Here is a 132,916-nt window from a genome sequence, read left to right as displayed (position 1 = left end):
GACAAGAGTTATGTGTTGAATTCTTTAGTACTGAATTTAATTATTCACTTCACATTTCACCATCTTATATTAAAGTGCCATACTGGATAAAAATGCTTCTCATTATTTTGAAAAATGGCCAATAAACATGATAATTCCAGTTGCATAATAAGAATTTGGGTTTAGATGTTTTTATGTGTATGTACATATAAATGTAACTGGCTTTTCATGAAAATAAGCCTCAGTTTGCATGGAATAAGATTTTGCCTGAGTTTTTTCAGTATGTGAAATTCAACGTTTGTCAGTGGCATGCACACAGTTAACAAAATCAGCAGTGATTTAGCCACTGCTGGAATTTCTACTTAGTAGATTTACTTAAGGTCACAATTGTACCTGAAACTTTTTAAAAAATGCTTGGGCTCATTTTGAAATAGGGAGGAGCATTCTTGCATATGAGAAGTAGAAGGGTAAGATGGAAGAAAATGCTTACAGCGGCTTATAAATAAAACAAGGGGACTCCAAAGCTGTCACAGACAAAACAGTGCCAAATTGAAAGCTGCTCTGAGAGGGGCTTCGTTGGTGGATGAGAAGCTCATTGTGACCTGGCAATGTGCACTTGCAGCCCAGAAAACCAATTGTGCCTGGGCTGCATCCAAAGCAGTGTGGCCAGCAAGGTGAGGGAGGGGATTCTGCCCCTCTGTTCTGCTCTGGTGAGACCCCACCTGCAGTGCTGCATCCAGCTCTGGGGCCCTCAACATAAGGGGGACATGGACCTGCTGGCACAAGTCCAAGGAGGATAATGAAGATTGTCAAGGAGCTGGAGCACCTCTCCCATGAAGACACACCGAGAGAGTTGAGACTGTTGGTTGTTGATTGCCTGGAGAAGGCTCTAGGGAGACCTTACAGCAACCTTCAAATACCTAAAGGGAGCTACAGGACAGCTGGAGAGAATTTTACAAGACCGTAGGACAAGGGGTGATGGCTTTAAACTGAAAGCAGGCAGATTAAGGTTAGATATCTGGAAAACAAATTTTACTGTAAGAATGGTGAGGTACCGGACCAGGTTGTCCAGAGAAGCTGTGGATGTCCCATCCCCCTAAGTGTTCAAGGTTAGGCTGGATGAGGTTTTGAGCAATTTGATCTAGTGAAAGCTGTTCCTGCCCATGGCAACAGGGCTGGAACTACATGCTCTTTAAGGCCTCTTCTGACCCAAACCATTCAATGAAGCAATAATTTTTTTTTAAAATTGCTTGTTAACATAAGTGTCTAACAATTGATTTAACAATTGATTTTCCTTCCCCTTTCCAAGGTTCACCTTCAGTCAAATACCATTTCTCTACTCTTCCTGGTTTCAACTTTCCTCATTTTCACCACCAGATAACTGTCCCAGACTCCACAACGAGGTACTGCATGAAACTGGTATTGGTGAATAATGGTTACTTTCTGACACTCCTTGTTTTATCCTCTACTTCTCTTGCTGTCCTCTGCCTCAGTGTGAGTCCCTCTGGGGTGTCCCTGCTCTGACATAGGTTTTCCATGGCTAAAATCCTTCAAAGCCATAAACTCCTTCATTGTTGGAGCACCTCCTCCCAAGAGCGTATCTCCAGCCATGTCCCAGGCAACATCTCCTTGTATTTCTTCCTCTGTTCCTTCTTCCTCTAGCAGCTACTGCTCTTAAATGTCTGAGTATGGGTGCTGAGTGCTCCTTTGCATTGGTGTGAAATAGGTTACCCCACAGGTTTCAGGGCCAGAATGAAGGTTAGTCAATGCAGGTTTAATAAACCAGGTTAAAACAGCTCTCTCTAAGAACAGCCCACAGACTGGTCAAGTTCTGCCAGCTACCTTGCTTTCTGCCAGCTTGCCTCCTGCATTTAACAGATCTACCTGTGGAGTCTGAGGAGGCAGCGAGGCAGGCTGGGACAGAAAGTGTATGAAGGAAAAGAGATGCTGGGGTCTGAAAAAATAAACAAAAATAGTATGGGAAATCATTTGCTCCAACAAAGAGGAAAGCAGAATGGGGAAAAAAAGAGGTTTTCAGGTTTCATTGCCCTAGGCACTGCAGGGAAGAGTGCTGTTAATTGGGACGTGAAGGAGGCTGCAGGACTGGGATCTCCACAGCACAGTGAGGGTCACAGGAGGAAGAGGTTTTGCCAAGAGGAGTGTTGTAGATAAGACCATACTGTAGGTATCAAAATTTTTCCGGATCATTTCTTTCATTGTTGGGTATCAACACGATGGGGAGCGAGTCCTGCATCTGTCAAACAGAAGACAGTTTTGAAATTTTAGTGCTTCATGGCTGTGAGAAGAATGATTAAAAGGCTACATTTTCTGTGGTTCAGGCATCTTGAAATACAAGGAGAGATACATAGATAAAGCATTAACTGAGGGAACATAGATTATTGGTTAGACAATATTACTCTCACTTGGATTCCGTATCTTAACAGTTGTCTTGGGGATTTTATTGACTGGGCTGTGCAAGACTAGTTTTTATTACATCTGTAATTTAAATGAGTAATTCTATCATAAGCTAAAACTAAAATAGTAAACTAGAATGCATTTATATCCTTACAGACACAAGTGGATTCTTAGCTCCTCTATTAAGGTAATATTTTACTTGAGCAACACACATTAACAAGATGATTATTTTTCCTCATTATTATCAGAATACACCACTACTTTTATAGTGTGCGTCTATGAGTTCTGTTTCTTTCAGTCCCTGTGCAAACAAAGGGTTAAGTAGTTATTATTAGTTATTACTCAATACACACATACATATATATTTGTTTGAGTAGTTAGTACAAAGGAGTTTCTCTTCAGAGAAAATGTGTTTTATGACCAAAATATATTCACATATATCTTATAGACACAAATTTAATACTCATATGGTCTAGCTGTTTCTTATGCAAAGCAAGTAGAAAAGGCTTGGTGAATTGCCAAGGAGTTATTACCTCAAGAGAAAATAAACCCAAAAGCTCAGGCATTCAAATCTACTATGCATTTAAAGTAAACCTAATCCATGCTAAAAGCAACACAGATCAGAGAACCTTCAGTGCCATCAAGGCTCATTTCATCAAGTAGAATACAAAAACTTGCATCCAACTTACCTGCAACCACTTTTGCATTATTAACTAAAATTGAACTGAATTTGGCCCCATTCTTTAATAATCTAATTTTAGACACTTTTTTTTAGGCATGCCATGATAAGGCAACCCTACTGTATTACCAAATTATTTTCCTGCTAAGTCTGGGCTTGGAATGTGGTGAATGGGTTACAGTCAAGGGATTTTCTAATTGTGCTTCCTATCTGCTTTTAAGTTATTCCCACCAAATTAAAAAAAAAAAAAAAAGTTAGTGGGAAGCTTAACTGTATTTTCTGAAGAAGAAAGCCTCAAGGGCCACATTTTTTTCAGAAGCTTAGACAGTAATGTGTAAATTGCACGTATTTGCTGGGAAAGAGGAATGTGCTTTCTGGCTCAGAAAAGGACAAATGCCTTCATCTGCACCAAAAATTCACAGTCTGTAAGAACTTGCTTCCCTGTACCAACTTTTGTTGAAACCTGTTTTTCTAGCAAAAATTATCTATTTGATATTCCTTAAAAACACCCGTATGTCACATTAATATCATAAATTTAAATTTAATACAGCGCCCACATTTGCTGGTTTTTATTGCAAATTGGCTTGAGCAGAAAATGATTGAAGACAAAAATTCATTGATGGTCTAAAGAATACAATATTTAAGAACTTGGAATGCCTAATATGATGGTTTCAATACATAGCCAGCCTATGGAATCATAAAATCATTTTGGTTGGAAAAGACCTCTAAGATCAAGTCTGGCAGTTAAGCCAGCACTGCCATGCCCATGACTAGACCATGTCCCTAAGTGCCACATCTCCATGTTTTTGAAAATAAGTCAGTGTGCTTCATTCTGGTCTGGTAGAAATTGCTTTCAAGGTGCTGGCCCTTTCTTTGTAACAATTTTTAAATCTAGTATAATTCAGAAAATATTAACACTTAGATTATTCAAAAATATGAAAACCAGTGGAAAATTAAGAGAAACATTAGTCAATATAAACTAGAATTTATTCTGTGTCCCCACACAAAATCAGCTTTTAGAAGGGTGTCTTACTATAATCTCATTAAAATGGAGCATTCAGTAAAGGGATATTCCTTGACCCTTAATATTCCCAAGTTGGATAAGAGTGATATATAATGTATATATAATACATTGCATATTGTATCGAAGAGGATGTCCCAGTACTTCTCGTCAGACTATTTCCAGACAAGTACAGACTAGATGCTAATGGGGAGTGGAATTCTCCAAGGTACACTTTGACATTTACCCCAAACCTTATTTATAAGAATTGTCCATGGGGTCCAACAACACTCATACCTTCCTATATTTTGATTGTTGTCACTGTTAGTAAAGAGTGTTAAAGACAAAATATCTCTCACAAGTGTACTCACATTCCGCTGAACATTTGAGAGCAAAAGAAAAATTCAGTCTTTTCTCCTGTTTCTTTCCTCCTGACCTTTTATTGGATGGGGGATAATTAGAGCTAAAAAACAAAGGATAAAAAGTCTCCTCTCTTCCAGGAACAAAGCATTCTGAAATTCCCCATCTCTTTCTGTGTTTATCTGGCGGAGCCCCAGATTCTGTCACCAGTATTTACCCTGCTCAGATCCTTATTCACAGCTTAATCCAAAGCCTGTTGAAGTCAGTGGGAACCTTTCCCTTAACCTCAGGGGGAATCATTCTGCTTGTGTAGGCAGAGCGGTTTCAAATTATTTCCATCACTGATTGCAATATAAGTACTGTTTGAAATCAGTAACCTGTCCTGAGATCCAATATTACAGCTAAGCTGATGACATCTTAAGATTCTATTATGCTCTTTTAGCTGTGCTTTCAGAAGCTTAAGTAGTAACAGCTGCCAGAAAAAAAATCCCCAACAGATAAATTGCTTTACTGAAAGTAAAGAAATTAAGAACAATGTTACAGCTTCAAGAGCCTGTCATCAATAACCATCACTGGAGACATCATAGTGATTCTTCTTGTCTTTTGAAATGTCTATGCCAATAATACAAAGTTATTTAGTTATTATAACTCAGGAAAAAAATCCCAAGCTTAGTTTTTATCTGAAGATTGTTTTTAGTGATAGAGGAGGTTCTTCTGATACTAGATAAATAGGGAAAATACGAAGAGTGACTCACATAGATACTCTTCTTACTGACTTCATGTGAATTTGGAGTGTTCAGACCTTTATGAATCTGAGCTGGCTATCTATGGAAACTCCACAAAAAGCCCCATTTAAGGTCTTGCTGACTATTGAACTAAGTGGTGTTGGGAGCCATTCCAGGCAGACTACTGCAAATTCAGCTCCGTTTTCCTCATGAGCTTAATGGGTGTCTGCATTCAAGTTCATAAAAAAAGAAAGGAACGAGAAATGAAGGAAGGAAGTAATGATTGTAAATTCATGGCTTTTAATGATTTGGATCGTTCATCTTTGCAATAGTTACTATACTGGACACTATCTCTACACATATTCTCACATAACGTGTGATACTGAAGAACAGTGCTTTGAAAAGTGCATTCACACTTACATTGTTAAAATATTTCCAAAAATACTTGCTTGCAGTGTATGAACTTCAAGACCAATTTTTCGCATCTCTTTTTCGCACCCATTTTATTTTGATCTCATAATTTTAATTTTAGTAAACTTAATGCTTATTTCATATTTTTCAAGTTTTTCTGGTTTTCCAGTTTAATTTATCATTCTCCTTCTGTACCTCCTTCAATCATCTTCCATTCTCTTCTCAATGCTATGTCCCTTGCCTTTTATTACCCTGTAGATGTATTTCCACTTTTTGTCTCTCCATTATGTGGCCCTGCCTGTGCTTCTTCTATACCTGTTTGGTTTATCCATCCAGTCTTCTTCCACCAATTCATTTTCAGTGCTTCTGCCATTTTCCCTGCACCTTGTCTCTGAAATTCCTACCTCTGAGATTTTCTGTATCTTGTCACCCTTAGATGTTTTTCTTGTGCCACCTCATACTATACTCACTCTTTTTCCTCAGTAGTGGTTAGGGGTTTGCACTCCTTTGTTTACATGTGCCTTAATTGCTGAGATGCTGTGGGAAATTCCAGTGCAGGGTGGAACCAGGTGTCTATTATTGAGCAAGGAGAAGGTGGAGGTGGAGTGCTGCACGCTTAGGGGGTGGAAGGATGATTAGGAAGCCCCTGTGCGGTCTGTGGCCACAGTGCCACTTCCTTTTTCATGCTCTGAAAAGGTGTGAGGAAGGGCAGAGAGGGGACAGGGAGGAAGCAAGGGAGAAGAGAGGAAGGGCAGCACCCAGAGGAACACCTACTCTCAATATCTAAATGCAGTCTTTTATGGTAGGATCATGTAGTGATACACAGCATAACTCTTCTAATGCATTAATATTTCTAGCACACTACTTTTAAATCCTATATCCTAAGGCAGTTATTTGAAAGTGGGATTCCAGCTCTGCAGACCTTTCCATAGAAGGAGTTTGGGGCAGACACTGGTGCCTTCCCAGTCATAGGGCTAACACGTCCCTGAGGTGAGTGGCATATGCTTCCCATAGGAAAGAGGCTGGCCCTCACTGCAGTCCCATTCACCTCTCCACTGAGACATTTTTGAATAGAGATCCCAAGGCAGATGTTTGGAGCTATGACATGATGATGGTAAAACCAAGTCATTGAGAGCTGGACTCCAACAACTGAGGACATAAAAGAACCTGTACGTGAAATCATTGCTTTAGGGACATACTTGAGCTGCTGAGTCATTAACTCAAACTGGTTTGCCAAATACCTCTAGATTAATAAATTATTGTCTATGCTAGTGTTGTGAAATTAATAAGCACCACCAACATTCAACTGCCTGAATTTCCTTTTCCATTTGAAAAAATAAATAAGTACATTCAGGATACATTAGACAAAGGTTAGCTGCAGGAAGACATTTCAACGTCATAATGAAAATGGTGAACTTCAAAAGAATTGCTGTATGTTTTTTAATTAATCTTTGTGACTTATCCAAAAAAGATTATTCAGCTAAGTTCAGATAGTTTCATACAAGGCATTTCTTTTGAATTTGTTGTTTAACTCTCTGTATTCTCATGATTGCGTACTTCTAATGAAAATAACTTAAAATAGCAAAATAAGAAAGTTAAATGGGAATGATGTTCAAACACCTTTATCTTTGTGAATCTTGAATATTTATGCTTGTACCTATATTTACATTATTTGTAGTGGTTTCTCTCTGTCAAACTGTTCCTTGTAATAGATTTCAGAGATTAAGAGTGTATATAAGTAATCAGTAATCAATATTATTAAGAGAGATTTTGCTCATTTCTTTTTTCCTTTTAAGTACAATAACCCTTATAAGTGGTATAATATAAGATTTGGAGCATGTAAGAAACAGCAGCTCTCACGATTAGCTAGAACTTACATCTGAAATATGAAACAAGCCACAGGAACACTGAAGCGTCCTCAATTCCTGTGCTGTGGGATTTGTCCTCTCCTTTGGTGTCCTGGTCTGTGGGCAAAGCTGGCTCCTCACTTCAGGAAGTGATGGGTGATTTCTTCCACAGGCTGGAGTGTGCTCTGGGACAGCCACCATCTCTTGCTGCAGTTGTTTCACTGGTGAGGGCTGTCCTCAGCATTGTGGTGTGGGGAGGGTCACACTGCCAGCTGCACCTGCCCTTAAACTCCTCCTGGCAGTCAGGGCTGCAGCCTGCAGGATTCTTTTTTATCTCCATGTAATCCCTAATACTGCCACATATCCCAAATGTTTAGGGAAGTAAACAGTCCCCAGGTTCCAGGAAAAGAGTACAGTAGGTACCTCTACTGCAGCTAGGACTGGTCCTTATTTCCCAAACAGCACTTAAAAAATAAGAAGAAGTTAGAGGTAAGGAGTTTTCTTTTTTTTTTTTTTTCACATAGAGGCTTTGACTGACTGTTCTGGAATACAGTTTGTTCTTTCTCTGATGTTTGGAAAGTTTCAGTACAATTCAGGGAAATGACTGAATATACCTAGGTAATACAAGCTTGGAGTTTGTGTTTTCAGGGTTTTGTTTCCCTCAAACTTATATTAATCTTACTTTTTTTCAAAACACATGCAAAATACAGATTTTTTGATAATTTAAAAGCTATGTCATATTTTTTAACTTGGGTAGGTCTTAATATAGGGTGAAGTTGAATTGAAGATCAACTATTTGTAGAGGAAACGTGCAGGGAAGCAGGGGAAGCAGGGTGGAAAAGAAAGAAGGGGGAAAGAGGGCTCAAAAAAAATTATAGTTGTAAGAATAAAGCACCAACATTTCACACAGGGTTAAATGGAAATTATGTTCTTTTCTCTTTGTATATTTTCCAGTGACTTGTCAAGTCCTAATTTTGAGTTGGGGAAGTAGACAGTCTTTATTTCTTTCCCCTTCCCCACAAAATTTTCCAGGACTTATTTAATCCTCATGAAGAAATAGGAATATGAGAAACATATTCCTCATGAACCTCAACTCTTTTTCTCATGCACTCTCTCTTAAATTAAAGAAAAAAGTATTGATATAACCATCCAACACATGCCCCATAAAATTAACACTAAAATATTACATTAATTCCCTTCCTGAGACTATATTGTATGATGTTTTACTATGTCTTACTATACAGTCAAAATAGAACAAAACACATAAAATTTCACACAGGATTTAAAATATTTTTGAAAGAAAATTAAGCGTGACTTGGGCTAGGACAAGTAAAAAGAACAGTCTACAAACATAGTCCTAATTACCCCTCACTATATGAAAAATTCAGGGGAGTGAACATTGACATTGCAGTACAAATAGATGAAGTCTTGTTTCTATGATGAGACTTACAGCAGTGTTTGAGAAGAAATCTATCAAAACCATATATCTAGCTCAAATTTCACAATGAATTGAACATGTTCAGATGCTGGACTAGGTCTTCCATGACAATTCTGAATTAAAGCTGTCCATGAAGCTTTGGTGTCTGTTTTTCCACTGCTGACTTCCTTTCCCTGTTTTGCAGCTGGTCTGTGGAACCACTGATAGCTCTCATCCCCCACAATCACAAAAACATACTCCTGTTCCAGTAGCACTCTCCTAATGAGGTAGTGCCTTTGCTTTTCAGGGCTTTTTCTATGACTTTTACCTTTGTTTTCAATTATATTCTGCTTGTGAAAGGAAAAGAGAAGACACAAAGAAGAAACAGCCAGAAGGTCACCAGAGGTGTGGATTCCTACATCATCATATGGAAAAATTCATGTTTGGGTGAGACAAATAAACATTAACCTAGTGACTTTGAGCTCATTTTGGCTCATCTCAGTGTATTTACTGACTCAATTAATTTGACTAAATAAATTATAACCTGTTTCAGGTTAGCTGCTTTCCCTCACAGCTTTTTCTTCTGTAGTTGCAGAATGTTGTATTTGTGTCAGGTCAACTTGGAGTTAGATATGGTGGGTTAACTGGAGGTTCTGGAGGTGGGTGATCCAGTTTCGAGTGGAGCTCAGGGAGCTGGACATGGTTACATAGCCATATAACAATATATATTCTGATACAACTTTTCAGTTCTCACCACACCCTCCTCCAGGTTCCAGCTGAGTTCACTGGTAGGAGTCTATACATGCATCTACAAGAATCACAATTATTTTTAGAATTTGAGATCCCTGTTCATTGCCTGTAATACCTGCAACCAATGAGTAAAGGGGACCAACACAGGAGAAAGGAGCTGAAGGCAGAGAAAAACCATTTTAAGGAAGATATGAAGAACTCATTCCTCCTGCTGCCATGGTGTTTTAGATTGAAAAAAATCATTACTGATGCACTTCCACCTCCCTATTAATTTTTACTATGAGGAAGACTGAGCTCTACAGGAATGCATTTTAAAAAATTCAGAAATGTTATAAATATAGCACAAAAATCATAAGGGAAAATATTACCCTAAGACTTTTAGGCTGGACACTTATTATGGGGGTACTTTTCTGTAATTTTGCCCTTAATCTCTCTGTCTGTCAGCTCCCTTTTTGGAACATTACAGTAAATTCATGTATTCACTCAAGGGTACTGTGTAATCAACCATTCAGATATAATGGTGAGGGTAATTCAAAATGTACATTGGAAAGTTCAGGGTTTGGACTGTTTTTCTCAGATCATTATTTTAATGGAAAACACTTTTTAATTTCAATTAACTGTTCTCATACTGACTGGGGCCTGCAAGTCCATAGCATTGATTTAATCACACTCTAAATTCACACCAGAGTCTGTCCTACTTAGTTCAGCTTTTAAAGAATTCCTAATCATTTAGTTTGAGGAGCTGAAGTCTGTCAGACAAAGTGTTACCTGTGTCACTCCACCATGTTCTTCAGGCTCAAGAAACTGTCTCATTTCCTTGTCTTGCAGAACAGATAGTAAATGCTTCTGTTATTTATCATAATGCCTATGCACAGGAAATGGAATTTAAGTTCTCAAGGCAGGTCAAATTTTTGCATACTTCTGAAAAAATATTGGGTAGTTTTGTTTGGTTGGGTTTTCTGTATAATTCATTGAAAATTGGAATTGCAAGGACTTTTAATCATATCTCAAAAAAAAAAATTACTTCGCAGTAATGTTAAAAAGTTGGTGTGAAATTCCTGCGGTTTCAGCCTGAACACAGTGAAAAGTTTCAAAAGAACTGTGGATAGCTAATTAATCACAAACAGATCTAGCTCATTTTTTCTTTCATTTTCTTAAAAGCTAGAAAGGTTTTATGTTTTCTGCTTTTACCCTACAACTCAGCTCTTTGAACCCTTCTTTTAATTTATTGTTGTGTTTAGCATCTAATTTCCATTCTGCATGGAAATATATTATTTTTTATGACACGAGAAATAATTAATTGCTTATGATTTACATGCAATTGTTTCAATTTCTATGTGATCCCATGATTTTTTTACTTGTGCTATTATTATAAAGAGTGATGAATTAATTTTGTGCAGTTCCCTCTGGCTTCAGTTCTGATAAGCATCCAAATATTTTGATACTTGCTGAAAACTTATCCAAAGTTTCCTAAGCTCTTGAGTCTGCAAAACTAGTCTGAACACTTAGAGAAGGGCTTTCCTCATGAGGTTTCCAGTTGTTCCACTAGTGGAACCTGATGGAAATACCATGAGGTCAGCTTTTCTTCCAGTGGTTCCAAATTTTTAACATCTGGACAGAAAACGGAAGTGAGAAATCCTGCCCAGAAGTTGTATAAAAGGAAAAGTTGGGTTCTTAAAATAGGTGAAGAATGGCTGTTTTTTTAACTCCTCCAAACTGGCCAAGGCATGACTGAAAGAAAGATCAAGAATCTAGAATTAGAGATGAATCAAGTCAGCTGGTACCATAAAAATACAGCCTGCTCAGCTGAAACCTGTTGCTCCTTAGAATTTGGCTATTCATGAACTAACATATGTGGAGAAAAATTTAAATTTGGTGCCATTTTAGAATCTTTCAGTGACAAGTATTTATTCCAGCCAAGTTTTTGTTCATTCATGAGTAGGCTGTACACAGATCTTGGTGGGAAAATGGTCTTGTACAAAATTACCAGTGTGTTTCTTCCCAGTACCAACACTCTGGGAGAGACCCTAGCTATCAGTGTTACCTTTTCTAAATAGCTCTAATTTCAGAGTTGATCTGCTGAGGAAATGGGGCAGTTTAGGTGGTGATGAACTCAGCATTGAAATGACTTGTAGCCACAGAGGCACATTTTTAGACAAAGAATTGATAGATAAATTTTACAAAATTATTTTTGTTGGTTAGTATCTATTAAGTTCAAAGTGTACTTGGCAGAGATGAATTATCTCTTGTTGAAGCCCTTTTCACTACTGAGCCTCTACCCCCTCTGCTTTGTCTCACACACGAATGACAGATTCTCTTTGCATGTCCTCTGATTCTCCAAGCTCTTTCTTCCACATTTATCTTCCTGCTTGAACACCAGACACCAGCTCAGATTCAGGCTGCAGATTCCTCTTTACTGATACCATCATCCTACAGAGTTCTTTATAGTAAGAGTGCATCACCATGCAAAGTGAGCACCACTCCCAAGTTCATTCATCTGAAGCTACAAAAATGTTATGAGGTTCCTCTTCCCCTTTATAGAAATGAAAGTTCAGGAAGCAGGGACCTCCAGCATCCTCCCACCCTCACAGATCAGAAATGTGTGGAAAAACACCAGTGGCAGCACGCCCCAGCAGGCTAAGGTTCAGGACTCCTGGAGTGCTTGATCAAAAATAAGGAGTTGAAATGGGCTCAGAAAACAAGACAGTGATCAAAGACACGAAATGTTTTGTGAAAACCATCCAAATTAATTTGCTGCCTGATCTGTCTCTTGCTTTGTTTGAGGTCACAGACTTTACAGAATTTTATGGAGTGCAGTGTGTGCAGGCACTGTATTTGCCATGCTCTCAGCACTTCATCAAAGACATCTCATCTGGCACAAAGTACAGCATTTTAGCTAGTGGTAACCTCCCTGACAGGAAATATTTCATAGCCTAAGTTTTACGCACATGAAAGCACAAAGAGAAAGTACCAAATGAGATAAACACACAAGTGTATGTTAGCCCCTGAAATCCTGCACATGCACTGTAGAAGTACATTAGAGTTACAATTGACTTTATGCTTGTTTTCAGAAGACCAATACTTAAATTCAAGAACATATAGGTCAGTGCAATAATTTACAGGCAGTTTCACCACTCAAGAACATTAGTCAATACAGTCCTCACAATTCCCTTGCCTCCCAAGTTCTTGGAAATCATTCTGGCTTGGTACTTGGTTAAGCATAGAACCTGTGTGCTTTTTCCCCCCATCTACTGGGTTGGCAGCCTCTAAGACATGCTCACTCACCCAGCATCCAGCAATCCCTGCACAGCACTTAGGTGAAACCACTGCTTTAAGCCCACAGTGAAAACTGACTTGACACCTTTTCAGCATCTTACTAATGGGAATGAGCCCTGTCTGGATGGCACTTTAAATCAGAAGGGAAAACATCTCCAGAAAAGAAAAGAAAAGAAAAGGAAAAACAAACAAACAAACAAAACAAAACAACAAAAAAATCCCCTACACTGCATTTACACATGAAACAGAAAGGTAAGGCCCTTACTCTCTCAGATGAGGGAAAATAAGGAACCATGAGCTGCTTAGAAATCTTCTGAAAGTAGAAAAGCCAGGAGGTTTGGTCCGATTGTCCTCCAGACTGTGAAAAATGGATACAGCTGTGGCCCAGGAAGGGGCAAACAAGGCTGATTGGTGCTGGGAAATATGGGAACTAGTTAAGTCTTCTTTAGAGGGACAAAAGATTCTCAGAAAGGAAAAGCTGCAAGAGAGATTACTCAATGCAATTTATGGGATCAGTTTATGTAAAAGTATCATGAAACAGAGCTATACGTCAAAAGTCTGAAGTAATTTTTGGATTGATGTGAATTCTTGAATCCTTTAATTGATGTGAACTGTTGTTACCAATAATTCACATCAATTCTGCTGCTTCACCTTTTATATACTGATGCCCAAACCTCTATCCTCAAAACCAGCATTTGGGAGCTCACATTTGAACTTTCGGACTCAGCTGCAACATTTTTCTTCAAGATATGAGAATGACCAGAGAGAAAGCCAGGAACAGTTGTAGAATGCAAATCCAATTTTTTTTTTTTTGCTTTGGAATTTTTGAGAATGCATATGATCTTGAATTTTCTTCATGAGCTTATAATACTTTTAATGCACTAATATTTTCAGCTTCCTTTTTATTGTTTCAGGTTGTTTTTGCTTTTACACTGTTACGAGCAATAAAGTTTCAGTATTTGCACTTCTCTAGAAAATAAATACAGATTTTCCTAAATGTAATTGATATAATACAGAAGAGACTTTCAAAAGTTCATTGACAAATCATGTCTCAAATATTAAAGTGAAGTATCCAGATATAAAATATTATTTAATACTATGATTTCATGAAGCAGTCTTTAAAATTCTTATAAGATATAAAATATTATTTAATACTATGATTTCATGAAGCATTCTTTAAAATTCTTATAAGATATTTAAATGAGTCAATGCAAAGTTGCACAAAATATCAGGAAATCACACCAGCCATAAGTTTACAGAAACACATGAACAAAACCATTAAAAATCAGGGCTGATAAACTCATGCCAAATATTTCACTAATCATCTCAGAATATTCATGAAACACTCTGCAATATTTGAAGACTATACTACCCCTGCACCTAAGAATATTCAGACCCCCACTTGCTTAAGGTGTAACAAAAATAAATGTAAAGCAACATTGTGACTACAGATGCGGTAAGAAAAGCACAAAAAGAGCTGCTTGACTTTCTGCGGGTGCTGCTCACTAGATATCAATATAAAGAACCCTTCTGGTTACAGTGCTGCTTCCCAGACATCTGTAATTTTTTCCCTCCTAATCACATTGTGCAAAGACAGCCTGCAATGTTAACCTGAGTTGAGTGTTGTAATGTAGCCTGTGGTTTCTCATGCTGAGACACAGATCTTAAAATCACTGCGATCTACAGAGAAACTCTCGCTAAGCAGCAGCCAGAAATGCAGCCCTCTCCAACTACCCACAACATGCCAAGTTGTTTCACTATTGATTAAAGGCAGATGTGGCACAGTGAGCTGCTGCCAGATAATGATCAGCATTTTCTCATTAGTGATTGGGTTCCCTTCACTGCTGTCTTCAGAAACATGCTACTTCATTGTCCAGAAAATCTGCACTGCGCATTATCCCCAGTGGACATCACAGGCATTTCTCGCTGGGCAGTGTTCAGCTTGGGATCCAGAAGCAGCAGTGCTCCTGCTGTGGAGGGGTAAGCAGATTGATGTCTGCAAAAGGGCTTGAGCAAAATCAGAACAGGAGAATTAACCAAGAAATAGATGAACAAAAACATGACAGGGGGAAAATCCCATGATTTCTTTTTTTTTTTTTTTAGCTTGACTGCCAGGTTCTGGAATTGCAGTCACCTCTAATGCCTTCCAAGTAAGAAAGGAAGATGTAAGTTTCCAATGCCAGCAGATAAACATTACACATGTATCACTAATCTGGGCATGAAGGGCAGATTGATTTCTTCCAGATGCTCTTGATTTACTGTGAACATCTCATACCAGGTGCGTTCAATATGCCCAGGAGATAGTGAGCTCATGTACAGTGAGTCCAGTGCATTCTAGAAGCAGAGATTTGCTGTTCACAGAAGGTAAACGCAACAATCTGCAGGTGTACAATAAACCCAGCAGCAAGAACTTGTAGGTTGACATTGTCCAAGCCTGCACCGTTGCCCATGTGGATTCGGCTTACCCAGTCTTGTGTCCATGTTCAGTGCCAGGAATTTACAATGAAAACAAGCCTATAGATTTGTTTTAAGGACAGAGAATAAAAATTGACCTGAATAAGTGAATATTATTGTTCAGTATAAAGTTCATGAAAAATTTAGCAATGTTTTCTTGCTTTTTTTTTTTGCCTTTTTTTTTTTTTTAATGGGGACTGTTTGCTTTTAACAGCCATTGCATGCTGATAACTTCATTGAATGATTCACTGTGCCAGGTCTTTTATTTCCCCATCCTTCCTAATCCTGCCTGCTCAGATCCATGGAGTACTGTGAAAATTTTGGATTTCTCTGATGACCTTTTGTTTCTCCCTTTCTATCATTTCAGTGCTTTCCTACCTACCTGTAGTGCAGTCCCATGTCCTACAGATTTTAATTGAGCAAAGCAACTCAGGATCATTAGCAAATGGTGCAAACTACCATCCTCCAAGAACGCTACCCAGGAGTGAGGTGTGGGCCAGCATTCTGTGGGCGCAGCGCACCGCCTTGCACGCTTTAAAGTGGGTCAGAGCCGCGCCACCTCCACCCACCTATCTCGTGTCCCCAGTGTGTTCGGTGCTTCAAAGGAAACTGACACACTTTAAGTGCCTTGGAGTCTGTGCCAGCAGCTCTGGGACACAGCTCTGGGACAGTTTGTTGTCTTAAGGCGAGCAGGTGGGCTGATGTGCGCTTCCCTCCGCAGCGCGCAGTGCGGTGGGTATGCTTGTCCCCGGACCCTGCTGCCACCGGGATTCTGCGAGGTGCTACACGCTCAGGGCGCTGCGACCGGCAAGGGCAGTGTCCCCAGTACGGAATCTCGCAGAGATTGTGCATTGTGCCTGCGGCTATCATCTCCCGAGGGGTGCCTGGGGGCCGCACACCCCTGGCCTAGCCCCTAACCAGTGAGCCGGGTAGCCGCACGCCCCTGTCAGCCCGGAAAGCGCCGTGTGGTGCCGCCCGGGGAGCGTCTTTCCCGGGCGGGGGTGGGCATCCCTCTCCCCGGAGCGGGGCGCCGGTCCCGGGAGCAGCTCCTCGGAGGGCTGCTCGGGGCCCCGGTGGCGGCGGCGCGCCGGGCCCGTCCTGCCCCCGGAGCGCGGTGGGCCGGGCCAGCCGCGGGGCCGCGCCGGGGCCGCCACCTGACCGCGGGGCGCGGGGAGCGGGCGGGGCGGCTTCCCTCCGCGCCGAAGTTTCCCCGACTTGTGCAAAGAGAGGCAGGTCCCGCCGCGGCGCGGGGTGGGAGAAGCATCGCGGCGGAGGAGGAGCGGATCGGCGCGGGCGTGGAAGAGAGGTGGGCAAGGAGCGATGACCTTTGCGAGGAGCCGGCGAGGGAGCGGGCCAGAGGCAGAGCGAGCGGCAGCGCGGGGGGATGCTTGCTGAGACCCGGGGCAGAGCCGTCCCGTAATGTCACCATGTAAGTCCCTTCTCCGGGCTCTGGGGCGAGGGCTGCGGCTGCCGCCCGGGGCGCTGAGGGAGCGCGGATGGCCCCGCGGGCTGCATCGCGGGGCGAGGAGCCCCGGGCGGCTCGGCAGGGCTTCCCACCACCCACGGTAGTGGTGAGTAATGTCAGGGCTGAGCCGTGCAGGTAGGTAGGGCTGAAGGAATGGGGAAACGGGGAAGTTTCAAGCCGGGAGTTCGGAGGGCAGGGCTGGCAGGGCTCTGCCCCGTCCGGGCTCCGTGTCCGTCGGCGGCTGCCCTGCCGGCTCCCGGGCGGCCGCTGCCTTTCCAGGGCGCCCTAACCCCGTCCTTGGGACCGCTCTGGTGGATTTCCCCGTGCTTGCGGGCAAGTAGCGAAACACTTGGCCCCTCTGGCCGCCTGCCCTGAGCGGCGGTGCCCCCGCATCCTCCCGGCCTCGGCCTCTCGGTTCGGGGCCGCGGCCGCTCACGTCGAGGAGCCCTGGCGCCGCGGGCACCCTTCCAGGTGAGGTGCCAGCACAAGTAGGGAAAAAATAGAGGAGGGGAGAGGGAGGGCAGGGCGAGCTTCACTGAGCATTCGCATCCGACTCTCGGCAGCGCACGGAGTGGGGGCAGCGCCACCCTCGGGGGCGAGGGGCGGGCGGGGGCTCCCCCTCCTGCCGGACCGCACCAGCCCCGGGCCGGACAGTGCCCCGGCCTCCGGACGCCTTCCCCGGGATATTTCTCCTTTACTGAGCGTCCCTCGCCGAAGGTAAGGCGAGGTACTGAGGTCTGGGGCTCGGCGTTCCGCCGGTGCGTTCAGAGCCAGGAGCGAGAACCTGGGGATGCGCCCGAGGGAATCGGTACAAGTGAAAAGGGCAGGGGGTTCTCACACCGCACCGTCAAGTTAAGGCAGAAATCAGGAGTTCCTAAAGATTTAGTGTTGCGGTGCTACCGGCTTGGAAACAACCAGCAGATTTTTTGCCTGCAACTGGAAAAAGTTCCCTTTGAAAGAAAAGCCAAGGGACTTAGATGGATCTGATAAGGCTGATACTGTTTAAATTAAAAGGCAGCGTCTTATTTTTTTTTCATCTCTTTTGATGAGCAGGAGGGTGTTTTCAAAGCTGGCTGCAAGAATAATTAGGAACAAGTAGTGCTTAACAAAATGAAAGTTTCAAGGTGTTTTGTGTAATTAATCTTTCAAGACATTAATGTACTACAGTTTAAAGCGATGGTTTCAAAGTTAAAATCACGTTCTCTATTAATCTTGGGGAACTAAACTGTGACTTGAAATCATCTTTCACTTGCAGTTCTACTTGGGAGCGATTAAGCTCACAATATTTTTGTTTACAATCTGTGTGAGAAAAAAAAAAGTGAAATTGATGTTATCTTTCTTTTAATTTTAAAGTGTCAGCAACATTTTTCCTTAATAGCTTTGGACATGTCAAAGACCAAAAAAAAAGTCATGTCAGCGTGCCTGAGGCAGAATTCACATCCTACTCCAGGGAATTTTCACAAAGTTTTGAACACAGAAGATGGTGTATTCGAATTTGTATTGCATGTTTTGGGATGGTAGAGTCTACAAATTAAATACTCCAGCATTTTTCACATTTTGTGTATGTTGTCCTTCAGAGCTGTATATTCCCTAAAAGGCAATGCTGTTTTGTCTGCTAGCTGGCTGCTGGCATGTAGAATAAGATTTAGTAGTTGGATGTAGCAAAACTCCCAGTAATTCCATCTTGAACTGTGTCAAGTTACTATCCATTTATGGTTTAGATAATTTACATGTCTGTTTTGCTCTTCTGAAATGAATTGTGAATAAGCTCATTGTCTCCCTATGTTATAGGAAATGAAAGTAGCTGTGGACTAGACTGGACTGAATTGGTAGCTAGAGTGCATAGATGGTCATGTCACACAGTGTCTGCACTGGGAAAGGCAAGTCCATAGAAAAATTAGTACTTCAGACTTTAGAAAAATCAGACTCCACAGAAGGCCAAAACCCTGAAAAAACTCCAAAACGTTGAGAGGGGTTGCTGTTTTTAGACTATATCCATCTGTAGTCGATGTACTCCTACCTTAGGTGTCCTAATAATTCCGAAATATGTTGGGTGAAATGTTTTGGTTCTGTGACAATCTAGAGTGATTTCTTCAGAGCTGCTAGTGTGTTACCAGCTGGGGACAGAACAGGGCTTTTTCATTTAAACTGATACAAAATAGAGAAGAGAACTCACTATGAACAGTGCTCAGCAATTTTTATGTAACCAGAGACAAAGACTGGAATAATCCATGTCTGAGATCTTTGTTACAGATCCATCTCTTTGTTTTAAGGTCCGTCCCTTTGCTTACCTAAACTCCTGGTGTGTTTTACTACATTGCTTTTCTGATATCCATCCCCTGTGCTGTTAATGAATATTAAATACAGAACACATCATTCTAATAGTATTTAAAATAAGAACACAAGACCAAAGAGGTCTCTTGGATCATCAGATCAGTGCTGTCAGGGGACCATATCATTCCTTGATAAGCTATAAACAAACTCAGAACTTGCTGATTTTTCTATTGAATATTAATCAATTATTGTTTGCTGATTTTTCTATTGAATTATTCATATGCTGTTTGTATTCACTTCTAGATGTTGATTAACGCTAGTAACCAAGAAAAAGAACCTTAAAATAAATATGGTGGCTACTAAGAGGTGAATAATATCTGCAACTAAGTTTTGGTTTTTTAAAGCCTCGGAAGTATTTATCCATCATTACAACACCTTATCATAATTGTCTGAAATGTCAAATTATAAAAATATCAGGGATCAGTTTTGTTGTGGAAGAAGCCTTTTTGTTGGCAGTTTTCTGACTTCCATCCCTGACAACTTTCTTGTGTGAACAGGAGTGTTACACATCACAGTGTAAGGCTGTGAGAAGTCAGCTTTCTGAATTTTGACTTTTTGGCTCTGCAAGATCCTAGGAACATATAAATAACTGATTTCCTCACTAATTTATAGCACTCAGCTAGTGGTTATGCTTTGTAAAACAGTTTTTCAGCAATCCTCTCCAAAAGAAACAGATCTGACTCATGGTGCCCCCATTAGAGGAGTGTTTTGGTAGTGTGCGCTTCTGTGTTCATTCTTGTCAAAGTTTGATAAACCTTTTTCTTGAGACAATGTGGTATAAAGAGAATTGTTTTGTCCTTCAATAGTGGAGAAGTGGAGGAGACAGTTTGCTCTTTTTTATATATTTGTTTTGTTTATTTATTTTGGTGGACAATTGTGTATTTTTTGATAGCAGTTATGTAGTTATCTAGTTTTTTACTCTGGGGGAAAGTCTTTATAGCTACTCCTTTCTGCCTTATTGTTTGCACTTATTTGTGCTCTGCTCTGTTGTTGCTTATCCGTGTTCTTGAAATCTTTCTTGACTAGCACTTTTTACATGGTGAGGAAACAGGCTATAAACTATCATTCTGGAGTACTGGAGTACTGGCTTGTAAGCACTTCTGCAATGCAAGTAAACAGTAACAAATAGAAATTGGCCAGGTTGAATACCTCTTTCAGACTAACATAGGACTTCATGTTCTTTCTAGAGGCACTAGAGGAAATGTGACTGAATACATTCACACCGGACCTAAGCAGTAGATGCTTGTCATGTTATTTTTCCCTGAGTATCTCAAATGTGTTGTTTTGGATTCATTTGGAATGGATTCCTTGTTATTAAATTACCAAAATCTTTGTCTGAGCTCACAGAGATATCCAAAGTGACGATACAGACAATTTATCAGTTTGATGGAAATCAACACAGAATTATTCTGAATTAATAAATAATTGTTTGTTTCCTAGTCTAATAACTGTTAAATGTGCTTGCTTAAAACAAACCAGCAACAAAAACCAGTAATGCAACCGCTTCTACAGGTTTGCATTGGTAGATTAAGCAGCAGGATGCCGTGTGTCTCATCTGCAAACTCTTCTGTAGGAGCAGGAAAATTCTTTTGTATCTCTGGTATGTCATGCTGTTAGCCCCAACATTTCCATTTCCCCACTCTGTGAGTATATATGTATGTCATATATGTTTGTGTAACTGTCTTCATGTCTTCAAAGGACTTCTGTTCAAATTCAGTTTTCTAAATTAATATTAAAGTTATTGTGGATTTACGAATTATATACATTGGAAAGTTACAGTTCCAAAACCTCAACTTTCTGTTGTCTGAGATTTTAAGAGGGATTTTTGGATCACTAAGTGGAAGGACAATAATTCTATTGTTTGATAATCCAGTTATTTTGTATGTCTGGCTTCATCAAAGAGATTCTTGTATTTCGGAGCCTCATGTTTTCTGAGCTTGTCTTCAACACGTGTTAAGTTTGACTTTACAGTATCTCAGAAAAAATAAATCTGCTTCAGATTCCTAATTTGATACAACTACTCACATAGAACTGAACTTCTTTTGTAATCAGATACCTGTGCTGTGTAACACTGCACTCAAGGGAAGCCTAACTGATTGCAGCAGTCTGCTGAAGTGTCATCTACCTGGGCCCATTGGCATCTAGCCCACAGGAGTGCTTTGATGAATTACTGCTTTTGAAGCTGAAATATTGCTTGTTCCTTTACAGTGGTTTATTTTGCTGTGTTGGTTTCCCCTTGGGGAATAAACAGAATGGAAAAGGTTTTATATTTTCCCCCAGCTTTTGCTGGTGCACTCACAGCAGTATCTGTGGAGAAGAAGGAAGAGAAGAGTTTTGTCCTTATCTGCCTCAGTACAGGGAGATAATATCTTACTGAACAAAAGCCAGTTATCATCACCAAATAGGAGGGGTTGGTCAAAATAATGCATGTTGTGTTTCATTACTTGTTACTTCCTTTTGCTTTCTGCTAACTTGTTGAATAAAATGAGATGTGCATGTAGAGGAGCACCATTCATTTTGGATGCATGGTTAAATGTGTGAAGAAGTTTATTAAGAGTTTTGCTTCCTTTTTTGCCCACAATGGAGGAAGCCTTTTGGTTTAGCCGTTAAATATCCTCTAGCCTGCAAGGGACAGGAAACTTTAACTTCAAGCAGTAACTGGTAGAGACTTTTCTATAACTGCATTTATTTTATGAAATAATCAGGATGAAAATATGAACTATCATAGCTGTCAAAACATTAGAACTGAAAAATGGAAAGCTTTGTTAAGGGCAGAGGCAAATTATCGTTTACCATCTTTATTTAGTTAATAACAAATATGTATTATGTATAAATAAATAGAATAAATGCGTTTATACGTCTAAAATTCCATATTTCAAAGAAACCCCTACAACTTAACTCTTTCAGACTGTGCTCCTTGTTTCTTTTACTGAACTACCACCCACATCTATCTGCTTAGAAGCCCAAGGCTGACCAGTCTTCCATTTTGCCGTCTGCTGAGAACCAGACAACATAATTTCTGACCCTTTTTAGCAGACTTTTGTCTCCATTTAAGCAATACTGGGGCCATCCATAATTTTCACTATTTTATTTACTGCAGGTTACTAGTTTGACTAACAACAGAGTCTTCCTCATTTTAGTGTCCTGTAAAACTCCCTGAATTCTTGATTGCTTTTCTTTTTTCCCACAGGATGTCCCACAGAAGTGAAATGTGGTGCTATCACTGGAAATGGAAGCTGCATCACTGTCTCTGCTTGTTTACCACATATATTATATGCATGCAGCAAGCAGGTAAGTGAGCAATTTATCTTCTTGCATAAATAAATGATCTAGGAGCCAAAGTTTCAATGACCGAGAATTATGCCTATGTATGGCTGAATTCTGGGCAATATAACACTTTGATGAAAGTGATGCATTATGATCACTATTTGTGATTTTATACCTTGGGTCCCATGTTCTGCTACTGCTGAATATTATTTTTGCCATTTTTACAGTTGTGCTGTTCTTAATTGTTATTTTTTTCCCTTTGAATTTCTTCTTTGAATTCTTTAATTTTTTCTTTCTTTGTGTTTACCTTGTTAATGCCTGACTCTTGAATTTCTTCTGGTTGTTGAAATTCTGTGCGTAATCATACAGTTCTTCCATTTTCCACGGTACTGTTTGCCCCTGCAGATTGTGTATTTAATAGCCCTTCCCTGTAGTTCAAAGTGGTAAAATACCTGGAGTGTGCTTATTATTTTTAAAAGCTTTTATGACTCAAATAATAGAAACATTTCTCAGTATAATATATGCAAGTTATATGTAAGATGACTATACACTGTAAAGAGCCATCAGTTTAAACTTGACATCATCTTGATTTGAGATGACACTTCAGCACAGCATAATGTAACATTCTGACTGTTTTCTTTAAACATATGAATGAGAGATTTCATTTAGTAAATGTCTTGTCCTAACCACTGAAGTGCAAAGTATTTTAGGAGATCCAGCTGCTTTGCTGGAAAAAAGATGTCTGCAGTTTATTCTGGAGCATATGAAAATTTTGGAGCAGCTTGTGGTGCCCAGCTAATTCTGTATCAGATGGGTAGTTTTGCTTTGACAGGCTTGCCATTGGAAAAAGGATTGTTTATATATAGAAAGGGCTTTTAACTTCTCTGGTAATTTTTTTTTCCTTTTTAAAAAAGTGCCTTTTTAATTTTTAAACCTACACTTTTTTTTTTTTCTAGAGACAAAACAATGTTGTCACTGTGCAGTAGCACTTTCCATATTCATATCACTTTAATAGGTGTTTTCCATTTCCATTAAACTGTAACCAGAAATGCATTTAGGATCTGCTCTCACCTGTGGCTCCATTGAGTGATGGATTTTGTGTCCTCCTGTTCCTGGTCCATACTTGATCTTGGGCCATGCTGCTGCCATTCTTAGCACAAAGTAAATCAGCAAAACCTCCTCTTATTTACATCTGCTGTGTGCTGTTACCTGGTGGCTAGAACAGTAGGATGCCAAAATTTTTATCCTTTGCTAATTCCTCTTCACAACAGATAACTGAAAGTGTAGGTGACACAGCAACCTGTGAGCCAGAAGGTCCCAGTCAGTGTGCTGTGAGGACAGAGAAAGCCAACCACAAACTCACCCGTGCATTCAGCTAATTGCACCATGGCTAGCTGTGCTGCTGCTGAACAAGTGAGGACAAAAGCCCTGTGCCAAACTCCAGGATACACTTCTGTAAAATCATATATGCCCCTGGCCAACCTCTTCAGCAATAAAATGATTGGTGCCATTGGATTGTAAAAGCAGCCAAAGTGTTCCAGTCTCAAGTGCATCCCTGTGGGGGCTTTTCCTTTCTTGCCTCCACAGGAATAGATTTGAAATCTTCAAAACTGTCAATAAATGGAAAAAATATTTCCCTGTTGGCCTGAATGATAAGTAGATAAATAAGGTACACTGGAAATGCCTAGGCTCAATAGAAAGGTGTTTGCTGTTCAGTAGTGAAAGAGATGATGGCTAGTCTGCTGTTAATACTCGACTGAAATGAAAATGAGACATTTACCTTTACAGGAGCCTGTCATTTGGCAGTACTTGCCTGTAGACCCTCAGGGCTCATATTTCTTTTTATGTTGATGTAAAAGCTTAGGTTATGCTGCAAAATGGAATCTTTTCATCTGCCTTTTCTAATAGAGCAAGACAGACAAAGCAGGAAACACTGCTGCTCCTGCATTTTTTATTTCGTGTTCTTAAAAGGTATTGGTCACTTTGGCTGTGGATTCATATGGTATTCATAATCTCTCTGGCAGCTTAAGCTTGACTGAATTTACAGTAGAAATCTCATAAAAGCCTGACATTCATCCAGATTCTCTAGTGAGCTGTAAGTTTAGAAAGCTATTGGTGCTTATTAAGCTTTGCCCAGAGGAGGTCACATACAAGCAAAGGATTAGGATCATCAGGTCCAGGTCTTATGGATTATTTAAGGGGCTATTCATAAGGATAAAGATATCAGTCACACTGTGACATGGAAAATGCAAAAGTAATAATTTTATAGTTTAGTTTGAGGAAAACTACAGCACTGGGCCTGCTTTCAGAAACAAAGCTTCGGGGTTACACAGCAGAAAACTTAGAACAGCAGAAAACTTAGGAGTGAGATGGTCTGTGGGAAGAATATTCAGCCACAGATTGGTAATGTGCTGACAAGCAGGTGCACAAGTGGAGTGCAGTTCAAAAGTATAGGTCTAGTACCTCAAAGGAATCAATGGATGGACTGTGACACTTGAAACAAAAAAAAATTATTAACACAAAAAAATGATAAAAACATCGTGTGTACTTTAGTTAAGAACTCAGCAGCCATAAAGTTTGGGTACGCTGGCTTCAGCTTATGTGTTGTGGGTCAGGGGTAAGTTACTGCACAGCTCAGTTAGCAACTTGTCATGGTTCCATTCCTGTATGGGGTAGATGTCCCTGATAGTCTTATCTGGGCCATTTAGCTGTGCCTCAGTTTCCCTGTGATGAGTGTATGTCTCACCTCCCTCGTAAACAGCTTGCCTGTCTTCCAGTGAAAGGGCTGCATGGCAGCTGAGATGTTGGGATGGGGGTGTTCTAAACAGAATTAGTTAAATCTGCTTTTATAGGAGACTCAGGTATTTCTAACTTTTTGTTTGTTTGTACATTTCATTCGTTTCAGAGAGCCCAGGAGAGAACAAATGGGGTGAACAAAGTTCTAGAATATTTAACTAATGAAGGCAGACGGAAAGAACTAAGATTTTTTGGTCTATAATAGACAAAAGAGGGAATGCATAAGAACTGAGAATATTTAAGGAGGTAGATGCAGTAGGAAGGGATAGACTGATCTTTTCAAGTTGAAAGGGCAAAAAGAAATGGGCTTAAATTACAAGAAGATAAATGAGGGGAGGACATCTCATCAAAAGGTTTAAATAGTAGTGAAATAGATGTCAAGAAACACTGGGAAATCCCAGTCTCTGGAAATGTATAGTAATATCTACCAGAGATAGCTTAAATCTACAGTCCTCTTTCCCCGGGGCTTAGAAATACAAATTTCCAAACTTCCCTAATATCTATAGCTCCTTCTTAATCATTGTCCTGTAGAATTTCTTTTGGTTAAAAATCTGGGAAATAAGAAGACCCGTTGGAAATTGCACGTCTTGGAGTATAGCAGTGTTTTTGCTGCATCTAAAAAATTGTTTTGCTGTTGGTCCTGTCACAATGTCTTCAATTTATCTGACATAAAGAAGCAGCAGTTCAGTATGGAAAGGAAAAATCGGTTGGTTCAGGTGTGTTTAACCTCACAAAAACATTCAGTTCAGTCTCCCCATTGCTTTTTTGCTTTTCTGCTGTCATAATGAAATGCCTGTTGTTTCAATACTGTGCTGTCTTTTGAAGTTGTCTGTGCTCTCTGTGGTAACTCACGAGCAGAACCGGAGTTTTCTCAGTGACCTTAAATGCAGATTGCAGTTTGCATAATTATTTTTCAGTCTAGTTATTGAGTGTCTTATCAGCACTGGACTTCCAGAGTTTTGAACACTTGAACATTTGAGGAGATGGCAACATCCTCATAAGAGTTTTCACCTTCTTATGTCATTAGTAGACTTATAGTTACATAAGAGTCAATAAATATTTTAAGTTTTGACTGGTGTGCGACCATATTTAGCTTTATTCAGAATGTGAAAAAAATTATTTTAATAAAGCCATGAGGACATCTATAATTCTTACTACACTATTTCTGCATGCTGATGTTACCACAAAATTACTGTGGCTGTAGCTAATGCCAGAATGAACCTTTGTCCTTTGGTCATCCATCAGTAAAGTGCACTGGTGTCACATTTCCATGTCCTCAGAGCAGTTTAATCAATTCTCAGGAGCTCACCAAAGTGTAAATTTCAATTCTGTTACAGCCCCTGGCATCTTAATTTTAGTGGTGATTCAAAGCAAAATTTCTCTATTTAATTCATCAAGAGAAAAAAAAATCTGAAGGCAGGTCCTTCACCCACATGTCTGATGATGATCCACAATATAAGATCGTCTTTGTTATGCTTCTTAATTGTGTCTGTGTAGATAAAGGAGGGATTAAAGTCGTCCCCTGTTCATGGGAGGATTTCAGGATGAATCTGGGGGTTCAGAAGATGGGAAGTCATTATGGTGGGAGGTATTGCTCTTGCCACCAGTGCTAGCAGCAAGAGTTAGAGACATAGTGAAAAAGGATTGGGCTTTATCTGGCACAGCCAAGTCAGGAAGTGTGGTTTTTTCACCACAGATCTCAAGCTGCCTACCCCAGACAGGGCCCAAAGATCCTATCACTGGGCAAATGATAAAATGGTTGTCAGCACATTCCCTTATCTTCCTCCTTCTTACCATGTGCAGAGCAAGAGCCCAAGTGCCAAGGCATTAACCCAGTTGGTCAGCACAATCCTCGCGTACAGCAGGGGGTGGTTGGATAAAGTTGTTACTGGTGCTTTGTCAAACTCCTCTCGTGGCATCCCAGGGGTGGATGCCTCTATTGCTGAGCAGGGTAAATGTGACTGATAGTTCTGTCTCTGACTCAGGCATGGAAATTCTTATTTCTAAAAGTTATGGAAAACGTCCGGAAATTTAAAAAGTTTGGAAAAAATATTCAGTCTGGCAGTCTTTCCTTACAGAGGCATACATAAATCATGAGTAAATGAGAGATTAGTCAGAAGGAATCTATGTATTTAATGAATTGCTCCAAGGTTTTTTTATTCTTTCCTCTTTCTCTGTCAGGGTTTTTTTATATATATTTTAATTTAGCTTAAACTAAATATAAGCTATTTCATATCACAGGCTATCTCTTTTATGTTCTGTTTAATATCTAAATTTTTGCTGGCTTGAGGCATGTGTTTAGAATTTCTGTTCTGACAAATCTTGCAGAGAAAAAGTTGCTAGTCGGCCTTCTTGTATTTCCCCTAGTTGACAGTTTTTAATATGAAAATAAATTACTGTTGAAATGAATTTCACAGGAACCTGCCTTTCATTACTTCTGTTTACTTTTTAGCTATAATCTTTTTGATGGTGTTGATAATTCTTTTCCCTTCCTTTGCATTAGCCATGACAATACTGCCTTAAAAGCACAGTGATTTTTCCCCCTCCTCTGATATGCCCTCGCAGCCAAACCGATATGGAATGTGCTCAGGCATTTCTAAGCTGACTACGACCTCATTGTACAGGGTCTCTGCACTCCTTTATTGGAACAAAGGCTAAGTAATGGACCTCTCTATAAATAGTATACCTTCAAAGAAAGAGCAACCTGTCACACAAGGTCCAATCTTTACAACCTACAGTATTTTAGAATCTGTTTATAAATTATTTTTGCCTCATTTTCTCTGTTCACTGTTAGAAATTAAAAAGTATAGCCAAGAGAAGCTTGAATATTTGTCAATACTGTTTATCACAACACATAATAAAAGTACCTGCCTTAGCAGTATATCCAAAAATAGGCTCAAGATGGCTTGTGGCCATCTGGACTGTGCTTTACAAAATGCTGCTCTGATAGAGGTTATTATTTGGAAAAATTGGTTTTTTATGGTATTTGTCACTTGCTCTCAATAAAGTGAATGAAAACTTTAGAACAAGATGTGTTTCTGTCTTATTAAAAACTGAGTCTTTGCGTATGCCACTTTTTGCCTCCTGTGGATTACTAATGTGAGAAGCATTGTATCGTGAAGTGAAATAGAAGTTTTCCAGGCAAAAGTTGCTAACATACAAGTCTAGCAATTGTGTGATGTGCATTTCAATAGGTACCACAATTAATACTGTGTAATTAAATTGGTTGGTTTAATATCCCGATGGACTTTTTAGAAGTGAGTAATTACCGCTGTAAAGTCAGCATTTCTCAATTAATCAGAAGGGCTGATCTTGCAGATTTTAGATGTCTATTTTAATGTCCATGATTACTTTTGCTAGAACATAGTATTTGTTTGCTTAGTAGGATTGCTTAAGGTTTTTCCATAAGGTGTAAAATGTAATGCTTACTAGATCAAGGCCTCAGTTATCACTTTCTGATAAAGAAATGTTAAAATTTGCATTTTCACACAACCAAAATACAGAGATGTCTGAGATAGATGTACAATACTGAAATGAAGAAAAACATATATGATGTTTATTTTTCAAGAATCTGGAAAAAAAAAGTGAGGGAATTGTGACTGTGTATGAAAAACATCTGATTACTTTATTCACATGTACTGTTTCTGAATTTCTTTCTCTCATCATGGAAGAGAAAAATATCTCTGCTGTGGGAGGAAAAGGAAGTATTGTAGCCATAGACTGTGAACATTTTCTACAAAGTTAACAAAAGTACTAAAGTAATAATGATAAGTTACTTCAGAGAAGTACATCCCTTGCTGTGATACCTTGAACCAAAACTACTTTTCCTGCCCTAGATATGATAATACAATTTATTTTAATAAAGACATGAGGGCATCTATAATTCTATAAGCGTGCATATCAAGGGAAGGGAGGGTTTCCAGAAACCCCTCTTGTTTTGTCTGGGTTCAGTGCTTGTTGGTCTGCTCAGTTCCTGTAAATTACAGACTAAGATCTAACTCTTGCTGCAGTTCAGGAAAATTAAGTGTCTAATTCAGAGTTAGAAGTCTGCCTATGTAGTCTGGCCTCCAGATATCTTTCACATAAGTCAATTTTAATTGCTGTCTCTAAAAAGATCAAGCCACTTTCCACTCTAAACCCAACTCCACTCCTGTATTTTTGGTACCACTATGAACTTGTGCTCTTTTTTTATGATCTTCCATGTTGTAGGTTTTGTGGAGGTTTTTGGTTTATTATTTTCCCCTATTGTCTGGGGTTACAGCTGCTTGAACAGTATGTTAACTGTTTTCAATTTGTTAGTTGGAATCAATTTTGCTAGTTGTTCTCAAGATTCCAGCTCCCAAAGATACTCACCAATTCCCATTCTGTAAACTTCCTTTTCAGTAATTTCTGAACATCTTTTCAGTTATTTACTGGTTTGTCCAAATTCCAGTGTAGCAAATAGTCAATTTTGACAATAGAGGCTACTACAGTGGTAGCTCAGATTGCATTATCCTCTAAAACTACTGCTGTATTAATTAAGATGGTAAGAAAGTTAATATTGTATGGAAGTGTCAGCATGGTGTATTTTCAGAGAAATTAATGTTTGAAAAGTTCTTCTAGACTGAAAAAGTGTGTATTGGAAAATAATTTACTCAAGAGTAACAAAAAGTTCCTAGTTTTGCTAGTTTTGAAACCATTTTTCTTTTGGATTTCCCCAAAGCAGGCCAACTGTCGCCCAGTACAGTTTTTTTCCAGAGCTAAATATCTGCAAGAGCTTGCAGGGTAGATCCATGAAAAGATTGTCACACAGCTAATGTAATTTTTGAAAGGCTACAATGCAATCAGATTTTTTTCTAGTTCCAGCTTTTTTCACTCATGAATATGCTTCTTAACGGGTGTCAGACAGAAAGCTGCAACTCCCTGTCTCAAACAGAGTTTGTTTTGTTCAGATGCATGCTCTGGCTTCTCAGAGCTCTTTTAATTAAGAACTGTGCAGTGACAAATCCATACTATGAAACTCAAGGCGTTTTTTAATCAGAACTTGCTTTTTAGGTGGAGAGAAAGGCCTCATGGTTGAAGTTATCACAGAGGCATTTGTACAAGCGACCTCTGTGACCTTTTTTTTAAGTGTGAGGGCAACTGTTTTTTCTCATTGTCTTGAATTTACAGGAAAAGTCCATAAATGGGTTTAAGTTTTGAATATTTTTTTCTTCTTCTGATTCTTTCTAAATATCTTCCATATCCAAAGTATGATAGTCATACGTTATACTGCATTTTATAGAAACTGAAAGTATGCAAAGAATCCTGAAATCACTTGGCTGATGAGTTCTCAAAAGTACAGAAAGGAACAGTAGTGTGTCTTTTGCAATGAAATCTAAAATAGCTGAGAGATTTTATTCTGGGTATGGGTGCCCACTCATCCAATATTTTGAATAGCAAATCGCCCAAATGGTGTTAACTTATCTTGGGTTTTAACTTTGGTTTAAAGAACCATTATATTTCATGCATGTATGTAATATGCACACAAAAATAAAAGGGCAAAATGCTGGTGTTGAAAAACTACATCATTTATACAATGGGTTAGAAGTTGTGGGGTTTAAAAAAAAATTGTTTGACTGATAAAGGGACTTAAACGAAATGTAACAATACCCATGATGGGCCCCCTCCCTCACATGGGTAAGCCTGGTACATCAGATGTGCACTAGCTGCTCTGTTACAGTTATTTATATAACTGGTTTTCAAAGTGTATTTTTTTTTTTCATTAATCAGTCAGATCTTGGCAGTATACCATTTCTGTAATATCTAGTATTTTAATTATACTTTAAAATGGCTATGCTTCTGCTAAAATCTTGCCATTGGAACTGTAAAAGGCATTGTATGTTAGAAATGCCACCAGTCAGGCCTTCCCTCTGTCTGTCTCTGCATGTAAGGAATTGCTCCACTGTCGAGTGATTATTTCACTACTACACAAGTGAATTGCATTTAACCCTTCTTCATTCCCTGGGGTCTCTGGGGAATCAAAAAGGCAGAAGTAGCATGAGTAGAATAATAAATTTCTCCTTCCAGTGGCACATGGCAATCAAATATACTACTGAAGATTAAAAAGGCAAATATCTTTCTATGTATACACTCCCTCTCTCTAATAAAATATACACATATTTTTCATGTGGGTAATACCAAACCATAAGTTTCTAAATCTCTGGCCAAGATCTAGTAACTTAGAAGTTACCTGCAAATAATATCTGGTATAGTCATCTTTAGTTTTGTGGGGGATTCTTTCCTTATTTATTGGCAATGTTGATGTATGTGATACAAGTCTTCTGTTTTACACAACTCCTGGCTTACTGACTCCTTTGGCTATTGCCTTTAACAGAAGTATTTGAAGTTGTTCTTTTTTTTAGAGCTTAACAAAATTGAATTACTGACAATTAATCATAGAATCAATAGCTGAACTCAAGATCTTAGGAAAAAAATGCTTGGCTGCATAAATCTTTTCTGAATAGCACATCATAGCAATGGAATGTAGCAGATGCCAGAAATGTAGCTGAGAAGAGTCCAGTTTTTAAAGCTATTGTTTTCAAAACATTTATCTTGCCTTATCATCCTAATGATTTTTCTGGTGTAATAAATATTCTGAATCTGAAGGAGAAAATTACAACATTAATTTTAAAATTTTGCCATGTTCTCTTAAAAGCATTAATTTTCTCTAATAAGTATTCTTTTCAAGAAAGTAAAGGAAAATAACTTACTTATAACATGACTGAGAAAATAATGAAATCATTTCATAGAAGGTCTATGCTGTGCTTTGTTATGCTTAGGAGTGGGGAAATTGAGACAAATCTGCTTTAATCTTAAAATAGTTTTTGAACAATTTATGGACTAAAATATAAGGAAATTCTTAATTGAATGTTCAGCTGTGTATGTTCTGGTGGTTCCTCCATGGTTTGCGTAACATTCATTTTACTGGGTCCCACCAAAGGCAGTGCAAGTTTTACTATCCTTGAATAAGAGCAGAGTTACATCACTGGGGAGCTCTTTGGAAAACCCCTCCCCAAATGTCCAAACAGAAACTGTGTGGAAGTTCATGCCTTGGCCAAGCAGTGCTCCTGTGTCAGAGGAAGCCAAAGTTCTGCCCCATGGCTTTAAAAGGGTAAATTTGCATGGTGCTGCATCACTGTTCGGTGTTAAGAAAGGAAAAAGGCTTAAAGAAGGAAAGAAGAGTTGCTGTGTACACTTGGCAGTGATTATATGTTGTAACTTGTGGGTTTTGTCTGCAGATTACTGTGATCTCACCCAGTGAAATGGAAGAGATTTTTGTATTCTGCTTTTTGTCTGCATAATCCTCATGTCATGTGAATCCTTTCTTAGTATTTAAGAATTGACTTGAGCTCCAGAAAAAAAATTCAGATGCACAAACTCTTCTGGAAGGATTGAGACTGAAAGACTTTTTCTTCCAGCACTGTTCCTGTTTTGTTTTTTTGGGGGACATGGTACTATTTGTGGGAGTCAGAGCACCTCAGATTCCCTGAGATTCAGTGTTAAATGAATATTCTCAGCACTTGCAAATACTGAGCCAAGGAGAAGCCAGTGGTTTTGCTCTGTCACTCTTTTTCATCTAGGTTTAATACATCAGTATGGTGATTGTTCATTAACTGTCTGAGTCAGTTAAAATATCATAAGAATCCAGACATTCACTCTGGTTTTTAATCCTGATGCACAGAGGAAAGCCTTGCTTTTCCTTTTGAAGTGGATTGCTTTTGGTTATAGTGGCATGATTTTTTCAGCTTTCCTCTTATTTTACTTTGGTGCATGTGTTTCTAGTGAGAAGACAGCTCAGCCTGGCCAGAGTTTTAATCTTTAGGGTGAGGTCTACAATGCTTCTTATCTTAATCAGCTACTGTGTTTATTTACTTGAAATATGTGAAAATCCAAAGAAACAGCTTTTATTAGCAGGGATCAAGCCAAACTCCAAACTTAAAAAAAAAAAAAAAAAAAAGAAAATCAGATCTATTAGCAATTTGTGGTATTTCCCATTAGATTTTGATTAGTTTCCCTTTGCAGAATTCAATATAAGAAATGATACAAGGACAGCAGAGTTGAAAAATAATGTTATATACTGTAATAACAAAAAGGTCTTAAACTAGAATCTGGTCATCAAAATGTGACCATTGTGAGTCACAAACATAAATTACTTAATAGTAGTTGATGAAACTTTTTTTTTTCTTGCCAGGAAGCTCTTCTGTGGTACTTGCAATTTGTTCTTTATACTTTGTCATAATTTAATTCTCTTGATGTTCGTGGTTCAGTTTTCTATTCTGGCCCTCACAACAGTCCCCGTTTATTCCTCTTACGTCATTCATCATAGTAACTATGGTGTCAGTGTGTTAACTTAGAAGTGTGTCTACAAATACTGATGGTAACAAATATGACAGTCAAATGCTGTGCAAGCAGACTTTGTATGGCTGAGGTGCTATATACATTCAGGAACCAGTTACTTGGGAAGCAGGGAGATATTCTGCACTATTATCTACCACTGTTGGGCTATACTTACCAATTTGTCAACAATTATGAAAACCACCACCAATATGCCCAGTCTGAACACTGATCTGGGAAATATGTTCCCTTATGGACCTTTCTTGGGGTTATGCTATGTATTACACATATGAAGCTTTCAGTAAGATTTACAATTTGCCTGTTATGTTTTAAAGCTATAATGCAACTCAAAGAGGATTGCCCACGTAAAGTCATAAGATAAATATTAAATAATAATAATGGTGGTATTTTATTACTTTTCTCCATATAATATGAGCTTTCTTAAGTAAACAAGTACTAGTTGGCACTATTACTGCTGGAGAAATATAGTCTGGAGGCAGCATCAGCCATTACCCTGTGCTTGTGTACTGCCATAAATAAAGCTACTTATTCTTTGATGTTACTTTAAAATATGCAACTACTATAAATTATAAAAATTACTGATAAATGATCCTAGAACATCATATGTTTATGATACAACTTAAACTTTACCAGAAGCACATGTTGAACTAACATTTTGTATAAGTTTAAGGACAAATGTCCATATGGAAACATGGTATTATGTTTATTTGGATTGTGCAGGTGGATCTCCTGTGTGCGCTGACAGATTTGTAAATCCAGCCACAGAGCACAAAGACTTTTTCCACGCTTTAAGTAAATTATGTTATTGAGTATAGGCTGCTTTGGTCATGGAAAAATATATCTTATGAGACTTGAATGAATAATGGCTTCCATTGTGAGCAACTCTTTATCAGCAGCAATAAGAGAGGTTTGAGTAAATATCCAGGCTCCCAATTATAGGTGGGTAATGCCATATCCTTGTAATCTATCTTTTCTAATTATGACACAGGGTGTTTATTTCTGAAATGCCACATGCTATTAAATGGCTCTTACTTGTCTGTTACTGCTTTAAAGTAATGCAACCTTTTAATCACACCAATTCTGACAAAGAGTAAGACATTCATCTATTTTTATTTTGCAGTAATTTCCTGTCTTATGTGGAGGTGTGGAAAAGCTTGGGATTCAACTATTGAAATAGAGAATTATGATCTAGAATCAGCAGGTGCTAGTTTAGTTGATATGTCAGAAACCTGCGTGGTAGACCAGCAGGGAAGATTTCCTTTGATTGACACACAAGTGTAGTTTTCAAATTTGACTTATTGTAAATAATAGAATAAAACAGTAGTGAGAAAATAGATAAAAGAAAGCACTAAGTCTAGAAAGCTGTCAACCCAGTAATTAGGAAATAACAGACTTGAAGAATTCAGCTTGCCTATGGATTTTTCTATTTTCACATCCATGGTGATCATGCAGGGTGTATTACAAAGCCACCTGCTTTTTGTGTCTGCCCATCAGCTTTGTACAAAGTAGACATGCCAGAAGGCTGGAAACTAATATAGCTTTTAAGGTCTTTGCCTAAAGTGTGGCCAGAGGTAAAATATGTACACTGAATGAGGAACTGGATTGCAAAGAGATCTCATGGCAAGGGTGGCTGAAGGCTGTGCTAGAAAACTGAATTCTGTCTCTATTTTCTGTTATGGGTGGCTCAGCAAATGAATTTCATGCCTGTCTTCAATGTGTCTCAGTTTCTGTCACTAGTTTAAACCTATAGAATCATTTGCATCTCTGATTGCAGCTGAGGTGAATAGGAACTGTCTTTGAATATATTAACATCTATATAGTATTTTATATATATACATCTATATAGTATAAATATATGTTAACATCTGCAAATCACAAGTAAGTTAGATCTTTCATGTCTGACACACCTAACATTAGAAGATTTTTCTGAACTTGATATTCCCCAGATATACTTCTGTAAAATGAGTTTAAGAATACTTCTTCCATCACAGCCATATTGTAAGTTTTTTTAATAAAATAACTGTTGGAGAAAGGTTCAGATGTTACACTAATGAACACCACAGAAGAGCTCATGAGGAAGTCAGTGATAATGCCTCAGGAGAGAACTGGAATTGCTTCAAGGTTGAGGGTAACACATTGAAGAACAGAAGTAAAACAGGATACTGCAAAGTTGCTTATTTCATGGGGTTTGTCCTTCCTGTGCACTGAATGAGATCCTGCAAAAACAGTAGTATGTGATTATGTAATTGAAGATTTTTTTTCAATTATCTGTGCACAAGGGCCAGAGGAAGGTTAACTCTGGCATTTCCTAACTTCGGTTGTCCTTGATTGTGCAACCCTAATGGTGTCTGTTTCTGGGAGGGGTTTATATTGTTGAGATGTCTGTGTATATGTAGATAAAACTGTAATTACTCTAAAGAGATATTTAGTTAGAATTCTAATGTATCCCATATGAAGAGCAGAAAGTCCTCTTAACAAAATGTAACTTTCTTACTTTTCTTGTTTCATGCATTCCCACTTAATCAAGATGTTCTCCACTATATTTTTGTGACATTTTAAGGAAGCTGAAGATGACAGTGATTGGAGTAATCAAACTATTTCCCTGTGAAGCAATTTGCTTAGGGCTAGAACTTCCTTTTTCATTTAATTATTTATTGCAGCCTTTGAATTATCCAGCAGTTAAAACAACTGCAACCTGGTTTGGTACAACATAGGTAACACCAAAATACAGTATTTCATAATAAAAAGGAAAAAAAGGAACAGAGAGATATTTTATTGTTGTGTTTCCAGCATGCTTCTATCACTTGAAAGATTATTTTTTCACTTCATTTTTGTATTCTATGTATAATTTCAGGGGGAATTTCTGGTTACACACTTTAAAAAATGAAATATGATTTCTTCATCTTCTCTGGTATTTTCTCCAGGGTGATGCATGGGTGCAGTTTGGTTTGGGTTTTGGGGGGGTTTTAGCTCGCTTGTTTGCTTTTTGTGTTTGTTTGTTTTTAAGGCAATGTAATTTTAGGTTATTGGTGATTGGTTTGTGTTGTCCTGTTGGAAATAGGAAACAAAACACTTGGCATTAGGAATAGCAGATTCAATGTTACTCTTAGTAGAATGTGAAAAGAGAATATATACCTAGGGAATAGATGTAAAGGCTTTTACTTCTGCAGTGCTAGTTTCTGAAGGAGCGCCTGGGGAGTGTTTTAGTCTGGATGAGCAGGTTCAGTGTGGACTGAGGTTTGAGGGGAGGTGGCATTTTTCTAGGAAATGGGGTTCTCTGCAATGCATACAATCTTTCTGTGTATCTGTGTTAATGGCAGGGTGCCCAGAGCTTTGTGGAGAGATTCCTACTTCTTCAGCAATAAATAAAGTAAATAAAGAAATGCAGTTAGTAAAGGGTAGGATATCTTTGATGTTAAGATAGTCTGTTAGATGAAAGACTGGAACTGGCATGCAGTGCCAAGCACCCCCTGCTTCCTTAGTGCCTTTGGTGCCAACATCCTCAGAAAGAACAAGAATCCTAATCCTTAAGACAGCAGATTGAAAAAGGATTTCCTTTAGAGCCAAGGTTGTTTTTCTTACTCTCCAGACATGTAGCTCGTGGTAAGACAAATGAGTCTTCTAGAAATTATGAAATGTCTAATAACTGTGTCAGTTTTCAGATTACAGATTGTATGAAATAATTTTTTTCCTATAATTGTGGACAAAGTCTTGATGCCCATCTGCCCTTGGAAGAGATGTAGGTCTGTTACTTTAAGATGGGGTCAAACCAGCCCAGTGTTCATAGCTGGGCATCTGGAATAGAAGAGTTAAAGCAAAGCCTGTGTACTTGATACTTTTTCTCAAAACTCCCAGTCTTCAACTCTTTCCATTTTGGGAATGCAAATCTAACTGAGGCTAGCATGGCTTGTCTGTTTGGTCTGCAGTGGATTTTTGCCAACTAGTTGCCCACTTCCTCTGAACTCACACATCCAGTTGCCCTCAGGCAGGGAGTGCCAAGTGTCCATTTCCTGCTGTATGGAGGACCACCTTGTTCTCCTTACTTTGAAACGGGCTTCTATTACAAAGGGTCACTAAGTGATGACAGTGAGCAGGTACTCCTTACCTCTCTTTTCCCTGTCACCTACAGACTTTTTGTAGACCTTTGTCTGTTCTCCATTACATTGTCTCTTTCCCAGCTTGAGAGTACCTTGCCACTCCCTCTTTTGCCCTGGCCATCTCCACCCAGGACCCACACCCATGCATCCTCTTCCTGTGGCTCAGCAGCTTCATAAAACCCAGGCTGGGACATCCACACGTGCCCTGGGCTGTCACCTGGCTGGGAGCAGCAGGTGCTGGGTTGCCCATGATGGAGGAGGATCTGGAAGCCAGGCTGACCCCAGCACGGACAGGGTTCTCCCTGACTGGATACAGTCTCACCGTGTCTGGGCTGGGTTATTAGACAGGCTGAGGTAAAGAAGCAGATCCAGGGTGCATCCAGAGAGTCCTGTTAGGAGCAGCCAGAGGCAAAGGCCAGAGACAGATACACCTAAAGCCTATGTCCAGCAAGAACTGAAAGCCAATTAAGGGCTTTTAGTGCGCTCAGGGCACTGTCATGCTTATCTATGTAGAATTTTATTTGTCATTTTATTGCCTACTCCCTCTGTCTTACAGGAGACTCATTTTTCTCTTCTTTGCAGCTTGCCTTCAGGGTATCTACTGTCTGGAGCAGCTTTCCATCGTCGGCAAACTTTGTCTGTACTCCTCTACTTCTTTTTCCAGATACTTTCTGGATACACTAAGTAGCGTGGATTCCAGCAAAGACGCCTGTGGGACTCTGCTGGTGGTTTTTTTGTGTTTTTACACCTTCTCATTTGCACCAATGCCCTACTTCTTAGCTAGTTATTCATCCGTGCCAAAACTTTGCTTTTTATACAATGGCTTCTTAATGGTTCTTAAAGCTTATGGTGAAAGTCTTTGCCAGAAATCTTCTGGAAATCCAAGGCAAATATGTCAACTGGGTCATATTAGCCCACATAGCACAACTGAAGCCTGTAGAGAGCTCTAAGAAGTTTATAAGACAAAATGTCACTTTACAGAAGTCATGTTGACTCCCCAAATAGATTTTATTTATCCAGGTGTCCACTAATTCTAGCATTTGTTGTACCACAGATCCTTTGTGGTAGCCAAGGCACTGGTCTGGTCAGAGGGAAAAATTGCGGTAAGCTGGTTTTACTTGACTGCCTGTTACCAGCAAACTGTACAGGTGTTAACATTATTAGAAAATCTTTAGGATGTATGACTTGTAATTACACTCCTGTTGCAGTGCTCTAGACTAAGACTGCATCTGGTAAAAATGGGCCCCAAAATAATAACATGTGTTTGATCATGTTGACAAGCAGTGGAAAGGACTGAGTGGTACTTCAGGTCCTCTATTAAAATGTAATGAAAACTTCAAGCAGCTCACTTGAGTGGTAATTTCTCACAACTGTGAACATTAGCAGAGCAACCTTTTCAGCTGCAACAAATAGCTAGACCACCCTCTCACACCCTGTTCAAAGTGTCAAATGACTGTTTTCCCCTCAGACTGTGAAGGGGAGAAAAGTGCAGTCACTGCAGAAGGAATGGATTAATTTCTTCTTTCTTCTGAAATGCAGAAGGAACCGAGACAGTCTGCAATGCACTATATATGCTATAAGTTCTTTCTCACAAATGAGGGAGCTAACCTGTTATTCTGCACAGTGCAGATCTGGTAGCCATAGGACTAATGGTCCTACCTCTCCCTAAAAGGACAGAGCACTTCAGCATATCCTCATATCAGCTCAGCTATATGGTCACATAGAGTACTTCTTACTGGTGGGCAGTTCAGCAATCAGCTGGTTCGACACCAGAGGGTTTTAGACCCCTCTATTTAAAAGACCACGCGGATGTCAGCTCTAAGCAGAAGATAACACTGTTGTGCTACTTTTGGTTTTTAGTAATCCAAATGGCAAGAAACTTCTGATGCTATTACTTCCTGTAAAGTAATTGCTTTCTCAGAACAGGGCAGCTTGTTACTTGTAAATGAAGTAGCAATGTTTTCGTGTGCAGGGAAAACCAAAATTGGCTTAAAGGAGATTTAACTACGAGACAAAATAAAGTTAAATATTTGTACACTGGAAATGGGATTTTTATTGTCATCATTTTTCATGAAATAATAACACTTCACATTGCATCTGTGCTAAGAGTCACAGATTACAACCAGAATACGATGATTTCCTATTATAGCTGCTGCTTTGGCTTTTGAAATGAAACTGAACCTTTGCTTAGTGTCAGGGATACAGTCCTTGGAGAAGGACGATCTTCAGGCAGAGCAGAGAGTTGCTTTGAGCAGAATTCTGCTGTAGGTAGCAGACCTGCTGTAGTCCTGCTAGATAAGGTGTGGGGTTACCTTGTTGCTATTAGGGACGGGATGTGAACATATGGTTTGTACTTTTATCATCTTGTAGTGACAGAAGCAGTAGGTGCTGCCAGGTTGGCTTTCCAGAGCTCTGGTGATAACTCTGCATCATGCCTGTATCACTCAGCCCACTCTGTCCCTTACACTTTGCTGAAGCGCCTTCCTCACAACCCTTTTTCTACAGACAGGCAAAGTAAGACCATTCTTACCCTATTGGTAAGGTTTGAAGGTAAGCATGGTGGCATTTATTTTTATTGATTTATCCTGCTTGGAAGGTTTTGTATGATCAGCTCTTTTAGGCTGAATTATTTATATTTTTGCCTCTGTTATTATTTTGCATTTGTTTAATCATTTGCCTTACAGATAGCACTTGTGTAGAGTCAGGAAGCTTGAAAGAAAAGGTGCAATTCTCTGTTTAGTTGTAAGTGAACTCACTTCTGGCAAATGTTTGCAAGTCATAGTTGGTGAAGAATCTAGGAGTTGCCTGATTACTTGCAAACAACCCTCTGCCATTTCCATAACTAAAAACTGCTTAAAATTGCTGCAGGCACTACTCTGTAGTTATGTGTAGAGTTCAGGCTGGAGCAGGCTTCCCAGATGATCTGAAAAGAGTTGTAAGACTGCCACCACTACTACTCCATAGTGCAGTGTAGTATCTTCAGTGGTGGAACAGTGACCAGAGCTTCAGAGGCATTTAGATCAGGCTGACATCACCTTTCTGTTCATATGGCCTTGCAGACATGCAGGTGGTACCAGTGGTTCTGTCAGAAGGAACACATTCCAGCCAACCATTAGGCACTGCTCTGCAGCTTTCATAACTGGTCCAGACTGAAGAAAATATGCAAGCAGTTACCATCAGAGCTATTATAAGAACTTTTCCTTCATGTAGTTGTTGCAGCCTGATCATAATGACTCAATTACCACATGTTACAAAATCTTGTAATTGCTGTTAGTCCTGCATACTGTCAGAGCCTGTTTTGGCTGTTCTGGCTGAATAGTTTTGAGTCTGACTACAGGAGGTGATCCGAACTGCCTGGATGGAGAAAAGCCAGCAGTCATGAGAGCCGCAGGAGAGCTGTCTAGCGCACCCAAAAGCTTTTCATACTACAAATGGATCTCCAGCCCTCTGTCTCACCGCAGAATGTGCTGCATAATAACACTTAAGAAAAATTCAAAGAAGAAAGAAGATATCAGAGTTACTGGAAAGCTATTTGGATGAGCAATTGAGTTGCTGTTATTAAATAAAATTGATTTTTCTCCCAAAAATATACTGTTTTTGTTGAAACTTGAAGGTGTATTAATTTTAAAGAAAAGCAACAGGACAAAAATTCTGGCTTAAGTGTTTTAATGATGGAGGAAAAAATTGCTCTGAAAATCAAAGCAGAATTTTAAATAATTGTTTTGAATTTTTTTCAGTATTTAAAAAAGGGTTTTCTAAAAGTTTTAAAGCCAATAAAAATCAAATGTTTTTACACTTATCAGAAATTACTTTGCGGAATATTTTTTGAAGGAGATTTATTTTTTCTTTTTTTTTTTTTTTTTTAAAGCCTTCCCATCTAATTATTCCTCTACTACTTATTTTCAGAAGGTTGATTACACCCATAATTTTTTAGTTTTTTCAGTTTTTCTTTGCTGCACCAAATTAATGTCTGGATCAGCTGACCAGGTATAAGATTCATATTAGGCTTAATGCTCAGATGTTAAAACATTTCTCAACTTTTCCATGCCCACTGTGGGAGAGCTGTACTGAAACTATCCTGAACCATACTGAAGAGTTCCCTGTTGGTTTGCACGCACTGCTCAGCAACTTTTGCTGAAAAACTTGCAATGATTGATGCTAGTGCCAACCACACAGCTACTAAAATAGAATTAATAGATTTCATAAGAACTAGAAGATCTGGAATAGCCTGTCTCTTAAGGAAGTAGATGCAATACATTTTTAACTCTAGACCAGAAGCAGTTTTGCAGACCTCAGCACTAGAGTCAACTGGAGTAATGAGAATAAGAAGGAATACTTTCCCTAAGGAGCTCTTTATATTGACTGTATCTTAATTGACCTAACAGCTGAGAGTCCTTAGTAGAAAAACCCTGAAGAGAGCAATCAGTAAGTTTTATTGACTGAACTCCTGACCAAAGTCAGATGACCTGCCTAAAAATTCTGCCATTCTTGCCATGGGAGTCTACCATAGTTCTGGGCTTAGTCACTGGCTTTTGTGGAAGAAATAATGTTATTGCAGGACAATAGCAAGGTGGATTTAGATGAACATGACTGTAGAGTAAAATGACTATTTGGTTATGCACATACATAGTGTGAAAGGAATTTTTCTGTTTTTCTTATCCATAAAAATTAGACACCATGGTCAGGCCAAAATGCAAGACTTCCTTTATTTCCTGTTTATGCAGGCTTTATCCTTTTTACTCTGTGCTTCTTGCTCGTGGTTTTCGACTCTTTCTCCTTGTTCCTCTGTGCTTTGACAGCCTGTCCAGTTTAGTTCTCCTACAGCCATGGTGTTGGACTAATTTCTGCAGAGCTGTTATGAAATCACTCCTGACTCATTCTTCTCCTGCTTCCATGAGTAAAATATGCCCTCTAAAAAAAATCTCATGGTATGGCAAGGAACACTTACCAACTTGTTAAGTATGCTGAGCTGTGTTTAAGCAGGTCTATAAAGCGAGTTCCAACCTACACAGTGCAGCATTAATATGCTTCTTCCTAATTCCTATCAGAACATGGTATATCATATTCAGAAGGAAACACTATTAGGAGGCAGGGAGAGTCAGATACAGCCCTCACTTTTTCCCAGCTAGGGAAGAAATTCCGCTTTTTTCCACTTCTTTTCTGATCTGTTCTTCTGTGAGTACCATGATACGATGACTTAGCAAGTGAAGTAGTGTTTTGCTGTGGTCGTTTCAGGGTCTGTAGTTTTCCTTTTGGGACTCTGTGTTAGAGCAGGAACTCACTAAACAACATTTATATGTTTTTAGACGATGTCTTGCCTTTTCTGACACTACCTCTATAAAGGTAACACATTGCTCAAAAGAGACCTTGTGCTAATGTTTTTCTTTCCCTCAATAAAAATACTGTGATCTGCTTCATTATCTTCCTGCATTCAGATATATGTTAGAGGGACACAGGGCACTGATGTTGGAACAATTTTTCAGATTACTTCTTGTTTCTGCGGATTTTTTCTTCGTTGTGTATGCCTGCTAAGGACCACCTTGAATAATGATTCAAAACTAACACTGTAGGTTTATTAATGCAAAGGACTAAGATCAGCTTTCTCCCCTCTGTTGGCAACTGTTTTCTGGTCAGATGTTGTAGTCACTCATAGGTAGTATGTTTTCCATATAAAAACTTGCTAAACCCATGCTTCAGGTGTTCACTTCAAGCAACTTTTACATTTCTGTTGAACTTCGTGTGTCAGGTTCCTAAGGTAGGTAATTTGTTTCAATGACAGAAACTATGTAGTACCAGCACTCAGGTCACTTGAGGAGGTTTTGTTATTGCCAATTATTGTTTTTCATGTTTGAGTCTAAAGGCTGTGGTCCAAATCCTGCTGTGAGAGCATTTCTATTGAGTTTTGAATGAAGCCTAAAACTAGATGGTCTGGCCAAGGATGATGAAAGGAGAAAAGCTTTTAGCAAGCATTAAATGTTGAACTAAAATAAAGAGAATTGGATTTATTTGACGTGTTATTTGTTTAATATGTTTAAAACAACCTGCTTCTTCAAAACTTTTAAGCTTATTGCCCCAAATTCCAATTTTTAAGTGTTCCCCTGCACTTCTGATAAAATGTCAAAAATATCTGGGTGAACAACAGTGCATGGTGTTCATGGTAACTTTCTAGTTGACATTCTGATAGGATGCAGATGTAGGAGATAGCCACTGTTCCCACCACTCTTCTCAGACTAGTTTTGAACACTGCACTGATATGCTTCAATGGGCCCAGAAGTAAATCTTCAATGCAGGGAAGTGGTCACTGAGATAAACACTAAAAGAGCGGAGATAGAAGTCATGGATGGGTTTGTTTATGAACTCAGGTCTACAGTCTGCAGTTTAATAGTTTACACAACAAGTGTGTACAAATTAGGCAAAAAAAAAAAATTAAAATAAAAAAGAGAACCCCAAGAACGCTGCTTTATTCTGCTCTTGCAGGAGGTGAGTTAAACACCTTGCAGCTCTACTTGGTGCATCTACTTGATGACATTTTGAAGGGTCATACTAGTAACAACATGGCATGTACCATAGCAATGGGCATAATCCTCACCATTGTCTAAGAAACTTAGGATTACTTAAACCGAAGGCCTTCAAAGCCTTAAACAGGAGTTGAACCCCCTTAGTTTCTGCTAAAGTCCGCAGGCTACTACCCTGCATCCTCTGAATGCAGCTCAGGTACTTTAATTAAGGTAGGACCTTCCAATTTGCTAGACAGATGGGCTTCAATCCCAAGACACTCTAGTTAACAGCTGTATGCCCTAAACAACAGGCCTCTGCCTAAGGCTCTGGTACATAATTCTATTTTCCTGCATTTTTATTAATTGTCACACGTGGCAAATTGCTTTTCTGTTAATCACTTTGTTCTGTAATGCTGAGATATTTCTCTCTGATTCTCCCTCCAAACATTTCAGTTAGCTCTTCATAATCATCAACCTGTGGTCATGGGTAAAAATATACTTACTTTTAGCTATTTGCTTCTTACTTTTGTTATTGCCAAGTAAATCTTCATTCAGGAGACAAAATCCCCTCCCTCTTTAAGAGGAGTAGGCTTATACTTTCCATGCTGTTATGTTTCCATCTTTGGGCTTGCACCATTGTTTGTTCAAATGATGTCTCAAAAATTACAGTATTGCAAATGTTAAAATTTACAGTATCAGTAGAACCAGAGTAATTGTGCTTAAAAACTATAGTAAAAGGTAAGTAATGTGAAAGCAGTGGGAATTCTAAGCTCTCTTGGAACTTCAGAGTCAGATTTTCGACATTAGAATTTGATTAGTGTCTCTTCCATATTTACTCCTTTTATTAGGTCTAGTTTAGTTTTGATCTCTGCCAGGCTTCATCCCTAGAAGACCCAGGGCTTATTATCCTGAAGGAGTCAATCTTTGTGGGTTTGAGAATTTCAGCAATAGAAAACTTGCAGTCAAAGTGGGCTTCAATTCTCAGAGGTGTCCAGATAATCTGTCTGAATACTCAAATTACTTTCATATTTTTATTAGTTCATATTTTGGGTGCAGAGATAGAGAAAATTGATAAATTGAGTCCAACTCTAAATAAGAAGGTATCTTTTTCATTGTGTCTTTGAAATAGGCTTTCCTTGAAAACAGTTGAAGTGTAATATTAAGTGGTGTTGGAAATGGTGTTCAGAAGGAGAGTGCCACAGTCAGTGGTGTGTGCAGAGGTAGGTTTTGCTAGAAAGATTAGCTGAAAAGTTGCACAGTGCAGATGTTAAGTTTTGAGATGAAGACACATGTTGGCTTGCTTGAACTTCAGAGCTTTGTTGAACACAAAACAACAACAGAGTTTAATATTTTGGGAAAATATTTTAAAAAATAACCTCACAGGGAAGGAATATGGAAGCAACCCAGTACTTGGCTTTCTTTAATTGAATAGTTAAGGCAATTAATGCAGTACAATGTGTTAAAGGTCAAGTGAAGGGACAATACTTGGTTGTAAATGTGAGTGTATAGTCATTTTTAAGAGAGAACAGTTTGTTCACTTAGTTTTATAAAGGATGATGCCATAAAATTTTCTCATACTCACTTCCCGTCTCATTTTAAGGAACACTGTGCACCTGTCATTATACTTCCTAATCTTTTAAAACCTCCTTAAACAGTGTCTCCAGAGCTAACAAAATACCTTTTTCCTGTCTGCTTTATATGTAAATAGCAGATTCATGAAAGAGGTTTCCTTTGCTTGATTGGCTTGGTTTGGTTTCAGAAATTGCAGAGCAAGTCAATTGTAAAACTGCAGTTTCCATTAAATGGCAAGTGCTGTAGATGTTGTTTTCAAATAATGCTGATGACTGCAGAACCATCAGAAAGAAAATAAATTCCTTCACAAGAAGCAAGTTTTCTTAAGACTAAGAAAGCACTCTTGGTCTTGTATTAAGCTGAATAACTTGCTGATTTTGATTTGGAGAAGCAAGAAGTTTCCCCAAACAAACAAGAAGTCTATTTTCAGAATTCCTCTTTCAGTTAAGAATTGATTTCTCATGGTATTTGAGATTGAAGCTGTATAATATTGTGTAACTAAGTGTTGTACATGTTTTTAACACAGAGACCAGTTTAACATTTTTGTAGCTATGTTTAAAAAACATCACACCAATATCTGTAAACCCGTTCTTTAAGATTTAGAGTGGACAAATACTAAAAACAAGACAAAGCATTTTAGAATCTAACAGAGAAGTTTTAAAGCCACACTTAGTCAAGCTTATTGTAGTTTTTCTTGATTAAGAAGAGAATATTTTCAGGTTTTATGTGGTAACTAGTCATAGTTGAAAAAAAGGACGCAGTTAATAATTTATTTCTGATCTGATCCCTGTAAATTTAGGGGTTTCTTTCAGTAAAGAAACCAGATGCAAAAAGGGAAGTGGGGCACACACTATCCATACTGAAGGAGTTAAATGTATGCAGTACGATCAGAATCAAATTCCTAATTTTGAAGTCCATTCACCCGTGGAATATTTTTCTTTAGGGAACTTGTAGAAAAAGGCTTTAGTGTCGGAAAAAGCACTGGCATGTGTGGGGAGAATTTTTGATTGATTGCAGTGGGAGTTCAGTGTCTAGAGCAGTTGCAGTACTGGATGGAGGTTAGAAAAATAAATCACATAGCCCAGACTGATGAAAAATAAAAGGTTCAGGTATAGTCACACAAAGATCAGTCATTGTAAGCCTGGAAGCAAAAAGGAGACACTTGGCTGTTCAGCACAAGACTTTTCAGTCTGTGTTCACAAAGGTTTCTTTTCAGCTGTTATGTGAGGAGAAAGACACCAACATACGAGGGGTGGAAACTCATAATACATCAGTGAAGGAATTACTGTTTTGACTTAGGTATGCCGATCCCTTCCATCTTTACCTCTGATAAAAACAATATGATAAGAAAGCAGTTTCAGATGCTGTATAACTGAAATTATTCAAAATTATGGTGAATGGCTTGTTTGAGAATATAGATCAAAAAAACAGCATTAGAGATATCAGACTAGCATTAAATGTCCAAAATGCACATATTTCCCTACCACAACAGATATTACTCTGCCATATTATACATGGCGTTATTCTGTTCTCATCAGTGAAAAATACTGAGAAGTAGTTTCTGATCCCACTTTTATTTGTGTAGTTGGACTAACTTCCAGAAGCACCCTAAATGAAGGAGGAAAGTTGAAATCTTGGCTTAGCAAAGAGGCTCTAACCCTTTCCAGTCTCCTCACGCTTCCATTGAAAGTGTACAAGAAAATACCTGATATCCTTATTCAGGGCATCTTTTCAGTTTGGTCTGGGCAGAACTCATTGTGTTAACTCTGAATGTTATTGTCTGTGGAGGGTGAAAGAATGGCTGATTTTCTGTGATGGGGTAGAACAGAATATTTCTGTGTGTAATAGGAAAAACTCTTTATACATTTGTAATGTTAAAAAATCCCAACGCTTTTGACTTAGATTGCTACCTCTTGCAGATCAGATGAGACAAATATATTACCAACAGTATCTATTTTTAAAAACTTAATAAAAGGACCCAGAAAACACTAAAGTACTGAAATATAAGTAGCCCAAATAATACTGAAATAGTTACTTTGAAAACTCACAGAGAGGACAAGTAATAAAATGCTTAAAATGTTTCAAAGACTCTGTATGAAATCAGTTTTTCCCAGTGTTTCCCAGTATGTCTAGAATGCCTTGGTATTTTATTATAGTAGTGAATTCCAGTGTAAAGTGATTTTTCATAGTTTCTGTAATTTGTTAAACAACAGCAAAATGTAGTTTCAACATCTACTGCAGGAAATCCATGTAATCAATACCAGATTTTCTGGAATAGCTGATTTTTTTAAAAAAAAAAATCTAGACACAAAATTTGACCTGTAAACAGAAAAAGCTTGAAGAATATAATTGACAAACCATATAATAACCCTGCTACCTTGTGTTTTCTAGAGGTCTTCATTGGACTTTAAAATTATGCCTATTCAGAATACTGATAGTAGCAGCCAGAAAAGACAGTCCAACATTGCAGCATCAGAAAGAAAATGCTGCAATTGACCTATCCTCTTATAAACAATAAAAGATTTTGAATGCATCATGGATCAAATGGAAACTGCTTTGGATATTGGGTGTGTGTTGGATTTGCTGGGTAAAGCACTTGATGAAAATGCAGTATTTTCTACTTTCGCTGCACAGAATATTCTGTTACCCAAGAATTTAATCGTTACAACTTCTTTAGTCAGTTTCCCATCTATGTGTAAAAGAAATGTGTGCATCTGTATAACTGGAGTTTACCAAGATAACCTATGTCTAGTTGTAACATTATTTTAACCCATGTCGGTACAGTTTGGTAGGAACTCAAGCTCCTACAAACCACTCTTCCTCATTAAAAGATTGTCAGCTGTTTTCCCACTCATTTTTTTTAACTATTTCCCAGAGAAGTGTGACATGTGTTTGCACAAGTGATACAAGAGAATGTATTGAGCCATGCATAGTCTTCAGTTTGTGCAGCCTGGTATTAAATCTAACTGCACCCATCGATTTACTCCAGCTGAGGATGTGATCCTCATTGTAGCAGTGCAGCAGCAGAACAGCCAAGAGCCAGCAGCCAGATCTTCTGGCTGGAGCAGACAGAAGTACAACATTCTTGCTGACCATTCCTCCTGTAAATCCTAGCACGTTTCGTGATGGAGCGTGATATGTAGATCCCAGATTGAAAAACACTAGGTTACATGCAGCAGCCTCACAAAAAAACTCTCACCTGTTCCCAGCCTATCCTTTCCTTGGCTTAATTATCTTTTTACTTACATGTATGCTAGCTTATGTGCTTAATGCACCCACCTGTATACTTATTAGTTAATGCCTTTTAAACCGGCGTATCTAAACTGAGCTGTCAATACCTTTCTTTGTCCCAAACTTCTGCTACTCTGTGGAAAAAAAAATCCAACTCAAGCCAAAACTAGCAAGTCAATTCTGTTATTTTTATAAGATTATCACAGGAATGCCAATGAAAATATTCTTAAGTTACAATGGGTGTAACACAGGATTTTCACATTACCCCCTCCCTCTGGGGGAAATCCATAACTTTGTCTACACTGTGAACTCCACTCATATGGGTCAGGGCTGATTTACCCAGTCAGTGTGTTTGTTTCCACTTCCATTTTCATTGGCACAAACCCAAACAACTAAGGGGAAACAGGCAGTGCAGGGCCCCCACCCTGGCTCTGAACATATTTTCTTCTATTGTAGCTGGTTCCCTCAATTTCCCAGATCAATCAAAACCTGCTGGAGTCACTGCTGTGATAAAGTCAGCTGCTGTCAGGGAGTAGGATATCTGGGCTAGAGTGATCAAGAGGGGTCAGAGCTTTTTTACTGGCAATGCTAACCATACAGAAATAAATACCTACTGAATTCCAGCATAAAATGGGGCCTGGGGGCAATACAGAATATCTTAAAACACACAGAATGTCTAATGGTCTCTGTATTATGCTGGCATCCCACTCAAGAACTTCAGCTCTTACCTCTCCAAGACTATCATAAAGTTTTAGTGATCCAGCACATAACAAATATTTATAATGTGAGTACTTGGATGACTCCTTTGAGGCCTGGATAGGATGCTGATCTTGAGAAGTCAAGATGTCAGTCCCCTGAAATGTCCTGTCCAAAGTGTCAACAGCCTCCATATGAATGATACATCTTAAACATGTGTAAAGTTCCAGTCCATCTGTGTGCTTAGTGAAAAGATTAGCAGTTATTTATTTATTAAAAAAATAAATAACATAATCTCTCTCTGTGTAGGGCCATGTTACACAGTTGTGTCAATAGGAAGTGCAAATCAGCTTCTGCTGATTTCTAGTTTTAGTGAACAACCTGCTCCTGGATTTAGTAGTAGCTGGTTACTGCCTACGTTCACGGTAAATGCTTCCTGAGTCAGTAATTTACTATTCTCATGTCTGCTTTTCTAATCTTAACCTGATTTGAAAATTAAGCTTTGCTCTTCCTGATTTTTTTGTTACATTATTACTGCTACTGACCTCAAGTGTATCCTGAAAGATAATTTTGATTATCATGTTAGAAACAGGATGTAATACCACCTGTTTCTCCCAGATTTCTGTGTAGTGTTGGAACATCAGAACTAATGAGAACTGTTCAATTGGCTCCTATGAAAGATACACAAGATAGAACCTTGTGCTTGGCCTCACGTGGCTTTATCTGGTCCCCCACAGTGCCGTGGCCACTTTTACTCCAGTAAAAGGGATATGCCCAGGGCTGCTCTCTGCCTCAGAGGCCAGCTCATGCAAGTGTCTCAGTTCCAAAAACTGGGGTAGCTGCATCCAGGTTGCCTGCTGGGAATGGCCTCTGACCTGTGCTGGCTGCTCAGCTGTACCCAGGAAGGACTTGGAGGAGACCTGGGCTGTCAGCCATATGGGCAGGAGACTGGGATTGTGTCCTCAACCAAGGTGGAGCTATTAATGCTGTTCCTGGACAGTTGGTTAAGATTAATTTTAAACATAAGCCATGAGGTTTACTATTTCTTACAGTTATGTCTCATCAATTATTTTATGTCTGGAGGGATTCAGAGATCCTTTTAGATACTTGGGAAAATGTCTGTGCACTTTCTGAATTTTATGTTCCCTGCTTTCATAGTTTTCAGGTCCGAGTTTCACAGGTTGGCATTGTTACGTAAGAGAAAATATTGTCTTTTATCAGTTTTCAATTTGCCACACATCATTTCGTTAATTAAGTGCTTTGTTCTTGTCTTACAAAAGAGAGAAAATAATCAGTTCTAATTCCCATGTGATGACAAATATAACTTGCTAATAAACTGATAAGCAATATGGGCTAGAGCAACAGGAAGCAGAAATAATAAGTGAATTCATAGACAACAATTACACTGTCATATAAGTCTCTATACTAGCCTGTAAAGATATTTTTTTTTCCTTACATTTTATTATTCCTAGGTGTGCCAACCAGTTCATCCATTTGAGGCATATGTTGCAGGACATAATGCATCAGCAAACGATGATGCAAGGCAAGCTGATAGGACTGGCCAGGGCATAGTACGCTCTTTGTCTCCTGGCTTCAGTGGCCAAAACCAAATTGTTGAATTATTTTGTGAGAGCACAATCTTGTCTTTCATTGAATTATAAAAGGCTCTGCCAGGGTTATGTGCTATTTCCAGTCAGGAATATGGAGGCTTTAAATTCTTGCTGGGTACAAGGAGTTCTGTGAAGATGAGGCAATGGGAATGATGCAGAATGAGTCTGGACTGATTTTTTAATAGTGCTTAAAATAGTGATTCCTCACAAATCAACCAAAAGAGTCACATTTGCAAGTGAAGAATAACACAGATACAAAAGATTCTTGCTAACTTTATTGTACTGGTGCTCTGCAAAATACAGCTGATTATGTGATGCAGAAGAATAACGTAAAGTTTCACTCATATAAAGCTTATAAAATTTTATTTTATAAAATATGCTGGTTATAGTACTGATGAGTCTATGCAAGTGATTTCACAGAAAAACTTGTAATATTTATCCTGTAGGGAATTCTCTGTATGCTACAGCTATTATTAATAATAAAAAAATATTTAGGAATGTTCTAAAAAATTATTTAAATTTTACTCAGTTCCATTTTCTGATGACCCACACTACACTGCCTGGGATTTTATGACCTGCAGTTTGACTGTTCAGTGTTTGGAGAAATTTTTTAAAAACTCAAGGGTGAATTGAAATATATTTTTCCACATCCTAACTGTCCAGCATTAGAGCCTGCTACTGATGCCTTTGCAGAGCTGAAAGTTAGTGTAACATCCTGCTAACAAAGGGTGGTGGGATGGGTTTGAACCCTACACAGAGGAATAATGCTTATATTTTTAAGTGGGGAGGCAGGGAATTAGAGGAGATTTTTAGGAAGTTCATGGCTGACTTAGAATTAAGCCTTACCATTCCTGGTCTTTAGGCATAAATTAATTTGGTAAAGAAATTCAAAGTCTGGAAGGAACTATTTCATTGCAGTTTGGTGTAAAAAATCAACCTCCTTCTCCCACCAAATTCAATCCGCATTACTTAATTACGTGGAAACCACATTTCCATAAGCATCCTCTGTGTTTGAGAGTGGATCTCTCTCCCTGAATTGGTGTTTGCCAATGTTGATCCAGTGGTTGCTCCTTTCATTGAAAGGAAAAGAAGATGGTCAGGCCCAGAGAGGATGGCCCAGCCTTCCTCGCTGCTCGGGTCTGTGCGGTGCCTCCCCTGTGGTTTTCAGACAGCCGCAGTTAGGGAGTCAAGCTCTCCCATTCAGCCTTGAGGGGGCTGCAGGGCTGAAGACAGGACTGCAAAGCTTCAAATACAGAGCTGAAAGACACCATTGTGCAGAAAAGGACTTTAAACAGTTGCTGAATTTTAAGTCCATGCTTAAATTCAAAGCGTATCTGTGAGGTTATAGGATTTGCTCAACACTTTTGGAAATTTAGAGCTGTTGTAGAAATGTTTTAGAAACTTTAGAAATGTTGTAGAAACATTGTAGAAATGCTAAAGTAGGTATTGCTCCATATGATGAATACAAATCCGGGGGTATCTGCATTTATACACAGTCACAGTCATATTTCCAAGCAGTAGACCTCAACCTGGTAACATTGCTTGTGAAGGGACAAACTTTTGTATACATCAGAATGAGTCTTACATCCTTTCTGCTAATTGCAGAATTCTGCTAATTATTTTATTTTTAAATCTGAATGTTTAAATAGAATTAGGATTGTCTGTTTAACTTGACAATTAGAGTAGCTGCGAACATTAAGTTAGGTGTGGTGCATAGTAATTTTTATCAGCATAGTGTGGCAGAATAAAGATCTTTTTGAGAGATCATACAGCTTCTACAATTTGAAAAGTAAATAAAGAAGCAAAAATAAACCTGCCACATCTCCTCATTTGAACTTTCCCAGACTGAGCTCAATCAAAGTGTGGGTTGCACAGAGAGCAGAGTACATGGTTTGGTCTGCAGAGGGTCCAGAAGAATGCTAGGCTTCCTGTTTTGCATAAACAAATTGAAAAGGTTTTATCTCATTGCTAGCTTAAATGTGAGGAAGCAGAGCAGAATATTACTGTATGTTCAGAGTGAATAATGGGACATTTCTTTGCAATTAATATGCTCCCACTTTGCATATGGACATTTTTCTAGATCTACAGATTGCCTTTATGTTCAAATTTATTTTTGAGGTGAAGATAAGCTACTGTCCAAGCCTATGCCATAGGATAGCTGTTTTTGGTTTGGTGTTTGTGTCTTGCTGGAATAACACGGGTTTGTTTGTTCTGTAGCCATTCCAGCCCACCCACATCTTGGTGGTTTGGCCCTTCTGCTTGTCTGCAGGTGTGCCCATTGCTGACCTCATTCACCCATCTATTTGCAGTCATAAATACATCTAACCTAATGTTTGGCCATATTTGTGTTGTGATATCCTTGAAATAGAAAAAACCCTGAACAATTAATTGCTTCTTACAAAGGAAAATTTTTTTCCACCCAATGTTCATTAAAGTAGTTGGTTTTTTTATGCTGTGACACAAAACAATTGTAAATTTTCTCTTTTATTTTGGGCATCACCACACACTTGCAAGTGCCTCTGCTGTGTCACCAGCCTGTTCTTTCTCAGTTCAAATGACCATCTTTGTTAGTACTGCTTTTTAAAATATATGTAAAGTGCTTAAAAATTCTCAGATGTCAACATGAAAGCAAATTATAATTAATTCTGTACTGCTTTATATGTCTAAAGTGCTAGGCACTCTAGCTAAGATTTTCTGTGGCTTAGAATTGGCCTAATTCTGTCAGGCAGGGGAGATTTTATTGTTCACTTGAATATGACTAGAGTTAGCATAAAATATTTGGGTTTTCTTTCTGAAAATTCAATTCCAGAGCTACATAGATTTATTTCAGGATGGTTTCGTACAAAAATTCTATCATCCACAGAGAGAAGGAGATTTAATTTTTATGCCAGAATGAAATCCAGAAGCATTCGGTTTTATGAGGGAACCTTTTAATGTATTTTAAAAAAATACTGGTAGTGTTAATACAACTCACCCAGTTTTCATTGGTATCCTGTGCTACTGCCTAAGCATGTAGAGTCATTTACAGCACTGTCAGGTGGGAAACTCTGTGTGCTTCAGCTGTGAAAAGAAAGTTCCAGTGCAAAGCTTAACTTAGTGTCAAAAAAAACTGGATAATGCACAAACTGCAAGTACAGGCTTTTTCCCCCACAGTGCCCTTGTTTTCATTTGATCCTAACCTTCACAAAATTTGGGTCTTAAAGGCTAAAATAGACAGTGTCCAAAACTGGATTGCTTTTGCACTCTTGTAAAAATTCTTGGCTGAACAAAATTTGTTGTCCAGCACTTCACCACGGCTGGATAAGTGCAGAAGGGAAAGCAGGTGGAGAGGTAGAGGTCAAAACTTATGCCTGAGAAGGAAATGCTGAGTAAAATAGAACAAAATACAGTTTTTAGGGGTAAACGATGACAGTGGAGAGAAGTAGAGAAGTGTGAGAAATTAGAGGAAAATATGAATATTACCACAGATTTTGGAGGCAAATGCTGGAATGTGTTAGTCATTCAAAAAAAAAAGAGAAGTACATACATATGGGATAAGATTATATCAAGACTGTTTCCTTCCCAAATCCACAGTTAGGCATTGTAGCTCTGTGTCTGGCTGTGGGCTTTAGCTTCCCAAAAATGACTGATGTAAGTCGCGTTTGAAATTGTGTCAATAATTACAATTGTCTTGATGAGTTCATATGGTGGAATTCAGTGCTAGGACTCTAAAGAGGCAAAATCAGTGGGCAAAACAAGCTGGACAATTAATTTTGTTTCATAGGATATGAGGTTTGCATATACACATGATTGTTTGTGTTAATGAGTCAGATAGGTTTTCCTTAGCCCCTTAATATTAGGGCACTCATCAGAAGATTGAGCGTGGTGTAGGAAGGAGTAGGGTAGGGTATTTTCTGCCTCACACAAGTTAAAAGGTATAGCTGTAAAATAGTCAGGGAAATCCTAGAAGAGAGGGAATGGTTTCATGGTTAGCAAAACTGGCAACTGTGAAAATGGGATTCTATTCCTGCTTTTACTGATAAGTTCTTATTAAAAGTGGCCAAATTGCTTTGACCAAAATTTTCTGTTGGGCACTAAATGCTCATTTTTGGATTTTCTACAGTGGGCTAGATTGTCAAAGTGCTCTCCCAGCTACAGTATAAAGTCATTTGTAGTGTGCTTTGCACATATAAAACCCTGTACAAATATGAAGTAGTTAAGAAAAATCAGTAGTTTTATTTCATTTGTGAGGAACCAAAAATCTGTGGAAAGTTTTTCCATTTTTGCCCATTATCTCCATGTCATGATAGGAAAAAGCCATTTCCCCTACAGTCTATTCCACTTCTGAAGTCAATTAACATTTTTGAATCACTTAGATAACTTTGGTGAGAGCTCTAACTAGCTCCAGAGAAATTTGTTAATTTCCCTTTTCAGTTTAGTGTTGAAGTATCACAGTAACTAGTTCAATATTCTTTTACCATGGGAGGTATGAGTATGATGCAGAAAAAAAATTGATACCATACTCCAGTGCACGCTTATGATGGAAACAAAGGAATTGCCCAGTGAAGCTTTCAGTTTAGGAAATGTTGAAATTAGGTCCTTGATTTCACTATTCAAAAGGGGTGCTCATTTCAGTTTGGGAAAGAATGGAGGAGGAGAAAGAGAAAGGCCTTTATTGTACAAAGTATATTTAGACAGTGAATTTCCTTTGGTCTATGGTGGTGAAAATTACTTGACAGGCAGATTCTGGATATGTGGGGCTCCTAACCAGGAATATCATAGCTAAATTTGTTCCCATTAAAATCAATAAAATATCTTGGACTGCTTCTAGAAATGTTTGTGGTGTGTATTGCAACAAGTATTCATTCTCCACAGTTCAGAACTGCTCTGAGCCAATGGGATTGCAAAATATCTGTCAACTTTGGCTGACAGCCTAACGTTGCCACAGCAATTTTTCTCTTTAATGAGTAAAATAGGTGATGTTTATAGAAAAATAACTGTCTCATGAGAAGCTGTGCAAAACGTTCCATTTAAAACCATTCTGTTTATATATAGTTTTGTTGTTTGTTTTCTTTTCTTTTTACTTACTACTGTGGACATTTGCATGAAAACAGGATATTTCTCCTTCAAATTGCAGTCATGGACAGAATAGCTACTATACCAAAATGGAGCCAACCCACTTAAAACAAAAACCCAACCATGTTACTTACCAAATCTGTTTCTTCTGTGCATGCAAAGTTTTGAGTACTTATTTTTCTACCTAAATTTAGGGGCTGTTTTTTTTTTTTTTTTTTTACATTGGTTCTGTAAAATCAGCAAAACAATATGGATGTAATAAAGTGAGAATACATTTCTGCAAATATTAAATTATTAAAAAATCATAAATAACATTTATGTATTAATATTTACAGTGACATCAGGGATAAGAGTATTTTTTGTTATATGTACTGGCTTTTTCTTTTTACGCAGCCTAGAAATAATGATAAATACGAGAGAGAGAGAGAGAGAAATAGAAAAGCTGAGCCCTGTTTTTGGTTGCTGATGATCAACAGAATTAATAAACACAAAGAACATCATAGTTCTCTCTGATGGACAAATTTGACTTTTCCAGTCTCAGGTTGAGTGTAATATTCTACCAATTAGGGACATACACTTTTACTGACAAGTACCATATTTTCTCTGGTTTGGCAATGTCTTATAATGCCCTTAAGATTGCTTTAGGTGTCCCAGGATGAACCAGTGGACATTAACACAAGCGTACATTAACACAAGTGTACATTAACAGTGTACATTAACACCCACGTTCCTGTATGTATTTACATCACTTAACACCTTAGTCCCTGGCTTCAGGTCTGAGTGCCCAAGGAAACGTCTCAGCTGCCCAGAGAGCTCTGTGTCATTTGTTTCTCTGGCAGGAATGAGAAGGAGAGTGAGTAAGGTGTGCTGCCAGATCCCCAGCCCCTGAAAGCCCTCATCCTGGCAATCAGGATCCTGGGTCACAGAGCCTTCCAGCTGGAGACAGCTCCAGCCAGAGCAGTCTGACAGGGGCTCTGCCCTGTGCGGGCTCACTTACCCTGGACTGGGAGACAGCCTGCAGGGGCACACAGCATGCTTTTCCTGCTCCTCCTCCTCTCAGTCCAAGGTGCCTCTCTGAAAGCTGATACCTATCTGTGCAAAATCCACTGGATGAAGCTGTCATCTGTTTGTACAACTGCAGGATTTATGATCACTAATAAGTAAATATTCCCTCTCTGGTTAATAAATGGAACACCAGTGCAGGTGAGCATAGTCCTCTGACTGTAAAGATTTGCAGGGAAATTAAAAATGGGCAGGCTTTTGTTTGTACTTCACAGGTCAAGTTTTCAAATTCCAGGAGCACCACTGTTTTCCACTGCTACCTGTAAATCTGTCAGACAATATTTTTTTCTCGCTTGAACAAAGAAGTGTCTCACTGAGCTTTCCTAGCGTAACCAGCCTGCATTTGGCTCTGAGAGCCCAACAGTCTCTTTACTTCATTGGGGCCATATGAATTCATGCTTTGCAAATAAAAATTACAAAAACTATGTAAAATATACCTCTCAATTGGCTCTTTGGAGGAATTAGTTGCATTTGTTCCTATTTTGTAACTTTTCTGTATGTAATTTACACGCAGCAACTTTTTTAGGTTGTTTTTGGTTTGAGCAACTAATAATTAATGTTTTTTCATCCTTGTAGGATTTGACACGGGGTTGTGGCTTGATGAAATGATTGCAAAGTAATTCAGCATAAATGGGCCAGTTAGTTTCTTTGGTTATCTCTTGGTGATATTCAGCTGCCACCTATTTTGTTCAGTGCTGCTTTGGCAAACTGTTACAGATTTCAGCAGCAGGCAGTTCGTGGTAATTATATCATATAATACACTAAGTAAATATATGATAAATGAGCAAATGTTAACCAAACAAGAAATGCAACCCTGGGCACTAACTGGGCTTGAAATTCTCATGGGTAAACACAGCAGGTGAGCAAAGGAGAATGACAAACAGGGTAAGAATTTCTTAAAGCCTGACTGCCACAAATATGTCAATGGAGCTGAGTCAGCATGGGAAGGACACAGTAATTTACTGTTGATTCTAAAGCCAGTAGCTCACTGCTACCCTTCTGGGTGGTGTGGAATGCATCAGCTGGAAATGCAGATGACTAACTTCAGGGACTGCTGCTTCTGCTGCTCTTCAGCCCAACTCTTGTGCTGCGCCTTTCCAGGGACACTTCTCTGGAAATAACAGCATGTCATAGAGCTGTTGGGATAACCTACAGTCAGACCAGCAGCCAAAAAATGTGAATGATGCCAGTCATCTTTTTAGAAGTTGCAGTTTTACAATTGGCCTTTCTGAATTGAAAAACATTGCTTTCATTTTGCCTTTATCAGGCCAATATATCTGGTAAATATATATATATATAAAATGTGTACAAATTTATTGTTTAGCAATATAAATTATATTCTTTGCTATAGGATTTCTTACATAAAATATGCTTTTCCTATGCTATTCCTTCAACATTTTCCTCACCAGAAACAAGGCCTTTTTCTGCCTTTCTTCCTCCCATCTCTATTTTTCTGTATAGACATACATTTAGTTCTTGTGTTGATGGTTACTTTACTCTTAAGTTATGTCTCTGCCTGACCTCCAGCTTTTCTCTGTTTTCATTGTCAGCTCATGGATGCTATGACTGTAGGACTGTGCTAACTGACCCCTCTGGAGTTTTCACTTCGCCATGCTTCCCCAGTGACTATCCCAACAGCCAAGCATGCAAGTGGATTATCCGAGCGCCTCATGGATTTATCATACAGCTAACATTTATTGATTTCGACATTGAAGAAGCTCCGGGCTGCATTTATGATTCACTGACATTAGACAATGGAGAAAGCCCAATGAACCTTTGTGGCATCACTGCCAAAGGATTATCCTATAATTCTACCGGAAATGAAATGATTGTGTCATTTAAAAGCGACTTCAGTATCCAAAAGAAAGGTTTTAATGCCAGCTATATACGAAGTAAGTAAGTCCAAAGCATTTAATCCCATTATAGATGTTATAAGGAAATGTCCTATAAGGATTAGAATGACTTCCCAAAGGAATCAAGTCCTCCATAAGAAGAGAATGAATGGGTGAGGCTACACTTCACAGCGTTATCTTGTATCTTTTATTAGCTAATTTATTTTTCTTTGGATCAAAATTATTTTATTCCAGGACATGACAAGAAGTGTGTTAGAAAAACTTTTCACATGCAAAGATTTTAGGCCTAACAGTTCTCTCCCTGCCAATTTATGCTGGAGGATTTGGAAGCAGGATAGGTGCCTTTCAGGTCAGCACACCTGCAGAGGGACATAGAAACTTAAAGGAGAGCATGAGAGGCAACTTAGTTGAGCCAGAAAGATCAGCCTGGATCTGTAGCCCAGTGTAACTCCCAGCAGTGAGGAGAAGTTTGTGCAGAAAGCAGAACGTCTCAGAGTTCATCCAGCCTCTGGAACAAACTCCCTGGGATAAGCTGGCGTTGCAAAATGGCCACCTGTCATCCCAGTTCCTTGACCTTTCTGTCCCTTCCCTAAATATGTAACAATGGTTTTAAAGGTTTTAAAAAGACACTTATGCTTTTTTCCCTAGAAGATAAGAGTACGAATAATTTCTGGTTGGAGCATTAATTAGGATAAACCAGACAGTAAAGGGCAGTGAGGTAGAGAAGGGCATTAGGACAGTCACTGACAGGCCCTCACTGTTCATTCCACTTCAGGGTTATGGTTTCCAGTTGCATGCTCTCAGTAGACTTTCTTTTTGTAGTGGTTGCACACCTTACACTGAGCCCTAGTATTGCATTTAGCCTTTATATGATTGTTATGTTCTGCAGGTTGTCTTCCTGTAAAAAGAGCAGGGAAGTTTGGCAGTTGTCTTTTCAGGCACAAGCACATGTTCCTCATGATTATTTAAGAAAATTTATTACACATTTCATATATTTTAAAATAATTAAGATAGTAAGTCCCAGGAATCAAAAGACAAAAGTAGACATGATTATGTCATCGAAATCTGTGTGCAGTCCTGAAAATAAAAAAGGTAACATCACAGAGAAGCTGAAAATACTTCCCTCTACTGAGGTCCTTTCATACTGACAAAATAATGTAGCAATAATTGTAGGAGCACCTGTTTTCTTATGAAAGTCAAAGCAAATTTTCTGAAAGGCTTCTCTATTTGAAATTAACAAAAATGTTGCTGTATTGTAAGAAGTTGTAAAATCAAGTGGATCATAAGAAATAATATGCAGTGAGATTATGCAAAATATTTATTATTTTAATGTTTATGTATCACTGTAAGTGATGAGTTACAATTGGAATTAAGAGATACAATGTTGACCTCACCTGTGTTTAATGAGGAGAGAAAAGGTCTACAAACATAGGCAGAGAACCCTTTGTGCATACATACCTAGAGTAATGTATTGTAATGGTAGCAGGAGTATTACCTCCAAATTGAGTAGCACCTTATGCTCATGGATAGCACCATCAAAATTGAATGGTCTTGAAAGATAGCCTTTTATGTTGAAAAAGAAGGCTATTCTCCAGTGCCAGTAAAAGCATCAAAGACCTTCACCAGTGGCTTATATTTTAATGTTTCACATAGATATTAGTTCAGAAGCTCTGTGTTAAGGCTTGCTGTTAAGCACCCAGGTGAGACTGCCTTCATTTGGTTTCATTACTCCAAATGTGTAACTTTGACCTCACATCCTGATTTTGACTGTGGATGCTGGCAGAGCTGTCTGCATTCTTCTAGGGCAAATTGTAACTACATTCTACTTATTGCTCACAGTTGTGCAATTGTGTTACTTTCAGAACATAGTTACTGACAAAGATCATAGTAAAACTTAACCTGGAAATGGATACAGAAACAGGTCTGGGAAAAGGGGTCATAATGTACTGCTTTCCTTTCAAGTTATAAAAGCATGTGGAAAATAACACATCAGTGTGCACACACACTGAAATGGCAATGCATCCACATGGCAGATCCTGTGTGCTCTGCTATGCTTGCAAAGAGTTCCCAAAGCCATCCAAAAGATTGCACGCCCCTCGACTTCACGTCATGTGAAAAATTGCACACCCCCTCACTTCACATGAAGTTTCAAAGCTTGTAGTTCAAGCTGACACCATCTTAAACTACTAAAAATGTGACATGGCAGCAAAAGCATTAATTTTCCCCAGAACTAGGGGAATGCTGTTATATTTTTTCCATTTCTAAGAAATTATATTTTATATATAATAATAAAATTAATTTGTTTGTTCCACTTTGAATTTCAGAAAGTAATGGAAAATTGGAAAGTATAAAGCCATTCAAAGACACAATTTGCTATCTAGAAATGAAGTTTAAAAAGACATTAGTGATACAAACATCCTGATGTGCAGTATGTATACAAGACAAAATACATGTGGGGGAAGACAGACATAAGAGAGTGAATTTTGGGAGAAAATTAGTTGGGGAATAGAACAACTTTTGTGTGACTGCTCAGTTTTATTTAAGTTTCAAACTGAGTTTTCCAGAGTCTTGTTGTCCATATCAAATTGGCCACCCACACAAATGTTTGTTTCCTGCCTGCCACCTCCTGCAGCACACCAATAGCAGATGGACAGGCCATATCCTCAGCTGCAGTAAACCAATCTAGCTTTGCCAGTCTTAGGGGAATTATCTCAATTTACACCAGCTGAAGAGCTGTCATGGTAAATAATTTCCTAGTAGCACTTAACTGTAAGTAATAACTCCAGCAGTAAGTAAAAGTCAGTCACCAAAAGGGGAGGAAGGAGAGCCAACAGACCTGTGTTAGTACCAAAATGCTTGAGACAATTTAGTGTACAGTTCAGCAGGACTGCAGTAGCCCAAATTAAAGGCACAGTTCACTGAGGTAGGAACAATACAGCCCCAAACATCCTTTGTATGTGGACACTTGCAGACCTCATTAGAGTTTGACACATTTCTTTCAGCCTCAGAGAGAGGGAAGATGAAAGCTGGGGAGCTAAAAACAGCAGAAGGCACCTTTTAAGCACCAAACTATGCTGAAAAGCCCATCAGCTGTCAGGAGACAGTGTTCCCTGCAAGGGATTATAAAACAGAGCCGGGATTCCTGGCTTGCTTATGTGTGAAGGGTCATATGAGATGTGAGATGCAAGTAAGGTAGATGTTTGTACATTCTTCATACAAAAATGTGTTAAAAACCCCATGCCCACTGTAATCCAGATATCACAGAACAGTCTGAGTTGGAAGGGACCCAGAAGGATCATCAAGTCCAGCTATCGTGTGAATGGCCCATACAGGGATCAAACCCACAACCCTGGAATTATTCGCACCATCCTCTAACCAGCTGAGCTAATCTCAGGATCTTCCTAAAAGAAAAAATTTAGCATTATTCTGAAAGCATTCTGAAACACCTGGATGAATATTCCAAGAATATATATATATTCTTCCTCAGAGAATAACCAGTTTCTCTGATGCTAACATTTAAATTCATCGATGTGATGACTGACTGTGCAACAGCAACCAGGAAAGAGATCTGCATTTAATATTGATGACAGGATTCAGTTTTCTCCATGTGGACAAAATACCTGGCAGTTTTGTCTTTTCAGTGTATGGAGAAGCTGCCAGTGATTAAATCTGTACAATGAATACAGGAAACCTGAGTAGACTTCTTCAGTATGGGAGCAAAGTCCTTCCCATTTATTTCTCTTTCTGTACTGTTTAAATGTGACCAGGTGGTCCATAACTTTTCTGACCACCTGGTCTGGGTAGTGCTCATGTGAATAAGCTGTTTTGAGCCTTGAATCCTTACGTTTCTTTTTTGCTTCTTTTTCAAGTCTTGAATCCTTACGCTTCTTCTGGAACACTTTCCATGTTACGTAAAGGAGCTTACAGTATAATTAACCCGCTAAAAAAATGCCCCTGTTTTCAATGGAGAGTTGAACGCATTTTCTATCTATAAAATTGTTACAGCATGCTTTTTCCCTTGGGAAGAAAAATAAATCTATGAAGTAAATCCAGTAACTATAAAAGCCCAGTATTTTTCTCTCTTCCCTCCTATTATGCAGTTGCTGGGTTGGCAGATAATGTGCAATGCTTTATGTTATTTTACTATGTAATAGATTGGTCAAATTATGTTTTTGTGTATATCCAAATATGGTAGTTTGGAGCTCAGAGTCTTTGCAAGCAGCTGGCAAAGGGAATTTGCAGCACCACAGACAACACAGAATCCTTAGACACCATGTGTCTGTGTCTTTTCCTGGGTATGGTGTGACAGTCATCCTTCCCTCAGGTCTCACACTTTCATGTTTGAAAGGGTTTTATTTCAATCTGAGAAGAGAATAGGTGTAGTAATTAGTGTTGTGACATCACTGATAAATCCCAGAGGGGACTGGGAATTAACTACTGTGGCAGTTATTCTTCATGTTCTGCAAGAAACACTTTCATTTCCAGCATATACACTGTGGAAATGTGTAAGAGGTAGCAGACATTTGCAGGAGATACGGGTCTGAGGCAGACCTGAGGAGCCAGAAGTAAAACCGAGGGTTGCTGCAATCTGTACCAGACACCTTTGCATGAATGGCAGTCGGAAACTTTTCTGTGGAGAAATTTGCTGTAAGAATTGTGCTGCCATAAATGTGACAATAAGACTGAGCATATTAACATTCTCTTTTGAAAAATAATGTTCTCTGAAATATAGTGAACAGAATTTTCATTCATGTACTCATGAAGAAAAAGTATGTGTCATGTGATACTTTCTCCTTTAGTGGTTGTTATTTTGTCCATGCAAAAGAGCATACTTAACAGCAATTAAAGCAATTCTGCCTAAATACCCTTCCAGCAATATATAAATTGCTGTAGGACTAGAAATTTCTAGATACTTGTGCAAAGTCCAAAACTGCTGACCCAACTGTTAGTAAATAGGGAACAGCTTGGATAGAAATATTTATGAGCACACAATTGCAGTATTCAACCAGAAAGCTGCTGGGGAGAAAATGAGAAGATGCCTAATGCTGTGCAGAAATACCCATTAGCTGAATTCAGCAACAAAAGGCTTCAATTTGCCAAGGAATGTAATGGGGCCTTTCTTCTATTGCGATATTTAAAAGAAGGAAGGCCCGAACTTCACTGGTGTAATGCTATCCTGCAGACAAGTAATTAAAATATATATCTTAAAAGCGTGTCATACTGTGTTTTTCAAATAGCTGGTTTATTCCATTGCTTAATGCATCATTACTAGATGAATGAGAAGTAATTTTTATTAAGTGAGCTGAAGCACAGTTGGAGGTCAGTAGGTAATATGTCCTAATATTGCCCTTAACACAGTTTAGGGGCGGGTTGTTAGCTGGGTGTCACACGGCATTCTCTGTGACATTGAAAGGATCGCTGCATATTTTCAGCTGAGTTCCCTCCCAAGTCAAATTCCCCTTGGTGTGTGCTGCTGGTGTGCTACAGTGATAAAAACGACCTGATGAATGTTTGATTTAATGAATGTTACTTTAACCCCTGCTGCCAGTCTGCCTTTATTCCTACATGATGAATTTTTTTTTGATAGTTTACATATCTGCTCTTGGTTCTAGTTGCTGTGTCTCTGAGGAATCAGAAGGTCATCATTCCCCAGGTTCCTGACATCGATGCTGTGTCTGTGGCAGAGACCGTGTCAGTGCCAGAGCTCAGACAGTTTACACTGTGCTTTGAAGCAACCAAGGGCAGCAGCGATGACAACGACGACTGGAAGGTTTTCTCCTACACTGATGCATTGTTGAGAGAGCTCTTCAGCTTCGGGAAGACCACAAAAGGCCATTTTCTGTCCATCTCAGGCACACAGTGCATCCTTAAGAATGCACTGCCCCGAAATGCAGAGTTTTTCACAGGAACCTTTCAACAGCTGTGTGTTGTATGGGACAGCTTCTCGGGCACTGTAGGTATATATGCCAAAAACACCTATCATGTGGTGGACTGTCCAGAGATCTTTAACAAAGTTATCCCTGGAAATGGGAGGCTGGTGCTGGGCTCTAACAGCAATGAAGTGAGCTCTCTAAATGGGGACATTTACAACTTCCGCCTCTGGAATTTCACCATGAATGCGCAAACGCTGGCCAACCTCAGCTGCGATGTGAAAGGAAACATTGTAGACTGGGAAAATGAATTCTGGAGTATTCCAACTTCAGCGCTGAAAGCAGAAAACAATTTGAGTTGTGGTGAGTATGCCTTGCCAAAACTTTTTTGCTTATTCCCCCCCCCCCCCACACACTTCTGTATTGTGCTGAACATGCCACATACCAAGATGGAAAAAATTAGAGCATTCCCATGAAAGAAAAATAGGGAGGTCTTACCTTTATTAGAGTTTAGCTCACCACTTATCTTAAACAGAGGCTTTGAAAGGTTATGGAGTTGATTCCTCAAAGGAAAAGGACAAGTCCCCTAAGTTTATTGAGTTGCTGCTTGAAATGATCTGTAGATCAAAGATTTCCTAAACACTCCGTATTAATTCATACAATAGCGGAATAATGGCAAGTACCTACTAGCCTCAAATAAGATTACTGTGGTCTCTGGAGAAAAAAATGTATGGTAGCTAATTAATTACTAAATGTTTTTGTACCTGCCCTTTGGCCCTTTGATTAGCCAGAGGAGCCCATGCCAGCCTCGTGCTGTACATGCAGAGCCAGCAAAAGCGTTGACAAAAGCAATGCATAGGTGACAGAAAACTAGAATAAAATATTAAATTAGAAGAGGTGGACAGAAAGCAAGAGCTTGAGATAAAAATCATAAGATTTTTTCTTCATGATGACATATTATCAGTCCTTTTTTTAACTGGTACTTACTGAAGGTGTTTTTTCCTGTAGATTATTCCAGAAGATAAATTTCAATACATTTACCAACCTATTCTCATTTTATGGCCCGGACACTTGATTCACATAAATGTCCTGGAGTATTTTTTGTATATTTGACAGAGCATCTGTCAGCATTCTGAGAATCCTTAGTTTAGAAGAGAAGCTGTCATCACTAAGGCATTCTAGTTTCTGTATCTAGTAGTTCTTGAGGGATTAAGGTGGCTAAAAAAGCTGCTTTGCTTGCTTTATTGTCCTCATATCAAAGTGTGGGATACTCATTCACAGTTAGAACTACTAAGAAAGATTTCAACATGCCTCTGCTAAGAAAAATTAATCAACACCTGAATGAAACCCCAAGCAACTAGGTACCTTTGCTTTTCTACCAGAACAAAGAAAAGGCTGATCTGACCATGAGTGATGAGCAAAAACATTTTTTCTGGACAAAAACTTTTTTTTTTTTGGCAAAAAATAGTTGTGTCTATTTCATCAGTATAAACTGATCTGATAGAGAATTACTTACCAGAAAATAGTACTCTTCTTACTCTGTTACACCATGATGTAACAGCAACATGAGGTACCATAACACTTTTACCAAACAACCTCTCTCTGTAAAAGCTGCAATCTCATTTAATTTTGACTGGAGTAGGAGTCTTGTTCTTCTTTCTGCTAAAGACTGTACAATCCTAAGACACAAATATAATATCACAGCTGTGATATTGTAGATAGAATTTTTTTCATTCCACAACCTTATTCCCTGGGATGTGAATTATCAATAGTTTTCCTGCAGCAGAACATTGTTTTAGAAAAAGTATATTAGTGTTCCTACTTTAGGGCCAGCATCTACTCAAGTAATTTAAATTGTATCTACATATAAACATTGTTGTTGCCTCTAAATAAGCCTATGAGGAAACTGACTCACTAGCCAGTCTTTTTCTTTTTCTTTCCTTGACTGAAATCGCCCTCTGTGATACAGGCTTCCCTGAGCCATAGTATTCCTAAAAGAAAATTCTGGGTGCAGTGCCATTTCAAAGATCATTACTAATCCCAGAGATGAAATTGTCAGAATTGTCTTCCCTTCCTCCTCTCAAGTAAAAGCCTTCTTTGTAAAATCAGCCTTCAACAGGAGAGTTGATGAGTCAGGCTATCAACCATGAATAAACCACTGACATTGGGGAGCTGACTCTGATTAAGCTTCATTTAACAGCAGTGAAAGGATTTATGCAGAAAAGAGTTTTTCACACAGCTCCAATAATGCTTCACCAGGAAGTGGCCTGTAACTTAAAAAAAAGCAAACCAAGCATTTAGCAGTGATCTCAACATCTCTTTGCCTGAACAGTGCTTACATTTTCAAGGGGTATTATTTTTATAGTTTCTCAGACAAAGCTTTTACAAGTAGATTTATGGGGCATAAAACACCGGCAAATTGATTCAGATAATCTTTTCAGAGTTTTATCTTTTATTAGTTTATTCCTTAGACTAATGTTTTCGCAGCTGTGCAGTTGTGGTGGGGTGTTTGCATAAGACTTGACAGAATTCTGTTTTTATTGCCATACCTTTGTGCAGATTGCATGTAAAGGTATGCATGCACAGCCTAGGTATCCAGATTTATTTTAAAACAAGTACCCTAGGTAATGATAGAAGTATGGCTATTGCCCACCAGTTCAGAGTTCAGTGCCGGCAAACTGAGGAACATTTAATCAACTTCTGGTTCTGATTCTGAAGCCTGCACTGGCTACAGCTATAGCAGGATAGGATCCACTCATTTTAAGGGTAACATGGCCACATATCTGTCCATGCCTGCAATTGTTTATTTTTTCATGTGCATTTCATGGGTTCTTCATTCCCAAAGGCCAAAGGAATCCTTAATTTTGCTCTCAGATCTAACTCAGTGTGGGATGTGTCTGCCTTAGGCAGCTGGCCAATGTTTCAGGAGATAATTGCCCTCAGTGCTGTTTATGAATAGTGGAATCAAAAAGGCTATCCCACAGGTCAGTGCATCTCATGCTGGAAAAGATGTCTCAGTGCAAAGTTCTTTTGCTGTGGGAGTGCCTGTTCCTCTCCACTGGCTATAAAGTCTAGCATGACAACCAGATACGCATGTCTGAGTTTTAGACATTTGAAGTGAGATGTGTCACACCATGTGTCTGTAATACAGGTTCATGGGGTCACAAATCCTGTCAGCAAATTGCTCCAGAATGGGCTCCTGTTTCATGGGTCCACAGCTCCTGCCAGGAGTTTTCTCCAGTGCCAGTTTTCCATGGAGCAACAGCCACCTTCAGGCATCCCCCTGCTCTGGCAGGGGCTGCAGGTGGATCTCTGCTCCACCATGACCTCCATGGCTGCAGGGGCACAGCTGCTTCCCCAGGGTCTGCCCCGCGGGCTGCAGGGGAATCTGCGCTCGGGCACCTGCAGCACCTCCTGCCCTCCTTCCTCACTGGCCCTGTGTCTGCAGGATTTTGCTCTCACAAATTCTTACTCCTCTCTTGGCTACAATTGCCGCTGTGCAGTAACTTTTCCCCCTTTTAAAATCCATTATCCCAGAGACGCTGCCATTGCTGCCTGCAGGCTTGGCTTTGGCCAGCACATCCATCTTGGAGCTGGCATTGGCTCCATTGGACATAGGGAAAGCTTCTGTGAGAGGCTTCTCAGAGAACTGCCCCTGTAACCCCCTGGGCTGCCAAACGCTTGCCATGCAAAATCAATGCAGTAGTCTTCTGACTTAAATGTTTTGTAAATTTGGATTTGATTTTTTTTTTAAGTTTCACCAAATAAAATCATAATCTTGTTTAAAATACTCAGTGAAGAAAATATGAACACCCACAGTTATTTCCAGCCAACTCCCAGGTCATCTTTCCATGTTACACAACGGGGGTGAAACAGAGTAGGTTTTGATATTGACTGTTTAATATTAACAAATTTATTTTGGGAGAAAAAACCCACCACGTGCAGGGGATAGTACACTCACTTATCCTTCCTGGAGTTCATAAGAATTATACCAAGAAAGTGAATTTGCCTCTATCTCTTAATCCATTAAAAAAAAAAAATCAGTGAGATTTAATATTTGTTGAGGATTTGTTTTACTTGCACCCTATATTTGTTGCCAACACATGTAGTGGTATCTGTCATGATGCAGTTTCTGTGTCAGAGCTCCACGCTTCATTTGTTCTTGCATCATAGGAAATATTTTCTTAGCTACCATTACAAGCTGATGGGTGGTGGCTATTTAATTTTGCAGAAGGATAGTGTGTTTCATGAGAGAACCTCATTGACTCAATATGATTCTGAAGTGGATAGAACAAAAGCCAAAAGGGCAAAACTCCCAATGGGTTCACATTTTGCCAGAGCTCTATGGTCCCATTGTGTTCACCACAGTGTGCAAAGGCAGCTGTATCTGCAGCTGAACCTCTGGGATACGTGAAGTGTAATTAATGCAGTTGCACCAGTTCTTTTTCTGTAGCCATTCTTAGGTGCCTTGGTTTTGTCTCCAGATCATCAAAGTGTAATGATTGTTGTTATGAGTAATTCCGTAGAGGTACAGACTTATAACATTGTCTGTTTATAAGTCATGCATACCAGCATATTAATCACACCCTTGCCCTGGGCAGAGGAGCAAGTTTAATCACCTTTTATCTGGCTGGTGTCTGTCCCAGGCAGATTACTCACAAGTGTGTGCTGGGTAGCCTGTGCTGCGGCAGCAGAGCGTGGTCGCTCCTCCAAGGCACACGTTGTTGTGAAAATCACAAAAATCCCGTGGCCACACTGACCCCTTTGCTTAAACCCATTTCACAGAGCACACACAAGCTGCATTCCTTTAATGTGATGTTATTCAGTGAAAGCTGAGAAAACCACGGGAGGATACGTGAGTGACTCTTAACTGGCGAGTCAGCAGGGTTTTCAAGGATTCCTGAGCTGCCACAGAAACTGAAACCTTGTAAGCCTTATAGGCAAATGGCAGTGTCAGTTTTGCCACTGAGAGAAATTAGGAAGAGGAATGTGTCACTGTGTGATATAATGTGTTTTAGGCCCAGTAACTAACCCTTTCTAAATTATTTGATTTCTCCTTTTAAAGGCTCATATCTTATTCCCTCTTCTTCAATTGAACCAACCAGTTGTGCAAACCTAGGAAGCCTTTGCCAAGGTAAGAAACCCAGATCCTTTTCACAGTTTCATCTTTGGGAAATCTTTATTTGCCTCGGGGTTCTATTCCATTTCTTTTTTATTATCGTTTATAAAAGGGTGAGCGGCAATAAAAAAATAGCGAGGAAAGGAATTCTTTAGTCTCATCAAGTCTGTGGGTGTCCTGTTCGTACAATATGTGGAAAAAATGTGATCACTCCCTTGATAATACATTTTCCAAATAGTCTCAATTATGTCAAAGCTGAATTAACTGACTGCTTTCATTTCTTTCTCCACCTCTTTTCCTCCTGCACATTTTCACAGTAAAATATTAACCAGTATAAGTAGTAGGTAAACCTCTAAAAAAAAAAAAAAAAAAAAAGAACACATGTAAATAAAGGATCTAGCTTTTATTCAGGGTTTTTTTTTCAATAAGATATTTTAGCAGGTATAAAATAGTTACCATCAGACTGCAAAATTCAGCAGCTTTTAGAGAAAGAAACCCATGCTGTGACACTTAGTGATGGAGTAATAATGTAAAAATGACCACATATGAAAATTCACTAAGTGTTTTTAAAGGTCAGATGGACCTTTAAAATGAATGGAAGCAGTAGGTGAACCCAACAGATTTCTATTTCACATGAATCAGTGGGCATGCAAGGATGGTTAATTTGTACTATTCTGCTCAGATGCTGGAGTTCCATAAAACATTAACCCATTTCCACGATGCCTACATGAACCCCGGCCTTACAATGCGTTGGCATGCTATGTTAAACTTTAATTACAGCAGCAACTGCACCAAAAATATCTAGCTTTATAAACTCTTTCCAGCTGAATGGTGGAAGAAAGAGACCGAAGAAAATAAAATATAAGAGGAGAACAAGAAGTCTCAGAACTCTTTTACAACCAATATTTTTAAGTAAATCAGATTTGGCTTAAAAATAAAAGGGGAAATGCACTCTACTTGGAAAGCAAGTAAGAGATCTATGGCAGTTTTCAGTGTACTTGTCCCACATTTTCCTGAGGTAAATTTGGTTCAGGAGCATATTGTACTGGTCTCCATGGGGAAAGTGAAAAGCCATTAATGTCCATAATCAGATTTTAAACAGTCATTTTCAGGCATCATATTCACAAAGCAGAGTACGATCTAAATACTGCAACTCAAATAGTTTGGGTAAATGAGGCATCCAAACTCATTCAGTATTAGTCTTTTTATATGTAAAGGTTATCACTGTATAAATATCTTTGTCCATTCTTTTGGAAGATCTCTGAGTGTTTTCTTCCATTAAAATGGCAGGGAAGGGAGGGAGAAAATATCTTTCATAACATCAGTGAATATGGCTACAGAAATGGACACATTTTCAGCTGAACAAGCCTGCTTTGCTAAAAACCTCATCCTTTGTCCCAGCTTGATTAACTTGTCTGGTAGATATTGCCTCTGATAAAAGATGCTGCCTTTCAAACTTGCCTTTGTAACTTCTTAGACCATCAATAAAGACTTCAATAAAGACTATGAGTATTTTCATGAAGGTAATACTCTTTCCTTCTCTAAAAAGTATTTGGTAAAGTGTCCCTTGTATTCAGTTGGTCATTTTGCCAAATCAGATTTATCCCACTCAGCACCATCCTAATTATTGCCAAAATAATGAAAATCATAAAAATATGTCTGTCTATTTCTGTCAATACCACAGACTTTGTCTAAACTGAGAGGCCAGTTTGGATTCCTTTGCTTGTTGGGTGTTGTGCAATAACAACAGTAAAATAGTTTGTGGATGCCAGGTTATGTCAGCTATGTCTGATGAAAGAACTGATTTCTCCATTATGCTTAGTAAACATTTTTGCTCATTAGATGCCTCCTTTAGCAGCATTGGCTGTATGACACAATCTGTAAGAAGCCCTGTAAATTATTCCTCAGTCAGTATAGCTCTGAAGTTTCGTGGAAGAGCTTTTTTTATATTTCAAGGTGTCACTTTATACGTTCACTTTCCCAGTTAGAATCTGTTTGTTCCAATGTCCAGCTTTTCTTTCTCTTTCCCTAAATTTTTTTAAAACCTGAACATGGACCTGCTCCCTAAGCTGTGACAAGTTTGTGACTTTTGGACTCAAAAGACTAGATTAATCAGTTTAGCAAAACAGAAAAAAATGTGATTTCTTGTCCAGAATATAGCTGCTTAAACTTCCTCGGTTGATTCTTCCAAAATCTTCCAAAGCCATGTAACACTGGGAGATTACCATACCGACCTTCAGATTTTAAATAAGGGTTTTCAGGAAAAAAATCTATCAGTGAATGGATTTGCATTCCCTGGGAGTTACTGAACAAAACTAAATTATTTTCCAAACCATTATTTGAAAATTTAGTGGCATGATCTTTGAATTCTTCTAGCACATATACCCTCCCAGTCCATCGTGGGGCAAATTTGCAGTTTTGGCTCCTCCACCTAATTTTAAAAAGTGTTCAGCTGATTTTGTGGAATGACTTCTGTTGGTGCCAATGGGAATAGTACAGCTGAGTTTCTACATAAAGCTTTCAAAATAGGTATTTTACTTCACCTGTTACAAGCCTGATCTCAATTCTCTTCATTGTTTGGAATTCAATTGAATCCTGACATGGGTGTTTCAGTTTCTCAATTGTTTGTCATATTCAGTCTTTGAGGAGGGGCAAAGATTCTTTTCACAAGCAGCATTCTAAGTGCATGCATCTTAGAACTTCCCCATTTTCTGGTCTTCACAGAACCAAGGCTCTCATGAGAGGATTTTGAGTTTATGAAAGGAGTGCAGGACTGATCCTGCAAAATTTACACTGGCAAAATTCCCACTGAAGTGAGTGCAAGTGAGGATTGCAGGACTGGGGCCTCAGTTCATATCTATTCATCACTTTGTACCGAAAAAAAAATAATGTGTTTTTTTAACATTTATGGCATTGTGTGTAGATGGTTTCATTTTACATTGTCATGCATTGTTCCCATTTTGTCTTACCTTATTAACATTCATATTTCATTCAAGTTCACCTCTTTCTCATCTTTATTACCAGCTACTGTAAATGCTACTACTCCTACACCACCCACTGTCACCACTAACATGCCCGATACTAATAGAAACGATAAGCCAAACAATGGTAAGAAATCCTGTGTTACATTTTTCCTTGTACTGTGTCTAAAGCAAATTTGTTGTATTTTAAGGTGTGTTTTTCCTACCATCATAATGTCAAGGGTCACGTCTCAGTTCTGATCTCGTTTACACTGAATAACTCAGGATTAAATCTCTGGACCTTGTCAGAATGGTGTAAATGAGAACAGAACCAAACTCGGTGTTTATTTGTTCCGTGTTTACCTGGCTCTTCTGTGAAAGGGACTAACTTTGTGTCACCCATTGCATTTAACAATGCAAAGAACAAGGGAAGGGAGAGGGATGTTTTGAAAGGGTCCAAAAAGCACGGCACTGTCGAAGGGTTTCAAGGCTGCAGATTGTCAGACATTCTGGGGCTCCTGCTTGTGCAGCCAGGGTGGTAGTAGGCTTGGATTGTCTGTTCCTCACTAGCTCTCGCCGTTCCTCAGGCGCAGGAGCCAAGTGGAACCATTCCTATGGAGCAAAGCCACTTCCACTGAGTCAACAGAAATCTTTCCACTGACTTAAAGAAGAGCTGGATCGGACTTTACTAGGGAAAATGTTGACAGTATCAGATATCGTTTACTTTTCATTTAGAAAGATTAAGGGAAAAAATAAGGTAGTAAATGAACCTATTATTAGCACAGGAATAAAGCCAGGATTTCTTTTGAGGCTTTCTCAAATTCTGTGATATCACTGTCTCCTAAAAGACTGAGCATCATTTTGTGAAGTGCTGCTAAAATATTTATTAGTTTGTTAAAGCTGGTTGTTAAACACAGAGGTAGATTTTGCCAATTTTCATCACAGGCCTAAATGTATATTTTTTTAAGATTTATTTTTCAGTGTACTCCACATAAATAAATTAGGATCTGGGTGGGGTTTGTGGTTTGGTTTTTAGGTTGCTTTTTTTTTGGTTGGGTGTTTTTTTTTCCCAATCCATCAGTTGTTACTGTAGGATTTAAAACTCTTGAAGTATTTTTTCTCTTGGCAGGCATTTATTGTACACTGGCAATCAGGCAGTACATAATGTGAAAGACTTTATCTGAATCCAGACTGTTTGGTTTTAATAAGCTATAGAATTTAGAAGAAAATACTGAAAATTTCTTCCAAGTAGTGTTTGCTTCTTTTTTATGGTGCCACTCACAAATGTTCACCATGAGCAGTTAACTCTGTTTTTTTTTTAATGACAGAATGAACTAAATCTTATTAATATTAGTATGAAAAAAAAAAAAATGGACAATTAAGTCCTTTCTCTAGCTTTGAAAGTCCCAAGAAAAAGTAGGAAGACTATGAAAATAAGCCAAGTTCACTTATGGTAAAAGCAAATTAAACTTTAACTCAGCTAACGGGCATCATTTTCCACTCTTGGTAAGTTGATTTTTAGACCAAGAACAAAGAGTTAAGTTACATATATTTTCTTTAATCCATTAACTATGTGGCTTGCTACACACAGACCTGCAGGAATTCAGACTTCCTGCTACAGTTATCTTCAGAAGGAAGAGAAATTCACCTGAATTTTCCCATTCACGACCACAGAGGCAGCAAGAATCTAAGATAGAAGGGATCAAAACAATAGGAATTATCTCAACCCCAATTATTTGGCCAGTGAAGCAAAGGCCCCCGCATTTCAGTAAAAATTCAGCAGATGATAACCCAGAGAGAAAAAACCCATACAGCTTGTTCCTTCCAACTTTGTCCACACCAGCTTCTTCTGAGGAGACCAGCAACAAAACCTTGTCTGCTTATACAGAAAACATCAACCTAGATTATACTCTAATGAATCAGATGCCAAATGAAAATATTTTTAATTATTCTGGAAGTCCATTCCGTGGTACTTCTGGTGCAGCAGATGCAATTACAGAGCCCCCTGTGAGTGCAGCAGTTCCTCTTCTTCACAGCAGAAATCCCAGTGCAGAGCTAGCAAGGACTTTGGCAAGTTGGCTCCGTCTTTCTGACTCTGAGCCATCGTTCCACTCTCCTGTTAGCAGCAGCAGCAGCGGCAGCACTGTTTATGAACATGAAAAAGAAACTCTGTGGATTTCATCCTCCAACAGCGACACAAACAATTTCATGCATACAGGCAATGTCTTGGAGCCTGTGAGCTGGTGGAATGAGCCTGTATTTCATCATCGTATCGCCTCTGATATTCAAGAAGACAGACATCATTTTCTTTCTAGCTTGTCGGTACCACCCACAGATGAGAAGCCACCATTCCAAAAAAGTAGGTTTGATTTGCTAGACTTGGCACCTGACAATTTTTACCTGGAAATGATAGAAGGCAATGCTGACAGGAAAACGTTTTCTACACTATTAGCAAACAGTGAATTTCTGTTTAGAAAATCTGTGCACATTAAGGACTATCACTCAGGAGGCATTACAAATTTAACCTCTGTGGAAATTCTGCATGCAAAACCAACAAGTTTTTTTCAGAACATAAAAAAATCATACACAAAATTTATGCATGACAGCCAACTGACAAATTCAGTCCAAGGACACAGCAGAGAACTATTAACATTTTCATCATTTCTGGTAGAACCAGGCTGGACAAGCTCAGCATTTAAGCATGTTGTAACAACCCTGCCTGTTTATCAACAGCTGTTGACTGACACATATTTGAAAAGTGACAGCATATTTATATCAAGTAGTAATTACTGGTCTCATTATTTACAGCATTCATTATACTTTCAAAATCCAAGTGAGACCCTTAGAAATGGAGCACTGGAGAACAATTTGGATGCATTTCATGGTAGTAATGAAAATGAAGAATCAGCTTTTTCCATATTAAAGCCAGAGAACATGAATCCAGTTGCTGACTCCTGGGACTCAGATTACTTGGATTTTCCAACAAAATATGTAGATATATCCCCCTCTTTAAGAGCGAATTTCTGGACTGTTTCCCATCATTTGAAAGAGGCATCTCAAGTGTTTTCTGGGGAGCCATCGGAAAATTTCTGGCTCCCCAATAAACTGCTTTCTTCTCCAACAGAGAGATTGCTGTCCATTAGTTTATATGCTAACTCTGACAGTATCTCTGAACAAACATCTGCCATTAGATTTTTAGGTCACAGAGCTGAAGAAATTAATTTTTCTAGTCATGTATCCACTTTGGAAACACAAATCTTTAGTTCATTTATTCCAGGCATTTTAAAGAGAATTTCAGAAAGTAATGGCCAGTCAATATCACAATTGCAGTCAACAATGAGCTTTGCAAACCTAACTGTGACTTCCAACACTGAATTTTATTTTTATTTTCCTTTTCCTTCCCTGGTAGCACCTTCCATTCAATCCTCTGTAAGGGCACAGGTAAGCCCTTTTGATCAAGTACTTGAAAGCTCTGCAGATAGTTTGCACATGCAAATTCAAACTGACATAGTAAATGATCAAACTGGCATGGCTTTCCTAAACAATAGGCATCAGCCTGTTTCAGTCTTTCCAACACATTCAGGAGCTCAGCCTTCTGGTTCAAGGGATAGCCAAGCTCCTTCCTTGATCAGTACATCTGGGACTCAGGTTACTTGGAGAGTTAAGAGTTTGACAAGCAGTACAAGAACACACAAAACACAGCAGTCTCAAAGTCTTCTGGAGAATGATACTATAACAAATACCATTTATAAACCGAGAAGTGAAGTTCAAAAAGATGCTTTTTTAAAAAGCATTAGTTCAACAAGTTCTGACTTTTTTCCAGTGTCTTTGGAATTAAGGCAATTTCTTCATTCAGAGTCTGAATTCAGAGACAGTGTAACTCCTAACACCTATTCTACACCTCCACTCCCACAAAGTTTTCAGGATCATCTTGATACGATTTCTCCAAGCTTGCTCCCTCAGTGGGATGTAGAAGAGTTAAACTTGCCAACAACAGAAACACCAAGAAATTATCCAACTGTTTTAGGACAGAACTCCATTGAAAATCAAGCGGACAGTCCAAGACACTCTCTCTGGGCAGTAGAACAAGAAATCATTGACAATGATAAAGGCAGAAGGGATTTTGCTGTTCTGACATCAACAAACATACTGAGGCTTTCGGAATGGAATTCAGAGGGGGAGGTGTATGGACCCTTTAGCAGTAACAGAGAAGCAATATCTACCATTACTGCTAATGCCTTGGGTTTTGAAAATGCTGATTATGGACATCTTGCAAATCTCTCTTCTGTTCTGGAGTTATCAAGAACTGCAATAATGAATGATGTGGTACCTTTGCCATCTTCCTATAGCAGAGTTTTTATTCAGCACAAAGAGACCATCTTGACAGGCACTGCAGCAGCTATCCATCACTCTCTCGTGCAGATCCAAACATCACTTTCTTCTGTGACATACCATGAATCATCAGTTTCAGCCCATGCTTATTCCTTGGCCAATTTACCATCTGGGACAAGCCAAAACAGCACCTCTTACCCACCACTGAAACAACTTATTAGCTCTGCTGCAGTCCTTTTGCCTTGTTTGTGTGACTTCTTCACTGAGCTGGGCTGCCTGTGTCGACCTGAGTTCCAGCACAGTATGTCAAGCTGCTGAGTTAGATGTAGAGAAAACCCCAGATCATCTTATCTATTAGATATTCAGTTTGTAGACTGAATGTAGAAGTAGCTGTCTTTCATCCTTTAGATGTAGGACCATTCAGCATATGAAGATGTTTTGGAATAATAATATAATTACAGTAGAAGGGAATTTGTAACATATTAGTGATAGTAAATGTCATTAATGTCTGATTTCTCATATTTGTGTACTTCTCTAAGACAGCTCTCATGAGACTGTGAGGATAATATACTGGTTTCCATCTATTTTATATGATTCAATGACAATCTATTGTTTGAGAGTATATGAATGTTTTTTACTGACATATTTTTGAGAATTTCACTTTCAAAAATAGAAGATTTTTTAAAAACTCAGTGTTTGAATAATAAAACTCAGTGTTTTCCTAACAGAATTTTTAAAAATACTCACATTTGATCGATCATTATATTTTTGTAGTTGGTGGTGCGTGTAGGGAGCATTGTTTTCCAGGCTATTTTTTCCTTTATTTTTCAAATTTTCTCTGGCTACTTTTCACCAATTTGATAATCTTTTCTTTTCATTCAGCATTTTGAAGTGAGATTTCAGCTGTTTAATTTGAAGAGGGATAAATAAGCTTTAGTTTTTACTATCTACTTTACAGTCTCCTGAGAGTATTTTAAAATGCAGATTAGTTCTTGTTCTTTTTTTTTGCCTCATTAAAACATGCTTTGGGTCACCATCTGTTGGAGATCTTTTAATCTATTGCCTAGTTTGTAGTTACTGTGTATGATTTTTAAAATACTTTGCATATTCCTATATTAAGGTGATTTTGCCACTATACATAATTATCTAAGTAAGGTTATAATTAGATATATAATTACATATGAGTTTTTGAGTTTCTAATGCACGCTTTCTGTATGTGTGTATCTGTATGGCACATATAAAAGGTACATCATAGATTTAAAATTGAATATGTCTTTATACAGAGATATAAACACACAAAGGACATCTAGGTATTGCCAGTGTTTTCAATTTGCCCAAAGTCCAAATTTCTACTTCCAAAGACATAATTTTTAGTGATTTTTTTTAAACTATTACAGTAGTAATAAACTGAAGCACATTTTCAGATTAAACTATGCACCAAATTTGTGTGCCTCCTCAGGAGAGTTAAAAAAGACTATAAATCAAAACAAAGTTCATTCTGCTCATATCAAAAATTTAATCATAGCTTACCAAAGAGGGTGTCTGGTAAACCATCTTCTTTACTGTTTTATTGTAAAGGAATTTTTTTAGCAATCTTAATATTCATATAATTAATTTCATGTTGTAAAGAAAGAACAATTCTCCAACCACTTCATGAATAGTAACCAATGCATGCACTCTTAAATTGGAAAATACTGACATCAAATTTTTTTCCAGGTGCTTTTACTTCAAGCTCTTGTACAGTAATTATCTATGAAGTTGTAAAATTATGACATTTGCTCCACTTAGAATAAAAGGTCCTTTATTTAGATTCCAAAAGATAGAGCAGTTCCTTTCTAATCTGAGACAGAAAGGGATTTCTGTATAATTATTGTCATGTCCTGCTCTGTCCTATGTAGTGTCTCTGTAAGATTTACATAAGATTATATAAATGCATGTATCTGTGATCAAGACCCACACCCTTGGTAACAGCCCAAAACCAAGCAATGTCACAAATGCACATAAATGCAAGTGAACTGATCCAGAAGTTCTTAAACTTCCCCTACATCCTGGGAACTTTCACCCAACTAGAGCTTACAGAATGTTTAGTAGCTTAATGAAAAAAAAAATAAGCTTGTGGAAAGTACAGACTTTTAACACAGAGCATAACTATGAAATGAATTGATGTTATTTATTAGATGTGAAATCTTGTAATGGTGCCTACCCACTCATGAGCTTAAAGAGAATTTATATTTACACAGTGCCATTTCAAAACAGTTTTCTGAATATAAAATTGCACCAAGCCAAGTGTTACACATTTTGTGACTGAAAGATGGTTTGTTCAGCTGCCAGTTTTGTAAAGCTAATATGGGTTCTTCTACTGTCTGGCCATTGCCAGGCCTCAGAGCAAGCCTGTACTTTGGAAACAAGAGCTCTATATCCCTTCTCACACCTAATTCTGTCCTCAGTTACCTTGCTACATTTAATTGATGAGCTTTATTTGCTCTCACAATATTTAAACTCCAATCTGCAGTGGTTCAATTCTGGAACATAAAACAATATTTTAACAATATGCCTAGGCGCAGAATTTATCTGTGTTTACAGACTTCATTAATTATAATAGTTTTTAAAATTCCTGACACTGTTATGAACTTGATTTTACACACCACGTTAGAGGCATATGCAAAACACTAATTAGATGTATGTTGTCTGTGAGTTTCCATGTCACATTTCAAGTGCCTCTGAAAATATGGAAGGGGAGGGAATTCTTGTCAAAATCATCAGAACTAGTGAGAATGGGCCCAAACCTGCAGGGCTTATTCATTTCAGAGATTAAATGCCAACAAGAGTGTGAGGTGGCCTTGTATCTGGGGTTCAGAACAATTTTTATATTAATCATGAAGCTAAAATCTCATTATTAAAAAGCTAAATTTGCTCAGTTTCTAACATTATAATGCTGTTTTTAATGGACAGGTGGGCTATTCTACAGGATATCTATAGTTGTCTCTAGTTCCAACCCCAACTCAGTGTCAAAAGTGCATGATGTCGTTGCAGAATGGGTAAGTTAAGTTTTCTTTCTTGTGTGCTTACATATATGAATCTGTCCCATCACTGTTATCAATTGGAAAAAAAAAAAAAAGAGACTTCCAAAAAAACTCTTCACATCTGTTCTCCAAATATCTTTCTTTTATTTATTTGTGCAGTAAAGTATGGAGAAATCAGAATTCTCCACAAAAAGAGGTGCGTGTTCAAACATCACTATACAGGACAAAAACTTTCTCCCCAAGTGCTAATATGGTTTTGAAGCTATATTGTGGCAGAAATCGTAGGAACACCAGGCAGTGTTGATTTGTGTGAAGCAATAAACTTTTCCAATTTATCCTAATGTTTGCTACTTCAAAAGGTTTCTGCCATAGGTCAGCTGCTGAGGTTTCTAGTAGTCCCTGGTTTTTCAGCTCATTTTAGCAGATATAAGCTTGTCTCTGGGTGAGGCATTTTTGAAGTTCCTGCCTCTAGAAGTTCTTCTTGTCTGAATAAAGATATTCTCTGTCCTTTTTGACAGTTCACATCGTCCCACTCGCACAATTTGTAAAATCTTTATACCAACTACTTATGCGAATGTATGATATCATGAAACGTAACAACTGTTCTTTTTTTTGTTTTTATTTTAAAAACCTGGAGATTTCACCTATCAGAAGCTAAGGAACCCATAAACCAGGATATATATATGTCTAAAATAATCTACAGAACAGAATTGCAGTCATGCACACCTGCCAAGACTGTTCCCTTAGCAGTAGTACCCAGGCAAAGTACATAGGTGCCTGAGCCAAAAGAAACTAGGAAGGTGTAAGAGCATGCAAAGGTGTCTCTTGGAAAACTGAGCAGCTGTTGAGCACTCAGAATAAAGAGTACAAAGGTCTGCAAAGAAGATCATTGTAAGTTTGAAGACTTTCAGGTGAAAATTTAGCTGATAGCTTTTTCAGTAAATCAATTCTCTTCAAAGTGTATCTGAGGATTTAAGATGTGGAAGAGAGGGAGAGCAGGAAAAGGTCAGGATCCTGTGCACTCACCTATTCACTCTGCCGTGACCTTATACAGATTTCCTTCTGTCTGCAAAAAAGCCACATCTCTCACTACCAGTTGTACAACAATCACCTCACTGAAAAGTGAGTGTTCTCTTTGCTTTGCAAAACTGAAGGGGATTTCTCAAGGGGCAGAAGGGTGAAATTCTAACACAGCTTTAAGCAACAAAGAGCCCCATTAACATCTCACAATTCATGTGATCAATGTCTTCCTGTTTTTCAGCTGAACCGTACTTTCCAGAACTGGAATTACACTGTGTATGTGGTCAATATCAGGTAAATTAAGGAGGTAAATTTATGTTGTATTCCTTTGGAGAATTATTCCACCCTAATTATTGTCTGTTTCTTTCATAGCATCCACCCAGCCTCCATAAGAGAAGGAGCCAGACAAAAAAGAAGCATTAAAAGGTAATATTTTGAAAGATTTTTACTCAATAGAGGCAACAGCTGCTTTTGCAAGTGGCTTTACAACAGGCTTTATTGTCTATTATTGGATTCGTTGCCTATTATTTGGCAGATGCTGCAGGTCTGTAAATACATGACTGCTGGCAATCTCAGTGTTCTGAATGTTCTTAGAAACCTAATAGTAGTTATCATGTTTGTTTTGGTTTAAACCTATCACACTTTATACCCTAACAGATAATTTGTTCAGAACTCAGATTTCATCTGTCACAAAACTGAATAGATACAGGATATTTATGTTATACAACACACCCAGGTTTCTTTAGCAACAAGCTTTGGTACACTGGTATCTGTCCACTGTCTCTGCATTTGTTCTCTTGAACCAGACACTCTTGAGTTAATAGACATCTTACTAGATGGAAAACACTGAAAAATCGTGCTAGAATTGAAAGCTAAACGAGTGTGAGTTAAACTATTTACCATATGCTCTCATTTCCTGACTACTGCTGGGCTTGGAGGCGCTGGAGTTGGAACGACCTCAAAGGCAGCCAGAGAAAGTTAGATGGGTCAACCCCCTGAAAATCTGGCCTCCATGGGCTTCTTTGAAAGCAGCAGGCTGATTTCTGAGGGATGTCTGGAGAGGGAGGGAATCTTAGGACCAAATTAAGCAGAGGAAACCAAAATATAATTAGTCTTCTGAGGATGGGGCAATAAGTGGGTATGGGATGTATCTGTTTGAAGTGTAGGCAAAAATCCTGTTAAGAATTTTAACTGCTGACTCTTGAGAGTTGCCATGATAATCTCATTTTAATATCAGAGCCCAATATTCCCAATTTACCATCAGGAAGTAGTTAGTGGCGCTTCTAATTTTCAAGAGTTTGCCTAGACATGAAAAGATCTGTAGAAAGGTAGTATCTCCTTCCCACATAGCCACAGCAGAAAGAGAGCTTTTACTGGCAAAACCTTTTAACTGGTACACTGTTATCCCAGTCTCTGAATGGGCTATTTTGCTGTTTGACCTACATTTACAGGAGGGTGTAGTGATGTGGGTAGGGTTTTTTTTCACACTTCTAAATGATATGGTTATGGCAGCAAGGCCTTTCAAGTGGAGACCACACCTCAGGTCTTACCAACAATCCAAGACTGCTGAGGAATGTAAAGCTTTCCCCATCCTTATTCCTGTATCTTTTTATGAGTAGCAGCTGAGCTGTACACCTGATTTCTTCTTGTCTCACCTTCCCCCCTTACTGACCTCTGTTTTTTTTCTTCTCCCTAGTCTACTCAAAAAAACATTAAAGAGGCAGAAACTATTTTAGTAATTTCCCTTTCCCCTTCCTTTCCTTTGCCTCCCTTTATGACATCCAGCAAATATGCCACTAAATTACTTCTCATAATGTATTACTCTTATGGGGAAGTACCCCATCTCTATTTCTTTTGTTCATTATATGTAACTTCAGAGGCAATGGAATTGCATGTTCATAATATGTCATTTTTCAAAGAAGGCCTCGTCTAACGAGAAACCAGTCTTCTCATGGGCTCTGGCGCACTTTGCGTCAAGGTCAAATTGCATTTGTTCATCATTCTGAATAATTTAGTATAAATGCTGGTCATGTCACACCAAATTTTAGTGTTCTCCAAATAATCAGGAGTGTCATGCTGTGAATGTTCTCTTAAGAACAAAACAAAACGAAACAAAGCAAAAAGACAAGTCAGAATCCTGCTCAACCTAGAAATGCAGATGGGATAAAGCAAGGATAATTAAAAATTTAAGTGAGCTACATGATACATGACTAACAAAAATTACACTTTTTACACACTGTGTATGTACTTACACATATATAGAAATATATATTCACATGATTTTCTGCCTTTTTTCATATAGCTTTCATGTCTTGAATACATTTTCATGCATCATTTACCTCTTACAGAAGAAACATTTGAAAAAAATTGGTTAAAGCATCTTTAGGTTTTCTGTGTATATATCTATGATTGTACATCCCTCCCTTCTGAAACCAAAAAAGGATCAGCTTCCCAGTAGTCTTCAGTGTTCCTGGATTTAGTCACCAGTTCCTTACTTCTTTGAGGCTCAAAATTCTGTTTCTGAATTTTGTATGGAAGAATCTGTTGAATTTTTGAAGATCCATATAGCAAACCTTTTTTCCTACTGCTTTCAGATAATTGTTGTCATGATTCTTTATCAGGCTTTCCTTGGATTTTTCCTGGATAGGATTCTTAGGAAATCCTACAAGATGCTAGGGTAACACTTGAGAGTACAAAAGATTAGCAGTTTAGAGGGTAGAAATTCTAAATACATGATGGAAGTAATGGTAATTCCTGACTGCCCAGGTGATTCACTGAAATGTTATGGCTGAATTCTTGAATGTAACTTGCTCACAGTGTGATTTCATGCAGTTACTATTACTTTAATGTTCCTATAAATTGTTTCTGTGGAAAGTTGCCCAAATATTTTCTTATTTCTTCATTTTGGATAGTCAAGGATAAGTCTGTTGCAGTCTTAGACATTCTACTATATCCCTTAATTTTTAAGTACTTCTTGTTTTATTTATTTTCATGTTCATCTAAACAGAAATTCACTCCACAGTTAAAATTTAAGACCTAACATAGAAATATTATGGCCTTAACTTTATCTTTTACAGAAGTGAACATTTTAGTCTTAACTCTTAATTCACTAAGCCTTATTTCTCTTTTCTGAATTTTTTACAAGATCATAGCCTTCTTTTTCCCAAGGCAGTATAATAATTCTTAAAATTGTTCTTTGAGAAGGTTCTTCCTCTCCTTACATGAATTCATATTCTTGTAATTCAGATCACATATTTTTTGCATTCCCTTTGGTTTAGTATTTATACAACAGTTTAAAAAAACCCCAAAACCAACAAAACAACATCCCCAAGCCTGTTCTATGCATTTTGCTTTGCTCCACCCATATTTACCACACTGCTTCCTCACTAAGGAACTTGAGCTGTCACTCTCCCCACCTAGTGTTCTTGCATGTGAAAGAGGAAAAATCGTTAGAGAGAATGATTCAGAGAAGAAATAGTAGCTGGAAGTGGGAGGTAGGAAGCTGGCTTTTTTTGTCACATTAAAAATAGGTGTTTTCCAAAAAAATACTTTAAACTACTGCATTCTGGAGAAGAGCAAAACAAAACAGAAGTATTGAAGTGGATTGTTGCTCTTTCATTGCTGTGCTGTATGAGCTGCAGAAATCCAAAGTACACCATGCTTGCTAGGCGTTTATGTACCCAGTGATGGGAGACAGAGTGCCAAGTCCAAAAGTGCATATTATTATCAGCACATCTAATACTGTGACATCTCTGGATGACAGCAATATGTATCAAGCTAATACTTTGGTAGATTATTAACTATTTTAATAGACAGAGTCTTATAAAAGCTATATTTGACTTTATGTCAGTGTTCAGTTTTTCCCCTGCTTTTACTGTTTCTGCCTCTTAATGAAAGGGCAGCTGTTCAAAATAGGCAGGAGTTCAGCATGAGCTATGGATATAGCTGTTTCTTTGTCCCCATTATTTTTTGCCCAAATCTTTGAAAATTAAACCGCTTTGTGGATTTTATCCAAGTGAACCAATTTTTAAGATAAAGTATAAATGACTTTGTTTCTTTCATTAATTCTTTGCCTTTTATGACTCCAGCTTTGTCAAAACTTCCTGTGACTGCTGCTGCTTTTCTTAGAAAAGTCCTACTGATCCTTGGTTTTGTCAGATGACTACACAGGGCTGCCTCACAGTAGGGGAATTGGTCTTTAATAAAGAGTTCAGCTCCCTTGCTTCTCCTCTCTTCTCTTATTTTGCAAGCAATTGGGAGAACTCAGGCCCTAATTAATTTATTAATTTTTCTCCACTTAACATCCAGTAAGTTTATGCTTGCTCCAACTTCCACTGATTGATTGTCATAATTTTGGCCTATTGCCAGTGTTGGGTTGCTCCTTCTATGGGAAACAATATTAATGTTAGTACTGTTAAACATCTCATCCAAATTAAAAACCACAGTGGTAGCCATCTGTGTAAAAACTACTAAATCTAAACAGAAATCCCTTGTCTTGGAAATGAAAATAGAGAGGAAAGCAGTTAATCAGAGCTACCCATGCCCAGTCCTGCTCTTTTGAAGTCTGTGGGAGTTTTGCCACCAATGTTAGTGAGGCATATTCAGGCTCCTGCTTGCTGTGTTCTTGGGTGTTGTTTTGCTTAATGGAAAGTGTAATGCACTTGGATAAAATGTTAATTAGATTGTGTAATAGTTTTAGACAAGAGGTGGCAACACTAGAACAGCATAATTTTGGTTTTCTAGTCCTAAGTAAAGTATTGGGCTTTTTACATTCTTTGTAGATTACTTCAAATTATTTTTTATGAAATGACTTTGCTATTCTTGTTATAAATGAATAAATCTGTGATGTCTGTTCCTATTTCAAAAGTTTTCTGGGTTTCTACCAGTGAGGTCTTATGAAGGATTTAGACCTGGCCCACCTCTACTCCACACAACTTTAAGTTCAGTGTTACTGAAGGTAGTAAGGGACAGCCTTTACTCGGGCTGAGAAATACTTTAAAATGCTACATAACATGTACATTATATGTAATATTCCTGTTTGAAAAACCAACCAAAAAAGAACCAACAGTGCCCTGCTGGCATCTTGTCCATGACCTGTGAAGAAAGCCTTCATCACAGATGGAAGAATTTGGGATTTCCTTTTGAATGACTGGAGGATGATCCCTTCTTAGTCTCCTGATGAAATTTCCTGCCCTTTTTCAGCTTCCAATGACTTCTTTTGTCTTTCCACTGACTTTAACTAGATTTAGTGAAGATATAACATTCTTAGATACCATTTTTAGAAAAGCAGCGTATTGGGCAATAGGGAATGGGGGTTTTCTTCATTGTTCCAGAACATAGTGCAAGTGTAGCCAAAAACCCATTTCAGCAAAGACCAGCTGTTCCATGTGAGGGATTCCAGCCCTTTCTGGTTTGACTTTGCAACATTCTCTAGTAATGAATAGCCTTCAGACCAAATTAGCACATATTATAAGTGCTTTCTGTTGAAAAGCCGTAGTTGATTGTATTCCCACACCAGATCTGCAAGGAGGAGCAAGACCCAGAGACACAAGCCAAGGCACAAGGCATGACCATGGTGCTTGAAAAATTCTTCTGCTACAATGGTCATTAACTTAAAAGGAAAGCTTAGGATGCTTTTATTTTTAGTAGTCCAAAAAGTAGCTGCAGTTTTTAGTTTTGTGTCATGAAGTCTCAGATTTTATATTCTAACTATAACATCACCTTCTCCAGGGAAAGGAAACTCTTCATCCTTGACATTTCTTTGAATGTGTCTATTATGTCAAGTCATATTTTTTTGCTCTCTGTTTTGAACACTTTAATGTGTTGCAGTCAAAATCACCTCAAGTAAAAGATTATTCACAACACAGATGCTTCTGTGGAATGCTCTTAGTTTTCCTCTGCTTTCAAATTTATTTCTGTCTTAATCTGTGAGTTTTCTAATATTTTGTCTGCTCTTTGTATTGCATCTTCACTGAGTGACTTATGGAACAGTCAGTTCTTTTTTGTCTGTCCAGTTAATGCAAGGCTGTTAAAACTGTTACTGTCATATTTTCTGGAAAAAATCCCTTTGCTCAGGATTTCTGTCCTGGGAAGCTGAGAAGCCTCAGATAAAAAAGAAAACAATAATTATCTCATTGCTTCACCTGTGTTTTGCTGATTTAAAATGTATTTGGAGATTGTTTGTCCAACAGGTGGTTGTTTCATTAGTTTCATGTGTATTTAACTTAATAGCCAATCACAGTCAAGCTGCGTCAAAACTCTAGAAAGAGTCACGAGTTTTCATTATTATCTTTTAACCTTCCGTAAATATCCTTTCTGTATTCTTTAGTATAGTTTAATATAATATTCTTTACTATAATATAGTATCATAAAATAATAAATTAACCTTCTAAAAACAGAAAGTCAAATTCATAATTTCCTTTGTCTGTCTAAAAAACTCCGCAAATACAAAACAAAACCTCACAAGTGACTCTTCAGCCTACCTGTGTGGCCAGTCTTCAGTTATAGCTATCCATCACCACTTATCTTCAGAGACAATGTAACCATGAGATTAGTAAAGAATTTAATGTTGACATTTGAAAACTATTTAAAATATGCCAGGGTAGTCAGCACTGATATTCCCAGGACTTTTAGTGGAAATTTAGAGTCTGCAAGTATTTCAGTTGTTTAAAAATAGTTCTTTATATTCTTTAAATCAAGTTACACTAACTCTGAAGGAAATTAATCACGATTTGTGAAACAGTTTGACAACGACAGTAATTCAGTATTAGTTCAGCCTGTCTAGTACAACAGAAAGGAGAAATGTGCATTGCTGATTATCAGCTGCATCTCTCCAGGTGCAAGGCAGCCTGTGCTGCAGGGTTGGCGCGGTTTGTTAATCCTTCCTCCGGGCTCCTCGCAGGGCGCAGCAGCGCGACCACAGCCCGTGTGTAGGCACACTGTCCTGGAATAGCTCTGAGTCACGCTGCCCGAGAAGAAAGCTGGCTTTGTGGTCCGGGCCATGGCAGCACAGGCTCCACCACCGCCTCCTGTGCCTCAGATGAGGATGCAGCTTCGTAAATTCCTCTCTCTGAGCCAGCTTAGCTCAACAGTCCAGGACAAAGTGGGATAGACACTGGTCTTCCCAAGCTTTCCTGCTTCCTCCGGCTGCCACCATTTCAGTCAAAGAAAAGAGAAACATACTAATCCCTGTTGTGTTTACCTACACCACTGTCCATTTCTTTTCAATTAGATTGATGGCAGTAATGTTGGCAGTACAGGTTACTATAGATGATGTGGAATTTGTAATTGATTACTGCTGTGAGAATCTATCTGCCTTTATATGCCACACAATAAAACATTTAAAGCTGAGTGTAGCACATCCAGTGACACCAGCAGAGCACAGCAGCATTGTCATTTGTTTGAGTGCAGGCCTGCTATTTCCCAAATTGAGAATTTACTCTTCACCATTATAATGTTTTCTTTCTGGGATCTGAGTGTGACAAAAGTGGAAGGAAGCACTGAACTTCATGTTGCGTCAGCTGTCAAGTTAAAAGGTATTTATTTAGTCTGGGAAGCTAGCATGAGTCATTCTGAAAAGTTTGTGGAAATTGTTTTCATCATATTATGGAGTAGGCTCTTGTTATACAGTATACATGACTTGTGCTTTAAGGGTTTCTCAGAAAACGACAGATTGGTTTAAGAGATTCTTTTTGCCAGTGCTTCAGAATCAATACTTTTCTCTGTACTTTTTCAATACAACTGCAACCAGTTCTACCTCATCTATCATTATCCCCTCTGTTTTGTTGGTATTGTCCTTCCTCAAAGGTATGGATCCTAAATATCATTTTGGTTATTTGGGAATCCTGAAACAGGCAGCTAAGCAGTAGTGGTGACTGTTCAGAATGTCTGTTCTGCAGCCAGAGTGCTGAGGTAGGGAGTGGCATCAGTATATTAAGTTTTCCTCTTCTGAAGTAAAGGGAATAGATGACTGAAGCCAGAATCTTTTAGGAAAGATGGTTAAATGCCAGGAGACTCTGGGGCAGAAGTACTGGAGGGCTGAAGGAATTGGCAATCCCTCAGGCAGTTTCCATACTTCTGCTAAAAATAAATGCCGTAATAAATTTGTGCTTGTAACATATCTGAGGTATACAGAAAAAGCCTGCTAATGCATATCCACCCTACTGAGGCTATTTGCCATATAGATGTTAAACACCCCACAGAGACCAAAGGAATGTTAGGAGGAACTCAGTATCTCTGGGAGCAGGGAAGGAGAGACCTGGCCTGAGACAGCTGGAATTTCTCTGCTAAAATACATCTACTGGGAAAGAAGAAAGCCAAGCCTGCAGGTGGTCACATTTTTATCTTATTTCTCCAGCAACATGTAACCAGTAAAACAGCGAATATGTCAAGAAAATTAGATACATCTGGAAAGTGCAATTCTGAGCTGTCATCATGGGGATGTCTTTCTGAAAGATTTTTTTAGTTGAAGTCCTGGTCTGTCTAGGAAGGAGTACCTGAAAACCCTACTGACCTCTTCAGCACCCCTACAGATTTTTTTCTGCTACTCTTTTTCCTGTAGTCCACAAGCCCCTTTAGCTGACTGTTGCTTTCTTGTGGCACAAGGGGCCACAGGTGAAAGCACCCGTGGTGGGTGTGTGCCCTGCTCACTGTATGTGTGCTGGCAGTGCCACCGCTCCCCAGGCTGCCAGGAACAGCTCACACACTCCAAAGGTCTGTCTTTATTCAGGCTGATGGGTATCCAAGGGCAAGGCTAAGAGGAAGACAGCCCAAAGCATGTTTGCTTTTTCCTTTTTTCCACATTTTGGCTTCCATGGACATCCAATGTTCCATGCTTTAGAGGCTTACCTCCTACTAGCCAGAGCCAAGCAATGCTCTTGGGTACCAACATGTTCTCATCTCCAACAGTTCCTTTTGTCCCAGGAGGAAATTTCTGTGCCTTCCACTCTGGGCTTATTTCCTGTGTCCTGCTAGAACTGGTTTGCTGTTCATGATTTCCCTTCCAGAAAAGCAGTGTTTTTGGACAAGGGTGGGGCCTGTTTTATTTTGTTCACAGGAAAGAGTCTTGGGCACTTTGAACTACTTCTGATGTCCAAGAAAGTAGCAGTGGGCTACAATACAGAAACAGCTATTAGTGCTCGAACTTCGATTAGTCATCTGAGGAACTCAACTTTCCTAATTACGACTAAAAGCGTCAGAAGTATGTCAGGGTGTTTTTCACTCCATAAAAAAACTTAAGAGATTTAAATGTTAGGCATCTGTTCTTTGTTAATCTCCTAGTCTTTCTCTGTATTCCAGAGGTGGATCCTCTGGAGGATGACTTGTCCCACCCTGACAAGTTTTGTGAGGTGGGATGAATCAGCTCTTAAGTTCCTAAGCCATTAGCAACCAGATGTTTAAAATTAATTAGGGCCCATTTAGAACTTACAACTCTATGGTTTCATCTTCTGAACTCTTCTGAAAACATTTTTTAGCTCTTTTGATGAGATGCTTTTTAAAGGTAACTAGGAGATGAAATTTCCCAGCCATATTTTCTTGTCATTGCCCTATATATACAAAAATATAAATTTACAGATAATGAGCAACACTGTTTTGGTGACACTTTCCATACTCAGAAAACCAGAGTTTGTCAGATATTTTTATTTCCACACATTTGGCCTCTGCTCTCCTGACTGAAACACTTGAATAATTTTCTTTGCAGTTTTAGTGCTTTGGCTCTTCTGGTTTATAATTCTACCAACAACATCAATTTAGAAGAAGAAGACATCCGACAGAAGCTTATAAGTAATAATCGAACCATGGAAGAGGGATATCAACTTCATACTGTGGATGTTGATCCAGTGGGTAAGTAGTGTTCAGCTTTGTTACACAAGAAATTTTCTTTGCTTGTTCATAAATAAGCATCTTCTGTGTTAAAATAATCACACATTTCCAAACAGTATGATGGTTTCAGATTTTAAATTGTCCCTTTAAACCTACTTGTTCCACTAATCTCAAGGAGCCATGCTCAAAATACTTTTAATACAAACAAAATTGTTCAAATTGCTTTAGTCAATGTCTTGCTGTCTGGTTGAAAGAGGCTTGGAGGTTCCTGACAGCTTCTCTGGTGGATTGAGGATAACAAAATATGCTTTACAGCCAGAGCTAAAATGAGACATTTTGGACCTCCAAGGTCCTCATCCCCACCTCTTGATGGTGTTTGTGTTTCTGACAACACTTGTCCTTAATCAATCTTCTTTTAGCTCTCATCTCTTCCCATTCAGCTTCTACCAAAGATTGCCCTTCCTTTGGAAGGGAGGAGGTGGAGGCTCCTGGAGTGCAGATGGAGGCAGCAGACACATCCAAGTCTTACCTTTGAGCAGTGGCAGCATGGATGATCCCCCGTTGTGCACCCCTCTATTGCCACTCTATTGCAAACAACCGAGCATTTCATTTTAAGACAATTTTGTGCTGTAGTCTGGTAATGAGCTGAGGACAACAAATGTAAGATGATTACGTGAAGAAACTTGTGATTAACACTGATATACTCATTTTTACAGAAAAATGTTTAGCTGAAGAAAACCCTCCAAACTATTTTTGGCCAGATACCAGGCCTACTGTGACCAACTACACATTTTGCCATGGGAGCTCAGTTCAGACTGCATCAAGAACCTGGTAGGTGTTCAAATATCTGAGAAGCTGAGCTGTTTCTGATGCAACTTTCTGGTTATATATAGTTATTATTTAGTTATATATAATGGTTGCCATTGGCTGGTATTGTATTTCAGGAAGATTTTTTTTTTATATCGTGAGAGATTAGGTAGGTCCAGTAATATTTTGTATTTCATTGACAAGAAAAAAACTTATCTACCACTTCTGTAGTGCATATTGGGGCCCACAATTAATACATGTTCAATGTGACTATAAAAATAAAATCTTCTTACAGAATGAAACTGTTTTACTCAAGTAATAGAATCATAGAATGGGTTTGAGTTGGAAGGGAGCCTAAAGATCATCTAGTTCCAAACCCCCCTGCCATGGGCAGGGACACTTCCCACTAGACCAAGTTGCTCAGAGCCCCATCTATCCTGGCCTGGAACACTTCCAAGGATGGGGTATCCACAACCTCTCTGGACAACCTGTGCCAATGCCTCACTACCCTCAAAGTAAAAAAAAAAATTATTTCTAATATCTAGCTGAAACCTAATCTCTTTCAGTTTAAAACCATTTGCCATTGTCTGGTCACTACATGCTCTTGTAAAAAGACCCTGTCCAGATCTCGTGTAACCCCCTTTAGGTGCTGGAAACTCCCCAGAACTTCCTCTTCTCCAGGATGAACAACCCCAGCTCTCTCACGTTCTTTACAGGAGAGGTGCTTCAGCCCTCTGATAATTTTTGTGGGCCTCCTTTGGACTTGATCCAGCAAGTCCACATTTTTCTTATCTTGCAGGCCCCAGAGATGGATGCAGCGGGATGCAACCAGGATGTGGTTGGCTTTCTGAGCTGCATCTTCCACCAACATCCCCAAGTCCTTCTCTTCAGGGCTGCTTTTAATCCGTTCTCCTCCCAAGTCTATATTTGTGCTTGAGATTGCCCTGACCCACATGCAGGACCTTGACCTTGACCTTTACATTACCGTACCCAAAGCTTCAGATTTGATACCACTCCACCACTACTATCTAACTTGTGTAAGAATGAGAATAAAATTCTGTGAAGATGAGATGTGTATTTGTTTTAATCCAAAACACCTCATCTCATTAGGGGAAAAGTAAAAGAAATTGTGAAACAAATATTTTGCCAGTACTTAGTCATAATTGGAGGTGGGGATAATCTTATGTGTAAAGATTTGAACTTGAGTTTTTAAGGGTTAAGAAATTTTCCCTAATGTAAGAGGTTTGTACAAAAGAGTTTGTATGCCCATTTCCCATTTGTAAAATGGGAATATTATTACTTCTGTTTATATATTACCAAAACATTATGGCTTTGATCTCCTTTGAGTGCTGTAAACATGGTTATGATGATGCAATATTAATTAATTCCTTCAGTATTTAGGATGATTACTATTAAATGCAATATGTTAGTCTTATCCACCCACATTGCATCTGGAACATGTTCTGAGAAGACCAGATCTCTTACTTTTTCCAAATAGTATGGCAACATGGATATGAATCAGCTTTGAGTTTCAGTGCCAAACAGGAAGGCAACCCGCATTATACTTAAATAACTCACTTCCTCAGCCTCCTAATCTTGTACAAGAACTGATTCTGACTGACCAACTTCTGTTGTAGAGTGAGTAGTGCAGAAATCAAATTATTTTTATGTCAGAGCCTCAGAATCATTAAAAATTAAGGTTTCTGGCCTTTGCTGTCCAAGTATTGCTTATCTTTATTATTCATTTGTGGTCTACAAATGATTTTGTACAGCACTTCTCATTAAAAACAAAAATTCCTGTGTTCTGCCCAGTGCTGTGCCCTCCTTGCCTCTGCCTCCACTAGCTTTTGGCAATATGGAGAATATGGAGCACTGGTGGGATTTGTTTGGAGGGAAGAGGAAGCTCTTGTAAAAGTCTCTGTTAGTCATCTGCATTCCACAGTAGGCAATTACCTGTGCCATTACAATAAATGTGGTCAGCTGAGGAATAATGTTATTTTATCATGTGCTGAGTAAAGGGATAAATTTTTCCCATTTACCATCCTTCCTTTTTCCATGCTGTGACAGCATGATTGTCTTTAAAGAAAACTGAGGCAAAAGTGTTTTTAATTTTGGAGCCATTTTTACAGGGTGGCAAAGCTGGTTAAAGGACTGGAGCATCTCTCCTATGAGGAAAGGCTGAGGGAGCTTAGCCTGTTCAGCCTTGAGAAGAGATGACTGAGGGGACCTCATCAATGTCTATGACTATCTGAAGGGAGGGTGCCAGGAGGATGGGTCCAGGCTCTGTTCAGTGGTACCAGGCAACAGGACAAGGAGCAACAGACAGAAACTGATGCACAGCAAGTTCCACCTGAATGTCAGGAAGATCTTATTTACTGTGTGGGTTACCAAGGACCAGAATAGATTGCCCAGAAAGGGTGTGGAGTCTCCCTCACTGGAGTTACTCAAGAACTGTCTGGACTCAATCCTGTGCCATGTGCTCTGGGATGACCCTGCTTGAGTTAGGCAGTTGTACCAGATGCCCACTGTGGTCCCTTCCAACCTGACCCATTCTGTGACTCTGTATTTTGCTATAGTAAGGCTTTAAAAAACAACAACAAAAAAGGAATATTTATATCTGCCCCTAACTTTGGACCTGTATCCAATAGTTATGTACCCTAGTTTTCATTGCTGGAATAAATCTATACCTTCACATGGCTCCTGTGCATGTTCTTGCGAGAGGCAGTATGTGTTGCTATTGGCTAGATCAAAGCCATTTATATAAAGGAGAAATTATAGAAACAGCATATGCCCAGGCCATAATAGGGGCATAATAATTTGTCTCAATATTTGGGTCTTTCCTGAAACACAAAGCCAGAATTTCCACTGAAAAACTGGGATTGCTCTCAGCACTATCTTTTATCAATCATACACTTTCACTGTCAAGTATATATATTGTGTTTCACTAGGGGCCATGTTGCCCCTAGTGAATATTGGGAATTGAGAAGAGTGGACCACTGTGAAACCTACATAAGAATTATGAAATATTTATGTAATTTTGTTTTGATATTTCATGTGAATTTTCTCATTTTCCCTCTTTAGCTATTTGGGTCTGCAGAATTATACATCATACTGGGGTCAACCTGATCTTAGAAATTGCACAGGTGGGTATATTAGTGTTGGTCTCTGGAAGAATATATTTTCTCTTTATGCCAAGTTGTTTAAAAATCTTTCTAAAATATCAGTGCAAAGTAAATAATTGAACTCTGGGGAAGTACACCCAAGTTCAATTCAGCTCACCCATTTAGAGCTCTGGAAAGCAATTACTGAATTAAATCAAACTCTTCAGGCAATTTAATCAAGAGGAAAGGAAGGTAGTATCTTACCTCTATTTGATATTCAAGTTAGGACAAATTTTTAAATATTTTGAATGCCTGCCAGGGGAAAGGCTCCTGCTCTCTTCACTGAACTTACAATCAGATATTTGCAGATTTATTCTCTGTTTCTAAAATACCCTTTTATGTCATTTTGGCCATGAAAGAGTAATAAAATAACAGGACAACAATGTTATGGTCCCTTTTTTAATGCCAAAGCTAGTGAAGAGAATTATACAGTCATATGTATAATATGCAGAACACCTACAATAAGCTCTTGTTCTAAACTGCAGTCTTGGAGAAGCCTCTTTTGGTGTCCTAGGGAGCCTGGCTGTCTAACTCAGTCAATTGGGTACTTGCAGTCAGATTATATGAAAAGCATAATGTCATGTAAAATGAATATTCCACAGTAAATCTATCAGAAACATGTATTATAAAAATCAACCCAAAGCCAGCTGCAAACTAAAGAAGGCTGATCTTTCAAAATCTTATTTGCAAATTCCATTAAATCTCAAATATTTTGAAGCTGTAAAAGGTTAGTGTTTATATTAGTTTTCTGCCCAGGTGGCATTGAAATTACAGTTTTAACATGTTTTGCCATTGCTATCAAACTTTCCTTATCAGGAAGATTCTTGTCATGACATTTGCTTGTGTGTTGTGCTTGCCAGGCCTCTGACAAGTAAGAGTAGCATCCTCTGAAAGAACTGAAACATTTGCAAGGGGGACAGACTTTCTCCAGAAAGCTTAAAAGAGTGAACACTTTTTCAGTAATAGAGACCTTGGATGCATTTGTTTCACTTCAACAGTGAAACTTTTTCTCAGTGAAGAAAAAAGGATACCATAAGGAGGAAAAAAAAGAAGATACTACTCATTGTATTCCTCTCTTTTTCATTCAAACACCCCTTTCTATAATAGTTCTGATCTACAAACTCAAAATAAAGAAAGACACAGCCAATGAGGATAGTATATAATCAGCACATCCTATATATGTTTTTTTTTAGAAATTATAAGTTGGACAAAATTATGAAATCCTATGTTCATTACATATACTATAGAACATACCCTAGCTTTCAACAGTGATGATAAAAATTTGTATTTCTGGACTACTTCAGGACTGTAATGCATTATTTTCACTTTTTGCTTGATTCTGTATGCTCACAGAAAATGCAGCAGATATTGCCAATCAGCTTCTGAATCTCACTGGTGAGGGGCAGCAGCTGACCTCAGACAAAGTAAATGATGTTGTGCAGAAGCTCAAAAAGATTGTGAATGATGAAGAAATTGATGAATCTCTGGGTTCTACCGTGGTGACGATTTTTTCCAATATTCTAGCCAGTTCAGACAGTGTCTTGGCAGCCTCATCTTCAGAGTAAGTATTTCTGCCTTTGAGAAAAGCTTTTTGAGAGCAACCTGCAAGGCTGTAAGGGTTCATTCTTCCATGTATAGACAAACCAGAAAATCAATGTTTCCTGATTTCCATCAAAAACAATTTCCCGAAACAAATTTTAGTGTGCATGACAAATATTTGGATGGAAAAGAAGTTTTCTGAAACATGACACAGCATAGATATAAGTATTGTTGGAATATTATTTCAGGACCAGTGATATGTAGTCAGTCAAAAGCTGGCAGTTTCTGTCAGTCAAAAGCTTTTGTTTTCAAGAGACATGCATAAATTTACAGTCCAACAGTCTCCTTGTGAATACACAGATGGGTAATAAAAACATAGTAGCAAGAGGATCATCTTCTCATGTGAAGAGTGTGCAGAGCGTAGGTGGGGTTTTTTTCTGTATTCAGTTTTCAGAGTAATTTTTATTTCTGTTTTTAGAGCTCTAAAAACTATTGATGCCTTGGCTTTAAAGATCCATTTTGCTGGACCATCCATGAGTATTTCAACACGAAATCTTGCACTTGGAGTGTCCTCTATAAATTCAACTTCATTCAAAGGTGGTGCTTTCAGCGTCAGTCCACAGAATAATGCATCTGATTTCCAGGTACAGAACAAGCAGCTGTATTTGAACATGAAATGTGCCTCTTGTTCCAAGTGTGTTTACTGTGGTTCCTATAAATCCACTTACAACTCCCAGTTCTCCCCCTACTTTCTATTTCCTTTTCCCTACAATCATCCAAACAGACAACAGATTAATGTAGTATTTCCTTGAGTGACAGGAAACACAGATAAACTCACATTCCATGCAGATAAAAAGTAATTTGACTTATAAATCCACAACACACTTGACCTTTTTTTAGTTTTGTGGGTTTTTTTTTTTACTAGTGAAAAAGGAAAATAACCTTTAACAATCTGCAGTACTGACCATTGTGCAATATCTAACAACTCTTTTGATATCTTTCAGCTTTAAAATAAGACACCTATATATAGGCATCTACATATGGATTTCTGCAGATACAATAGTTCTTCAGCCTTCCAGTACAGTTTAAATATTAAGTGCTAAAAGAAACCTAAGTCTAATCCAGTTGTCCACATAAAGGTTGATTGGCTTGTGCCATTTAGGATATCTGAGAAAGTTCAAGCCATTCATGTGGAGCTTGACCAGCCTAGACATTAAAAATAAAACGAACAGAGATCACACAAAATTTACAAAGGTCTCCAGTGCTACAGTATCTAGACAGGATGCTGTAGTTAAGATATTTATCATCACCTCAAAAATATCTTTTCTTTGCTTTTTTCCCACAAATAGAAAATCTTAACATTGGAGATACTGCTTGAGAAGCACATGAGCACCTACAGGAGTTTCCAAAGGTTCTTTTGAAATCAGTAGTGATGAGGTGCCAAAAGTTTTTAAATTTCACTACGTGCCTGTCTGCATCTTAAGGCACCTAAATGCTTTTAAAAATGCAGTTCAATTTAATTTTTTTCAGTTAAATAGGAAGTCTGTGATGGAGGTAATGTAATCTCAGTTTCCTGGGTTTTTAACCATTCAAGTAAAGTGAGTCTTACTTGGAGAAACTTTCAGAAGATATTACACAGAAAGAGAAAAAAAATCTGCTGTGATTTGGACCAGAGGAACTAAAACTGAATTCAAGAAAAATATGGCATTATAAAAACAGTTAAAGACTAATCACTAGAGTATAAGTATTGTATGTAAACAAATTAATTCCTGCTGCAAACTGGCAATGCAACAATCCTCATGAATGTCTGATCATTTTATAAAATACTATGTACTGTAAAAATCAAAACAAGAATGAAGACAGAAAAATGTCTACTTCCTGGAAAAGGTAGTAGTAATATCGTAGGCTTTAGGACTCGTGCATATATATAGACTTTGGATCAAAACTCAAATTCTTGTTTAAATAGATAAAAATAGATTTAATGTACTTGAGTTTTCACATATCTATACTCCTGGATATTTTAGCTAAAATTCCTTTGAATCAATTTTATCAGAAATTTTTGGTGATTGTAAATCTACTTTTGTTTAGCTCTCATATTAATGAAGCTCAATAGCTGTTTGTGAAGCTGAATAGTTCTTTGTTATCAAAGGAATGTTTCTCCTGCAGATTTCATCCTTTATTTATGGAAAGAGGAAAGGAAAATTCTGAAGCCAGGTTTTAGATGATCATACATAAAACAGGAATTACCATCTGTGGCTTGAGGACATCCAGGAATTTTCTCGTCCAGGAATCATTTATTACAGCGCTGTCTAAATAATCATAAAATCCAAACTCCGTCAAATTATTCATACTGTTCCTATTGGAACATGAGCTTCTTCTCAGACTTTCACATTTCCAACAGCTGATTGAGAATTCTTAGCATCCTTCCTACCAGAAAAGTTGCAGCAGCTGTGGGCACCGTTTATATTTTCCATGCCTGTCAGAAAGATACTTTCTATCCCTGCTGAAGGGAGATTCCCTTGTGAAAGCCCACGTTTTTCACCAGTGATGTGATGATCTATCCTAGGCTCATCAGGGAACATTAAACTCTTCAAGCTGTATGCCAGAATGTTTCCAGATTTTTTTTTTCTTGTATTTTTTTCTTAAAGTAGATACCAAGCAAATTTATCCATGGCAATTTGGAAAGATTCTATTTCAGTCCCCTGTGTCTTTATGTTTCTTGCCAAAACTTTGACTAAGTTAGGTTTTGGTGATTCATATTATTAAATTGTTCCTGTAATATATCCATGCTTCTTTGGAGAAGCCTCTTCTGCTCTATTTGCAGACAGTGCCTAATGGGACATCTTTATCACGTACACACTTTCTGTTTACTGGGGCAGAATCAACCTCTGAAAACCTGGTTTTGAGCTGCATTTATCCCTGTTGGGAGATGTCTGTGAGCTACTTCTTACTGATTTCCAAGGGTGAATAATCTGTCAATAGCCTATGATTTTTAACTTTCTATTAGCTAATGGTGCTTTTGGAATGACACAACTGTCCATGAGAGGCGTAAGTACACGGCCAGGATGCCTCTGGGGAAGTCAGTAGTGGGAGTTCCCATATCTCACAGTAAAATTCTGAAGTGCTTTCACTACAGAGCCACTGTGAGCTGGCTTGCTTCCCTTCCTTCAATGCATATGGTGGCACACTTTGAGTAGGCCATGGTGGGAAAGTGATCAGTCACAGAATTGCTAATGAAATGCAGGGTTGCATCCTCTTTTATTTCCTACTCACTTGTTATATTCCTGGGCCACAGAGGGCTTTTAGATTTCTGACACATTGCCAGTAAAGATTAAATTTATATGATGTCAGAAAGTGTCTTTTTTTGTGTTACATAGCACAATAAATATGGAAAACTGACACTAATAATTTTTAAATTTCCTTTCCAGAGTAACTATAAAAGCTCATAAGAGAATTATTTCAGATGTGCAGATCAAGGGAACTAATACAATTTAATAAAGAAAGATTCAGAGCATATCTTTTAGTTCTCAACATTGTTTGCTATGAGGAAAAGTCTCTTGAATGCTACTGAAAATGGTTATGACTGTCATAATTACCCTGTCATTGTTTCCAAATCATCATTAGAGCAGTGAAGGAGTTTGTTTCTTTGTTGGTTTTCTCTAATAATTTTCTGTAGCAGAAGGCTGATCTCATGGAAAAGTGGGAAACCTCCCTAGCCTTCAATTTATTGCATCAACTCTTACATAGACACAAGTCATTTTAGTGTTGATTGGTTCTAGTCCCATATCTAGATATTTCTATTTAAGAGTGTGAACCCAGTTGTGGACAACAGATGGTTTCTTTATTGTTTGAAGATGTTCTCCTGTTGTTTTTATTTAACAGATAGATTTTGACAAGGATCAGACAAGTGCCATCGCTTCTGTTGTTCTGCCACCAAGTTTACTGAAGAATTTAAGTCAAGATGAGTTTGAAGTTATATCCAGGGCTCAGTTTACTTTCTTCAATAAAAATGGTCTTTTTCAGGTAAGCATTAATGTGCCTGAAGTCACAACAGATAGGGTAAATCAAAGCCAGCTACTAAAAGTTTCCTATGGTGTAATCCTTTCACAGTATTTCATGAGTTACAGGGATTAAAATGGGACAGCAAATGTAGGCACTAAAGACAGTCTTATGTTCAGAGCAAAATAGTCGAAGTGCCTGAGTTGAAGTCAGTGGTTTAACTGCAGATTCCTCTCACATGTGAAATAAACCTTTTCTCAGGGTAATCTATGGAAAACTGTATCCCAATTACTGAAAATTAGAGGAAAGCAGCAAAAGCCTTTAAAAAAGCCTTTAATTCTGTTAAAATTCATTAATATAGCTCCTTGATTTTCAGTGGAGCCGGGTTCTTTTCTATCAGTAGGGAATTTGGCATATAACACTGCCAAGTACTCTCCTTTCCTTTTAAGAGCTGGTTAGCACTCATATCCAGCTGACTGCTCTATACTCAGTTGGAAACCCCAGGCTGATGGTTAGCAGCCAGAGGATTTTTGTTCACATATATATATATATACATATATATACACACTGTTCTTTTCACACCTGTGTTCTCATAAGCTTACCATATTTTAATAGGAATAAGGAGAACAATACTTTTATCTGAAACCTAAACTTGCTCAGGTAGATTTAATGTTTTATTTTGTATCAAATGGTAATTGTAAATAGTGCCTGCGTGGTAGGTGCCAAAAATATTAGGAAGAGTTTGCAGCTTGGAAAAAGAAAACCAAAACCACAGTTATTTGGGAAAAAAAAAATAGTTAATTAAGAAGGAAACATTGTTTCATGGTGAACTGTAGAATGTGTCTCAGAAGACTTGAGTTTGTTTTCCCATCAGTATTTCAAGTGACCTTTGGCTCTTGTGCATCCGCAGAACTCCGTAGTATTGTATTGTCCCTATATTATCGTTTTTATTGGCAGTGTATCCAGATTCTTCAGATAATCTAGGCAAGAAAATACTCATGACCCACAGTTGCCTTCTGAAATACACCCCAAAGTATTTTTATTTTAAATTGCATTTGTTTTAAGCCTGCTTTTGAGAAAAACAGGATGAATATCTTTAATTTAAAAAAAACCCAGAAGAATACAGATGGAGGCTGGTCATAATGGCATAAAATCATATGAAGTCAGAATGTGTCCCTTAATGGTGCCAGAATGCGTTTCTAAGTGGTACTTAATAAGCCATTGAAAAACAAAAACCATAAAAATTGCACGGTAATTTGCAACTAAAATGCCTTTCATTTTTTGTGTGTTTTTCAAAGTCTTCATGGGTGATGTGTTTAACACAATTAATTAAAAATGTGCCATCCTCACATTTTTAGGAAGTCTAAAAATAAAGGAAGTTAAAAAGGAGATTAAAATAAGGCCTACAAGTAAACTCCACTTGCCAGGTGAAACCAAACAACTTTATCCATTAGTATAAGAGTATTTTATTTGTACATTTCATATTTCTTCCACGTTCAATTACAAATATCTGAATACTATTCGTTGTCTTCCTTAAAAGCATTCAACATAACAGTGAAACATACTTTGCAGCATTGGAGGTGGGGGGTTATTGCATTGCAACTGAGAGAATTCCAGTAAGTTTTGGCTTGTAATTCATTATAGATGGTTCCATTACTTAGAGGACTATATAAAAGCTGTTCAGGGTGGGATTCACTTCACCAAACACAGGTGTGTTCAGTGTAAACATCTATGCCTGAACACAGCCTTATGGCTAAATAAGTAGTAATTTATATTTTACTTTAAAGCACACATAAGAATATATTAAATTGCCTTCACTAAAGAGACCAACTGTGTCTCGTTTTTCTTATCTGCTACAGACAGAATCCACGGAAATCTGTGGAAATATGTCCAAGGACTTTCATAGACTTTGTCAGATGTTCAAATGTAGGTGGTAGCCAAGAGACTTTTTCTTGTCTGAATGCTAAAGAACTGCTTAGAAATTTGCATTTTCTTTCCTTTTAAATTTTAAAGGTTTTAGGAAATTTTGCCATAAAGCTCCAGTATAATCTGAAATACTGTGTCTGAAAATTCTTGGATATGGTTCTTAGGAAATAGAATATTCTTCTCAGGATAATATCCATCTAATAACAGAAGCTATTGTGTCCCACATGGGTGGTGGGATCTCACAAGCCCAGTGCTGAGCTGAAACCTGACGTCTTGTCATGTTAACAAAACTCCTAAATGGAAGGAATCAAGGGTTCAAGAGTTTGGCAGACCAGATTTTGGGAGGGAAAGTGAGTGGCAATAGAAGACTATTTTACCTAAGACCTGCCACAGGCAGTGACCAAGCTTTCCAACCAGGCATGTAAATATGCAGGTTCCAATAGAAGCTTATCAAAAGAAAATAGTACTGCTAATGCAATTCCATTTCAATAAATAATTGGTTTCCAAGGAAACCACCTCTTCTGGAAAATTGTCAGCTGCCGGCTAAAAATCCTACTGGTCAGTGATAATTTCAGGATTCTATTTAAATTCCTATTGAATAAGACCTTAGAGAAAATGCCATCCCCTTCAGTATGTAACATTGCTATGAATTTGTTTACTACTTCATAGTCAATCATTGTAAGACTGAGGGTGATTTAATACCCTCAATGTGCAGAAAATGGTTTATTCTCTAAAAACTTTTGCATTTACTAAAGGACAGTGTCAACAATAAGATAAGTGAGCTCGTTCATGCTTGTTTAGGGAAATGAGCTAATCATATCATGGGTTGTTATCTTCCACATTGTGTGAGTTATAATTCTGTTTGCCTTCTAACCTCTCTCTATAATTGTGCCTATGCATGTTTATGGCTACAAGAAAAATAGGAAAGCTTCCATGAGGCTAACCTGTAATTTGATTTTATAAACATAACGTTCTTATATTGTGTGATCAAAAGTACAGAAATGCTGACAACTTACTTATTCTGGCATGCTGCAAAAATGAAACTGTGTACTCTGGCTTTTATGTTATGTGCCATATAAGACTTATTATATTTTTCTTAATCTCTTGAAGGATGCAGAAAATCCTGCCAATTTGACCAGTTTTGTGGTAGCATGCAGTATTGGAAACTTAACCATTCAGGATCTTCAGGATTATGTGAAAGTTACAATCAAGCATACCAAAATTCAGGTAAAACAAGACTGATTATTCAGAGGAAGAGGAATGCAGATTATATGTGGTAAAGGCTAAGATTATAACCTGATTTATATGGATGGATTTTGAGTAAGATCAAACTCAAATCAAAATTAAGAAGTTTAGAACAAAAGCATGCAAGCACAACATAGAAACAAATAATCTCTCCCATCCTCATATATTCATGCTCCATTCATGACCTCACATTTATCTGCAAGACCATTGATTCTGCCCCTCAGAAGTAATTTCTGTGCAAATAACTGTAGGTGAAATCTTTGTTAATGACCATATTACTATCCAAATCATGACCAGGGACATGATTTATTACACTGTAACTTCATAATTACTTAAAGTCTTTGACCAAACATTATTTGCTTTGTTAATAGTTCCCGGGATTATTTTGTTGTTATGTGTTTTTCATCAGAGGAATGGACAGAAACACACTTACAAAAGATGACTACAGTAAATTTAGGGAAATAGAGACCAAATAGAGACCAGTTAGAAAATGTGTGAGCTTGACTCAGTTCTAATCCAAAAGAGGCACTAGCACTTGAAACATTAAAGAAAATGTTAAAATGCAATACCTAAGTAAATTGTTTATGTAATGAGAACCTGGTTTGTAATTTTCACAGCTCAATTGACTTTGTCTTGAATTGCATTGCAATTAATATTTTAAGGTTAGGCAAAACAACCTACACATGGGTTCAGCAGGAATTTGTACATTTTCAAGCTTTACATAGAGGATTCATGGAGAAGCCCTATGGCAGTAAACAGGTAAAGGTATTTAGATTATATAAAGACATCATATTAATTGATAACTTCAGTTATGAGAAAACTTCATTATTCTGAGGATGTGCAAAAGGAACCATTGAACAGTACATAGAAGCAGTGCTCTAGATTTTGGGCAAATCCGTTTGTCTAGCAGAAAAAATCTCTAATTTGACACTAGGCAAATTTTTGACAATCAAATGATATGGATTCTTCAGCTCATTAAATGAAAAATATATGCATTGCAACATCTGTTGTAAATTATGAGATTTATGTCTGAAGAGATATACAAAGTCTACTTTTATATCTGCTCTTAGGAGGATCCTAAACCTACCTGTGTCTTCTGGGATATGAACAAAAACGGTAAGTTTGAAAATACTGTAATTTCTTTCATGAGAGGGATAAATATGTCTGAGTTTTAAAATTGGTCACAGTAATGGCTATTTTGCTCCCAAATCGATCCTTTCAGCATTCGATAAAGTCCACTCAATGAATTGTATAATTTCTTCTGGTTAACACAGTTACTTGTAATAGCAAATTTTAAAAACTCCTTTTAAAAGATTGTTTTTAATGTAAATGGTTTTAACATTTAAATTTTTTCTATTAAGTTCTTCCAATTTTTTCTCATATCTGCAGTTTTTCTCTGATCTGTCTATATGAGCGAATTAAATTATAATGCTTCTCAGACACATGAATGGTTCTTAGCCATACTTTTAACTGTTCATTTTATATAACTGGGTTATATAGGTGTAAGATTGTGACTGTTACAGATTATAAACTTTTATGGTCACATATGGAGACACACATTAATAAAGCAACATTTTATACCATTCTTCATCAAAGAATGGTCACTACTGCCAAACCTGTGTGTGATGTTTTACTCAGGCTCTTAATCCTTTGCACAAAGTTGTTCTCTGGGATGAATTTCCAGATGTTTCTGTTTTAGAGATCACTGCTGAGCAGTTTCTCTTCCTTACAAAGAAACAGAGCTGTAGGATTTTGGATGGAGTCTTGCAAGAAATAAAATTGAACATCCAAATTTGTAATTCAAAGTAGGATTTGTAATTCAAAGTAGGAAGCACAGAAAGAGCAACTGAGAAGAATTTGGGAGGGTTAAAATGAGCAAAAAATCATGGAAACTAGTTAGGAAGCTGAACTTAAGAATCACATTAAAGGAGAAACAAACAGGGAGGGAGGAAACTATTCACAGTGGCTGCTTGAGTGGAGAAGAGTTTTAAGTGGTTTTGGAACATCTTCCCGGTATTCTTTGCAGTATTTTGAGAGAATGTCTTGAATTTGAGTGTTTGATTGTCTTGAAGGTACAGAGCAAATTATGCTGGATTTTGTCAAGAGCCATGAGAAAAATGTCTTTAGGAGTCAGAGAATAATTTCACAAAACTAGCTCATATTTTGGCAAGGGAAAAATAAACAAAGAAACAAAGTTTACTTTTTAACATTTAATTTTTAAAACTAAAATCTTTCTACTTGTTTTTCAGAATGGCCTGTTCAGGTGGAGTGGGCTGGGAATAGTTCACTTCATGTTTTTTGTAAGGCCACCAGAGATCATTGGGATTATTCCCTCTGAGCTTCTGCATTACATGCTGCAGAGAGGAAGAGTGGGACCCTCTGCTCCTGGGCTGTAAAAGCTTTCATGTGTCTGAGGATAGATGAGTGGGAGGCAGGCAGGTGTAGACATCACATCAGTGGGGAAAAAGGTGTTCTAAAACCATCTTATTATTGGGTAAAACTATGGCGTGTCTTAATGCGTGATCTACGTCTTACTCACTAAGCAAAAAGCTCCCTACCTTTATTATACATCTCCATCCCTTGCTTCTGCTCAGGAGTCCATTTCTGGGACACTCATCTGGGGTGATTCTTTGCAGAAACTAGGAAATCTGACACTTGCTTCTCTTGCAGTTGTTTTTAATGCTGGCTCATTCAATTTGTGACAACACTTCTGCATTTGCACAAGATGAAGTGAGAAATCTTCTAAAAGAGAGGTTGACACGTGTTTGTTGGACACCAGTTTCTCATGTTTCATTTCCACAGGTGGCAGTGGTGGCTGGAATCCTGCGGGCTGCCAGGTGGATGCAGAGTCCAATGAAAATGAAACTGTGTGCTTATGCAACCACCTCACACATTTTGGTGTCCTAATGGTAGGAAAGCTCACTACTCACCAAGTTACCTTTCCCAGGAACAGCAACACAGCTTTTGTCTGGTAGCAAGACCACTCTCATTTTTGTTACTTGAGTTTTCTTTTGCATGTAATTTATAATAATAATATCATAAAGTTATCATAAAATTATCTCGTCATAACAAAGTAGCTAGTGATAAGGATTCAGGAACAAGATCATTAATAAAGTTAGCAATGGAAGAATATTATTATTGTTGTTATTATTATAATTATTAGATTCTTTTAAAGTGGCTAAATATTATTTTTTAAATAACTAAAACATAACCATGAGATTTTTCCATGTTTTAAAACTACTGTGCCACAAAAGACCTGAGATGAGACTTCTGAGTGATACCAAAATACAAATAGCATATTATAACGTCCAACTTAATATAACTGAGGCTCAGTACTAACATTTCCACTAGAGAGACAGGGAAAAAAAGTGATCTTAATGAGTCCTAAGTTTCAGGGTATCTCTGACATATCCCTTAACAGTATAATCTGACAAAAGTGACCTGCAGCTGAGGAAGGAGGTGTGGAACAAGAGAGAAGTGAATAAGAAAGTCTATTTGAAATTTCCAGATTGAGAAAGTGAGAAGTTGCTTGCAGGAGAAAAAGGAAAAAAAGAACAAAAACCAAACATGAGAAATAGTTAGAAATGTTGTTTTCAGAACAAAAAGAAAAGAGACTCATTGTAGGGAAAAACAGGGAAAGAAAAACATCCTCCAGACAGCAGAAATAGTAATGAGGATGAAAAGTCAAGGGAGCACAATAATTCTCTTTCATCCTTAGACAGAAAGGCTGACTTGTCCCTTGCAAATCTAGTTCTCACACTTGACAAGATTTATCTAACGTCATAAACTGTGAAGTGGCACCTTTTGCACCATGTGTAAACCCACATTGGCTGTTTGCTTGCCTGGCTTCACTCAGTTTTGGGGATGCCTTATGTTACAGGTCTTCTCTTGGAAAAAGAGCGCTCACGGAGCACTGGTACAGAACCCATGGCTCGTACTCTGTCAGAGCCTTAAGCAAAGTCTCCAGACAGGGTGGCTGGCAGAGCAGTGTCTGTCCAGGAGATGAAAGAGGGAAGGAACCATATGGGGCACTTCAGCCTCAGCAGCATAACCTCCAGCATTCAGCTGCCTCAAGCAATTTGCAGTTGTGAAGTGCTTTCCAGAGGAAAAAAAAATAAAAATCCCAACATGAAAAAATGGAATAGTGCTATCTTTTCTGAACTTTTGGTGGTTGTTTATGCTCAATAATGGGCTGATACATTTTTTTTCCAGCTGAAATTAAGATTCTTTGGCCTGTAAAACATAGCTGCAGAAAAGATGTTGGCTCCTGGTCACAGCAGGAATAATTCCTAAGTGGAAGTATTGGGGTTTGAAGTAACTTGTGGCAGTGTCAAATAGGACTTAAACCACACAAGGGAGCCACATACACTGACTTTTCCAGCTTTGGCCTTCCAGACCTTTCTTAATAGAACTGCTCTCGTCACATCATGCTGAGATGTAGATACAGAAAAGCCACAAGCTTTGTGTCTTCTTGCAAGCTAAATTATGGTCTTGTTCCACTTTTCATCCTCAAAGTGATTAAGAAAAGGCTTCCTTTAGGATATATTCAATGAGCCCCTTCTCTTCCCTGAATGCTTCAGTGGCAGTAGGTCTTTGAATTTGGACTGCATTCCAATAGATTTTTAGATAGTTTTGACCATTCTAGCTGCTTTTGCATTTTATAATTTCTTCTGACTTTATTTTAGATACTAAGTTGTTTCCAAAAAAAAAAATCTCCTTATGTATAAATAAACTGTGATATAAGGTGGGTGTGGACAGTAAGGAAAACCTGACTTTTCCTACAAAAGATGCAAAGTTTTGTAGCATTTAATGTTTCTTTTTGTTAGGGACAACAGTGAAAATGACTGTAGAATTGACATAATCATCTCTTAGTGTTTGCTCACATTTTCTCCACAATGATATAAATCTGAATTCTTATATTTTCTTGTCCTTAAAAAAGGAATTAACACTGACATTCATTCTCAGATGCTACCATGTGACAGTTACAGTTAGACAGAAAATAGAAAAAGAAAAATCCTTAGAATGCTCCTGCTTCATTTCCAAATTTTTTTCTGTTGTCTTTATCAATACTTTTCTGACCAATTATATTTAAAAGTGTAGTTCTTATATCAAAACAGACCCTAAATGCAAAATGCAATATCTTGCCCTTGGTTTCACCTGCAGATGATCAGTTACATTGAGTCCTGTGGACTTTAAATAACAAAAAGCCCAGAAATTCCCTGCAATGTTGCACATTTCAGTGTGAATACTTGTAAGTTACATTTTTCTAAATCTTACATCTCCTGAAAAAGAGTGGCATGCAAGCAACAGAGTTAAAAAGTTTGGACACTGGGGACTTTTCCAGAGAAGGACATTTCAATTCCTAGTACTGGATTATAAGGATCAGAACCGGGCTCTATCAGCTGTTCCCAGCAGTTATAGTACTTACAGCACAATGTTTTCAAGGGCTGTGGGAAGGAAGTGAGAGGTGTAACAACTGCAGATGGAGTACACGCAGTAAAAATGAAGCCCAGTGTCAAGGTCACAGTGGTATTGCCAGAGTGCTTTTCAGTTTCACTTGACCCATTACCAAGAAAGAGTGCCGTGCTCACAGCAGAAGTGCTGCCCACAGCCAATGTCTCTTCCTTCTCTCGCAGGACCTGCAGAGAACTGTGACGCAAATCGATCCGCAGAACACCAAGGTCCTGACCTTCATCACTTACATAGGCTGTGGAATATCTGCTATATTTTCAGCTGCAACTCTTCTGACATACATTGCGTTTGAGTAAGTACTAATTCTGTGAAGAGCATCACAAAGAAGTTCCTGTGCAGAATAAAATAAGTTAGTTACGTGGTTAATGTGGTTTGTTTGCCTAGGAGGAGAAGTCCATGGTTGAAAAAAATCAAACCTGCAAAATCAGGGTCACAGCGTTGTTAAATGGAAATTTTTTTTTTCAAGGGGACATAAGTTCAGAGTCTTTCTTCCACTTTCTAATGTGTTGTGCTGCTCAGACTGGGGAATAAAGGGAATGTGTATCAAAATGTTGCTTCTGGCAAGACAGAATCCTCTAGATTTTGAACAGACAGAACAGATAGATTAAAATTGTCAAACAGGCTTTTTATTTTAAAAAACCCCAAACTTGCCTATGTGAGCATAACAAGTTCCAAATTTAAAAAGAAATTTCCAACTAGAGCAATTATGCTCTTTAGCCCTTAAGACAGAAGTAGGAAGAGATAAAATGAAAATAAATTTGAAGGGTTACAACAATTTCAACAGAAGTCCTGCTGAAGTGTGAAAGTGACTCAAGAGAAAGCAAAAATTTTGAAGTGGTACAGTTCTGTGAACAGTGAAAAGAGAAAATGAAGTCATGTCAACACAAAGAAAGCATTATGCCAGTAAGAGGGCAGGACATAGTAACTGCTAAAGAAGGATAGTTTTCTGGGGACAGGAGGGGGAAGGGGGGCTGAAGAAGGGACTTTTCTAGTTTTAAATATCTTCAGTGATTGCATTCCTATTACATTACCTATGGTATAGCATTCTGTTTCAAGTTGGTAGAAATTCTTTGCTGCCCCTCATTACACACATTTCAGTGGGGATCAGTTTCAAAAAAAATTACATGTTTTACAGTCTTCCTAAGATCCTGTTTAAAGACAAACCAAAAACAACATGCACTGGACAATATATTCCAAAAACTAAGCTAACATATAAGGCCACATAGGAAGAGACCACAGATGACCTTCTGGTCAGCTATACTTTTTTTGTTTTCATTTAAAATAAAAAGTACTGGTTTATATTTAATTTTTTTTTTTTTTAATATAAGAATGAGCTGCAAAAATATTGCAGCAGCTAATTAGCTCATCGTGGACCCAAAGAACTGGTAACTTACCCCCACCACACACAGCTGAAACCTTCACCAATCCCACACAGAAACACAGACTACTATGTCTTACTGCACAAACCCAGCTAGAAGGGGTTCCTTGTGCTTTTATTGACTTTGTGAAGGGGTAAGCCCAGCTGCAGGAGGTGGTTTGTGTGATTGCAGCAAGTTAATCATGTGCACCTGTGTTTCTCTCATTAGGAAGCTACGACGAGATTATCCATCCAAAATCCTGATGAATCTGAGCACAGCCCTACTCTTTCTTAACCTGATTTTTTTGCTCGATGGCTGGATTGCATCCTTTGATATTGATGGCCTCTGCATAGCTGTAGCTGCACTTTTGCACTTTTTTCTCCTGGCCACCTTTACATGGATGGGACTGGAAGCTGTTCACATGTACATTGCTCTAGTGAAGGTGTTCAACACGTATATACGGCGATACATACTGAAGTTTTGCATCATTGGCTGGGGTGAGTTCAGTAGATGCAATGTTTACATAGGATGTATGCTGCTGTATAAAATGCTTTTTGGAAATGCTGCTTTATAAAAGCTATCTATCAGAAATACAGAGTAGAATTTATATTAGTGTGTGGTTTCCTTCTCCAGCCTGCAGCGCTGCCGGCATGCAGCCAGCTCTCTCTGTCACCGAGTTCCCCCGTGTGCTTCTGTGTAAATACACTCTCACTGGCACTCCCCACCCAGGGCAGCTCCCAGCCCCAGAATGAGTGGAGAGACCAGATAAACTGGTCTTGTTTTCCAAAGAGACCAGAGTGGGAGAGGGGAAATGTGAGTGTCGTGCCAGAGATGGAGAACTGGGTCACACAATGAATGCAGAAACTTTTGCAGTTACTGCAAAGCCTGTGGAGGTTTTGCATTGACTTTCAAAAACTTTATTCCAGCTTAAATTTTCTTGCCAACAAGCACAAAGCCTATTGTGGAATCAGAAACAACCAAAATTTTCTGAGATTCAGCACAATGTTTAAACCACCAAGAGATCCTGGCTGCCCTAAGCAATGTACACAGCAGGACAGAAATGGAAAAAGTAATACTGAAAAATAACTGCAAGGCTCGGGCAGCAAGACTTTTATTCTTCATTTTTGTCTCTATCAGGAATCTGTGGTTTCTCCCTGAATGCGCATATTGTGTTCAAAATCATACAACACAATGCAAAGCCATTAACCTTACGGCTAGAGCACTGACCTCAGTACAGCTGATAATTGATGTCTTTCCATTGGCAACTAGCATCCTCTTTGGCAACCTCAGCAGAGGACAAGGACTGAGTGGTCGGAAAAGCAAATTAACCTCTTCCCCTTTGAATCTGTTCTGTTATAGCAAGGATAAGACATGTAAATAAGGCCAATCAGGAAACATGCATTTCTTTTGTCTGAGCTGTACCTTTCTGCAGAGTTCTCTTCTGCGTAGTTGTCTATTTTCCCAAATACTCCCACTGCTTTTTTATTAAGAAATACATAGTTTGCTTTATGCAAGCAAGGGGACCACATATGATATGTATAGTGGTGTAGAAGATATATAATATGATGTAGATAATATAATGTGGTTGAGAGAAGCAGTGGAGAAATTACAGGTTTAAGTTCATGTTTCCCAGTTACACAACTTTATGAATTCATAGTAGCAAAAAAAATCCCTCAAAAAATTCCTAATACCATTCCTCCACTAGATCCCATTTTTGCAATAATTTGTTAATCTTTTTGCTATATAATGAGAGCTTGTGCGCAGCTGCAAATTTAACTTTGGGTAATTAAGGGATATTATTTTACTTTAGTTAATTATTTTACTTCAATTTTCTTATCACATGCTAAACTACTTCTACCTTACAGAACATTACAAGGCTTATTCATTAATGCCTGTTAATTGTTTTGATAGTCCTATTTTTTTGTACTGTTTGAAAAATTGCTTCCTTCTGCCTTCTCAGTTTTCTCAGGATGCTGTGCACTAAAGTAGTAGTGATAGAGACATCAGTAATTCAGCTTAGCCCAGTGAATTTGAAAGTTTAGGAGATTTTACAGCTCACAAGTTTTCTTGTGTTACAGGTCTGCCAGCTCTGGTGATAGCAATTGTTTTAGCAAGTGCTAACACAAATGCAAGTCATATTTATGGCAAACAGTTATATGGCAGAGATGCAAACGGGCAAGGAGGAGATGACTTGTGAGTATTTCTTTTGATGTCTTGAAATTTAGCATTTATAGTTGCCTTGGAAAAGTCAATGGTGCATTAAACAAGCAAAAAAGGGCAAAACTCTGATTGATTAGAATCTGTAACGTGAAGAAGGCTGTTAAAAAAATTGGAGGGAAATCTGCATTACCCAATGCCAGGAACAAACACCTCTGGCAAAAGTTTTTAATGAAAATAAAATAAAAATACTTGTTTTGGTTTGTCTTAAGTGAAAAGTATATTTTCTAGGTAAGAGCAAAGAAAGAATTTGGATAAAAATAGCTTCCTTTGTAAATCAAGCAGCCTCTTGCCAATGTAGTTCAATAGTCCTCTATGTTCTTCTCTTGATGTCCAGATAATAACTCCAAATGCCAAAATTTTTATGCAAGTGCTCTTTTCCTTGCCTGGCAAGGCCTCATTATGATAAATAAAACTTTAATTTTTAAATTTTTATTATAGTATCATGCTGAGCATTCAGGCCATTTGCTGCAAGAGGAATTAGTTAGAGCTCTCATGTGGCTGACTTTCAAATGGCTACCTCAAAAGTCCTGCTTCAGTCGTGTTCAAGTTCTTCCTTAGCTCCAGTGGCATAAACTTGAGACTTTGACAGTGAAGATCCAAGTTTGCCCATTCTGTTTCTAAAGCACTCAATGCTTCACACTGATGACAGCAGTGAATTTTTATGTACTGAGTCTGAACTTTTTTCATTATGGGATTGCAGTTCCCACCACTTCCCACTTTTTCCAACTAGTTTTAACTAAAATGTGATACAACCCTCAGATTTCTCATATTTTAATACTATAGGCCATAGTCACTTAGGATGCCTCTGGGCTTCATCCTGTTTCCAAACAGAAAATGGGCATATGTTTCATTTTATGCTCTATTTCTGCATCAGTGGTATCAGAAATTGGCTCATTTTCCTTTAGTTGTATATTTAATGGAAGGATAGTTTCCATTAACCAAAAATGATCCTTTTTTTTTTTTTTTTTTTTTTTTTTTTTTTTTTTTTACAGCTGCTGGATCAAGAACGAAGTTGTCTTTTACGTGACTTGTGCTGGCTACTTTGGAATCATGTTTCTAATGAATGTTGCCATGTTCATTGTGGTGATGGTGCAAATCTGCGGGAGGAATGGGAAAAGAACCAACCGGAGCCTGAAGGAAGAGATCCTGAGGAACCTCCGCAGCGTGGTCAGCCTGACCTTCCTCCTGGGCATGACATGGGGCTTTGCCTTTTTTGCCTGGGGTCCCTTAACTCTTGCTTTCCTGTACCTCTTCTCAATTTTCAATTCATTGCAAGGTAAGCTGCATTTTTGTTCTGTGAACAAATAGTGTTTGATCTGTTACTGTTCTGGGGCGTACTATGCCCAGTGATTGGACCAGGGAACTCATATCCAGGCTCTCCAGGTTTTCCTTTGATATTTAACCATCATTAGTTTCCCCTTATGTGGAATAATAACACCAGCTACAGGTGGTTTTAATATCTTATGTAAATTAATTATGGTTTCAATGTCTTTTTCCATAAAATGAGCTGTGTTATAAATAGAGCTCTCCCTAGCTAACAGTCTGCAGTGCTCTCTGTTGAGATACGTGCTATATGACCTTCAGCATTTCCTTTCACTGATTATAACAAATATAGGAAGCCTTTTTCCTTACTTTATTTCTTGTGGGTAATCTGTGAAACTCATAAATATTTTATTAAGGCATGAGAAACTCATAAAATAAAATTCAGTCCTGTCTCAGTGTGGAGAGATAGCAGAGACATATGGGATATTCTTTGCTTAAGAAAACTCCAATGACTGTTACAGTCAGCTTATTTTTCTTTCCCTTACTCAAGTTTTCAATATTTTACTTTTCCAACATAGCTTGTCTTTCTGAAAAATGCTGTCAGTTGTAATCACGTGGTTATAAATTACAGAATGATATAGCTGATGTTTATAAAAATTCAACTCACAGCTAAAATTTGCATATGTCTCAATTGCCATAAAATTCTCTACCAGTGCTTGCCCTATCCACCTATAAAGAACAACTAAATATGCAATGAAGAGAAAACCCCGAGGTCATTGGAAGTGCATGTGTTATGCCACACACATATTGGCATAAAACTAGACTTGCCAGGGGCGGGGAGAAACCCAGAAAAAACCCAAAAAACAAACTCAATAATGTCATTGAAGGAACATGTGTTATGCAGCACAAACATTGAGATAAAAATGAAATTTTCTTAGGGTCAGCAAAATATCTTCTCTTTACGGAAAAAGTACTTAATATCACCCTGTGCAGATATCATCTGATACAGTTGAGATGTATTTACTGTGCTGAAAGATTTATTGAGCTTTCATGGAAAGAGAATCATGTTGTCGGTTTTTGTTTGGGTCAGTTTCAACCTAAAATGCTAAGCAAAATGACAAAAAAAATTTGGATGTGGTGTTTTTACTAGAGACTGTTTTTTCCAAAGGACACATTCTGATACTCCCCTAGCAGCATAATGAAGTATTTACAGCATTGTGTCTGTGTTAGACATTCAGACAGGCCTAGAGAGATCAGAAATATGGGAAGAACATGAAAAAATACTTAAATTCTGAAAACCTTGCCAAGGGTCAAATTGAACAAGCTCTCTGTAACCAGAATTTCCAGTGCAATCAATTAAGCTAGTATGTGCAGAGTGCATACAAGGCTGACCAACACTGCCTAAGTGGGCACTATTTAATGGAAGATGAATATTTGGAACGCAGTTAAGTCAGAAGATGAAACTGAAAAAGAAGAGTGATGAGATTTTCATGGATTATGGTAGCAATGATGATGCAGTCTATGCTCAAGCACGTCAGATCAAGCAATACAAGATAAAAATCTCTCTGAAGGTACTTATTGCTGTGTCAGAAAGAGCTAGGCAAAGCTAAAGGACGAGGATGTTTAAAATCCTATATAACTGGTGAGTGTTCATGTAGCAGTAAGGGGATGGAATGGGACAAATCAGTATCAGAAAGCATTCCCTAGCAGCAAAAAGCATTTCAATATGGCAAGTCTTTCATCAGTATTAGCAGCTTAATTATGGAAATGTTGGTAAATACATCTGTTCTCTCTCATGTTTTTGAAAGCAGCATGAGTATTTCAAGCCATACCAGCAGCCTCCAGCAGCAGTTTTCTGTGCACTGGCAATGAAAAAGCAAATTGCAGCAACTGTTAGTGTTACTGTACTTTGCTGTTTCATCTACAAAGGAAATTCTTGACACTCTCTCCTTGACACTCAGAGTAAAAAATATGGGAACATTTCTTTTTTGGCTGCTCATTTTATATATATATGCCTGGGCAAGCCAAATACTTTCAAGTCAGAGCCAAGTTAGAACCAAGCCTAGGATCTGATTTGTCTCTGGGAACCAAAACCAAAGCTGTACTACTAAAAGCACATTGTAAACTTAATGAATAATGAAATACAGAGAAAAAAATTCTGGAGACCAAGCCCAGACAGGGCAAAGGCAAAGTACTTAATGCAGTACATTTGTTTTGCATTACTATGGAATATGCATTTTCTTTTTAAATATTCAGAACATTCACTGCAATTTAATTAAGCATCTATTTACTAAGTTTGTAAACTGTGTAAAAGCCTTAAGAAGAACTCTGGGCCACAAACAACTTCATATCTCCAGCCCTATAAGAGCTGATAGTGGTTGCATTGGACTTGCTCTGTGCTTTAAACAAATCAGATAGAAAAATATTTTGCCAAATGCAAATACAGTAACCATAATCCAAGAGAGGTTACATTTGAGATGCATTAGGTCGTACCTTTTTTAAAATGTGCTTTTCCTTTTTTCCCCATCAGCTCTTGAAAAACTTTGGAAAGATTGTGTCTCGTGACCCAACCCCTACCTGAAGTTAACTGATTCCAGAGGTCTCGGCCAGGCCTGATAAGCAAATACAAGTCCAGTTCAATGACATGCATTACTGCAAAATTAGGCCTCTGTAGTTTGGAGGAGAGAAGATAATTTGATTCTCCAAAACATTATAATCCAAGCTATGACCTGCCATTGTGTTCTGAGAACTAAAACATAGTAGACATTAGTATACAGAACTAGTCATGATCATCATAGAGGAATGGTTTTGGAGGAAGCCACTTGGCCATGTTTGCCCACATTATGTAGCATTTATTCACATCTAAGATAAAATCATGAGGGATCTTGCAATAGCACTTTGCTGTCAGGTGTTCAGCCTCAGGTTGGCTCTCTGACAGACAGTACAAGTAAAACAAGAAATAGGCTAAGCCACAGAAGAACAAAAGATTCCACAGCCAGTGCCAGCCTGAGAAGTTTAAGGAGCATTTCCAACTACTATATTTAGCTCCAAAGTAAATCTGTAGGTGATGAAAACATATCATATGCCCTGTTAAGACCTACCTGATCACATGATAGGATGCTTATCTCCTGTCTTGAAAATAAAAACTCTAAAACTCATTGAGAAAAATCAACTCCACAAAAACACTCTTAAGCATGTTTATTACAATTGAGTATGAAAATCTGTTAGTTTTCTTTGGGAGTGAGTAGCTGGACTCCTAATAAGAACTTGTGAGCATATTCCTACCATTTTCATAATCATTCAAGTATATGCATGTGATGCACATAAATCCAAGTGTGCTTTTTCAGCATTTGGCCAGCACTCAACCCACTACATTGGGACCCTAAGTGCCATTTACAAGATGTCTGGTTTTAAAAGTATACAGCCCACAGTTCTATACATACAGAACCATATCCAGGAGATAGAATATCTCCTTGCTAATATAATAATGTTGGTATTTATTTTGTGGTCTCTCTCTTGCAATCCTTTGGGTACAGAGTAGTCATTTGCTTCAAAGAAAAGACCTTTCAATCATTTTCCTCTAAGCAAAAAAAAAAAGAAAGAAAAATATGAACACTGAGCTAAATCAACAATGCCAATAAAAGGCATCCTAATCTCAGTATTCTGATATCCCAGATACTTACAACTAGAGGATGGGAAAACTAGTTAATTTCCATACCTTTTAAATGATGCATGAACACCAATAACAAAATACTAAGATAATTTTCTTGTGTTTGTACTTCATAGTCTTTTGATTACAAATTTCAATTAATCTGTTTATAAATACATGCTTCATTTGGTGTTTATTTGCTTTTGTCACAGGTTTGTTTATATTTGTATTCCATTGTGCTATGAAAGAAAATGTGCAGAAACAGTGGAGGAGACATCTCTGTTGTGGCAGATTCCGACTGGCAGACAATTCAGGTAAAGGCAGTTCACATCTCCCCTCCTTAGGTGCTGCAGTTGTCAATAAAAGTCTAAGCAAACATCTTGCTATGTTATTTTAATATAATGCAAGGTAAACCAGAGATGTGGGTGATGGTTTTGGAAGGCCCATCAAACCCTAAAAATAAATTAAGAAATATAATAATACAGAGATTCAAACTTTTGTCATTCCAAACCCAGGAATACTCATTTTCTCCTATAATAAAATGTTTAATTTGAATTGTGTGGACTGTTAAGCTGATGTAGGAGCAATTCTAAAAAGTTACATAGAAATATTATGATTTCATTTGTTTTTATTTTTGCCTTTTAAATCTGTTCTGTCCTTTGTCATTGAATTCAGAGACTATTAGAGACTCAGAAATGTAGAAAATTCTTTTAACAGAAGCCTGGTTAGGTTCTAGAAATGAAGTTCAACTTCATCTGCAACAGTCAGAGTGAAAGGAGAGATGTTGGTTTGAACACAAGGAAAGTCCAATGCTTGGGCCACTATACTTATAGTTTCCTGCACCTTTTTGGGCCACTATACTTATAGTTTCCTGCACCTTTGGCCATCTTGGATGGCATGAAACTGCTTTGTTCAGGCAATTGGCTCTTCCTATGCTGTCAGATGTGGTGATTTGGACCATATAATTCTTTCTCATATGGTTCTGTTCAATGACCAATGTTCAAATCTACAGCTGGTGTAAGGTGACATAAGCTCATTGCTGTCTATAGTAAGCTTTCATTTTGTAGCAAGAAAACTTCATTCATTATTTCAAAGGGTTAATACAAACTAGGAAAATCATATTCATTCTGATCAGACATCCACATTGTTTCATATGTTCAGTTTCCATGTGATTTATCCTGTAACTCCTGAACTGAAAAACAAAGATGGATCAAATCATTCCCTTTTTTTTTTTTTTTTTTTTTTAGTGCTGCTGTTGGGCAGCTTGTGAGTATGAATACGGTAGAAATAAAAACATGAAGGATTTGAATATTTCAGTAGTATAGTTAATGTGATGTCAATGTGTCTGGCATAAACCAGTTTATCTCCATGGGCTGGTTGTACTTTCCATGAACCTGACACTGTTTTCAAGCAGAACAGTGAAATAGAAGTCAAATGTGTGCTTGCATATCTAAACACTCTAGCAATAATTTACTATAAAGTATTTGTCTTGATTTAAATCAAGAATAAACTGGCCCACATGTCTTTGGCTTGGACTTCTCTTCCATTTTGTGAATTTCATTGAAGTACAGTGAATAACAACAAGATAACTAAATTGTGAAACTGCCTGCACTTACCTCAAATTGTATGGTACAAAAGTAGTTAGATACTTTTATTCTACTGATATTGGGACATTTGTGGGGAGTTTTTAAGTATTAGTTTTCTTCAGTCAGTTTATTGGTATTAGCTATTTAATTTAATTTTAGAAGTTGTTCCAGCATAGGAGCCTATTGTGTTAATGGTTTGGACAAAATTCTTTAAATGTGAACTACTGAATAAACTTTATTATGTAAATTGTGCACCAATATGCTGAACAACAAGCTAGTTGTTAGTATGTAGTGTCTTCCGTAGCAGCAGATGCAGATCAAACCCTCAGATAATAAGATCCTTGTAAATGATCCTATTACCTTTAGATTTTGCACTTCAGGTCAGGAAAGTTTGGTATCCCTATACCGGTACAGACCTTCTCTGCTCTTCTGCATTCTGGAAAGCCAGGTCATACTTGCAGTTCTGCTGTCCAGACAAACTACTGTTAGAATGTTAGAGCCACTAATTTCAACTGTTTTAGTAGAGTAAATCAAGTTGAAGTACTTTTATCATTCTTAAGAACCAAAGAGGATACCTAACAGGAAAAGGATGGGGTCTTTGTTATAGGCAATACTAAGAAATGCATCAGATATTTGAAATAATCATAATTGAATAAATTAGGCATTTATTACGGTAGATATTTATGTAAAATTTCTCAATCATTTTTAGATTGGAGCAAAACAGCAACCAATATTATAAAGAAGAGTTCCGATAATCTTGGGAAATCCTTATCCTCTAGTTCCATCGGCTCCAATTCAACCTACCTAACATCCAAATCAAAATCTACGACGAATACATATTGCAAACGAAACAGCCATACAGGTGAGTTCTTGCATTGCAACCCAGTGCATCTGTGAGCACACAGGTTTGTGTTAAAGGCACAGCAAGCATTTCTACCCCAAGGTTAAAGAGAGAAAATGTCATCAAGTCGTACAGTGCCAGTATTTTTTAAATATATGTTACTGTTTAATAAGAACCATTATTTAACATGCAGTACATCCAATATATAGATCTGACCTCCATATGTTCCCATACTAAATGAAATAGGCTTGATGAAAGCAAATTTTGCTTATTATCTATTGTAAACACAGGGTAGCCAAAGCACAGAGAGATGACGTTCTTCACCCAAGGTAACATGAAAGCTGGCAGTACAGCTGGAAATAGGAATCAAGTCTTCAGAGTCCAAGTCCACAGCTGATTGTCTTGGTTAAACTCCTTTCATCTAACTGTAAAACATTTATGGGTAAAACGACAAATGGAGCCTACTCGGAAATGGATACTGTGTTCCCAGAGTATGCATTGTCTTGCCCTTCTACAAATAGCCATATCTACTGCTTATTTATTTAGATATCAATGGTATATGTAATAAAAGGCATCATCTGTATTCCACTCATACCGTGAAAACGTGCTAATTTTAAGAAGACTTTAAGGGAGCAAAGAAAGAGAGCAGCTGGAATGATTTGCAAGTTTGGTTGTGTCTGAGATAATATTTCAGAAATTCACTTATATAGTTCAGAAGTTCACTTATATAGTTACTCTGTTTTTGTGACTGCATGTTTTTGTCCTGTGTAAAGTCACATAGCATTATTATACAATAATCTTTTATAAATATAGTGGAAATAAAATCTGTGCACATATTTAACTCAAAGGTGTGTTTACTTGTTTTAAAATATTTATCAGAAAAAAATGTTTAAATATGAAATAGCTGATTTTGCTAGAAGGAAAGTTATGTTGTTTCTTAAGTATTAATTATTTTTGTTAAGCCCCCAATGTCTCATTTATGATGGGACACTCACCTTTCTTAATGCATGGCACAGTGTCCAGGAAATACCTTCTATTATTTTAATTGATGATCATTACCTGCTTCAGTTAGACACAAACACTCCTTTTTTTTTTTTAATTAATTACACTGTTGTTTTCTCACTGACCAAGATTCAGTGCATCCCTTAGCATGAGGGATTGTGCATCAGGCATTTTAAGGGTTTAAAACTTTATTGTTTATTGAGAACCTACAGGAAGTACGTCTGCTTTGAATACAGTAAAAATGAGAAGTATCTTAGAAATTCCTGATGACTGATAGCACCTGAGCTTGCTCTCAGGACTGCTGTTCACAACTGCACTGGGAGCACAAGGCTGGTGCCTGCATCCCTGGGCTGCCTGTCCCTGCCGCCAGGTCAGGTTCGGTGTGCAGTGCACCCAGCTGCCCTGTTTATTCATCTCTTCCCTGCAGGAACATTTCTGTCAGCAGTCTTCCACAAACAACATCTTTAATATGTGGCTATCAATTAAGAAGACTAAGTGCTGGAGTTTTTGCAAGGTGTCCTTGAAGTAAAACAAAGAAACTGTTCCAGATAAGAAGTAGTAAAGTTAAAAGAAAATTGCTTATATATATTTTTCAAAAATTATTAGCTTAATCCAATGAATAAATTATTCTTAAAAGGATTGCAGTTCTTAATGCAATCACAGTTTTTAATAGGAAGGGGTTTTGGACATTGAGAGAATACGACAGTTTTCTTTTTATTTTTTGGAATTTTAATACATTTCACTTTGTTCTCCAAAATACACATCTTATTGTGATACTCCATGGGAATTTTTGATAACATTAGGTTTTTAAATACTGACATATCTTCTCATGTGTAAAAATAATAAAGGTAATAAAAAATAATATGCAGGTTCTGATTGTTAATACAGCTGAACTTCTCAGTTTGCCAACTTAGCGAAATTGCAGGCAAAGAATGCCATAGCTGCATGTCTTGGCAAGTCTTGTTGATATGGTAATAATGTGCTCCCTGGAATTGACACAAGCATTCATGTGTTTGTGGTGTAGATAATGTCTTCTAAGGCCCTTTCCTCATCAGTGGTGGAGAATTGCAGGTAAAGTGAGAATTGCTTTTGTTGAATGCATGGTTGGAACAGGGTGGAGGGATGCTTCTTGCATGATGTCCTCATTGACGCAGAGGATTTTGCTAATCAGAAATGCTGCTTATTTCTATTACATCTTGCACCACTGATGCTGAATCAAAGGACAAGCATGTTTCAAACTCTGGGTGTCAGCACTGTGCATGGGGCACACAGCATTTAGAGGATACCATTTTAGAAAACAGACATTCATGTCCTGAAATTAATGCCTGTGAGCAGTAGTATGGGGAAAGGAGATTATCCTGAAATTACCCATACACTAAGCATACATTAAAAAGCAAAAGCAATCTGATTTGGTTTCAGAAGATTCTTTAGTATTTATCAAAGTTATTACGGAAAATTTAATATATTTATATTTGGTCTATGGCCATTACTGGATTAGTCTTCTAGACATTGAGATTTTTATATCCATTAGCACCCAAAATTACTCCTAATGATGAATTATATATGCCTGAAAGCCGACCTACGAACTGCTGCTTGAATACAGAATGCACCAACACAAATATTGGATGGACCCTCATGGGTGAACAAAAGAGGTCACTATGGCATCTTGTGCCCCAGCTGTCTACAAACCCAAACCAAACTACTTGTAGAAAGTACTTAAATATCCTCTGTAACACTTCGGTGAACTAGAACGTAAGATGATCTCTGCAGAGAATTTGGTCATACAGCTCACAGTTCAGGGATACATTATTTTGACCCTGTACTTAGATGTGAAGCCATTGGTTAATAAATGCATACATTTGAAAGGCTCTCAGTACTCAGAAATTTGCCATTGGACATGGAGTTACTCACTGCAATTCATGAACATTCTTGCTGCTTTGAAAAATCATTCTGATAAGCCTCAACATGCCTGTTTCTGTTTTAATGAGTGAAACTGTTTTGATTTCTCTGTCTGCAATCCATTTCTCCTTCGCAACACTTTGTGCTCTTTTATGGCTTGGTATCGCGACTTTTCCAGGGATGGGTTACTTTTCTTTTTATTTCTAGTTGGTTTATTTCTAAGAAAAGTTTTTTATGAAATCATGGTTCAAGTAGTATGATTAATTCTTAAATGATCCTTTAACAGGGAATTTTAGGAGATGACTTCACGGAGGTCTTGTAAACAGCCATCAAAAATATCACTTGTAGAAGACCTTTCTTCCCAGGGTGCCCCAGGTTCAGGGAATTTATTCCAACTTCACTGCAGTAGGAGAGATAAGAAAGAGAGCTCGGTTAGGACAGCATGCTTGAGAAAATGAGACAAGCTCTCTCCTTCTCATTTCTCACTACGTTAGCTCTACCTACTGACCATTCTCTGAACAGCAGTAATGTGAGCCGCTGAAGCAGACTCTCCCAGTCTGGCTGGGAATTGCCTTGCTTCTTTACCTCTTCAGCTTCACCCTTGACCTCTAGCTCATGGACTCTGAAGGGAGGCCTCCTTTCAGTTTTCGGTCTGCACATTATGGAAAAACAAGTTGAGACTAAGCAATCACAAAGTTTTGGCTCTGGTTATCTGCTTTAGGATGAAAGACATCTTCTGCTACATTCAGCACAGATTATATTATTTCTGGTGCATAGCTCAAAGCATCCACTGTTGAAATAATTAAATCTGTTCACAGTCATTATACAGTACTTTATTATGTGGAGATGCCATTTATGGAGATCCAGTGCTATCAAAATATTTTTAGTTTGTAAGATTCAGAGCATGAGCAGTAAATTAATATGTTAAAAGGTCATAGGAGTCAGTAACACTTTAGGCGAAATAATAGAGGGATAATTTCAAGAGAGACCTGAAACGTCTGCCCACAAAACCAGACATCTCAAAAGAATTTAGAAGAAGCAATCTCAAGCCAAAAACTTATTTTAGGGCAGTAATTTAGTTCAGCAGTAGTGGCAGTTGAAGGCATATCAATGTGGGAGTGACACATCTTTTAAACTGTGAATTTGATTAAGAGACCCTAACTACTTCTTGTTGCTTTTTCCTCCTCTTAGAGAATGTTTTTCTTGACAAGCCATCTTCAAAATTTGCCCAAGAGGATGGAGAACAGACATCAATCATCCCTGTCCACCAGGTTATTGACAAAGTCAAAGGATACTGCAATCCTCACTCCGAGAGCTTCTATAAAAATATCATCATGTCCGACACATTTAGTCGCAGCACAAAGTTCTAACTGGGTTTCTGATTTGCTGGTTTTTTAAATCAAAGGAATACAAAATGTCTTACTGGAATTGAGAATATTGAATGTCATAAAATGTGACCTGCTCAGTTATTTTTTCCCAGTTTATAGTGTTCTCCTGCAAACAGCTTCCACTTAAGGACTGATTTTTTTAAGTTTTTACTGTTGTGGAAAACGACAGGTTTTTACCATGGTATTGAGCTGTTTTTAAATGTGTGCCAGCCAGCATGATGCCTGGACAGCTAATTATAATCTTTTAAGACTGAAGAGCCACAAGCCTAACTTTAAATAATATAATCCAAACAGAAGCAAGTCTTGACTCCTGGAGAAAAGAACAGACATGTCATGCAGTACAGGCAAGCTTTTATTGAGCAGTTTTCTGATGGTCTTTTTTTTTTGAAAAATATGGATTTTCCCTATGGCACTTGTTAGAGTCTTGCTTCTTGAAATGTCTAGTGCTCTTTATTCATAAATGAATAAAACCCTACCACCCTAAATATACCTGATCATGCAAACCTTACTCACCAAAACAGCATATGCTGTAAAATGCAGACAAATTTGTATCCATATACATAGGAAAACAGTTTACACAGAGTTGTGTTTCAGCATTTATTGATTGGTATGTATGAAATGCAGTGTCTTCCATCTCAAGTCTGTGTTTAATGTTCTTTTTTCACAAAACAAAATAACAAAAAGGCATTCAACTATATATAGATATATAAATATATACCTAGAACTCTCTCTACACATATTTTTATAATACACACAGTAAATATGACAGCGTATACCAGAGACAATCTAAAAACTACAGACGGTGCTAAAATTTAGGTCTAAGTATTTAAATGCAAGATGAATTCTTTGTAAACTCATGAGTTTCTCAGTCTCTGTATTCACATATACTGTATGTGTAGACACCTCCATCAGATGGCATTGCAACATTAGGATAACCTGGAACGTGTTTATCAAAAATAAATAAACAGCATCTTTCTGGGCACATAACATTATCAGTATCCCTTTGTTGCCCTGTTGGATGACATGACTGAGGTTGTTGGATGCACAGAGTTTAAATGTTCAGGCAATATTAAGGAATTTCACATTGCTATACTGTGTCCATAATGACACTGAGGGGTGTGGGGGTGTGTGTGCAGAGAACAGACAAGAGCATAAAATGCTCACTTGTTTTACTCTCTATAAATGTGTGACATATTAGCAAGTGACCTTGAGTGCCAAAAGGGCATCTCTCCTCATGAACTGTGTTTCACCCCATGACAAGCTTTATAAAAGTTGTAGCTGCACATGTTTCTGAAGGCACGTGCTGAAACATATAAGGTTTTTTCAAGTACTGCATTCAGAGGAGAATGTCTCCTAATGGAGGTTTTAATTTTTAAAATTATCCCTTTTTTTAACCAAAATATTTTTAGCCACGTATTTAATTATTTGAATTCAGAGCGCATAAAGTTGTGCTGATTTTTCGGTTGCCAAGCAGGTGGATGCTCAGTGATTAGGGATGTGGGTTTGTGCTTTCTCTGCTCTTTGCACGTGCTTCTGTGTGCAGAGATCATTTAATGCTGTGACCACACAAACAGCACATTCCCCTGGCTGCAAACACCTGGTGGGAGGAGGATGTCCCGATGGATCCCACCCAGGAACACCGCTGTCACTTCATGGACCTGAGCAAAACCTCAGTCTCATAACTGCAAATACATTTGTGGTGTATGAATGGAAGTCAGCCCCATTCACTCAAACTGTAATTAGTAACAGGGAGGAGTGTTGTCAGATGTCTTTAATAATGGAAATAATTTACAGAGAGATTATGTACAAGCATTTACTGAACTTATATTTTATATCCCCACTTGCTTAACTACTGTAGGTAATAGTGTTCAAATAGCAGCTTACTGTGAGACTTCTACCTGACTAAGATGTTCAAAAGTGAAGAGAAGGAAAACCAAACATTCCTGAAAAAATGAGGAATCAATAAAACATAACAGATGAAAAATATATAAATAGGAAAAAACCCACAGTATCCTGAATGAAGCTGAGCTGTAACCTATCAGTTTAATGTACATCTACCTGTATTTTTGCTGAATTAAAATTTTTTTCTCTTTTTTTACTACCATGTAGTAATCTTAAACTGTCTGTGTCACTTAGCTGCTCTTGAATGCTCTCAATTCTACAATGTAAAGCTTTCTGTTTTGTAGTTGACATACTGTAACCTCCCTTGTACATATTTATTTATTTGTGAGGTTAAATATGTCAAATATACTTAGCACTATAATGACTGTTCTTGTTACTTTAATGCTAAGTTTCTGCTTCATCATAGAAGAAGAGGGAAAGAATAATTTCTAATATGTTTTTTTCTAAATAACTTGTGAAACAGTTTACTGTAGCTCTATCTTTTGCAACTTTGAGGAAATTTGTCAGTATAATTTGTGATACTAGTCAGTGAAATATAGTGTAACAGGTTTGAAGATGGACTAAAATGGAAAGAAACGTTTTCAAGTAAACATTTTTTATGTTAGTGTTCCAAATAATTAAAGTCTTTTAATAGTGAATGGTTGACTTTTATTTTTCCTTTTTAGTGTTTAATGGCAAAAATTACACAGTGGAACTCTGGAAAATAATCTTGTGTTTTTTTAAGTACTTGAGACAGGTACACACCTAGCCAAAATGTTGGAAATAAATGTGCAAGTCTAACTCCATCTCATCAGGGCAACACATTTTGCGGAATATACCTTTCCCTTTTGTCATTTACTCAATGTCATATTCAGTGAATGACCTGGAAGTTGTGCAATCTCATTTATTTACAGTGGCAGTCATGTCATAGAAATTAAAAGAAAATCATGGCAACTAACAATATGTTGGGATGATATTTTAAAGTAATACAAGTGAATAATCTAAAACTCAGGACTTATTCCTTTCTATATGTTTCTCTCCAGCTGGATGTATTCCTCATTATCAATATTTTCATTCAACTTACAATACTTTGACCACTGCTGAAAAATTTGATTCAGCCAATCACTTGATTAATAAACACTAATGTATAGACAATGTCACACACTAATGACCTATGTTTACTTGCTTACCTCTAAAGATGGAAATATGCTGAAATGTGTCAGATCTGCTCCCCTGCATTTAAGTCTCATCACAGAAAATGCACAGAATATGAGGATTTATATAAGTGATATCTTTTAGAAAGTTTTAAAAAAGCCCCGTGGGAAAAGTGGGATTTAATAATGAGGCTGCTGGGTGCACCTGTGTACAGTCTGTGTGTGTCTGTGGACAGTGAACACTACCCTTGGGCTTTATGCCTCAGAGTGTGGGAGGACCCTCTGAGGGAAGGAGCCCAGGTTTTTTTCCCAAGCAGAATCTTGGCAGATGCCAAACTTGTAAGGAGTGATTTTCAGCATTTGGGGGTGGATTTATTTTTCTCCTCATTTCATCACTTTTTAAATACCAAGAACAATTTTATTTTAATCCTCTACTGCTAACAGCTTCCTACTGTAACCCATTGAGTTACATAAAATGCCACTTCATTTTATTACTTTTGAAAGGCTGAGCTATAATCAGACACATCTATGTAACTTCTGGGACAGCTACGGAGTTACAGGGCAGCAATGTGTCATTCATGGAGTCATTATAAAAAGTTTTAATGCATTTGCTGTATATAAAGATGTAAACCCACATATAGGTCAGCAACTTAGGCAAAGGGTTTGGAAGTTAATGCCAGGGAAGTCAATCATGCAAACCAGTCTGTGGAGCAGACCTTTCATGCCCAGCACTTCAGCTGCTGCTGTGCCAAGGAGGCTTTCCCCTTCACCCTCCACTTAGCCAGTCTTTGGTAACTCGGTCCATTAATTTGTCAGAGCTCCTATAACCATGGTGACACTTCTATCATCAGAACAATCATTTACTGTAGTGCTAGAGAAAGGAAAAGGGGGGAGGGGGGGTGGGGGGGGGGGGGAGAAGAGAAAGGGAAACTGAAACTGAAAGAAGGGAAAAGGTAGTTGCCAAGGCCTGCTTTTGTATCTTACACTTTTCACATTTCTTGCCCCTTGCCCAGGTTGTGTCACCCTGACCAACAATGGAGACAAGGCCATTGGAGTAGGTAGGACACACCCCCATGACTATTTGTCCATTTGTCAATGTAAACTACTGTTTTTAACTCTCCAGCTTTAAGTTGAAAATCTGTCATGGTTCTTTCAGGGCAACAACTCCAGCATTTCCATGGTTGAAGACTTATCTAGAACAATATTTCTGTAGTTCAGGAAGAAGCTAATTCCTCTCAGGATGAGAAATCAGACTGATATGCACGACACCAGAAATGGCTAAATAAATCTCATGGAAACCTTTTCTGGAAGGATAACCCTTCCTCAGATGCATCTGCTCACTCAAAGCCAATGCTGCTGTTGTTCTCATTAGAGAACAGTTTTAGTACTCATGATGAGTGCACATTGTGGTGCTGTCCATATGGATTGTGTAACCACAACCATCTGTGCTTAACCACAGCACTTGGAATGACACAGTTCTCTCAAGGTGTGTTGAGTGATCTACCTTACAAAATAAATGCCAGTTTGATTCTTTAGCTTGTAACAGATAGTCTGAACTGGGCACTTTTAATCCCAGCTATTCTAGTAGGAGTTCTTAAAAACCATAACTTTAGATAGAAGAGGGTCCTCAAAAATCCGAACTGTATTCCACACATGAAGTGTGGGAGAAAGAGCAAATGCTGCTAACTATGGTCTGATGTTTTCTTCCACTGCCAGATCTTTCCCAATGTGGGAGCCCTCCCAAGTGAGGGGAAAAGACAGCCATGGAAGGGGAGTGATCCTGCTCTGTCTAGTGGTCAGAGGACTCCCACTGTCCCTGTCCTGCTGCATTTCATGTGTTTCCAGCACCAAGTGCATTAAAGGCAACAATATTATGCATTTACAAGATTCTGCTCTGGTTTTCTTTTCTTGTCTGGCTCCTTCTTTTCCAGCAGAGGGCAGTGGCATATTTCAAGTTATAAATCTGTTAAAATTCAGTGAAAAATGCAGAAAGATTCCTCCATATGTGCACCCGCGCAGAAATAAGTCGGAGAGTTCATACCAGGTTTGTCTATTATTTAGCAATCAGTTACATCACCAGATAAAGCAAACACTCTGCACTCAGGGAAGTGAGGGGAGAGAGCTGTCTGCCTGCATTTGGGCATATTTAGTGGAAAGAGCAATACAGAGTCTCTCTGTATTCTCTCTAGCTGGTTGTTACATTTTCTCCTTTTTTGCTTTGAGGGGATGCAATGGAATTAGCAACTGCTACACTTCTGTCAGCTGAGCAAACAGAACCAACTCACCATTTCAGGCTTGTACACTGGCTTCTTCCAGTATTGGGCAAACAATGTGATCTGCTGGAATGTCAGCCTGTGACTCAGAAATTCACTGTATGCATAATTGTCCAGGGAGGAAAAAACCCCAACAGCTCTCTGTTGACAGTGGCACGTAGATCTATACCTCCCTACCACTTTTTCCATTGAGGACATAGGAACAGATCTGCTGTCAGCTGGATCCTCTGTTCACATACTCCTACCCCATGGCATATATTACCCAGTCAGCTCAAGAAAAGTGCAGAACTGCTGGCCTACAGACCCAGCTGCACAGCTGCCCCATGGCCATTCTGTCATAGGGCAGGACGGACCAGAAAGCTGCTCCATTGGAAAAAGGCACCCTGTCGAAATTAAAATGTCTCATCTGCAATTCTGGCTTGGCCCTGGACTCTCACTGGCACGTCCCTCTGAATGCACTGTACAGCACCAAGCTAAGGGGAGAGAAGTTGCCTGGGGGAGATGGAGTGGGGAAGGCAGAGAAGGACATGGCCTATTCTAGTCTCACTTCTTTTTCTTGGAGCATGGCTGCTGTGGCTGTGGGAAGAAGGAGCAGTGGGAAGGGTCAGGACTTGGTGTACAAAGCAGAGCAGATTAGTGTGACAGATGTCATTACACCATCATTTCTCCAAGGACTTGTGGTGTAGCACAAGTTCAGAGTCATAGCATGGCTGTGTTACTGGTGCATCGTCTTTTGGTGTCCTTACAAGAGCACAGCTCTAAACAAGGCAGGAGCCAGCATGAGCTCCCCAAAATTTCTCTGTCCTCCCTACAACTAATGCTCACTTCCCAGGAATGCAGACATGTCACTATACCTCTCAGTCTAGCTGCAAACATCTCATTGCTCAGATACAATTATTTTCTAGAATTAACCAAGGTACAGGGTAATCTGGGGATTATGCAGTACTACCTGGGACACAGAACCACAACCAACTGTATAGGACAGTGAGGCTGCTCCAAAAAGGAGGGCAAGCATGGAAAAATAGCATCTGTAAAGCTTTACAGAGGCTGAGATACTGTGGTTTTCCATGCAGAGTGCAACTGAAAGAGCTCTCAGAGAAGTTCTGTGTTTTCTCAGGCCCAGGCTGAGCTCTGTGGGAAGGACAGATCAAGGGGATGGACTTGAGTATCGTTTTCACCCTTTCTTTGGTGTAGCCTAGAGATGGTGGTAACTGTGGAGCAAGATTTGAAGCAGTCCAGCTAATACTCCTCACATGTTAGCAGGACTGAGGCTAAAAATTGCTTCAGGCAGACTGGGGCTTAAAATTGCCATCCAAAGCAGCCCCTACCCCCTGCTACAACTAGATGGTAGTTTTTACCAAAGGTGAGAAACTTATATTTATTTTAGCTAGATTAGATCCTCCAGATTTGTGCACCAGTTTCAGATGGAGGTATGGTGATGTGAGTCTGTCATGGTACTCCTGATGTGGCTGGGCACAACTGACAGAAAAGCCAAATGCACATTTCATTGCAGAAAAGATCAACCAGAAAAAGATCAGCACAGGCAGAAGCAGCCTGTCCCTGAGAGTGTGACTGTTGGATACTGCTGCTGGCTTACAGCCAGCTGATTTTAACACATCCCGCTCTTTTATTTTCATTGATTTTTCAGTGTCTTTCAAAGATGGTCTCTTTCACTTTGTCTCTTGCATTCCCCAAACTGAAGCATGCTATATAGCTCAAAGCAAATAGGCAAGCCCCCAATCATAGTTTATCCTACCAGATGTAGCATATGAAGTTTCCTACATTCACACAAGATCCTCTCATTGCAATCAGACTGGGCATCACCTGGGGATTAAACCAAAGAGAGTCTATGAACTGCCTCCTGAACAAGGCACAGGTGAAGGATTCGTCCTACTGAGGCACCAGAAGACTTTCAGAAGACCCTCTGTCACTAGAGATGTCTAAGAACAGGCTGCACCTGGGCTTCCTAAACCCACGCATGTGGATGCCACCATCAACACTGACAGCAGTATCAGGTGTCAGAGAGACAACCTCCTGCCCTCTGATGATCCTCTTTAATTTCATGGAGCTATTTTTACTAACACAGCACACCATTTGAGGAGGAAGGTGCTCCCACAATAAATTCATCACTACCCTCTCTCCTGTCTTGTTCACCTCCGTCAATTTTTTAGCCGCAAACCTTTTGCCGGTAACAACATCCACCAAATAGCTTCAGCCCTCTGAACAAGGACCCCACAGGACCCCATCACACTCCCACACTGCCAATAACCACTTCAGTCACCAGCCTATCCCCACTGCAGCAACACCCTCTGTAGGGTAAAGTAGAGATGGTCACACAGCAACATCTCTCAGCTCTCGAGCAGCGTGGCCCTGGCACGGTGCTGTGGTGCAGCTGTGACCTGCACATGTGCTGGAGGAGCAGGTGTAGGCACCATTGCCACATCCCCCCTGAGCCCTGGTCCCTTTTGGAGGTGAGTTGGCAAACCTCTGGGTTAGGTTTTTGGGCATATGTATCTCAGGGTTGATTTTGACAGAGATTTTAAACAGGGAGGAATAATAGACACCCCCCTGAGAACCCTTCTGGTTCCATTTTTCTTTAGATTAATGTTCAGTACAGGCTTCTGTGGGCTGTTTTCACTAGAAACCAGGGCTTCTCTCTGGCACCTTTATGGACCAGGTTAAATCTGTGCCAGGGCTTTAGGTATTTGTTTTACTTTTTAACCTTTGCAATGAATTAATGCAGCTGCCTCTGTGGGCATGGCATCTGTCACCTCCTTTGACTCTGCCAGGAAAATCAACAGGCCTTTTTTTTCCCAGTTAAAAGAAATAAATCCATTACTGAACATGCTGCAAAAGGCATTCCAGTGTTTGCTTTTGGTTAGG

General features: G+C 38.4%; 1 protein-coding gene across 3 annotated transcripts; it reads left to right on the top strand.

The window, feature by feature from the left end:
• Positions 1-16,581: 16,581 nt before the first annotated feature.
• Positions 16,582-127,228, top strand: ADGRG6 (adhesion G protein-coupled receptor G6). 3 transcript variants are annotated; one of them, XM_084201914.1, is made up of 25 exons: positions 16,582-16,742; positions 22,303-22,403; positions 58,922-59,263; positions 64,837-65,457; positions 70,160-70,228; positions 80,458-80,543; positions 81,790-81,842; positions 81,921-81,974; positions 91,249-91,391; positions 92,087-92,201; positions 95,259-95,320; positions 96,692-96,899; positions 97,356-97,521; positions 100,760-100,900; positions 103,913-104,029; positions 105,118-105,163; positions 106,850-106,956; positions 109,684-109,811; positions 111,106-111,374; positions 112,956-113,070; positions 114,090-114,373; positions 118,222-118,323; positions 120,305-120,457; positions 122,463-122,509; positions 124,529-124,644. In XM_084201914.1, coding segments are annotated over exons 1-24 (3,498 nt in total). In that variant the 5' UTR covers positions 16,582-16,740; the 3' UTR covers positions 122,477-122,509; positions 124,529-124,644. The 3 variants fall into 3 exon arrangements, with proteins under 3 accessions (XP_084058040.1, XP_084058039.1, XP_084058041.1); XM_084201913.1 differs by lacking the exon at positions 122,463-122,509 and having other exon boundaries at positions 124,529-127,228; XM_084201915.1 differs by lacking the exons at positions 122,463-122,509; positions 124,529-124,644 and adding an exon at positions 120,727-121,229.
• The last annotated feature ends 5,688 nt before the right edge of the window (positions 127,229-132,916 follow it).

The sequence above is a fragment of the Fringilla coelebs genome, assembly GCF_963513975.1.
Source record: "Fringilla coelebs genome assembly, chromosome: 3".
Taxonomy (NCBI): Eukaryota; Metazoa; Chordata; class Aves; order Passeriformes; family Fringillidae; genus Fringilla; species Fringilla coelebs.
Note: the sequence above shows the minus strand (reverse complement) of the source record. Positions and strands in the feature narration are given on the sequence as shown.

Coding starts and splice junctions, on each gene's coding strand:
- ADGRG6 (XM_084201913.1), top strand. Junction 92,202..95,258: donor CAGACTGCATCAAGAACCTG/GTAGGTGTTCAA, acceptor TTCCCTCTTTAG/CTATTTGGGTCTGCAGAATT. Junction 104,030..105,117: donor TCAAGCATACCAAAATTCAG/GTAAAACAAGAC, acceptor ATCTGCTCTTAG/GAGGATCCTAAACCTACCTG.